Here is a 144,179-nt window from a genome sequence, read left to right on the forward strand (position 1 = left end):
CGTTGGATCCTGTATCTGTTTCTGTTAGTATCTCCTACGTGAGAGATATTAAGTCCTACGTAGGAGATAATGAGACTAAAAAACATTTCACCGTGGCCCTAATACGCTTCCGTAGAACAGAAAAATTGAAACCCATTTGGGTTCAATGTCTGAAGCTCATCTCCGATGTCCCCCGCCGTGATATTGCTGAAGCATAAAAACATTCGCTAACTCTCTCATATGAAATCAGGTTTGGTTTGGAGTGCAGAATTTCTGCTTGCATCGAAAATTTCACAAAAGTGGCTTTGTAATCATAACATATTGCAATGATTTCGTATAATGAACATAGCTATATGTTCTACCCCCACAATTTTCCGGAGCATTGATTAAATGAGGCAAAATAGCCAATTCCCTTCACTTGTATCACCCATCTGAAATTAAAACAAAGTACGTAATATGCAGCAGATCTAAGCATAAGTTACACTTATTATACGAGACACTTGTATATCCCGTTCTCCTGCTCAAGGGAGTTTTGGCTTTTTTTCATACTCATTGAATGTCCAACACGACGGCACATTGCAGTTTTAATCTCAACTCCCAGGGGACTGTACAACTCTTGCAGTCTACTAGGCGTACCGAGGTAATGTGGTTTTCCTGAAACATGTGTACAGTGACAGTACTTTGTCCATGTTTACTGAACGTTGCTGTACCCGCAACTCGGTGTTTGCATGTATGTATTCGTGTGGCCACCATCTCGTCATCTACCAACAGATTTGCGGGTCGTTATAAGTGCACAGGGTTGTGTATTGCACAGTAGGGGTTGTGACTACACTGAAAGAGTCTGCACACGATGATGCCAAAAGTCTTTCACACCCGGTCACAGGTGGGCTCGATCCCGGCACCTCCAAACTCGCTGGATTAGTACCCTGACACCTCGCCCATCCCGCCCCCAAACATTCGAACGACAGCAAACTATCAGAACGGTTGGTATAGTGATGTCTTTATCTTTCAGTTTGTCAAATTTCTCTTTATTCTAAGCAGTATTCCACTAGCTCCAACTCTTTGCGTTTACATCGTTCTGTGACGCCCCTTGTGCCTTGTGACGTTTTCAAAGGTTTTATGGCAGGAACGTGAATGATTTCTACAATTCACCAATCAGCGATGTCTGATGCTAATCTCTATTTCGGTTCTTGCCAAATGTTCACTTGTTTGTTTTCCTTTTTCTTATATTTAACACGTGGACCATTGACAACTTCCTTGGTAAACATACACACAAGTAACTATCCGGTATCCTTGCTATGTGATAGTGACTCAATCACAGATGCACATGAAATGTCGAAGGCAGTTCCAACAACGGTTATATCTTGAAGTTACGGAAATGGTCTTGTTATCAACAGACAGTTTTATCAACATTAAGGCTAACACTGAAAGCATTGACGAATTACTAGAATGAAATCATACCTTGAATCAAGAATGTTCTTGATGAAAAAGTCACGTTGCATTCGGCCCTCAATGCCATCACATCAATGTAACTGTTGAAACAACGGTCTTGGAAATAGATGAAAATTCCACAGAAATTCCACACGCGCCTGACATTTTAGTAATGTCATTTCTGATTTATTCTCAGTTAGTTAAAAGTCAACAAAACACAACGATCGTGTTTGTAAAGAAACGTGATTATACTCTTAACGACTACTGATCATTGTTTATTTGCTTGTATTGATCGTACGTTTCTGATTTCTCTTATTTTCATTCCCATTTTGAAATTCTTATTATCTCAGCCGAAATTCCTTTTACGTTAAATGTGTTTTTTTAATGCAACGAAAAAGCTGTTTTTAATTCAAATCTAAATGTTCATCCTCATCGAGAAATCTCATCATATTTTATTGACATGGCTCTCATATATACATGATCGATGTCATGTGTTTATTCGTCCTGTTCAGATAGTTAAGCGCAGAGACCTGTACCGTAGAAGATTGGCAACAAAACTAATCGTCCTAAAACCCGGAAGTGTAATTGAACATATGTTTCTAAAATGATTGAATGTTAACTGAATTAATCCTCTGGTATTTGATAATTTATCTTATGGTTGATTTCAACAATGGTTGAATGAATCCATCTAGAAATCGAGCAAAAGAATTAGCGTAGAGACAAGCAAAAGAGATACATCCTCTATTTCAATTGTCTTGTAAACATCGATCAACTTACCAAGACAATACACAGTATTGTAAAGTAATTATATCGCTTCTACACAATTAAGCGGGAGTTCACGTATTATGACAGTATAGACAAAGGCAAGGTCCGGGAAATTACCCTTCAACAAGCATTGACAGTGATGATTTTTCTACAATAATCCTAGAAAGAATATAACTGCTAGGAAATGTGAGATTTTAGGGAGATAGGCTTGCCACACTCATCGATGCTTTGAATTACTACTGGTACTAATAATTATGTTCCCGACAATCACCCCTTAAGCTACTACATGCTTAATCTTAACCTAAAGAATGTGGCAGTTACAACATTGTTTAACATTAAATTTCATAACTCCATAACACACAATAAAAATTTATGTGAAGTTGAAGTTGAAAGGGGTTTTCTATCGTGCCGATGGCCAATGTTTGCTTCGGCTATATTGGGTGCGTGTGTCTGTGTAACCGCATGTGCCAAGACGGACCTACTTTGGTTGTGTGCTGATAGATAACTGAGATACACATTCGATGTCATTTGGACATGGATACCCAAGTAGTCAAACACAATGAACTGACTCCGAACTAACTCTTCCATGGTTTGACTCCTTAACGAAGAACGCAGCGGATGTATTTGGGTATGCGAATTCCAGGGGCTGGAACCACCGAACTATCGCTTTCATGACAGGTGCTCTGTCCTCTTGGAGATCTGTAGCAAAAACATTACAACTCATTTTTATCACACCCAACACGAATCCCTAAGATGTATCAACATTTGGAAGCCACTTGTAGTTTTATTGTTGGATTAGGTAGCCCAGTATGGCGGTGTAAGACAGATTATAAATAATGTCTCCATTGTTCCATTTTTCTTCCAAAAGTTATTAATACTATTATAGCGCTTTCGCCGACATCTTCACAATGAACCTACATTGACCTTGTTACTCTAAGAACACAGATGGTCTAGTCGGATAAACAGCTGCATTTCAATGCTTCCCTTCGGCGCACCTGAAATCTGTGCTTGAAGCATCGAATCAACGTTTGCCTGCATTATGTTTCTAGATTTTCTAGCCATACATATAATCGCGATTTGCAGCAAAGTGGTAATGAATTTGGTTTAATTTGAGCCTTCCTTTCATTCTGAATTCCCCGATACAGTTGGAATACTGTTTGAAGCGGCGTTAAAGTAGGCGACTTACTCACAGTGAGTCCAGTAAATGGTGAGATGTCTTACGTGTGGGGAAATGTACTTCAGTCAACAGAGGTTCACTATAATTATAACGAGTTATAGCATCACAGTCAAACATGACAGTAGAGTGATCTCCGCTGGCAGCTGTGTAATGGTCACCATGCTGAACACATGGTTTGTATACAAAGAAGCTTTTAAAACAAAGTCTTTGTTTTGATACAAGACTAAGACTATTACATTATGTAAAAGAATATATGTTCGTCACACACTGCATACATGGGGCAACCTTTGCACAACTTGAAAAGGTAGACATGTATATGATCAACAGAAGGACATGATTTCATTCGGATCCCTATACTCATTTTGGTAAGGGATATGTTTCTCCTTGCAGGAATGATTCGAATTTCCCCAGGGAGAGTCTGGTCATGACACTGTCTACTAGTAAGGTATCCCCCTGTTAGTGAAGGCAATGTATCATTCAAGCCAAGCATCATCGCGTTTTGCTTTTGATTACTGTCTTGCTCGGGGGATATATTCCTATGGATCATTACCCCGGCATAACCCAAATATGGCTGAAGGAATAATTTACTTTAGTGACAGCCGGATCCCTATGGGTTAAGCTGGCCTTGCTGGGATAGAAAGTCTTTTCTGGATTAATGCCTCAAGAGGGACAGATAATTTTTCCTACCTAAACTGTCGAAATCCTAGGCCTAGGACCAATAATTGAATATCGTACATTTTATAAAATGTTTGGATGTATGGAACCGATCACCAATGTTACATGGGTATTCCTCATTGTCTTCTCTACTCACAGTATGTTTTTGGAACAGAATTAAAAGCATAATTCAAAACGTTATCACCAGAAGAATATTTATATGTTTTGAAGCAGCTCCCGTAGGGATGTAAAAGTAAAAGTATTAGTGAATAATTGAATGAAAGGAAGTTTAAATATTCATGTCAGCTTGGATTTCATGGAGTATCAGAAATTTCTTTCGTTCTTAAGACGTTAAAGTTTTACATTCGCATTTGTTTGTAGATGACAAAAAGCATGAACAGCACTTTAGTAAATAAAAAACTGGTGATAAGAATTATACATTATACATTATTATCGTACCTTATACATCAGGGCACGGTTGACTTACACAAACACTCATTGCTGTAAAGGACATTGTAAGATACGAAATCAGAAAAAAATATCTATGCCTCTATTAAATATGACATATTTGAAATACTGTTGATATGCAGATCACATATTAGGAATACTGTTAATAGACAGGTAATACATCAATGTTCTGCAATATGATGAAACTGTGTTTCTGGACATGTAACCCGACATTGTACAAGCTGCAATATGGGCCTCAGAGTATCAGTCAAATTATATATAGTGTTTTGTTTCAAGACGAACACAACAAAAGAACAGGTTGAGACACAGCAGATACAACGTGGCTTAAGCATATTTAAGCTGAGATATAGTGATGTGTTTAAATGTGTGTGGAGCGTGTGAAGCGACGTGTTGCAATGCAACATGGCGTCTTGTCATTCTTTGTGTGTATACTGCCACTGTATGTATGATGTCTCATATTCAACAGAGACAACAGGAAATCAATATTGTAATTTCGTCATGCATGGTAAAGATGTCTATCACCCATGACGTGAGAAACCATGTAATTGTTCATTGTATTAAACCTAACGAAGTTTCAGCCTTTGATAAGAAATTCACCTATTGCGATTGCAATTATGTCTTATAATTAGATCTGGCTCTACATGAAGCGATGTTGTCAAAATGCTAGCAAAATACCAGAGTCTGTTATCTGAATATCATATCTGGTGAACTCTCCTGTGTCAATTCAGATTTCATAACTACATTTGCATTGCGTGTTTCATCTAATTAGAAGAACCATTATCTAGTTTGCTGATGTAGGTAGTTTTCTCTGCATACATATAATAAAGTAGGCAATGTGTCTCCTCCTGCAAATTACTCCTAGGTCATGGGCGTAGTTATGGTGTTGCTGCTATTAGTTTGCATCGAATTATCAATGCGTCGCGAACATGGTTCTGCAATCGTATTTATTTGGGAATGAGCAGGGGCCAGTTACAAAGGTGGAGATAAGTGTTGTTTTGGAAAATAATGTGTCTGAGTTTTTTTATTTGTACCTAGAATTACTCAAATAGTGTGGAAAATTCAGAATCAATATACGCAGTCGCTTTGATCCAATGTTTTCCTTATATTCACCCACATTTGAAGTTGTCTAATTGTAGTACATAATTGGTTTTCACCAGCTCGTCTGTGTCGGTATTCACAGAAACATACGATATCTTCCACGGCATTAAACAAGTAGACGTTTAACAAAACTCACAACAGAGCATCGATATTACTCCATTAAGCGTGCGGAAAGGACCTTGTCTAATAGCCTGATTATGACATCACTCAGTCCAATCTAGATATAAAGTTGTTGGTTTGAGTTACTGATCTGACAAGTGACTCAAACAATACGAATAAAGCACAAATAGCAACAATGGTCTGCAGGTAAAATCCTACTTTTAAATATTTTTCACAATGCTTGGTGTGCTAGCTAATTATCAATGCTCGTGCGTTCACGACGGTACCGCTGCTCTGTTATGTTGGCCCATTTATAAGTTTCCGTAGTGCGGCGCAACGAATTACGCCTTGTCGTGGTCTATTTCTTACGTTTCCGCTGGGAAATGGCCGGAATGCTCTTCTAACATCAATACACCTCCTTTGCTCGCTCCCTCCCTCCCTCCCTCGGTGATGTTTCACAATTCAATCAACATCACTTCATCACTTCATCACTTCATATTTTATTCAGAAAATACTCGCAACTTTAGGTAACTTTATCCAGGAAGATATGTTATGAGATACCTTCCGCATTTGGCCATCTTCCAAGTTCCGTTATATCACTTGATTATTAACTGAACAAATACGTGGGCAATAATATTGTTTTAATCATACTGAGAATATACTTTTGTGGATAAGAGCCCGCACAGACCACGTTGAAGAGTTAAGCTGTGTTATGAGCCTTTTCAATAGCCACGGATGCCCTCTGAGCAAACTCATCTAAATCTCTGACCAACTCGTGGCCCTTGTAAATGAACGGATGAACTACTGACTTGGCAGTCTTGAAACTGGCATGACTTTCTAATAGAGGTTATTCCCAGTTCTTCACCCACAATGTTCCATTTCTTCCACATGCATTGACTCGGGCGTCATCCGCTTCTTCGAGGAATTGTTCAGTCCGTACCATATCAAACCAATTTCATATTGGTCACGATGGATATCTCAGCACTTGGGAGGCTCTCTGTCAGACATATCTTTCATTATGGACAGTATTTGAACAGACACAATGCATCATGTTCCTTTCAATTCCTTGCCCACGTTTTAATAGTTCATCTGGAAAATGAAAAATCATAGTTCTGGATAACGATATCGATCCTGTCTTGTGATTAGAGTTTGTAACGAATTACCATCCACGCACGTGACGATCTCTGTTTTTTGACGATGGAAAAATAATTGTCGGGAGTAGAGAAGTATCCTTTCGGTCAATTATTGTCAATATCATACGCTGGGAAATGAAGCATAAACCCAGAGAATCTCTCTCTGGTAAATGCATTTGCATTGTCAAAAGCCTTGAATTTTTATCACCAGCTAATCAGTGTTCGTGTTTATTCCGTCTTGTGGAGGACCTGGTTTAGATGGCTATAGTGAGTGATAAAATCGGGGACAGATAAGGTTGTGTATATGGCCGCACGCGAGATAGCATCTTGCTAAACAACGATCTCATTTGTGGACTGTAAAGCTGACTGACAAAGAGTCAGAATGACTCTCATTGTGCTATTCCATTATCTTGGTGTCGGCGTTGGAGGGCTATAATCACAGCATAACCATTTTCCCTATAGACGAGGGGCATTTGTGCAAATGCAATTGATTTCCTGTTAGTATGATGTTCATCTACAATATAATGGTGACCCTCAGCTGCCATGTTGATACAGACAACAGGGCAATTACCCTGACAATCAATGGAAATGTAAGGAAAGTCAATTGCAGGCTTTGTCTACAATAAAGCTAGGTAGAACGTAGGGTGATGCTAAAACCCTGTCTGAAGTGGTTATCAGCAATGGCGGAAATATAATGCCACTTACTGCAGATTTCCTTTCGTAAATGCACCGGCGCTGTTCCTTATTACTTTAAGAACAGAGTTACACTGAACCACACACGAGATCCTATATGTTGGGAATATGACTCTCGAGTTAAAGACACGTCTTGAAATATATCTGCAGTCAAACCTTGACGCAATAGACACACCTTGAAGTATAGATGCAAACATACCCTGAGGCAGTAGATATATCTTGAAGTATAGTTGCAGCCAAACCTTGAAGCAGTAGACACACCTTGAAATATAGATGCAAACATACCTTGAAGCTGTGGACATGTCTTGAAGTACAGTTGCAGTCATATCATGAAGCAGCAGACATACCTGGTAGAAATATCTTGACGCTATCAAACATTGAAGCTGTAGGCACACATGGAAGTACAGATGCAATCAGGGCTTGAAGCAACAAATATTTGCAGAGACACAATGATACCTGATTTCGAGCACAAACTGTTGACATTGTGCTTGCATAGGACGTAATTATTCGATGTTGCCTGTATGGTTTAAGGCGGTCTCTCCAGATCGTTTGACTTGTTTACAATAGCACAATAACACAGAATCTATCATATTGATCATAATCATTACAATTATATTCTGCACCATGCATTGAAGCCATTTTCATTTTGTGCAGATAATTAACATGCTACCACAAATGTTTCATGTAGAAAAATAAAACGCTTTTTATGCCTCCTGTCTCCTTTGATGAAACCATTTGGGCAGTGACCTTAACACTGCTTGTGGCAAAGACCCTGTATATCTATTCTTCATTTGTAATGGAATTGTTTTCACACTTGTTTTTGCCTTTTTCATATGAAACCATTATATTCACATGGTGTTTGCCAGAAATTAATAGGTCTATCAATAGGACGATTCCTCTTTCTGTACATGTACATAAAACTCGTTCCTATGCAAGAGAGCGGAAGAAATATTTCCACATGCTGTCGACAAACACATCAAAGCTAACACGCTGCTCTGTTCTTAATTCGGTCAGCCCGCCTCGAGCCCCGGGAACACAGGCATTAGTGATTAATATTTCCCGACAACTGCTCTTACACCAATGGTCTGAAATCACAGCTCCTGAAAATCGCCTGACGAGTCTATACATCATTGAATAATGCCAATCTGGAAGCGGAAGGCTCGTTTAGTCTCACTAAGCGACAAGAAACCAGATGTGACCCTCCTCAAGTCATAGACGATCAATTTGAGTATTTTCTGTTTCATTGTCTTCCTTATCAAATAACTGCAAAACTATATCGACTTTCACCCACTGCAGATTTTCAGGAATGTGATTATTCCAAACTGTGTTTTCGATATTAAATAAAATTCTTTAGGATATCATGGCACCGTGTTTTGTTTTGATGAGACCAAAGGATTGTTTCATGTTGCGCTGTTTTAACGTTTGGTGATTATTAGGAATCCTTTGTACTGTCACATGTAAAGTAATGTATTGCTGATGTCAAGTATGTGAAATTAATAGCAACCCATAATACTACATATGGTGTTGATGTTAACAGTAGTAAGTGATGCTGGTAGCTTAGTGGTTTAGTTTGTTTTTTTAAATTAGCTCGTCCCGCGGAAGACGCCTTCTGTCAGTCATATACAGAAGTAAACATTGTTTACTCTATAGTGGATGCGTGGGGTAGCCTAATGGTTAAAGCGTTTGCTCGTCTCGCCGAAGACCCGGTTCGATTCCCCATGTGTGTACACAGTGTGAAGTCTAATTCTGGTGTCCTACGCCTTGATATTGCTGGAATATTGCTAAAAGCGAAAAAAAAACCTTAGTCACTTGTCACTTCTGTTGCTCAAACTAAGTTTCGGTATATCAGATTGGCTTTTATTTCCAAGAGGACAACCTTTTATTCACTCACTAACCCATAGGCATCCAAAGATGATACACACTGTCTCTCTGGTTACATGACGGAAATGCACATGAGTAGAAACCATTCCCTCGCTATCCGTGTAGCACCATGACACGTCTCTATATCTGCAGTCATGAGAAGATTAAATGTTATGGTAAAACGCAAGTAACACAAATCGTCGTACATCTCTGCTTGATATGATGTGGTAAGATATCTATTGCGTGTGTTTGCTACGATGGGATTATTAGACAAACGAGATTACTGGACATGCAACGAGAAACATAATCTCTCGAGAACATTGATCGTGTCTGTGTCACAGTTCATATCAATTTCACGAAAACAATTTTGTTTCGTTTTCTAGTCTGTCAAAGAAGTCACGACAGTACAGCTCTAGCAGAACGGTACTTCGTGCTGCTCAGTGAGGCTCCCGGGGTTTCCGGATGGGTTTCATTACTTGGGAAATCGTTTTCATATTCTCCACAATTACGTACATAATAATGGTAGAGATGCGAAATATTAAAATCGTCGAGATAATTTGTTGAAATTGCTTCAAATCCATCTTCTACAGATGTCTGTGCCTTTGAAATGACTTTTGGTATATTAACGTATTCTGTCTGATCGACAGTGTTGTTGCGAAAGAATGAGTGATCGCTCGTTCAGTCCGTTCACTAACGTGTACGTGACCTAGTGGATAACGAACTTACTCTTACGTTCGGTGGTCGCATAAGGGCGGCATTTGTTGAATGGTCTTCGCTTTCAGATTTTTTTTGTGAAATTGTAAGTTAACTATTTTTAGCTAACATTGAGGATGTACTGAAATACAATCTGACAGTATTTTTGATACCAGATAGCCAGTTTACTCTTTGGACGAACGGTACATAACTAAACATCTGTTTTGATGTTATGAAACACACCGTCAGAAAATGCTAGACACTGATAATTTCTATAATGTCTTTAGTAACTAGCAATACACCACATGAAAATGCGGTGACTGGTATGCTACCAGGAACTATAAACATCCCATACCTGCTATATTTGAATGTAGACTATGGAGACACGTGGAAGTGTGCAAATTCCCGCCCTTGAGCACGGCATATCTGGAGAAGAGGCGCTATCCAGATGTGTATACGTTTAACTTGAGCTACGTTTCAGATTACACTTTCTCGGGTAACGCACACAAGCTAGGCTCTTTGTTGCTTTGAGTCCATTCCGGGATTAGAACCCCTGCCTGCAGAGTCAGGCATCCAATGGCATGCACACAAAGTCGGCCGCAGCGATGGCTGAGCGTATTAGACAACTGACGGCGGACTTTGTAACAACCGTTTTCCAAACTTACAGCCACTGTTTTGCGAAAGCAAAAGATCTGATACTGAGGCGGTGAACTGGTCCTTTCACACGTATGTTTAATACGTATTTCATTCTAACTAGTAGTAAAGCAGTCTAGTGACGAAGTCGTTTGCACCTTACGCTGAAGAGACGAGTTCGATTCCAAGCACAACACAGACCCATTGAAGAATATATGTGTTTGCAAACCCTGATTGATGCTTGTAGCATATATTGTGAGAGTATATTTTGTTACTCTTGTATACTCATTCTGTTGTCTGATCAGCTCACAGACAGCTCATCTATTCACTGTACCTACATTGACCAGCCAATTGATTTGTTTGATTGGCATTATTACCCTCTTATTATTGACCAGCCACTCAAGCGATGTCCAAGTAACAGTTCCATATTTGCTGTTGAAGCATAGAAGAAACAAACAGAAAAAGAGATATATTCTTTATTTACATTCAAGGGTATCAGTTGTACATGAAATGTGAAAATGTTTGTACAAAGAGGTCGAGTACCATTGATATTTACATGAGGCACTCATCACGAAAGATACAAGGGGGTCTGTGTTCATTGTTCGACTGACAAAGTGAAACATTTATCGAGGCATGTGAATGTGTGCAAGATACAAAATGTTGTCCTTTGGAATTTCTTTAGACGTGAAACGCCGTTTGGCTACATGTACTTGTAATTGTCTCCCGAGGTGTTTTACAACACCTGCATGAAATATTTCAAAGTATTAACGCCTTCATACGTATACATTTGTTTGCTTTACCATATGCATCATCATATGCTTACACAATAAATGCACATCCGTATGAAGATATGCATTGTAACACTTTATTATACACCAACATGTAAAAACATCTAGCACACATTCAAAATCACTGCTTAGAAAATTTTAACCTTTAACGAAACACAACAAATTGCTGATCAGGCTATTTAAAGTCCTGGTGAATAGTGGTATCAATTCACTTGGTTCAGTTATTTTACCAATTACATATTTCAATTTCTAGTTATCTGTCCACCTGACCAAACCCGGGATATTCAGTAAAAGAACTCAGAAGAATTCTTATCTGAACCAAACGTCAACCGGCTACAGAACAGAAGTAAATGAAAATAACTTTCAGTTGAAACAACCAGTGCATCGCTTTCACTGTTATCTTTGTGCTTGATGAATGAGGTGCCAGCTCCATAAATTGAAAGTATGAAGGATGATATACCATTCAATCTTCTGCAGCCTACAACCCGTGTGTTTTATTGATTTATCTCATTGTGCAGTGGTGTGTCTTATAACAGACCTTTTTCCAAATCAACAATTTGAAATTACATGTGGATATGCGAAGTCCTTCAATTATACACATGGCATTTCTCATATTTACATAAATAATACAGCTGAGTTCATTTCATCCTTGTGAGCTAGCTAGTAGTAACCAATTTCGACATTAATGTGACTGCAAAAATATAAGGATACTTTTGTGTCGATTCATGAAATAGATTGCTTCTTCTAAAGCAATGATATATGATCATATAAGAGGATCACTTTCAGTGAACGTTTGTTTTCAATTTAAATCATTTGCACGTCAACATATCGGTTTGTGTGTAGTCATTCCCAAGTCGAATTAGGATAAAAGCATCAACAGTAGAACAGAGGAGAGAGAGAGAGAGTCACCTTTTACCAAAAAATAATGAAATGCAATATGTCATCAGCAGATATAAGGGAGCACACGAAGAAAGTTGTGGCAACTGAAAATGCACACAAAACACACCCATAAAGATACACCTTGCACTGAACCTCACTGTCAACATCTTAACGAGAATTAAAAGCCACATTTTCATGACTGAACAAAAGTTTCGTCCACCAAATTCATACGAACGTTTCATTGAATGTCTTCCTGCATATATCATTTACCTCCTTTAATGGCTATACATCATATTCATATTTTTAGAAAACTCTTTTGTGCAGATCTCACATGGATGTACTGTAGATCTCAATGTGCAGTGTTGAAGGTCTCCTAGTCGTTACGACACTGTAATTGATTCGGCTGTTCAGGCATGTACGTCGTGTAACATCTGTATTTTTTGACTTATTCGGAAGTGTTATCGTATACCAACAACGTTTTCTATTTTGTTTTTTACATGAAGTTTCATTATATTCTCACACAATATTTCATATAACTCACACAAAGTGTTTCTTTGTATTGTCACAACGTATTTCATCGTATTCACACAACGTTTTCACCGTATTCGCACATCATTTATAAGTCCATTTATTTGTTCTGGCGGTGTGCCGACAACTGTCAGTCTTGTATCATTTCTTTTTATATGATCTGGCTGAAAAGGAATAGAAATGGAATCAGATTTAAAAGACAAAAAACATAGAAATTACAACGTTTCCTAAATCGACAATATATATTTTCATTTCGTTAGTATTCATGATAGGACCAATTCGATGAATGCGACAGTAAGCCTTGTATTATGCATTACTATTTGTGACTCGGAATTTGTTATGTGACAAAGCACCGCGGAGTAATATCGAATAGTCTCTAGATGACTACTTGCATCTTTTTTCATGAAACGAGTCACTGCTGACGCTCTAGAATTTTCGTAAGGATGACTTAGCGTGCAGTATTCAATCGTCATGCGTAATCTAAAACTTGACACAAGTGTACAATGTGTTGATCCCTTTTAGGTGGTTGTAACGTAATATTTTAAAGCGAGGAAATACCACAGGACTCATACACTCACAAACCAACTTCTACGATGGAGCTGTGACATATATACATAACAAGAATGGGAATGCATCGAAGAATTGGAAAAGACGGATTATGCACTTGGAACGTATATTTGATGTTTATAATATCATTTTAGAGATGACCCGTGAATATTCCGGGTTAAACAGTCAACTCGGTAACCATTGCTTAGTATTAATAGCTAGATAATGGATTAGGATCAAACTCCAGTTATTTCCAGACTGTTTTATGTATGGGACGACAGTGGGTGAAGTGTAAACCAGCAAATTTAATAATATACAGTGTGTTCGATATGGTGTTATCATACTGGTACTACATTATCATTACCTATGAAATCGTTTTGTATGTATTGCCCAAGATGGCCAAGTCTTGACAGAGACGGAGAATTTTGAAGAAATTATTAATATTACTTTCTAGTATTAATTGTACGATAGCAACTGACGAATGGAGAACATGTTATGTGGTGTTCTTGGGAGATTTGTGAATGATGACCACGGGTCTACTCTGAAGGACGAAACATCGGAAACATCGATCACTTTTCTTTGTTCTGAAACTAAGTATAAATATTACTCTGATTGTTTTCAAGAGCATATATCAGGGTAATATACAGCCTTAATTGTCCTGGCCGAACAATGACGTTTAGGATGGTTCTTCGGGGACTCTGAGCTGTACCTACACAGGGTCAGTTCGGTCCTTATATTGGCTTTTTGAAGACGAAATATGACTTGTGTATACTTCACTGTTTTAAGTGCGTGTCCATGCACACAGGTATTTCTGAACATAAGGTAATGTTGATAACACTGTATGAACATGCATCGTCGTTTGTGCATCATTGGTAAATTATATGTCCGTCATATGTACTCTTTTCAATAAAAGACTATGCAGATTATTTACAATAAATCTGAATATATTTGATTAATATGACAAAAGTAAAGAATACTTACAGCAGCTCCCGGTATAGGCCTTTTCTTCAAACAGAATATTTCTATAATACCAGTTACTATTGACACCACAAGGCCACTTATTAATATATAGAATATTCCAGCAACGTTGCTTAGGGACAAAGACCGCTTTTTGGATTCCTGAAAGTGAAATATACGTCCATCAATTTTAACCGTTTAGAAATATGAAATCGGTTTACATTGTGTACGCAATAACGTTATAAGAGATAAGCAATTATGTGGTTACTGCTCAGTCAATAATATTTCTCGCATTAGTAATTAGTAATGTACGTTTCGGGCTGCTCTTCTGGCCGTATCTTGGCTAATCTATGATTTAAATCCACCCTCGGCAAATCCCGGGTTCGAAAAGGGGCACCACTCCACCTCATCAATGCCCGGATGTGGTGCATCATTTCGAAAACAAGCCTGCTAAAGGGATTTTGAATATACTACAATGATCTCGCCGTAAGACAAAATCTCTGACGTGCCGTGCTCGAGAAACGTTTCCCCCTGCTACAAAATGGGGTCCAAAATCCATTACGGTTTAGTTCAGAAGGTAGTGCTTTAGTACGTGAAAGCCAAAGGACGTACGAGGCAATCCAAGTATATGTCGTCAGGTGGAAACATTATGCCAGATGTCCTCCGTGGTGTGAAATTCTGCGCTTTACAAATGCCCTTATTATTATTATAATTTGGAAGCATGTAATCCTTACCCTGTGACCTGTATCAGATCCGCATTCTGTTTTCTCATACCACCATGTTTGTTGAAGCTTATGTAAAGTACCATCTTCCTTCAGTTTTAATACCGCATAGCTGATTTTCTCTCTGAAAAGGAAACATCTATATGTCACAGCTATAATGCAACAGCATGTCATTTATAAACCACCATCCTCAAAACAATTGTGAACAGCAGATGCCGTCGTACAACTAATATTACATCATAAGCATGGTTTTGAATCAAACAGATAATTAAAGAAGTTTCCTTTGTAAGTGTCATGCACCAGCTCTCCAACACTGGGACATTCTTTTTCATCACCATTCAGGCTTTGAGGTTCAGTTCAGTCTGTTTCTGAAGATACTCGAAGACTGTTTGGTGTTCGTTGGTGTTCACGTCGTGGATTGCCTAAGTCTAACAGCTCTATGTGAATTGTATTGAGAGCCTGTAAGGAGGAGTATTCCTTGTGTGAGCTGACTGCTGAGCCTGCAGAAAGAGTATATCAGATATATCACCGTATATCCATTTCTCCATGAGGACATGCCGGTGCAACTGAACTTTGGATTCGAACGCACGACAACAAATCGCTATCTGTATTCCCTTTGAGAGAAGCACACGAGCACGAATAATTCTAAACATCAAAGAACCACGATCAGTGGGATCGTCGGATCTCACTCTGAAACTATTCGAAGTAGAGATGATTTATATACACAACGAAGATTCCAGTTAAAAAAGACTAAGGTGTCCAAAACACATAACATGGATTACGCAATATATATAAATCTCTGATATCATCTTAATGTTGTTCTGAGACAGGCTGTTTCCATTAGTAATACAAGCACTTTTTGCACTAAATGTCTGAGTGTTTATGTAATTATGAATTCAAACGTCACATCACACATTTCTGGATAGCAGATCTATATCAAATTCAGTTGAAATGTGTTGTCATGACAATTGAGGGCAGTCAAGACAAAATCATAAGCAGGATTATTTGATATTTTATTAGTTTTTTTTATTCATATGAGTATACCAGAAGCTAATAAATGGAAAGCTGCCCTCATCAGGTACTGCAACTGTCATGATATTACATATATCAATAGATAGACTGTATATGCATGTAAGTTGAGCGTTTAAAACGTACTCGAATTACACACATTTCAGTATTCTTTCATGTAAGAACAGAGAGTAATATTCAGATGACGTTTCGTGCGCTTCCTACGAAGATATAAAAGGAAGTCACATCAATCTTGATAAGAATTACGATATGTAATTTAAGTTTCAAACATGTCTCATCAGTGACAAAAATATGTATGATGAAATTCCAGTTTTGAATTATACCATGTGTTACATTAAACATTTCTGGGGAGACAAGATATTTTTGCATGTGTTTATGAATGGTCCCAGGGTTTGAACAAAATAGGCTATCTTGCCTTCTAACTATTTCAAATTTCAAATCAGTAATTTCAAAGGCATTCACACTAATATGCTTGAAGACGGCATGGAACAATCACTTAGGTTTCATGTGAGTAGGCTGTTGTTGCTTTTATTGTCAAATGCCACGTTTATCTTCTTAACTGAATTGTAACTTCTGACCTACATTTATTATCTATCATAAGGTAAGTAGTTTATCCGTCACATACATGTTGACATTAGTAACACATTGTTTCATAATTAAAGTTCTGTAATATATCCCTACAAATATATTTTGTGGTGAACACACATGTAACTGAAACCGTTTCTTAAACGGACCGCGCCACAGTTACCAGACTCAATCTTGAAAAATGTTAAAGGTCACATGCAACGTAAAACACAACTTTGCAGATTCTGGTACCTTTCGGTATGCACTTACCGAAACAAATCATCAAAAATGCCAGTTCAACCTATAAAGTTGAAAAAAACGCGATGAAAAAAAAGCCCGCGAAATCGGAGTTCAAACGTTTCACCAGAGACCATATAATAGAGGGACGGCCCTCAAGCCAATGCGCGAAACCATCCGCGCTACGGCTTGTACTGCGCAGCCTATCCGGAAGCTTCGAGGAACGTGTGTTCACTTCAGTCATAGATTTTGCGTATTTTCATAACAAAGGTAAGATTTAGTTTTTCTCATTTATTCTCATGTACATACATATATTTGTAAGAGTGCATCTGAGGTTTTTAGTGGTGCTAAAGCGTATACATGTCTTTGTATTTGATGAATGCTGTCATAAGTGATCGTTGGTCTGTGAGGACAATGGCGGCGGTGCAAAATCGGCGAAAGTCCCGATTTTGAGTTTCAATAACAGCTACTAATTTTCAATACCAATCCTTAGTTACCGGGATGTAATAAAAGCAGATTAGATAAAGTTTGGTTTAGTGGTATTTATAAATCTGTGGAGGACGTATAATGCCTTATTTTGACTCCTGCAATACGACGAAATGTGAATGTTTTCTGAAATATTTACTCCACAACACTTGATTTCCGGACGCTTTCACAATAACAGCTTACTACTAGCATTTTTAAAATAAGTATGTGAACATTTACGGCGAATTCCTCTTTTGCTTAGTACTAAATTTATATGGCTATGATCGGTAGTTTATTTTTTATGATTTTTTTTACGTAAACCCGCATTTGTATCATGTACTGCACATTTCAGATACCATGTAGCAGACGACACTACATTAATTTTGTTTGTTAATATGACCCGAATATATGTTTAATCCATTCTTCAAAAGTCTCATGCACTTATGGGTTGTAAATAATTGTACATATTTCCATTTTTGTTCATTGTGATGATTATGCTTGTAGCAAATATCCTTATTTTTCATGAAATAATATATTTTTCTGTTTTGATCATTTTTCTTCTTAATGAAGTTTAATTATGATTTAAAGTACCTTATTCAACTTTATACTTATATCATTATACCAATCATAGCATAAACTTATTATTTTGTCTTGTAGATGCCCAGGAAAAAGAAAGTTCAATGAACAGTTCTTGATTGCAGGTAAGTAATAATGGAAGTAATATTCAAAATGGTGTCACTGTTAACTAAGGGTGCACACCGAAGAAATCATTTCATTGGATGAAAAATTGTTGATAAAAAGTTGATAATTTGTAGTTATTGGTATTTATTTATTCTATAGGTGTTTGTATTATCCGTTATCTGCAGAAAAAAAGTTTGAAATATCAAAACGTTTGCATAGTCAAGAATTAATTTTGCTTCTTTTCTTATGTAAGGAAAGATACAGTGTTAATTAAGTGCAATATTCCCATCTTGAGAGTAAGTAAACAGATCATGTTTGAAAGAGCATTGACTACCAGCTGTCATATAATTTCAACAAGTATTTAGAGCACTGAATTCATGTTATTTTTTCTTTAATATCAAAATTGTTCCTCTCCTTTTTTCAGTTCAATAGATGCACTGTGTGACAAACAGTGGAAGTCATTCTTCATTGACCTCACTGATGAACGCACAGACACCCCATGCCAGCAGGAACAGACAGATTATGATGGCTGTTCTGCCATTAATTCTGCGGTTTAGCAAAAACTGGGTGAAGATGTGAATAAGTCTGTGATGGCTGCTGACTTTTTCTATACAGGTGTGCATACTCTAAATAAAATCTTCCTGTATGCACATCTGATGATATATGATCCAAAGTACCTCTCGAGAGCTTGATAATGAACTTCAATGGCAAAACCCATCGAACACATAGTGTAACTGTATTGTCACAATAACTATGAAATAAAGAAATTGACTGTCCAGATAACTTGGTTTTGTCTTCAACTATAAAATCGTTTGTGACATTTGAATCTCTACTAAGGGCTTTTACAGTTTGAATCAGATCATGACCAAGTATTGAACCTGACTGTGATGCATCCATCATAGGGTTGCAAATACACTATCTTTCAGGCATCCATCATTTGAACATCACTTGCAAGACGCAAGACGTTTGAACTGTGTTTTTCATCAGGTTTGAAACTGTGGTTTGATGGTTATTCTCTTAAAGATATCCGTGGACGAAGTTGTGTACAGATTTGATATTTTTCATTACCAATATCATGTTTTAATATTTTAAAAAATTAGTATATTCTTTAGTGTTAGTCTCAATTTCAAACAGTTGACATTCATATTTGTTTTTAATGAAAGCTTGAAAGAATATTAACTAAATAGTTGTATTTAGCAATACATATACATTTATTGTTCTCTTATAAAACATATAACATAACATCACAATCACACCTGCACAGTCCCAGTCAGTTGCAATTCCGGTATTTTCGGAAAGGTATGTGACAAATATTTCATGGTAAGTGTCATGATAAAATTAAAGTTATGAACCCTATGAAAATAATTAATTTCACCGGGTGGTGTGTTTGGGGGGATGCCTCACGACCTTTATATCATGACAAGTTCAAGTTATCAAGTCATTGCTTCATTCCCTCTCAATCTACTGTGAAAGAAACGGTCAAATGGTCACAAAATCAACTATACGCGGTTACTGTATGTAATGTTGTACATTGACGTTTGTGAAAATGGTCCTCGTGGCTTTAGTAGTTCTGAGTAGCTTTCCTTTGCAAAAAAAACCATATTATAATGTGCGTATGTCTCCGTACGGCCCCGAAAGCGTTATCACTGTCAGCCCCAAACTGGCATTCAAACAAACATTACTGTAACGTTCGTGGATAACGTGAAATCGTGTTTCGTTGGGACTATCAGCTTCATAAAGTTACGCAAATTAATATGAAATCAAAATCAGAGACTAATAGCGTCATTTAGTGAACCACCAGCCAGTGGCAACGGATACTTAAAACAAAATCTAGAGGTTATGTGATGAAGTTCAGCGAACATCGGGGATATTGACAACAGTACTGTTACATGAGTGGCCTAAAACGGCACGGATTTCGCGAACGATACACATTTTCAGCGATTTTGTCAGTTGACATGTGGGACAGTTGAAAAGTTGACATCTTGTGTGAGACAAGATAGAGATTACGATTATTGTAATCAGTTTATTGGAGCTGTTCATGTAATCTTTGACTGTCAGTCGCAACCGGTGAAATCCAGCTAAGGAATTAACTCTCGGTCCGGATATTACGCAATATTGTTTACGTGGTTACCAGAGTGTTCATTTGCGAATGTTTGCGCATCTCCTGCGCATGTGTTCCGGTAACCGGAAGTTAGCAGCAGGGTGTCGATGTGTATCAGTTACATGACAGACCGTAGCGCTGATGTTTAATGATACACTGTTGGAGAGGGCCGTCCCTCTATTATATGGTCTCTGGTTTCACTAAATTCCCCCCAGCGCTGGGGGAAAACCTGGTTTCAACAGCTGTGCTGCGCTGCGTCCATGACGCATGCGCAGTGAATAGGTTCGCGGAGCTTGAAACAGCATGTATGCCCAGCGTCTGAGGTCGTGAGCAGGAGTCTAATCTTGGTTGTGTACACAAACAAGTAAATAATCTACTCGTTACGTAAAACAACTTGTTGATTGTGGTAAGCAGTCACTGTCACAGAGAAAGCTCAGTGTCTGGTTTATTTACACCTATATGTCTGTCTGCCTGTCTGCTAAAGACAACATGCAATACACAGCTGCAATCATTGACCACGTGCAATTTGAACTTAACACCTATCAGACTATACGACATAAAGAAAATATGTTGATTTATGACTCGTGCACGCGAGTCCCGTGTCTGCCACATTATGTAATTAGGCACGTGTGATACACATGACATGTTTTTATGTCTGTGGGTTGCAAACAAACCGCATTCATTTTTTCGGATGACTGGATCTGACTGGTGCAAACTCTTGTCAGTTTCAAGTGCTGCTTTGTACTTGGACGAATGACAAATTCCAGCCACGCAGTAGTTTACCATCTCTACTGACATGATTTTTATTGGATCGAGCGCAAATTCAGAAAACATGTATTTTCCAAACCAAACATCCCTATATACATTCTTCATGGATAACGACTTCTTTTCGTGTATATGATTTTGTTTGACAACAGTATATGAATCCATACTGAAACGACGCAACAAGTACACAAAAAGAAGTTGTTATCCATAAAGAATCTTACTTTCTTGTGACTGGCTATACTTCTAAAATGCCCATCAAACAGATCATCTTTCTGTACACACAATGAACCCTCAGCATATCAGCAAATGAAACAGCCAATCGGAAGCCGTCGTTACACTTGAGTGTATCCACCCGCTATGACTGGGTTCGGTCTCCCGAGGGCTTCGTTTCTGGGGAAGTAAGCCCAAGTACAAAATATTGCACTTTTCAATCGCGATTGTACGCTTATAATTGTGTTTATTTGCTTTTTTAAAAGCAGCAATGTATATTATATGTCATGAATAAGTGATAAATGTGTTTTAATTATGTTTGATTTTTTGGTTGCATGTGACCTTTAAGCAAACCAATTTCGTTTGCTTGCTTCAAATCGGAGTCGTGATAACAACGGACTGAAGTGAACTAAGACTTGCAGGGAACCTGGATATCAGAGTATTCGTAAGGCTGAGATTAACTTACTTCAAGTCGGAGCCAAGGGGAGTTGCGATGCCGAAGCCTTTCAAATTCAGGTTGGGCCCAACTTTCATCGTATTACATGGTTTCCTGTTATTATAATATTCATTCATTGTTGATTCCAATAAAAATGCATATTTGGCTTTAAAGTTGCGAACTCTCTCCACCCCAGCTTCGATCGAGTCAACGAATGGGCTCGGAGTCGCTGTTGTCATGGCGTTGTACATCGTCCTGTATGTGGGAACCGCCGTTTTCTGAAAGACGGAGAGGTTCAATTGTCATTTCTCTTTGATCTGCAGGTGCCAGCTTATTCTAGACATGAATCATTATCTACTAAAATTGCTTTGATATCGATGAAAACAATGCCGCACATGCAGTAATTCAGTAGAATTTAATTAAATGTGCATTTATGTTGCAATGGGTTCTCAGATCTGAAGGTTTTGAATGCGGTAGGTTTTTGTATGGCTCTCAGAAATAAATGTGTAAATATCGTTATTGTGAAAAACAACAGGAAGAATGTACGGACTACAGTTTTAAACATCATTTACAGATCTAGGATGTGGCTTTGGTAACTTTCTGCCTTTTATCTGTGGGTCTGGTAATTTCTTTTGTGTAAATGGACTTTAGACCTATGAACATTAACATGCCTTTCTGTACAGGTTTTGGTTAGTTAAGATTTGTTTGGCGTTCTAACGCATCAACAGATCAGCTATATGTCGGGTATCTGTTAATATTAAAGTCTGGACCTAACAATCCAATGATCAACATCACGTGCATCGATCTACGCAAGCGGGTCATTATTTAAGATGTCAGATAAGTGGTAAACGTGATCAATGTCCACGCATTAAATGCGCGTACGTAAGTTCGTGTGTATGTAGACTGTACACTAGTTACGACTGGTCTCTTTTTTATTTTGCCAGCGCATTTTTCAAGTGTTAGTCCACAGAATGCCGTAGCGCAATAGGAGTACTGTCCTCGTACTCTGCTCACTGATACTGACCCGAAATGTGATTGCAGATACAAGAGGCAGGGTGACATGAAATTTGCCTTAATGTCTATTGACGCCGGTCGCTCGCTGTATTCACCAGAGCGGCTTGGGAACTTGGGCTTAGTACAATCAACCCCTATGCCACGAATTCCCGCAGGCACCAAGACGAAGCTGTGGCTTAATAAACAATTGTATTTGTTAAAAATGTGCAAGTTTCATAACCGGTTGGGGTGTTAAAAGGCTGAATGAAAAGCGTTTTGCCCGCCCTGAAGATGAGAATAAAGAAAGTAAAGTCGCCATACCGCAAAGAATTCCCTTGTGGATCCGGATTTTAATGTTCCATACGATATTTCGGTTTGTTTGGCAAGGTCATCAGCAGATTTGATTGGAGTGAGCATCCGCTCTATAGTGAGAAAGGCTGCTAGGTTTGCAGTGTAGGAAGAGATGATAATCAGCACAAAGAACCACCATGCCCCTCCTATGATGCGACCAGCGGCCGACCTGAAACACATACACATACATGTACATCAAAGGCAAATAGCTGACGTCATGTTCTTATTGAACACATGTCGACGTCTGAGAAGCTCATGCTGGTCACTGAGGACTTTTAATGCTCTGGTTGGACTCGAAGTGGTTGAAATGATAATGGACATGTTTAATTAATACAAGAACTATTTCCGAAATATTTCAAATCTGTCTATCAAAATGATCGTATTTCAAGCAAGTTTTGGTGAAACGACTGGGTACTTTCAATGCCCATGAGCTGCCTGTTAGGGACGTATGGGTGCGAACGACGTAACTGGATGCGCTATGGTATTTGTTAATCTAGTAATGATAATTAACAATATCCCTTAGCAGTCACGGTCTATCATCGTGTATGATGTTTAGGAATAACATAGTAAGTGGTACATTCCATACGCATGATGGCATTAGTGTTCCGCTACACTTGATACATTTATCGTCAGAAACTAGTGTACCAAAGGCAGAAATAATTTCATCTTCGGTTTTTATTTTTGAATATCTCGATATTTTCTTTGAGGCGAATGGAGGCTGACATATGCCATTATTTCGTGGAAAACGTGAGCCATTGAGAATATTCCAGATTTCTTAACTGTTAGTCTGTAATAACATACTTAAGTAGAAAATTCTCCATCCAACATTAGGCTTAGAAATGTCGAACACAGAAGAAACAAAAATCACAAAACTGTCAGTTCCATACAATTAGCATCAAACACACCTCTATATATACCGTTAGCATGACATTTACATCGATATAAGAACACGTATTACATCTTTTCCGCATACACCTCATTATGAAGGTTGAAATATAAGTCTTATACTGCGTTCTAATTTGCTACTTAAAGGATTACTTGTCACTCTTCTCTTGACGTGCGTTCCCCTGAGAAATGAAAACGGATTTTTCGAACTGTGTCTGGAGGTGCGTATATCACAGTTAAAGTTCAACAGGGACCGAGAGTCATATGAAACCTTCCTTCATCTCTGAATATATGAGAACTCCAAGGGTATGACTGCATGGAGAGGGGGCAATTCATCCAAAAGGCACGCCAGGGTGTTTCAGATGAAACGTAACCTGTTTTTGTGGTTTCATGCCACTTGTAATACATCACTCAGAAAACGACCAGAGCTCATCAGACATATGTGTGTATTTAATTGGATGTTTCACTCAAATATCTGAGACAAAAAGCGACATTTCAGGGGGAAAAAACGTTAAGGTCCGCGGTATGTATTTCATTTGAAATGCCAGTAATGCCTCAAAGAGGATGTTGGTGGAAAATATATTTGCAATTTTGCTGTTATCAATTTCAGAACTGACAGATTTTGCATGTCCAAAATACCCAAAATCATCATGCGACGGCCCCTGCCTATCATAAGGTATATGTAACAGGATTCAGTTTAGGTAATTTGATATATGTTAATAGCTGATACTTTTACAAAGAGAATCTAGGGGTCCGTTTCAGAATAACCTTTAAGTGAAATTACTTTATGTTACCACATTTCTATGATAACCTGTAACTGTATAGTAATGATATCTACAGAGTGGCTTTCCTCCTGCACAAACACGAACAAGTGCGAAGTAAGGGTTTCTCGATATCGTCAATCGTAATGGCTCCATTCACCTTGGACAATGGTCACTTCCTTGCAGCATTAGAGCTCCCATCGAGAACCAGAAGGAGTTGGACAGTGTGAACTGATTGTGAATCATGTCTCCAAATGTCAACGTCAGATTGTGCCACTCGTAAGGACTGAATCGACTCACAAGAAAGATGCTGACGCTCACGACAACGTATGCTATAGATATGCAAGCCCAGAGTTGAATGGAAAAGGGCTCCATGAAGGAAAAGACACCAGGCTTTTGTTTGTCTGGGCGCTTAATCATTATGCTAATTCCCATGTTCATGAAAGGTTTCGAGAAGTCGACCACCCGCTCACGTTCCGCTGTGATTGTTAATGGAGCAATTGCCAGTTCAGCTACCTGAAATAAGAGAGATCAATAAGCAACGGATGGAATGCTGGCGTGCTGAAATCGACAATGGTAATTAGTGATATGGACATGGGTGTCGGTGCGGTCGACAGCCTTTGCAATCTTGACCTTTGGTGTTGGAGGCAGAAATTGACATTACTGTTGGAAGAACGCACCTACTGATTAATGACATCCGTGTGAATGTAGGTAGTAGGAGTCACTAAGGGTATTACATTATTGGCGTTAGTAATTACTGATATGGACTGGGATCTCAGACATTAGGGGTCATGAGATAATTTGTATGCGCCCTTGTCCCTTAAACAATGGGCTTTGCGCTCTTATGGTGATTGAGGGACATATAAAATGGTCCGTTTGATATAGGTCATATTTGTCATGAGAACAGTCGTGCTTATCTGTCTGTGCTTATCTGAGACAGAGACCTTGGACATTCACAAATCATTCCGAGAGCAATTTGTTATCTCACTTACAGAGTATTAATTGGGGTTATGTGCGATCATACACCACGCTGACATAAAAAGTGTACAGTTGGGAACTGAATTTTCTTCGAAAACCCTTGAAAATAGTGAAGATAATTTGTAGCATTTCTATGTCATTGCCACCTCTTAACATGCTCGAGGCGTGCGGTCTTGAAATGAAATGAGATAATATGTAGTTATTGCATTAAGTGTATAAATATAATGCCAGATATTATTCATCGTCATGTGGTTAGTGTCTCAGAGTTCAACGAGAGTTGCCAATACACCATGGACATACTAGGATACTAGGACCTAGCTGAAGCAAAGCCCTTCACATAATTTCATCCATTTAAGACAGTACAAACACAACTGCATCGTTATCGCAAGGGATATGATGTTTTTGATTAACTTTATTAATGTGAAATATTTGCACTAATTCACTTACATGAACGCACGGCTATGCAAAACAGATCATTTAATTCATTTATGGGCATTATAATTCTCTTGCAGAACAATGCAAGCGTGCAGAGGTATCTTAGAAGCATGGTGATGCGTCGAAACTTCTCATCCCCACTCACAGAATAACTGACATAAACAGATGAGGAAATTATGACAGGGATATTGCATTCTTTAAACGCAGATACTAGTATATTTAAACGTGAGCAATTCGTACATGGATCATTCTTCAAACATTGTGTTGCGAACGATTTTGCTGCTGCTTTCAGTCAAGACTACTTTATTCAAAAATGGAAATTTCAATGTTTACGGGCATAAGCACAATGGATTTTCTTTGTAAATTTCGATATTGCAGTCGCACAACCATTGCCTTTGTCAAAATGCCGACTGTGGGATTGAGTACGATCTGACATCACCCCACGTCTCAGTTCTCCGATCATTCCGCTCCACGAGCCATTCTTCAGATCCTCGCCAAACTGCCCGTCACGAACCTCGCGGATTTCGTAGTCAAACTCCAGCTTCTCCGAAATCTCGTCCGCCAGATCTCGACAGAATCCTGAAAGAACCACAATGAAAACTGATTCTATATATGATGATCATATTACATTACCCAATTAACAGGACACATTTAATGAACTGGGGATCAGAATTAAATTGTTCTGAAGGCTCGGGTAATATGCTAATATTCTACTCAAGCAATGGCAGCTTTGTACGTGGATGCGTGTACATTGGAAGGTAATAAAAAACACAAACAAAACATTAAATGTATGGGAATATTATTCTGAAAAACCATACGTCCATATTGTAGCCTTTTATTTTTCTTGTAAAGACACGCCCTCTCTTCCGTACCACTAGGGACTACCCGATATAATGAAACACGAACAAATAACACAATGTTATGTCGATTGGATACTATTTTCGTTTTCACGAGATTGAAACAAATCAGTGTTTATTATAAATTACCACACCATGTCTTTGCTTGTTTTATGAAAGAAATCAAACGAATACATCAAATTCTGATCATTTAATCATTTTTATAATCCTTTCAAAGTATTTATTTTCGTTTCGTCACACACAAGAAAGATACATCGTGAAAACACATTTCCCCTATGTATTGTCAGATAAAGTTATGCATGATTTCTTAGAAAGGCTGAATATTATTCTGATGAATTTTATGTTATTGTTGTATTTTTCTGTTTGAACTCGTATGTGATTGCCAGTTCTTTTGACGATGCCAACATGTGCGGACACAGTCGGTTCCTCGTTGCAGATTTAATGCAAACAAGGGTTGTGTTCATAATACCGAGGTAAACTAACTAGTAATCACTTACATAAACGGTTTAGAAGCATTCAATTAAGGTTTCCAAATAATCTCATTCCACAGAAAACATATCACCTTGCACGTAAGCCAACAAAAGTAAGCTTGCCAACAGTTTGCCCTCAAATCTGCATTAAGAAGAGATTTATCAGATGAGCAACTTAATTCGACATTTCCGAAAAAAGTGTGCTTTCCATTTGCAACGGAAACTGCCTTCCACTATCAAAATGGTTGTTCGGCTACAAAATATTCTTCAACGAGGAGCCCATCTGCATGTGAAGTCCACAGAGAATTAACTAAGCCTGTTTGTCGAAATAACCCAAGTGGCGCACGGGCTAAGTGGCACAACATATAAAGTCATTTCAGTATGTTGGAGACATTTCTTGGGGCGCCCGATCGATACAGTGCTGTATTCTCCTGTAGGGTTGATCAGGCCAATTTACCTCATCGCCATTCACGTCTAAAAATCGCTTACCCCGCGGTATCGGCAAGCAATAAGCAAATATACCTAATTTAGTGATTTGGAAGCAAATCTTAACGGCAAACCTTCGTATCTATTGTTTCCTAGGAGGGGCTTTCCGTTGTCAGGCGTCTTCTTCTTCGCCAAGAACGGTGGAAGCTGGAAAAAAGGATGGTAAATGGAGAAAGCGGTTGGAAATAACACAGACTTGACGTAGAATAACATCAATTTTCTATGGTAGAAATGTCAAAACCAGATGTCCAAACGCTTTCATTGTGTATTTTCAAATTACAGTTCGGCGAAACATTTTAAGCAACTTTCCAAGTTAATCGTTACTGGAAGATCTGTATAAAGATGAATCTGCCTCCAAGTCTTCTGAATGTGTTTCTGATGAAGGATGAGGTCAGATCGGCGTGTGATGACATACTTTCCATGGATATGTACGGGTCAGATATGTATATAACGAAACCGGATGGTACAATGTGAATAAATGGTTATCAAATGCCTGGTCTCTCTCTCTCTCTCATCCATTTGATGGAAAGAATGTGCATATATCGTGCTTGTGAGCAGCTGCGTTTTGATGTAATGTTTTGAAAAGTATTGTCCAATTTTCACATCATTTGTTGAACAACAACCTTTTTGGACCGATACGAATCATAACGTCACGAATGTATTGTTTTACAAAATCTAATTCACAGCAGTTGACTGAAGTACAGTTACACCTGTGAGTCTAAACTCACAAGTATATGACATTTAAAACGAATAGGGGAACTTAACATTTCTTCTCTAATATCAGCTCTAACCCGAAACTTGAATCTTCGCATATAAGTATATATCCAAAATACATGACGCTTTAGCTTGTAAAAGACTGATTCCATGATACCTGCAGGGCGGTAATAGCGATGTGTGGGACATGTGTGTGAGTTTAGGGTGCCCGGATCATGCTCTTGGAACTGAGTGGAATGGCAGACCCATTCCTCAAGGAAGGCTCTGAGTGTAATAGTTGCAGCTCATGTTTTCAAGTGTGAGTGCACGAAATTGTCTGTCTAGCATATCTTTCAGTTGCTCATCTGTGCTGTGAACCGATGCCACTGATGGACACAACGGTACGTTAATGCTCGTGGATTTCAACAGATAAGTAAGTACCCTACGACATCGCTCTGGCGTAGTGATGATGATGGTAAGTGAAGCCTTAGCTAAACCTGGTGCCATCAACATGATTATATAGTCCGTTAACGGACATGAACCAGACCTGGGTTTTTTTGTTGTTTTTTGTGAAATATCTCAGTACATCGTAGCACTTTAACAAAATCGGTCGAAGCTTTGCACGCAACATCAATCACGACAAATATTTCTTTACTAATTCATACAGACTTGCCCTACATGAAAAAGCGACACCGGCACATACTATACCAAGAATGTTGAAGCCGATGCTGATATGGTCAGTATCACTGCTCATTGGTGCTGCTGCTCTTATCTATGAAAACAACATCGCAAAGACATCCCCTGACAAATTCTTCGGTTTTCGAAACATACATTTCACGTAGCAGTGATGGATATTAATTTATCGAAGAGACGACCCACTGTAACGATTTAAGTGACTAAAAACCCAATCTGCATGTGACAGAGAAGCACCGAAGACAGGGAAGATATGGGGTGGGTATTTTCCATGCCTTTTTGAGTGGATATGAACTCTGAAACAAACACTTTAAAACTTGGCATGCATTGCTGTTTTTTTCGGACGTTTGTAGCGTGAGAAAATGATTTATGTTCATTTTGGTTTTGGGAAATGTCTATCTAACACGTCCTGGACGTGGTGCTATCACATCTGAAAACCAGTTCACCAATTAAAATGCGAATTTGTAAAGCCCTGATCTCAGACTAATACCTGTTTCTGACGTAGAACATGACAAACAGCATGCCTGGGTGTACAAAAAAAAACTCCACAAAAAACATCGATATTCTGAAAGATGGGAGCTTTTCCTAAAATTGGTACATTCAATTAACTACCTCAATCATTTGAGTAATACTGCATTCTGGCGTGTCCACGAACGCAGGTTCTGTGTATGCTCTCTGAACTCCTGTTCAATAGATGGGCTTGAATAAATATCATTGCAGACATTCCCATTTAAAGTATTTCTGTTGACATACATACATTTGTTGGTCAAATGGAGACGCTGATGCTATATTTGAGTGACTTGTTATGGTTCTATACTGACATTGAGAATATTGCAGATATATCACGATAAGGGACACACGAAATATGTTTCACACATTGCAACCATGTGGAAAGTCGAACCCAGATATTGCGTGATACTGTCAGAGACACTCTGTCGGCCATAATCCGTCCATGCAGGATTACAGCAAGTGAAATGTCGTCTCATCACATTGATGTTATGATATCATTCTTCTAGGGTGCAGTGGATAGAGAGGCGCCCTGGAGAGAGGTAGGTCGGTAGTTTGATCCACTAGCCGCGTAATCCCAACAAAGGATCATAATTCCTGCGACTATGCCTCGTGCTAAGCATGAAGAGGATAAGACACACATTAGTCATTTGTGCGCCAGTGTACTATTTCAGAATACCGTAGTCGTTTTAGAGCCCCTTTCATCTCTCCTAACACGTAACAGAACATTAACTTATTGCACTAAATACACATGAGCAGTCGTGTGATTTGCCTGTGATGAAATGTACACCCCAAACATAACTTTTTTGTACAAATATTAATACAACGCTGTATGTATGGCATGGAGCTTTTAAATAATCCTTCATACCACATCCGCAATGGGATGTCTTTGCACACTCTCAAGGAAATGGCGCAGAGAAACAGTCCCAGGAGTAAGGCGCTGGACATGAAGGCTTTTGTATTCAGTCAGTCGTTTCAGATCCATCGCACTAATACATTCTTCATGAGGATGGTGTCAATACCTAACTGGCCTTTTTTAATATACTATCCCCCCAAAAAACAGATGAGCAATTTGTATTTTAAAAAAATCTATTAATTACCTATTGTGTTCAAACAATTGCCAAAATCTGTAACATGAATGTTGATAACATGATTTTACACAACTGCATTAGTTAAAAAACGATTTTACCTGAAAAAGATGATTTTGATCAGATTTCTTACAAGGATTACAAAGGCATCGACACAACGCAACAGAAATCACCTTCCGGTTGAAATTGTGCAACAAAGAGCATTCACTGTCTGGCAATAAATATCAAGATTACTTTCAGTAACTGCAGTTTCAAGGTCAAATCATTACTTCACGAGTTGACACGGAACATCGACATAGAAAGAATGCTGGAAATTACCAATCTTCTGTTGCCAGGCGTCTGAATGTTAGTCTGAGCACAGTATCATGGCTTGCAGCTCGTTGCAACCAAACAGGCGTAACAAATGGCCGTCCTTGTACAGGCAGACCTCGCGTTACCACTGCAGTCCGAGACCGATACATCCGGGTACTACATTTGTGTGATCGTACTGTCACGGTTGAGAGCTCATCAGCCAGGGTGCCTGGACTTCAGCAGATATAAGGGCAAATTGTACGGAATAGGTTGAAAGAGATTGGTCTGAGAGCTAGGAAACCTGACGTCGAGGGTCGTACTACGTCGTTCTGCGTCTCCGTTATCTAAAAGTATCTACTTCCTTGTAGAGATATTACCTTCTTCTAAACTGGTGTAGAATTTCATGCACTAAAGTCTATTTGTGGACAAGGTATACATGTTTGAAAATACATCATGTTCGCAACAGATTTCTCGTCTATGCGTGTACTATATAATTACAGAATCGGCTTTTGATCTCGATCATCAAAAAGTGAAAAGGCTTCATATTCCCTGTCTTTCTATCCTCTCAGTACATTGAAAATTGAACAGTGTACATGTCTCTAGGTTCTTTTCAAAGGGGGTCCGCTTGGGAAAACAAAAGTCAAAATGAAATACTTAAACGTAGGAGACAACATTGTTGAACAACGTCATGTACTATCGTTTGAGCAATAGCATGTTTACTGAGTATGGCTTTATAAGCTTTTCACACATGTTCACACATGTACCAATGTGGGAAATTGAACCATGGACTTCAGACGGAGCAGTAGCAACACAAACAGATATGCATATACAAATGTGCACCGGGATAGTTGATGGTTCCAAGATGACTTCATTTCGTTTCAAATTGCAGCAAGTATGTAATGGATGTAAGCAAGGAATCACATCCAAAATGGCGAGTTAACAACAAGGATGTTAAGCGTGGTTGCAGCAGACGATAACATGTTTGAGTGAGAAGGCAAATGCTTTCAGTAGAAAACGAGATTGGTGTAATACACACCATTATCTCAGTAAAAGTGGTGTTGCTTGTATACATGTCCATACTTAGATTGAGAAAAGCAGTACGGAGTAGTAAATGGGTAAAGATGTTTATGTGCTGCTATTCAATATTCCAGCAACATCAAGGCTTGGGACACGAGAAATGGGCTTCACACATTGTAGCCATTTGAGGAATGGCAGCCAAACGCTTGAACCACTAGGCTAGCCCACAGAGTAAACAGTATGTATGTTTGTATATGACTGATAGGAGGCTTTGTATTGGAGTGCTCCCTCTCTGTGGGCTTGTAAAACTGACACCGTGATGGGCCTATTCTATTAGGTTGCTGACAAGCCGATCATGTAATGTCGCTCGAAAGTGAGTCCTCATCCGGAAGTAATATCACGTCCCTGAACTAACACCCGTGTAATGTTAAACCTTCGCTGCTACTGTTACGTTCGCCGTCGGTTTAAAAAGAACTGTAGGTATTCTTGTTGGCGGACGTGACGGTTTGAGACATTGACAAGAAGTGCTCAGCATACTTATCCTTCACTCCATGGCGTTAACCTTCGTTCGAACTCTAATGAACGTGTCTTCCTTGCCGAATTATGTCCCAGACGAACACCTAACCCATGATTAGTCAGCTTTCCCCTTTCGTATCTACGTCTGACTCGTCTTGAAGTAACATCGGCACTATCTGACCCTGAAGGCGGCATGAGAAACAGAGCTCTGACCTAAGAACACAAGGTCCATACTTTAATTTCGGTTCAACAGTCCTGTCGCTGATGGTATTTTCAGAGTAAAGCAATTAGACGGCCACTCAGCACGGTCTAAGTGCTTTTTATGATGTGACCTGGATTCAGACACAATTCTAATAGTCCTCTAATGCACTTTAGAATCCTGAAAATTTAACGTTTCGAACGTTGAATGCATTACAAGCCTATTTACATACTTCTAACAGTAAATAAGAATGGCCTGAAAATGATGATATTGATCACAGAGTATGAACGTTAGAATTTTAACATCGTGTTTGATATTAATAATAATAATTAATAATTTCAGATGCCCATCATGAAGAAGTATTGAAATCTGATAAGCCATTGTAATGCTTTGGGAGAAATTGAGACGATCTGAACATGTAAATAGCCATTAGCGTTGTCAGGCTAACTCTGAGTGAGCGATAGTCTTGTCAGTCACATACCCGACAGTGCAATAGCCATGGGGAATGGGTTTTATTATGTGATCATTATATCGTATTGATCGCAGCTTGTCATTTATGAGGAAGACATAATAGCATCATCTTCCTAAAAGGTGAACACATTATACAGTTGACACTCGTTATTCAGGACCCTTCTTTCAAGAATGTCTTTTGAGACACAGAGGACAATAGGCTCATTCTGAAGTTTGGCGGGACGATCTCTCTTGACACGGCAACAAGGATGATTAAAGGGTCTCGTTGACATGATTGTGTTCGTATCTGAAGGTAGTGTTGCTTGTTCCTCTCAGGGGACGTGTGCACATTAAAGACAGAAGTTTGTGATGGACGACTGAAAGAGCTTCAAAGAAATGTTAGTTTAGCCCAAATAAATGCATTCAAGGAAGTGTGACTATACTAGACAGATACTTACAGTAAAGGTTTGTGAAGTGGAAACGGCTTGCTGTCGTGTTCATGTGTCAATCCTATTCATCGGTGTGCGTACACGTGTATACAAGTCCAGACACATATTATGTAGGTGTCTCTACTCCGTCGAGACATCAAGCAACAGTTTAACATAGATTCATCCTTGGACAAAATACCCTGACCTGTCCCTGTTTTGTATCAGACAGGGTAAGAAAAACATCTGTTGAATGTCTTCACGGCACATCCAGTTGATCAAAAAACCCACCCTCTCTGGACAAGACAATCTATCACCTTACCCACGTCGTCGGTTTTGTCTAGGCAATAATAGGAAGCCATACATACCAGTATAGTGGTGACAACCTTTCGACGTTTTGTGGATGTAGAACTTTCGTTAGCGGATCCCTGCTCTCCAGCATCATATATTGTTCTTAATCCAGATATGCTGTCCCATTCACCAATCTGAAACATTACCAACAGTCTTATGATGATTCAGAAGCTTCAGTGATTGCCACTGATAACATGACATGCGATCAGATAGATAAAGTCAATAAACACACACACACATACACTTTGACTGCGTGAGGCACGGTCCAGTTAATGCATGCCGTGTTAGCTTTATGCAAGACAGTGCAGGTCTTGTATGGATGCAAGCCTGATTCGTATGTTGGAAAAGCCATGGTTTGAACATTCACATTACCGAGGTAAGTCTACAACAGAAACCAACAGCCATGGGTCCGGGTTCGCCTAAAGTACACAATCCGCAGAGGAAGCACGCCTTAGGTGATAGGTCACCCGTGTATCGACGTAAATCAGCGTGACGTACCTTTTCATGAGCAAGGCATTGTTCATAACTAGTAAGTACAGTGTTCGATTTTTACTATATTTTAATGATGTGTATAAATTACAATCAAAGGTAAGCACATGTTTCAGAGCGAATCAGGCATACTTTCTGTGACTGATGCGTAAACTGTGGAAATAAACTTCACATCTACCATATGTCATCTAACAATTTCTATAATTTACTAGGACCATGACTATTTTAAACCTACAGAAAGCTACTTTTTAGCACGATTTGTCTGAGGTACGTTATACATCACTGAAATCATGGAATAGTGCATTGGAAAAATGACATAAGCAATGATCTGATTGTAAATAGCTATAAAAAAGGGGTTGACAATCATAGGTGTTGCGTTACCTCTGCCCATGTGTATATCGTATTTGCATTATAGGACAGAGCTTTCATTGTCTTGTTTCTAACCATAGAACGCTAGACTGATTGGCAGTGTATGTGACTTTTGATCTATTGATAGCATTGGCAACCGGTGATTTGGTGAAGAGATTCCCCCGAGCTTCGTCGGCAGAAGTTTGAGATGACACGTTTACGCAGACTCTAGTAGAACATTTTTTTACTCAAAATCAATCATATTTAATCAAATCTTGTTTTATAGTTCTCGTGCATATGAAGGAGCAAAGAGCCCCTCGTGATATCGACCAAAGTGAACTCTGGTCCACTAGGGATGGCTTATGCTCGTATAAATTCTGAATAGACGTGCCTTCGATCTGAACTTATAACGAGGTTCTAGTAGCACAAATGTGTCTTTATAATCCCCAGACTCGGACCCTAGGATTGTAAATTAGAAGCACTATGCCTCCACGTCGAAATTTAAATCACGTTTGGCCCTACAGCATACAATGCGAATGGGAATGTGTAATCCCAGAACCAATATCTATAACTTTGATTAATTCAAACACTAGTAATACCTTTCCCCGTGTTTTAAGCAGTAGCATGATTAAAACCGACAGTGATAAAAGGTTTCTGTCAGCGAGTCACCACAGCACGAATATGCAACTGATAAAATCGAACTATTGATAACAGCTACATGCATCTTTCATAGGTCTCCATTATACGCTAACGTTCATTGTATGTAGGAGCCATACGGGATTTGCTTTGTCTGGTGTTCCGACGACTTCTGATGTGTTCTCAAAGGATTAACATTTGTAAAACAAACAGGAATATATTTTCATAATGCCCGTGAATCAGATGTGCTGTGACACAATATTTACCGTTGCTGAATATATCGTATTCAACAAGAACGGGGAATCATGAGGTATCGTGTCGGCAGGAAATGATAATTCGGATGAAATGAGCGTCTCCGCAGGTGGTCAGTTGACTCACATTTTGTGATTCCTACTTCGTCATGTGCACTGTGGTCACAGCGGGTGGACAGGAGTTATTCATAGGGTATTCAAATAAATGGATTCGATAGTCATTTCCACATTTGCGTTTCTATTCAAATAGCATATTTTCATCGGGGGATGTGTGTTTGTATAGGGAAAATGCTAACTTGTGTCGAGTGTCTTCTTGACCGAGTGCTGCTTGAAAGGATGATGAATGTTGTATAACTTTGTAATTCACTGCAAAACAGTGACGCAACTGTATGATGTAGATTCAGTAAAGAGTAATCGGTAAGGTCTTATAACAGTAAAGGTTGATGCAGCATAGTAATTGTCTTCCTGGCGGCGGTAGTAGAAAGCAATATTACCGCTAAGGGACCGTAACTCCCATACCTTAACATAGACTTCAGATAGTCGAAGCGGTAAGGTCTTTTGTACAACAACATCGCGGAGGTTTTCTTCCAGGGTATAAGGGAGATGCCGTTCACGTCACAATAAATCAAAATATCTTTTGAAGGTCACTGTCTCATTGTGGATATCCGACCCGACGTTGCTATTGGGTGTTCATCTGAAGGTATTCATTTCACCACTGAATATTTTTAATATATTACAACAGTAAATGTTCTGACACTGCTTTCTTACTGCCAGTCTAGTTTCACTTACGATAATATATTTCCGCTGTAATTTGCAAACCTTGTACTGTTGGTGACTGAGCAACACCGTTTGTTGGTTTTGTTTTATCCCTATGCGTAACTAAGTTATTTCAGTTTGACTGTCTATACGTACCAATATTGAGCAATGTCAAAAAAGGAGAAAAGACCAAATGTTTCATGGATGAAGTACATCATTGCAAAGCACTTGTCAGTGGATACAGTTATGGTATGTACTGACAAATACATAAACACACGTGCCAACATAAAGGAGGTTTTGGACACAAGTACAGACTGAAGGTAACATGCAAAATGCATAGCATGCGCCTCGCCTGACTACAGATATGTACTAAAGAATTCATTTACCAGCATCAGCATGTACGTACGCTTAATTAATGGAGACGTATTCAAAGGTATGCGTCTTTATTTGTACTGCACACACACACACACACAGACAGACAGACAGACACACACAAACACACACACACATATATATATATACTGCAGCCGTTTCCATACATTTATTGATACATATACCAACTGCACTTTGAAAGGCAACTCTTTTACAACTGTGCATTGCGCACATTAGCATGTATAATGCATATGTGATGCCCCTCCTTATTTTAAATATGTTTGTGTTTGTGTGTGTGTGTGTGTGTGTGTGTGTGTGTGTGTGTGTGTGTGTGTGTGTGTGTGTGTGTGTGTGTGTGTGTGTGTTTTGTGCAGAAGTCGGCAGAAAACACCATGGACACCTTGTAGTGCCGGAATACTTGGATGGACACTCGGGCATGCAGTGACATATGTCACACCATGCACTTCATCGAATGCTCGAACGAACGTACTAGATGGTTCGGACACGGGCACTGTCCTGATCTGCGCAAGGAGCTCAGGAGGTACCAAACCAGGGTCACCGAGAACACAGGGGAATCTGAAGAAAGTGTACTCGGGATGCAAGCGAGACATTTCAAATGTTGGCATACCTATCGTACTTTTCCTGAATCGTGCCAACCATGTTGCTGTCAAAACGGGACAGAAAAGTCAAGATATAAACACAATCATTAGCTCTCTGAAAAGGAGATGATCGGGTTTGGTGGCTGCATATGGGCCGTTTCCAAAGAAATTTGAATGCATCATTTGTAATGACGCCCTGGACATGTTGAGGGGGGTACCATGGATTGACCTCGAATTCAAGCGATATTATTGTTATATCCACGCAAATAGTACACGCTCAAATCGCTGATATTAATGACACCCAGTCATCGCTTGATCCCGTCATCTCATGCACGCTGGATCACTAACCTGCTCGTTAAAGGTTCACGTGTCAGGATGAAGTTTATCAGACATCGGTTCTTTCATAAATCCTGTGTGCCAGTCACGTTTTCCCCAAAATATATCAAGCTGGTTCTGTTTTAATTTAAAAGGTTACAGTGCAAAAGTCACACTAACTTTTTATTGAATGGCTGAGTAGAATTCGTAAAAAGGTGTTGAAATTCCTTTTGGACAAAAATAGATTTCCTCGCTCATCACTTTTCTTTCTCTTAAAAAATAGATATCTCTACTGACCGCCTCTTACGTGTTTATTCAAAGTCCATTTCTTCAATGTATCAGTTGTATTTCCCATTCCATATTCTAATTAATATATACTTCAAATTGCCCTTTACAGTACATTGACTGAAAACAGCAGAAGAAACTAAATAAGTTTTATGAAAGTCAGATGGCCTACACATGAACTACAAAACATTGTTATATGCTCCTAAACACATTTGAAAATACAGTGAAAAATTACAGTTTCTACAAAAGAGCTGAAAATATGATAACCTTATGCCACCAGAACAGGTATTCACGTTATTTTGATCAACTTACAACTTGACACAAAATTTACAAAATAAAGCAAAATGCTACACACAGATTTACCAAGGCTTGCATAAAAACATATAATGTTACAATTACTTACAAATTACAATTCATTAAATATGAAAAATACAATAAGTTTGCTCACCACTACTGAGAGTGAGTTTAGTTTTACGCCGCACTCAGCAATATTCCAGCTATATGGCTCCGGCTGTAAATAATCGAGTCTGGAGCAGAAACTCCAGTGATCAACAGCATGAGCATTGACATGCGCTAGTGGGAACCGATGACTTGTGTGAACCAATTCAGCGAGCCTGACCACCCGATCCCGTTAGTCGCCTCTCACGACAAGCATAGCGTCTTTTATGGCAAGCATAGGTTGCTGAAGGCCTATTCTACCCCGGACCTTCAGGGGCCACCACTACTTTGGGCATGATCATGGTTGAAAGTTGTTGACAGAGCAAAGACATGGCCTCAAGTGGCATTCCCTGAGCCAGTTGCCCCTCTTTGTAAGGGTTATTAAAAAGCGGCAAAGGTATTAAACGCAACGAGAATAAAATTGCACTTGCTTAAATATAAAAAAACTAGAAATTTAACGGAAAATGACTGTGAAAATAAACTAGGAAAATAAGTGTTTTGACCGTAAGAACTGAAATATACTTTTATGTTATTTAAACCTTCTCTTGTAAGCACAACCTTATGCATACAATTAGAGATACCTAAATCTGCAACGACTGGGATAGGTACGCTTGTATGAGGAGACGAACAAGGGTCATTTTGCTTTAGGGCTTCATTCAGAAAAGAAAAAAATGAACAAGCCATATGTCTGGTTTCACATTTCATGCGTTATTGTATCGAATTCAGAACACTTAGGAAACTGAGTTGAGATGAAACGAGAAAAACATAGCAAACATTATTAATTAAGCAGCTCAAGTGATACCCTGCTGTGATATCATATACTGACAAGTACGTTACGAGATACATATGTCTGCAAAGTGATATCATCAAGATATTTTGTAAAAACATATACTTTAGTTTCAATTTCAAACACAATTCGTAAGACGGTTTGCTGTAACTGTATTTCATCGTTAATTTTATAATCAGTGACTGGTACAGACACGAAATTAGGCTATCGTCTGATAGCCAAGAAAGCAACGACTTTAGCTGTTAATGCGACTCGGAACCCATAATCCTCAAAATATCTTTCTTTTGTAAACGAAATATTCTAAGGAAGATTGACAGCTACTTTGGCGAAATGGAGACAGAGATGACAGACCAATGTCGACTTCGTTTTATTTCTAATTTCTGTGATCCATAGAGTAAACAGAAAAGCGTTTAAAGAACAATAGAGACAATAGTGTACGAAACATAATATATTGTACCAAAGGTTAATAATCTAATAAGTAGCATTGTTTCCTATGGTGTCAGCATCACTACATACAATCATCCTCTCGGAATCTAAAAATGCAAATAACAGAAAAACAGAAGAAACACCAAAACAAAAACAAACAGTATAAAAGTTCTGCTGTCCATATCCGTGTTTTGTTTGTTCGCATCTTTGACAACACAGTCCTTCAATGACATGGAACCATTTGAAAGGGGACCAATTTGAAGATAGTCTCAGAGATAATACAGAATATTTCCGTTGTATATTTTTCTGTCAGTGAACAGTTGTGTTTGTCCAAGGCTTGTTCCATTAGTAAGGCACTGCCTCACGTGTTGAGTTGGACATAACAAAATCGAATGTGTACATTTCTTTAAATCTGGATGTATTCCTTGCCGCTCGCTCTGTGAGAAGACCAGATTGGACATTTACGTCATATTTTCACCTCTTGTATGTATCGGTTAAAATGGAATTTAATGCTTTTCCCGAAACTGAAATCGCAAACATGAAAATACCTCATGGACGATGTATCAGATATGTATGTAAATGGCGTGTTTTCTTAACTATAAAGGTGGACAGCATATGTGTGTTTATTCGTTGTATCACCATTTCATTGACAGTACTCTTTCTGCAACAGGTGATCGATCTCCACGTCCGAAGAAAGGGTTGTGCATCAACTCGGCTAACAGTGTTTATTTCAGGTGTGACTACCTTTGATACAGGCGAGGCAACGGTGGTTCTTTGAGTGATACCATAAACTGGCCTCATCGCAGGAAGTTAATGTGGCGGGTTTATATCGATTGTTTAGATGCTCATAAATGTGGCAGTTTGGTATCGATTCTTTAGAACTTCAAAATGTGTCAGTTTGGTATCGATTCTCTCGAGGCTCCAAAATCAGACGGGTTTGTATCGATTCTTGCGATGCTCCAACATGTTGCTGTTTGGTATCGATTCTTTAGAGGCTCCAAAATGTGTCGGTTTTGTACCGATCCTTTACATGCTGCAAAATGTGTCAGCTTTTTCCCATTCTTTAGAGGCTCCAAAATGAGGCACTTTTATAGCGATTCTTCTGATGCTCCAAAATGTGGCTGGTTAGATATACCAACAGGATACGGTTGTCTTGTTAACGGGGACGACGGGCAAAATATACGTGTTGCATCACAAGACGGCATCTTATTGGATGAACCTGAACTTGTCTGGCAACGTCGTCCTGTGGTATAGCAGTGGAACTGCGTAGGTGTTGACAGCAGTTTAGCCATGATGTTACGTAAGTATTATTTACTTGTACAATGTGTGTATATCGGCACCTGAGGCCTGAAGCATCTCAATGTCCTTCTAGGAAAACCTAAAAAATCCAAGTTAAACCTCACGCGCAATCAGATTCCACATTGAAGTACCGTATATGCATCAAACGATGAATTGTGTAATTGTTGAATAAACTAATTCTTTTAACTGTACATGGAGCACAGTTGTATATATAGATACATCCTAAGTTAAATAGAAACAAAAGAAACAAAAAGGTCAATGCCTTTTTAATATTCGTAATTTTAAGAGACACATTTTGAAATAATGGTTGTTCCACCTATACGACACTTGGAGCCAGGAAGGCCTCTTAAATCACAAAGAAGTGAAGGATCACACATTAAACACGCAACATTTAAGTTCATCTATGTCTTCAGTAAAAGGTCAGCTAACATGTTTAGTGGGGATTTGAATGAACGGTTTGGCCAGTGGTCGATAACTTATAGCCGTCAAGAACACAACCGAAGTTAATGGTTAATCTGCCGCAAGCCATGGAACTTCGGTAAACTGGTAAGCCCACAAATATACATTTTCCTTACTGAGCAATTTATAGATGACGATTATTCTTAATCTGATTTCACAATACGTCATATTAAGTGGAAAAATAATTATTTGACAGAATTCCGTTACGAGGGGCTATTAGCGCAGGAGCTGTACAATGTGTCCTCACTTCGGTCTGGAATAAGCTCATGTGTTCGAATCCTATATTCCTATGTTTGCTGCATAGCAATTTCTAAGTTGAAAGGGTCACATATCTACAACAGGCAAGCCGGTCTCCCAAAGCAGGCTGACACGCCATGCATAGCGTTACAAAAGAAAGTCTGTCTATGTCACTCATGTCGAGTGCATCGGGTGTTGTCGTTAAAGAAGCTATCAATATCTATAGCAACGTTTCTCATAGTAATACCACCTTGCACAAGCCACTTATAGACCTTGTTTTTGGAGTGCCACCAACACGTTAATGTGTAGGTAGCAAGATGTTGGAGTATTCCGTATTGCCACACTAACATTAAATGGATTTAAACACAGCGTAATTGCAATGACTGTTCTGATAGGACTCCTTTGTATTGCATAAGTCTACCGGCATTGGTGAATGAAAAACAATACTGGTCAGAGACTCTTCTTACCTTCTGGGGTCCATTGTTAAGGCTGACAGTAAAGACACTCATCCTGTAATCTGTTCGTAGTCCCCTCCGGTCAAATGCCACATTTCCTGTTAGACCACTAAATTTCACCTGCAGTTAAAAAATGACAAACATCACAAAAATGGAGATCCCTTACATGGAGGAGATAATTTTTATACGATAGTACGCTGTATTCAACAAAGTAGCCAAATCTTGACCATATATGATATGAGATGAAAACACATATCAAGTATTATATTTTAAAGATAAACACACCTAAGGATAATATCCTAAGATACTACATTTTAATCCCATTTGTCGCTAGAAACAATATGAATATTTATCGAAAACAGAAGTTATGACAGGTCTGGGATACTGAGAGGGTAATGACAGTCGTGATCAATTGTCGGTATTTGATAGGCACATATAACAAACGTCTCATAATTCTCAGCAAATGACAGCTGAGTGTCCCGAGTCAGGCTTTTACGGTGACCTTTGTTTTCTTTCATGATTATGGAAATTGTTGTAGTTCCTTTTCGTATAAATTTGTACGACATTTGTGGCCATAACCATACCTGCTTTTACTTTAATGATAGTTGTCATAGTAGTCTGGTCTATGATGATGATGATGATGATGATGATGATGATGATGATGATGACATGACGTCATGTTCAATTCATTCAAGTTTCAGTAGGAAACAATTGTGAATTTGATCAATCATTATTTGTGTCTTAAAACGTATTGTACTGTTCATTTCCTTCTGTAACACCTCACTGGCCCTGCCGTTAAAAGTGTACACGGCGTCTTTAAGTGTCCACACGACTGTGTCATTCTCTTAGAGAAATCACTACCTTCAACTTTACCTTAAAAGTTGGTGCTGGCTTGCCGAAATATGAACATGGCAGGGTAATGTAGATTTAACGCTATTTCCACATTTAATATATTAACATTGTTTGTTTGTTTTTTGTTTTGTTTTTTGGTTTTGTGTTTTGGTTTTGTTTGTTTTTGGTTTGTTGGCGACCGCACCGCATTTGGGGAATATATTACATGTCATAATACAAATCGGAAATATACGTGTAACTGTCACCTAACCTTTAATAGTAACTGTTACAAGAGTGATAACTCGACAGTACAGTCACTATGGCGCTAATTGATCATCATTTTCACGTTGCTTGACGTCATGTCTATCTCATTATCAGTGGTTTGTCCTTTTGAACTTATCGATCCTTTCCTTTTGTCTGGTCAACGTGATCAATTATTTCTCTATGTGTGTTTTTCATATCATTGCATTTTCCCAGCTGTTTTACACTTACTCAAAAATAATCCTGCAATGAATTGCATCTGATACCTCCTGTAGGTATCCTGTACATTTGAAATATTGTGAAGTATGTAGTCAACAATAACCCCGACTCATTTAGCCCACATTCGACTCTGTAGTTTAATACAATTTCCGTTGTAAAGCAAATGATCCAGCGAGCTTGAGGTGACGCAATCGAGCCCCCCGTGACCGGGTGTAAATATCTTGGGAGTCATCTTTCTGTGCAGACTCTTCCAGCTTTGTCACAATCCCTAATGTACAGTACATAACCCTGTCCACTTAAAAGAACCCACAAACCCATTAGTATATGACCAGATGGTGGCCACATGAATACAGGCAAACACCTAGTTGCGGGTACAGAAACGTTCAGTAAACTTCGACAAAGTGCTGTGACTATGTATTCCATTCCACCCAGCTGTGAATGGGTACCTCGTATGGACGGGAAATCTATATAACTCGGTGCACCTTGTGGCTGCAACAGATGTATGATCCCCAGGGAGCTGATATTGACAATTGTGCCGTATGAGGTAGACATCCAATGACTAAGGGGACAGCAAAGGGCCTCTGAGCAGGTGACCTTGATATGAGCGCTACATAAATAAAGTATAATTGTATAAATAAAATATATGCTTAACAGGCTACATTATGATTCATATACGAATCGACCCAGAAAATGCAGCAGGTGGAATTGTAAATGAATACTGCAGAAATCATTGGAATATGACCGTAATCGAAATAATGAAATGTTTTCGGTGCATTTACTTGAGGTAAATCACATAAACATAAGGCGAACCATTGAAACGTGAGGCTAACAGCTGAAACATAAGGTAAACCACTGAAACGTCAGGTTAGCATGAGGCTAACCACTAAACCTGACAAACATGAGGCAAACAACTGAAAATGTTGGTTAACATGAGGTATATCACCTAACGCAATCGTGAGGCAAACAAATGAAAATTTAGGTTAAGTTCAGGCTAACAACTGAAACGTGAGGCAAACCCGTGAAACTTTAGATAAACTTGAGGCAAACCACTTAAGGAAACGTAAACCACTTAAACGTGTTTCAAACCACTGCAACTGTAAGGAAGTATACGCAGAACAAGAAATAAGGGAACCCTCAATAATCGTAGCAATCATCAGGTTTAATTTCAGGAAATGTAGCACTCATGTGAGATATAAGTCAATATCGAGTGTGACCACCGTGTGCAGCAACACAAGCACGACACCTAGCGGGCATACTGGCGATAATACGACGAATCGTAGCTCTTGTAATCTGCTGCCACTCATACTGAAGAGCTACACCAAGTTCCTGGAGATTTGCTGGTCCTGGGCGCCGTGCACGAACTCTCCTATCCAAAACATCCCACAAATGCTCTATTGGCGACGGGTCAGGAGATTTGGCAGGTTATGGAAGTGTCACAATGGCTTCTTGTGCCAAAACGTCAATCACAACACGAGCTCTGTGGGGTGGGGCATTATCATCTTGAAAGATGAAGTTACGTCCAACTCTGCGGGCCATTGGAACAACAATGGGGCGTACAATTTCGTTGACGTAACGTTGACCAGTAAGATAACCAGGAACAACAATCACATCTGTCCTGCTGTCGCAGGAAACCCCACCCCAGACCATGATGCTTCCACCCCCAAAGCAATCATACTCCATGATAGTGCTGTGACTGTACCTCTCACCGCGTCGTCGCCAAACACGTTTGCGACCGTCTGTGAATTTCAAACAGAACCTGAACTCGTCAGAGAACATGATGTTACGCCATTGACGTACTAGCCAACCCTGACGTTGTCGAGACCACTGTAAACGAGCCTATCTGTTAGCTCGTGACATGATGGCACCATGAACAGGACGCCTTGATTTCAGAACACCTTCACGCAACCTGTTATGCACTGTGCTGTTGCGTAACAGTCGTATTCTCGTGGCAGCATGGAACTCCCTCTCCAGTTCTGGTGCTGTTACGAAGCGGTTACGCAGTGCAATTACATGTACGAGGCGATCTTGTCTGGTTGTTGTTTCGCGATGACGTCCAAGACCATGCCTAATTTTGACGTCACCAGTCTGACGGTGGAGAGCAGCAAGCCGTGAGATGACGCTTTTGGACTTGCCAAAGAACCTGGCTACATGGTTCTGAGAATCTCCAGACTGTAGCATCCCTATGCATTGCCATTTTTCTGCTGACGTCATGTACTGTTGTGGTGGCATTTTGTTAGCTCTTACATACACTCGCATGCATGTCATGGCTTCAAAACATGCAATGCACGTGTGCTCGTGATGAGCATGCAGTTAGCAATACCGTGTTCTGTGTGTTCAATTGCTCTGGGTTTGGGGTTCAAGTTTTAGGGTTATTGCGATGCAAAGTTACCCTGTCGTATCGGGTCAGAGAAAATGAGTGAAGGGGTTCCTTTGATTTTTGGGCCACGTATATAAAGCAATCTTGGGGCAGACTAATGAAATTGGAACAAGGATTCACACGCCCCTATTACATGAACTAAGAAATCACAGAACTTGACAATCCCGTCCAGTTTACTAGCTTCTCACGTCTACAGCAGATCGGCCCATTGGTATTAAGTCTAATCCGTGGCCCGCGGTGTTCCGAATTTGAGCATTGTACGTAAAACTGAAACCTGGCTGACTTAAACGGAATCTTGAGTTTGGATATAAATAAAGTCGATTATTCTAGAACTATACATTTTGTTGAAAACGCGAGGCATATAAACGATGACCTTAAATCGATTTTGATTCTCTGAAACATCTTTCAAAATCCAGCACCAGCAGAAAGTGTGTACATTTATTACATAGACAGGCTGAACGCAATCCGGTATATTGAGCCAATATTCTTGAAAAAGACGAATGTTCATCATTCGTTCTCATCACTACATTCTTTCATCTCTAACAATAAGACAGAGCAAAGGATGAAACGACACCATAACGTGCATATTGGCAGCGTCCACTCTAACACAGAGAAGGGTGATTACATTTGCTTCTGGAAGTAAATCGTTGCTATGCCAGCTTGTAGACAAATAAACAGTGATTCAGTACAGAGACTGTCAACTAGGTTGCTTCAATCGAATTCTTGTCAAAGATTTCTAAGGCCCGTCATGAGAAATGTCGTGCATGGTAACGAGGTTCCCAGGGATGAAATCATAAATTACGTCTTGGAAGCACCCCTAGCCTCATGGAGAAATGAATTTGCGAATAACGGTCTAGGACTTGTTCACAATTATGTTGGGGCAGTCATCTAGGTAAAGTAGTAAACTGAATGTTGTCAGCTCTCTCGTGTGCAATATTTGACACTGGACAATGGTTTGGTATTACCACCGAGTGATAAGAATTGAACTCAGTGTTAACCTTAACCTTAACCTTTCAAGCTGTGCATCTGAAAACTAACTGTCCCCGATGTGTCTTTACAGGATGATTGGCGATAAAGAACAACAGCTACTTATTCGACAGTGATCGGTGTATGAAGTGGGCATCTTATCAGGAGAAGCAATAACCACCTAATGCAGGATCCCATTGGGAGTTTTTTTTTCTTATTTGAAATATTGCTTTCATCCTATAATATGTCGATATCCTTGCAACCATTTTGGATCCCGTTGCCAAGAAATCAAAGAAGACTGTATTCCACAACGTATATGCACCTTCATAGTTAACTGATAACATTCGTGACTTGATGTGATATATGTCAAAGCGTGTTGAGAAATGATGTTTGAATGTCAATGCAAAGAATGGAACTGACGTTTGATTAATGTGACATGTTTGAGTAATTGTGGGCAAGACACTAGGTGTAGGTCACTTTTGACATACGTGACAAAACCCGGATCAAGATACATACGAGGAATATTAAAATGTGTCAACGAGTACGTCTGGCCTAATGGCTCTCGAATAGCAGCCCCTTGAACACACGCGAAACCTTTCGTCCCGGAAAGATTTCTGGGCTTGTCCGAGCAAAACCTTGGTAATGGATCTACATCCCTTCGGGCGAAACGTCACACACTCCGCTGGCATAGAGTGACAAGAGTGACAGTCTTCAAACACCACTAGCTCACTACGAACAGTCTCTCACTCACTATGGGATGCTTTGCAAAATGCTCCACAAATGCGTGTAACAGGTGCTGGGGGCGAAGGCAGCACACACGACACTGATATTTAACCATCCATCCATTTACACGCACACATGCGCGCACACACACACACAGACAGACGCCCCCCCCCCACACACACACACACAGACACACAGACACACACGCACGCCCCCCACCCCCAACACACATACACACACACACACACACACACACACACACACACACACACACACACACACATACATACATACATAAGGAAGGATTTATATTCATAGACTATGTTGTTTACTGATGCCTTACAATTCTTATTCATTGAATTTAAACCTCGGCGTTGTGTGTTTATTAGAGTTCTCTTAGTTGCATCAAACTAATTATATCATGTGGTCCTAATGTTCAACACTGGTCTGAATAGTTTCTTAATATCTAACAAGGCTTTATGTCTGTGTTCAAGATCTACTGTAAGCAGTCCTTGCAAAACATGTAACTTGATTCACGCTGTTAACTTGATTGTTTCGCTTCATGCATCAATGGATTTAACAGAATTACATGTACATTGTCACTCTTGAAGAAAATAATGTCATTCCACTGTCATCCCAAGTATTCGATATCTAACGAACAAGCCCACAATAATGAAAAGGACGTGCCACTTCGTGACTTGGCTGAGTGCCTGTACTCTGTCCTGATCGCGACAGTTGCCGCACATTTCTTACACAGACGCCATTAGTCAAGGTTGGAATATTGCACAGTAGGCGATATGATACCCCCTATTCAACAAACATCAAGTCACTATTTCTCTCACAACTTATGACATGCGTGACACATAATCTTCTACATTTATGCATGGCGCACATCTTGGTCAGAACAATGAGAGCATGGTAGAAGGCTGATGTGCCCTTACAGTTATAATGCCAGCAACGGGAGATTAAGCAGACAAATAACCAACTCAGAAAGAGTGACTCTGGCCCAGAGGGACATCTGAACGATTCACAGCTTATCAATATTCTTATATCGCACGTAGAATGTCGGAGGTTGTTGTCGTATAGCATAAATACTACTGTCACTTTGCGGTCTGAGATTCAACGTCTAATCCATCTGGCCAGTGAACAAAGATGGCGGATCCTTAAACTGGGATAGTTGTAATTATGCTCCTTGGAAGAAACTTCCTATCAAGCAGGCCAAAGGACTCTTCGGTAATTCAAATAAAGGAGACTCCCAGCGCATTAGGTTTAACTCCAATGCTCCTCGTGGATCACGCAAATGATAAAAACATGACTTTAACAGTTTTGGACATTGCGTGCAATTGATACCCGGTGAATTGGTTCCAATAAGTTTAATTGATGACATTGAATAGTCGACCGCCTGGCTTGAGTTCCAATGTTTACGATTACACTTTTTCACTCCCTGCTGTTTCTTCCAATCTCATTTCGTTACAAGAAATGAGATGAGTGATTTTAGTTTTTCGTGTGGCTATGTGAGATGAACTATTATTTATTCAATGCAGATTGGAGTGACATGGTTATCTGATTTATATTTTGCCCACTGTTGGATCAATACTATTAAGTTTGACTCAAAGATGAAGGAATAAATGATGGTTGCAGGGCATAAGGAGTCACATTTCATTTACAAACAAGGCTCACAACGTCATAAAATATGAATGGATGTTATTTGTTTCGTTTTTTTTAAACAAATATGATGTCCAACCTACATTAACAACTACAACATGATTTGATGTATGGAGGCGGCAAATTAAAATCAATATTGGACAAAAAAGCTTCAAACACCGCCAGGAATACAGCATAGTTTGTGTTTGGGAGCGACGTACTGGCATGCATGTTATGGGTCGGGAATTAGAATGAAGTGGCGTCATCTAAATGAAGGATAGTGTGATACTGCACTTTCCTTGGACATGTTTGAGAATAACACATCGGGAGCGCGATTAAGTGATGCTTTTGATCAAGAATTGCAATCATCTCTCGTGAAACATTATTGTGCTGTTAAAATTCAAGAAGGATGGCGGCTGACTCGTTTCAACACGAAATGCCATATTGTGTTCCCTGAACTGACAATTTTAAATTTTCACATGCAAATGACTAGCTATTCCGTTTTTGTGTAATCTAAAACACGGTTCCATCAAAGACCTGAATTGGCCAAGGCTTTTCTTTTCATCTGATAAAAATGTTCATGTTTTTTAAAAATGTTTTGTAAACACAGAATCATGATCTGTGGAAGCAAATCATGGATTATACTAAAAATAAACAAAATAAATACTAGAACAATCTTCGTGCTAATCGCTTTTACATGTGCAGCAAAGAGTGAACCGGAGAAAGATCAAACGCCTTGGACATACAAGGCATCATTTGATATCGGTAATGTACGAGACGTAAGTGGCAGGATGTACTGTCTGGAAGAAGACACTGGACCAAGGGGGTCCTGTGATCACATGGTCCAATGCAGGAAACGATTGCTGTACGTCAAAAATAACCCTGGCTAAAGACGCGTATCGTCGAATAGCGTCCTAGGTGGGACTAACTCATTTGATTGGTTACTGTCGTTTACTTTCGTTCACCACAACTCATGATGTACATTAGTTTTACTTGATTGTGATGTATGTTGGCTTACCGTTACGGTGATTTTTATATTTACTCCAGTTAACGACAATTAACAAACAATTAAATAGACAGACAGGTTTTATTCAGCAGTTAAAACCCAGTGGACCAAATTACAATTGAAACCGTTCAATTATAACTATTGGTCACGTGACATGAAACATGTTTTTACATGGTGTCTATAAATGCACATCAAATATTTTATTAATACGACAACAGATTTAAAAATATCAGCATTATTAGAAATAAGTACATATGTATAGTGCGTTGGGCATCATTAGAGCATTTTAGATATAACTTTCGGCAGGCCGACAAAGACATAATTAGATAAATTAATTAAGTGCAACGTGTGGCTACATTTGGTCAATTGCATGGTCAATTGCTAACAAGCATAACTAGCGTTGCTTTTACTGCATTGACAAGTTGAAGCCCTTGAACATCCTAGTTAGAACTGGTCTTAAGCGACTGATGTGTCTTGGAAGAGGCGGCTAACTGGTAATCAGACTTGCTGACATAGCTGACTCATGTCAGTACATCCAAACTGCGTTTACTGTAATAAAGATTATTTTAGGGTTAGTGTCACGGGATTAATTATAATTTACTTTAAAAGGCATACATGTCTATTTAACCAACAACTGTACATGTTCGGTTGTTAACAGTCAATATAGTGTAGGAAATTTCACTCCCCATCAGTTGATGGTGTTCGTGTGCCAGATCGCTGGGTATTGATCAGCGGTCACTGACTACGTATACAATACTCATTTGTCTGTTGTTATACTTAAGCGTCACAGAAAGGTTATTCGGTCATTTCCAACAGGCATCCTTCCCGCGAGGGCCTGTTATCTAAGGCAATCTAATACAGGTTATTGCAAGAAGAGACACAGGTGCCCAATATACTCCCGAATGAGGCTGTATATAGTGTGCCGTCGGCTGCTCAGGTCGTAAAGAACATGGCGAGTTCAATCTATCTGTCAATGTGGTCAGTTTAAAACACACTTCATTAACACTCGTGGGTCACCGATGAACGTTTCGCACAACATGCAAGACGTCTCTCACCTGGATCTCACTTGCTGGTAGAACAGCCCGGTAATCAACAAGCGCGTGTTGTGAAGATGGGGGTCATTTCAAAAGCCGTCATCTGGATGTTCAATGGGAGTCAGTGTTGCTACTTTCATAAGACGCTGTTGTCCGAATAGGTGTCGCTGGCGTCAGAGTCTACACTGACGACGACTGGCTTGATGGTGGCATGGTCCAGTCCACATTGTTCCCAATAATGTCTTTCTATTTCATTCTCAACTTTCTCAACGCACTTTTGCCATGTTTCCTGAGTGATGGTGTCTATTGACTGTTGAACAATCGTCTGTACATCCCAAAGTGTGAATGCTACATTTTGCCTGCCAACATCCGATTTCAAGTTAGTTCTATTGGGTTTAAATCGCAATGATAGGGTGACAGTCGCAAAACGGAATGACCATGTTCTGTAAGGTACTCATCAACCTTAAAGACAGGTGTGGTTTTATTTGACTTTAAGATGTCATACAGAACAGGTTTGCTTTTTCTGGATACGATATTGTTTTGTTTTGCAACCATTCTATCATGTCCCCCTTCTTACTGTTAGAGGTTGGGGCCTTTGTATTAGGTACTTGAACGCCATGCTATGGAGCGTTATCCATGACAATCAGACTTTTGGGGGTAGTGCTGGTACCAGTTCATTTTGTACCCATTCTAAGAAAACCATCCCCTTAATTTCGGTATGATAGTCTCGGTTGTCTTTAGATTTTGCCTTGAAGACTAGGGAGCAGTCAGGTAGGAATCGCCGACTCTTGCAAACAGCATGGAGCACAATCACTCGCACTCCCTTGCCAAGTATATTTTGTGTTAGTGAGTCCCTGTGGTATGGGAGCCTCTGTACGTTTCTTTTGAATTGTGCGTAAGTACTGGTTTCTTAGTCGAACAATATCAGACCTCTCGCACAGTGCACGTCCATTTTCTGAGCCTATTATTTTGTAACGGAAACCAAATTTGTGAAGCAACTTCTATAACTGATATTTTGAAATGACAAAAGAATGATTTGTCTCCATATGTTTTTTTTTCAGAATACGCAGAGAGACAAAGGTATTTTGTTTATATAGAGACTTAATGGCGTTTCTAACCAGCTGTTGTTGAAATGAATCGACTTTCTCTTATCGTGTGGGTTTTGAGACGGTTCCCTCAGTTGTGTCCGTGCATACTGAATCGGTACAGTTTTTCAAGATAGTTTTTAACTTCCCTTCCGTCATCCCAACAGCACGTGCAGTGCGTAAACGATACTTGGCCAAAGCATATTGAGGCCTACTCCTTTCACGTTCGTTTTTAAAAAGTTAAATACTTTGCAAATAATTGACTTAGCGTCGTGTGATAATCTCAGTGTTTCAGGTTACTGCAATCACGAATGTCTGGTTTGCCGAGCAAATCACACGTGTCAATTTCACACGTGCACCCTGCCCACCTGGCTTTTCTACCAGCCAGAGGCCCCCCTCGTACAAAATAGCGAAAGGTGACAAGAAAATTATTCAGGTGTCCCAAATTATGAGGCACATCATCAGAGATGGTCTGTTGATTTCATGTGGCTGTGCAAAATTTGGTTTTGTTGCAATTATTAGATTTTGTGTTAGTGAGCAATTCATCGGTCTCAAATGGAATCAAACTGACTGTAGTAAAACTGGCAAGCCTCATTTAATCACCCGAAAAACAGTAAAACCACTAAATATGTATTAAAGGCAGATTCTTTTGTACTATTATGACTAAATCATGAACACGTTTTCTTGTTAAACATTATCAAGACATATTGATATAAAGTATTTCCGAAAGGGTAATCGTGTGCTTCCCCACATTATGGGAACATAATGCAAACACAAGTCAGTTGGTCTCGTGATGTTCAATTGTACATGAGGTGTTGTGACATGCAAACACCGTGTTGTCGCTGTTTGAATATTGCTCGACATGAAAAGAATAACTACTGGAGATTGAGGTCATCTTGTGGATATATTTTGTATCAGTTTGAATCTTCATGCACTGATAAAAATATACAACACGGGGAGCGTTCTCGGTGGTCTTTTGTATTTTTAGTTCAGGTGTTTCATTGGCTGTTTGATTGCTGTGGAACGGTAACAGATCATCGATTTATCTGAACCTTGGATTAACTTACTATTGTCAAGTGCACCTTTCCATCACACGTGTACCATTTTTTAACATGAACTTGAAACGATTCTATTAGTTTTTCGTCCTTTTCTCTTCATCACAAGGGAATACGGAAGGGTAAGGATTCTGTGGATTATACTAGTGACTGAATCTTCAACTCGCTGTGCCAAAACGATCGTGTCCATTTGGGTTTATGCACTGATACAATATCCTGTTGTTCAATACTGCTGTCTAGGATGATGGTTGTTTAATGTTTGAAAAGCACGGACTACATGTTGAACACAAGCAAGGAGACAATGTGTGGAGCCAGGTTCTGTAACACATCTTTATGATATGGTTAAAATATCGGTAAAGGATCTTCGTAAAGCCCGACCTGGTAAGGAACTCGTGACACAGGATAAGAATGCAACAAGAAGCGTCCCTCGACATCACTTGGATGGTGATGCTTAATGGCTTACAATCAAAATAACTCAACTCAGGAATATTTCGCTGTTCTTTCATTTTCGACGACGATAAAGTCCGTTCCTTTGCATCGGCTATGGATTACTGACCCTTAAAAAGACATGCATCAAAAGGTCTGGTCAGCGCCCTATCTACAAACGCCTCTCTCGCCCCGATGCCATTTAAAATACATACGAAAGAAATGCAGATGACACTTGTGACACTCATGCGTGCATTGCTATGCTTCATGTTCTGGATATTGATAGCATGTGTCAGGACCGTCGACCACATCGGTTGCAATATGTGTATCTGTCGGAGTCTGAAATACAGCAGATGTCTGCAAGGACATCTCTGTGTTGTCTGAATCAGATAAACATGTTTCGTGGAGGAAATGGAAAAAAATAAATCGATATCGCCTTGTGTTGCACTGAGGATCTGAACTTGCTGACTTACAGTCTTGCTGTTTATCTCACGTATCATTTCCAGTGCTTCTCAATGACACTGTAAGTTAGGATGTTGTTCATTTATTGTGTTCCCTCTGATTCATGTTCACTGACATACAGTATGGGGTTATTGTTCTAGGTTTCTGGTGTATCTCAGCTTCACTGGACCACATGACTTGGTGTTCATCACACCTATCACTTTTAGTGTTCATCAGTCTTATTGGACTAAACGGATTGATGGTCATCACGCCCATCGCTTCTAGCACAGCTCAACCCTATTGGGTTACAAGGGTTGGTGTTCAAGATAGTTATCGCTTCCGGTGCAGGTCAACCTTGGTGGACCACAAAGGTTGGTCAAACATGCAGTTGTCGCTTCTAGTGTAGCTCCACCTAAATGGACCACAGGGGTTGGTGTTCACCACGTCCATCACCACCGGTTACAAGGGTTTGTCTTCAACACAGTTACCGCCTCCGGTGCAGCTCAACAGTATTAGACGACAAGTGTCGGTGTTCAATACAGTTGATGGTGCAGAATTACTGTAAGACATATGTTGGTGTTAAATGCAGTTATCGCTTCCGGTGAAGCTCAACCTTACTGGACCACAAAGGTGGATGTTCATTATATCTAGCACGTCTAGAACGTATCAGTCTCATTGGACTTAAGGGATTGATGGTCATCACGTCCATCGATTCTAGTCTCAACCTTATTGGACCACAAGTGTTGGTGTTCAATACAGTTATCGGTCCTGGTGCCGCTCAACCTTATTGAACTGAAAGGGTTGGTGCTCATCTCGAGTATTGCATCAAATCAGTTACTCAGTTACTCTCAACGGACTAGCCTCGTTTTTATCAGATGAATCGAGTTGTGTGAAAGTTTTACCTCCACTTCACGCAATCGCGTGTGGTGTACATAATTGTCAATTGTCATTTTCAATATATACATATGAAGCTATAATCCCGTCCAAACGAAATTTGGCACCTGACAAAGTACAGTAAGTGTGCAGATTTTCAGTCCCATGTAGCTAAAACCTTTTGTAATATGAACATACGTCTGTCGAGAAGTACATCACAATATTTAGTGAAGATTTATTGAACATTAACTGATATATTGCCATGCCTTTTAGGAGAGGAATTTGAAATATAGGGTGCATGCAAACAGATGTCTACGTATTCATGACGTCAGCCGTCTGATGACGTTGTTGGGGATTCTCTGCCATTCCTCACTCAGCACTTGAATCAACTGCCGACGTGTTGTTTGTGGAGGTGTAGGTCCCTGAGGTGTTCGATAGGTGCCATGTCAAGAGACCGTTGGGGCCAGAACGTTGACGTTGTTGCAATTCAGAAAGCCCTTTAAAATCCGAGCATATGGGACGTGACGTTGTCATTTTGAAGACGAGTCCCTCGCTGTTGTTGCTACATGAACGTGAGAACTACCGGCCTGAAAACGTGGTCGACGTAGCGTTGACCAGTCAGTGTCTCATCAAACAAGTCTTGTGGTCTGGTCTCCAATAATGCCTCCCCAGATCATCACATTACTTCCACCTAAAAGCTACGTCTCTTAAATGCAACAAGGAGCCATTTGTTCACCCACTCTCCTGTAAACTCGTGTCTTTCCGTCATTAAGGAACAGAGAGAACCTGCAAGTACATCATATTCTGCTCTCGTCAAAAAAGAGTACCCGTTGCCAGTCACGTCTCTGCCACCGTCGTACGTGACGTGCCAACAGTAATCTCTGCTGGCGAAGTTGAAGTGTCAGCAAAGTTCCTCTGTATGGTCTACGGTTCCTGCCGTCGGCACGGAGACGTCTGACCACTGCTTGTCGAGTGAGGAGGTGACCCAATGCCATTGCTGCCGTTGACGCTGCCGTCAGGAAGCGGTTACGTAGGTGGAGTTCTGGGCCGGTCTCTCGTCTGGTCAGGCTGCTGGAACTGCTGATTGAGGTTGGATATAGCCTTGGTAGAGCAAACGATTCTTGCTACGTGACTACGGGAAGCCCCCATTTATGTCATACCAATGGCTCGTTCACGTTGTTCTGTTGTAAGTCTTGGAATTCTCGGTGTGGTTTTCCAGTGACACTGATGGCAGCTGGTTATATCGTGCTTTTGAATACGGTTCATGCAGCTGCGAGAAAAAACAACTTTACAAGATGCTTGCCTGCGATCCATGCTTTAGAAATGTTGCTTTCCTGCTCTACCTTTCATGAGTCTATGAACACGTGAGAATTCAGGACATAGTATTTTGCAATATTTCAAAACACACATTTTTTAGGGCCCAAATGATGGGGTCAAACGTTTTTTTTTTTTTGAGTATATTAATAGATATATGAAGGTACACAACACTTGAAGACACGATGTAACTCCAGCTTGGATGCTTGCAGGTAGCAAGTTCCCATGTTACCCAGAATAGTGATATGCCTTCACTGGCTGGCGATCTATAGTCCGTTTTAATAATGAAAAGCCCTCTTAAATAACATCGTATTATGATAACATTTTTGTATCTGCGATACACTAATATGCCCTACTGTCCATCGAATATCCTTTAATTTTCTAACGTTATTTGTCTTAAAATATAACAATAAATTGTTTCTTAACTCGCTGTCTACAAACATACAGTACAATATGTAATATTTCGATCAATAAAAACACAAACAAACAGGCACCAAAATGAAAAATAAAATGACACCGTGAAAGTGGTTACGTCTTTAAACCAAAACAAACACTGAATACCACCTGGGATTGAAATGCGAAAGCACAAATATATCGACTAAAAAAACTCTGGTAATTGATGGCGTGGCTTTGGACGTTCCACATGTTCGTTCACTCTGTTGTTTGGTTCATACACCATTTCAAAACTGAAGCAAGTCAGACAGATTATTTCCTTCAGGTCTTGTAACATTGGGCCAGAACCTAACTCCTCATCAGAATGAACAAGCTCTGTGTGACGAGACACGTGCTGGTACCACGAATTTCCCAGAGGAAATTACACGGTGCAAACGGAGCAAATTATTTCCCTGAGACCTAAGTCCATCTGTCACCACTCCCGTCTGGGCTCAGTGGTCACGAGAACTGACCACATAGTGAGGCTATTATTTGTCGAGAACAAATTCTTGCACGAACAAGAGTGACAGCGATAGCCTTTACAGTTTTGGGGGTATTTGGGGGCTACACCGCTCATATAACAATGACGTTTTGCACCAAGATAGTACGTGGGGTGTGATTGTAACGAAATTAGATACCTCATATCGGCATGTCGTACATATGGTGTGGTGTGGTCGTGTTTGCTGTGGTGGTAGTTCGTCGCCTACTGAACATCATTACAGCACACACTGGGCTCAGTTAATGACTTCCCAGCGGGACACGTTGCTGGAACAATACCGATCCAATTACCTTGGGACTGTTCTGTCACATTTCCAAAGAGACAGAACATTTATTAAATGCATAGAGAATGGTCCTTCGTTCAACGCTCTGAACTATACGTAAAAACCGATTGGTAACCTACATCCGAACAGTCAGTTGGGGTAATAGAGTACAGGGTCATGACGGTCACATGGATATAATTAGCTGTCGGATACAACGATACAATGAATGAGAATTGTTGAGTTGGGACATAATAAAGGATCCATGGGCCATGATAAAACGCTTTCTATTCTAAAAAGAATCGGCTAGCTGATTTTTAGTCTGATCAAGAGGACGATTATTTTGAGTTCGTTGTATTCGTTATAACCGTACTTGTTTGAGACACACAGACAGTAACCGAATAGTGTTACTTAGCTCACAAAATATTCTTCACAGTTGTATGCAAAAGTCAAATCAAAATGTCTCTCATCCTTGTCAAAAAAGGATTTTCTAACACTGGGAAGTAAAAATGATGAAAATCAGATATAGATTTGTGGGTTATATGTGATCAAGGTGATTTGCGTTGTGGTGGTTGGGGATGTTTCTTGTGAGCAGTATATGTGTTGAAGATGATTTTTAGTATGAGCAGTATATGTGTTGAAGATGATGTTTAGTATGAGCAGTATATGTGTTGAAGATGATGTTTGGTGTGAGCAGTACATGTTTTGGAGATGTTTGGTGTGAGCAGTATGTGTGTTGAAGGTGATGTTTAGTGTGAGCAGTATATGTGTTGAAGGTGATGTTTGGTGTTAGTAGTATATGTGTTGAAGGTGATTTTTAGTATGAGCAGTATATGTGTTGAAGGTGATGTTTGGTGTGATCAGTATATGTGTTGAAGATGATGTTTAGTATGAGCAGTATATGTGTTGAAGATGATGTTTGTTGTTAGCTGTACATGTTTTGGAGATGTTTGGTGTGAGCAGTATGTGTGTTGAAGGTGATGTTTAGTGTGAGCAGTATATGTGTTGAAGGTGATGTTTGGTGTTAGTAGTATATGTGTTGAAGGTGATGTTTAGTATGAGCAGTATATGTGTTGAAGGTGATGTTTGGTGTGATCAGTATATGTGTTGAAGATGATGTTTAGTATGAGCAGTATATGTGTTGAAGATGATGTTTGTTGTTAGCTGTACATGTTTTGGAGATGTTTGGTGTGAGCAGTATGTGTGTTGAAGGTGATGTTTAGTGTGAGCAGTATATGTGTTGAAGGTGATGTTTGGTGTTAGTAGTATATGTGTTGAAGGTGATGTTTAGTATGAGCAGTATATGTGTTGAAGGTGATGTTGGGTGTGATCAGTATATGTGTTGAAGGTGATGTTTGGTGTGATCAGTACATGTTTTGGAGATGTTTGGTGTGAGCAGTATATGTGTCGAAGGTGATGTTTAGTATGAGCAGTATATGTGTTGAAGGTGATGTTGGGTGTGATCAGTATATGTGTTGAAGGTGATGTTTGGTGTGATCAGTACATGTTTTGGAGATGTTTGGTGTGAGCAGTATATGTGTTGAAGGTGATGTTTAGTATGAGCAGTATGTGTGTTGAAGGTGATGTTTAGTATGAGCAGTATATGTGTTGAAGGTGATGTTGGGTGTGATCAGTATATGTGTTGAAGGTGATGTTTGGTGTGATCAGTACATGTTTTGGAGATGTTTGGTATGAGCAGTATATGTGTTGAAGGTGATGTTTGGTGTGAGCAGTATATGTGTTGAAGGTGATGTTTGGTGTGAGCAGTATATGTGTTGAAGGTGATGTTTAGTATGAGCAGCATATGTGTTGAAGGTGATGTTTGGTGTGAGCAGTATATGTGTTGAAGGTGATGTTTGTTGTGAGCAGTATATGTATTGAACGTGATGTTTAGTGTGAGCAGTATATGTGTTGAAGCTTATGTTTGGTGTGATCAGTATGTTTTGGAGATGTTTGGAGTTAGCATTATATGTGTTGAAAGCGATGTTTGGTGTTACCAGTCTATGTGTTGAAGGTGATACTTAGTGAGATGAGTATATGTTTTGGAGATGTTTGGTGTGAGGAATATATGTTGATGGGGTGTGTATGTGTTGAAGGCGATGTTCTAATGTGTGCATGGGTGTGCATAAGTGCATAGACTGATTGGTACGTGTGTGACACATATGCATTTGGGAAGTCTGTTCTATGTGTGTTCCTAGGGATGCTTGTCGCTTGTTGAGAATTGTGAGTGGCATGTAGAGGTAAATGGAATGTTGCATGTGCGACCAGTGTCGATTGACTGTTATGTGCTAAAAGGCTCAATGGGAGTGAGTTGCTGTTGGGTCATTAATGAACTTACAACCAACTATGTATTTCGACAATTAATGAAATCATCTAACTGCTCATTAGTAACATCTATCCAACGAGTGATATTTTATCGCTTTCCCCAAGTGCTCTTGGTGTTCTGTTTAACAACGCACTGTAACGCATCTGCCATACCCATGCATCATTAAAGCCTCATCACAAAAACCGTAAATTCCAAATGAGCTGAACTCCCAGATATACGCATTGTAAATTTGTTTTAGCAATGAAAAGGAATGGTATGACCCCTTTGTTGTCTGTCTGCTTTTAAGGTCAGTACAAAAACTTAATCTGGGCAACGACATGACATTTAAGTTGCAGTTTAGGTCTCTTTAGTGAACTTGTTCTTAAATGTCAAAGTCCAGTAATGCGTCCTCACCATTTTGATCATGAATCTTATGAGTCTATGAGGACAACTTAGAGTTTATGTTCATCTATTGTTAAAGTTAATAGAGGATAATGCGTCATTCGGCATGGTTGATGCGTATTTAATATTACCGTACTCTCACAAACATAGAGCGAATGGGAAATATCATAAATAATACACCACCTGCAAGACAAACAAACTATACATGGATTTATATTAAAATACATTGACAGACAGAAGAAGGTATACACTCAAAAACTTGATTTGATCAAAATGTTACAAACATTTTCAAAACATTACTTTGCTGAAAATAGCAACGGCAATATATGTCAATGGCGAATACTTTCCCTTGCCTCAAAAATATAAATTATATACAGAAACCTCGTTATGTCAAATCCCATGAGACCCTGAAAGGCAATGTCAGTCTTCCGAGTAAGAGACATATATAATAACAAATTCCTGAGGGTCCACAATTAGCGATCGCCGAGTCTCGGGGGGTTTTATGGGGGACAGATGGGGGACAGCAACCATGCGGATCTATATATAGATATAGATCTTCACGCATTGCACCAAATTGAGGAAGCTGGACTTTCAGGGTGACGTTCTAGCAAGTCCTATACTTATGTATGTATTTTATCAGAGTCTAAACTCCACAGTTTCTCAGTTGATACCACACGATAACACTACCGTTTAAGAAAGATAGAATTAGAAAACAGAAACGATTTGTGTGAATACAAAGAGACGCATCAGTGGCGATACAGAGATGAAACTGAAAAGGTGAGTCTAACCTTTCTCACCTCCGACGACAGTCTCAAACACTTGCTAAGTCAAACCATATGTTCAGCATAGACAGATATAACTGACTATCTCATAACTAACTGGATATGTATTTTACGATCAAAAATTCATCGGTAACTTAGAATATGTTAAGAATGGAATTCATCTCCATGTATGCTACACTGTACCGCGAAACACCGCGATCTCTAATTGTGGAGCCCAAGGAATTTGTTATTACATGTTTCTATGAGTCTTAGGACTGGCACTGCCATATTCAGTGGAGGCTGTTAAAACCGGCATCTGTCCAATCCGACAAGTTGCGAACACTGGCGTAAAATGTAAGTTTCAATCCGGCAGATTGTCTAAACCGAATTGTTTCTTCAGTCCCAATGAGTGCCGGTTTATACAGCTTCCACAGTATATACAGAACATCAAATATGATCAAAATGAGACGTGTGAATGAATGTTCATTCAAATGCATGTATGTTGTCTGGGCTTTCGATTTTGTATATGTATATGCTGTTCAGAGGCAAAGAAGAGGAATATTCCCCGTATTTCCTACTCGCCCCGATAATTAACGGAAAGATCGATAAGCAAGAAGGGTTCAATTAACAACGTTAAAGCTTCCGCGTCATATACGCTTACCCTATGCTGGTTTTGAACACTGAGCTGACAATGTGTCCACTTCTGTTAATTACTGAGTCAATCGTCAACGCCATTCACGATGAATCTTGTTTAGGAAACGTGACGGAGATGTGCATATAAAATATCAATACTCGTATTGCACTTTTCTGTGCACTCAACGTCTAGCAATTCCCCATCGGTCTTATTATGACTGCAGTATACACTACTCTAGATGTCTGACAATGCCTATGGAGCTCAAAGTGAAGATGTAATGAGTCAATTTGTATCATTCTGAACGCTGAGTTCGATGTTAAATGGTGTCACAGAATGAATGTTGCCAGACAATGTAAACGTTAATTGTAGAATATTTTCTTCAAAGTACAAGATCTGATTAATCCTGTTCAGACGAGTCAAATGTAGCCAAGTATAGAGAAGACGTGTTCGCTGGAGTTTATTTCAAAGAAAACCAGAAACGCCAGGAAATTAGTTTTACTGAATATTTCATTGGATCGGATTTACAGAGAAATGAGCCTGGAAATGTGGACATTGGAGCCAATCCCGACTGCAAGACCCCCTTAAACAATCGACTTGTCTCGATGGTTTGACTAATTTGAACTAAGCGCTATATTCATAATGTAACAACCGATGCAGACAGCTGCATGTCGCTGACAGCTGTAGGAGTCAACTCACGTCCGGACGAGCGTCCGGTCTTAACACTGTAACCTGACCAACACAGCACGCCCAGCAAGATCCGAGGGGGGGGGGGGAAGGGGGGCGTTGTGAAATGGCCAAAAGGTCAGTTACACGTGACTCCAATATCTTTAAAACGGGGACATTTGTCATGATAACATTAGACACAGTGTGTAGTAAATATGTGTGTGAGGTGCGTATAATGTTCTTTAGAACTGTCATTGTACGTTTTATTCAACTTAGTTTGGTCTGTTACGAATGGAAATACAATATTGCTCCTTTGAATGTAATTTCTTTGTACACGAATTTTCAGCTATGCCTAGCGTAATAAAACGTTACTTCCTTGAAGCAGCACCAACTGAAATGGCGTCAAGAATGGTTTATGGCATGTTACTACAAACTTATTTGCAGGATTAAGACTGAGTGGGTCTATTTGTGCTAAAACCACTGTGGACAACATTCAGATCTAATGTATGGCAACTTACGTTCTGCGAAACGACATCACAGAGGCGTCATAAAGAGTATTCAGCTAAAAGAATGTGGACTTCAGTAAGTAAAGCAGATCTTCGAACTTTATCCGTCAATAAACCAGAAACATCAAAACCACGACAATCTGTTTTACCAGAACTCCAGTGGCCATGCTGAATGGACATCCTATGCTCCTGGCGAACTAGTACACATATTCAATATACGACCTTTTTTCCGTTGTTGGTTTTTTTGTATTGTTTTGCAAGACAGCTACAGTTGAAAGGAACCATTTCTTCGTTTGCCTGCTCAAACGCAGTAAAGGGATATTTTTTCCATTGTACTTGTCTGTTAAGAATACAAAGAGAATACGTGATCAATAAAAATGTATATAAATCGTTATCGTGATCCAGATTGAGTGTTCCCTCACGTCATTCACTGGGCATTTAGCTGCTCACCTTAATGGTCGCGTGAGTGTATGTGAGCATGCGCGCGTGTCTGTGACTGTGTGTATGTATGTTCAGTGCCCCATAAGGATAATTTGTTGAAGGTTCGGTTGTCCTTCTGGAGTTTCTATCTTCAGAACAGCGTAACGGCATTCAATAAGACATAGACATGGTACTTGTTGATATCGTGCAGCAGTAAGTGGAAGAAATAGGGCAGGTCGGCTTGGAATAGCCTATGTCTGGTTGACATATCCGTGTCAGTCCGTGGCAACTCCGTACAACCAATAAGTCCCTATATAACTGAAGACGACGTTTAACCTCATTTCTCCTCAACAATCGTTATTATCACTCTTTACCTGTTCTTCGAATTGGAGGAAAACAGACACCTATCATATTATGTCCTGGATTTTTTCTCAGTCCCAGGTATGCAGGTGTGAAAAATAACTAATGACGAAAAGCATGTCTGGCAGTTATGTACAAGATGCTGCAGAACCTTCCTGTAAATCTTACTTGAGTAACTTGAAACGGCTTTCCAGTTCACTTTGCAGTTAAATAACAGTAAACATTTCTTTGGTCACGCAGGTATAAGTACCAGTTTTTATATTATTTAGATATAAAGCTCTGGAAACATACACAGCCATGGATTCATAGTACCTGTAAACTTGCCATTTTGTGAATTTACATAACAAACGTATGTAAGTGGATGGAAACGTAGTTGTTATATTGTTACAGCTTTGATGTATACTTATATATGAACTCGAGGTAGGCAGCAGTGACATACACACTCAACGTCACTTATTTCACAATCCAAGGGACCATCGAAATGATTGAGCTGGTCGTACGTGAAAATACGAGATAAATGGATTTTGGGACGTTCATCTTAGGGCATTTGGGATCAATCGTAACTTATTGATACAAAATACACATACTTGCGATACAGTTTAAATTGTAAACAACAATTGTCTAACTATCAAACGAAAAGGAATATGGAAAATAGAAAACAAAATAATGTATAATGTCGTGTAGCGTGGATTCCTGGGCAATATCCCAGCAATATTAGTCCTCAGTTTGACCTGGCCGTATGAAATGACATAACGGATCGGTCACAGATTGATTTTGTTGACTGAATGTTATCTTATACCCTCCACATCAATCTTTGATCACGTTATCGCTCACTTATTTCGAATGGTTCAGCCCCGACTCTCGACAGCCGTTGACATGTCGCTATAGCCTTAGTGTGAGAATAAGTAACAGTACAAAAGACAAAATACAAAAAAATACGAAAACAATTGAAAAAACAGCTTTAACACTTACCCTTTGAAGAGAGTGGTATATATCACTCCCGTGCATCCAAGGAATAACAGGTCGTTCATCACATGGTATCCCTCTTGTTTTGTTGTAATTGTACACAGTACGTCTCCTGAACGTATAATTAAACACATCCGTGTTCCGTCGAATCATATCCCGAAGTGCTTGATATAATGCCTCAACTACATCGACTGACAGTGCTGCGTCTACCTGTGGAGGACATTCTCGTTTAGACTCAAACCATACCGAATGTGTACATGGAACGGTGTGAAAAATACTAAACGTCAGACTGTGTCCACAGTCGATAGACAATCCAAGACAAGCGGGTTGAATATGATGTGTAATGTATGTATGACACGGCCAGATGTAAGAGGAACGTTCAAAGAGTGCAAGGCATATATCCATGACAACATATTGAACGGAATTTGGGAATGTTTCTCCTCATGCAGTAATTATATATATTATATATATATATATATATATATGTGCTGACTGCATGGCTCCAGGCAATGCATAAACCAACGTCTGTCTATCGCTTGAAATATTTACTTATCTTGGGATGGGATATTGCATTTCCTACATTTGTATGTTATATTTTCTCCCACAGGAAAATATAGCCTCGGACTATCACCAACATTTACGGTTCCTTTTGGAACCATTACCATTCCTGTACTATACTGTTGCTTTTTGTAGTTGTGCTGGTTTAGTCCTGCAAAATTTGTATTTTTGTTTGGTAACACCGCACTCAGCAATATCGATTCTGGACCAGACATTACGGTGACCAACAACAAGAGCATAGATACGCAATGTGGATACGATGGCATGCGAGCCTGACCTCCAGATCCCTTTAGTTGCCTCTTACAAGCGTTCGTTGCTAAAGACCAGTTCTAACTGGATGTTTCCGGACTGCCCACGTTGTGTTTGCAGTTAGGTTCTTATCAACTGAACGGTATATCCAGTCAGGGTTATTCAGTGGAATAAAGTTACACAGTCTTCGTTCAAGGAACACACTATACCCTCCATGCCATACCTTGCCGTGTCCTATCTGGGTATATCTAACGGCAGTTGTGTAAATAATCGTAAGTAGTTCTGCTGCTTGTAATGGTACCAGTAACACTAAGCTAACGTCGTGGGTTCTAATCCAGCTTCAACTTGATATTTATTCTCAGCACAACACCCATGCCTGTGGATTTCGTAAAGCTGGTATACAGCTAAACGTATCATACATGTACTACGAACATGAATTAAGTGAGTTAATATTTAACGTCACATCGGCAATATCTCAACCATATCGTGACGAACATGAAACGTTCCATATGACGAACCTATGAGAACAGAAGAAAATATTCACCTTCTAATATTACAAAGTACCCTTCCTTTACGAGAGCTATTTTTGCCAATTCCGACTATTCCGTGTTACATGTGATACCTATCACATACGAATCACGTTATCCTATATCAAACAAAAGGTCGTTTGCGACTTTAATCTTGACCGATCTTCAGTCTGTAACCCGACGATGTTACTGATATTTATAACTGGGTTGCTTCACGCTTCCAGCGCCAGACCCGTGATCGTGATTTTACCTCACACCTCAATCCGTCCTCACTTGTTAAGTTACCACACCGTGACATAATAGAATTGAAGCGTGAAACTCATTGAAATTAAATATCTTTCTTAAATTTTGTACATGATTAAAAACATTTCACTAATTTCTATTTTGTTGTAAAAGTTCATTTCACCATGTGACAATTAGTATGCTTCATTTCAATGATTGTGCACAACCTGGCCTAGTGGATAAAGCGTTCGCTCTTCACGCCGATTCCTCAGTCTAGGTTCATTTCCGATACCATCCGCCATTGTATTGCTGGATTACTGCTATAGGTTCCTTTACACCTTACTCAGTCTCTCATCGATATCCTTCAACCAGTAGGAACTAATCTTCATTGGTGCATCAGCTTTGCCCAATCACTCTCATGTGACTGAGTAAACCTTCGCAAATATATCCACGAAAGTGCATGCAAGTCTAGACAATGTGACAAGTCTAGCTATCTAGATTTCTTAGCTTCACAAAATGAAGAAAGACTCAGGGTTCCATTTCATTATATTATTTTTTTTACTATGAACTTTTTTCAGAACAAATATGTTCATTTCAGAGACTAGGTGTCATTCTAAATATAACTTAGGGTACCTGGATTCTAATTAAGAAATATCTTCTCTAAATTATTCTAATTACATCTGTGATTAACGTGAACCATATGGGGCAAAATGAACGTCTCACTTCAACTACCAGTATAAGTTTAGATCAAGTTCCAGATGAAGCTGACTAGTCAAGCGACACTCCACGATTGCATTGTGGGAATGAAAACATTGTGAACGTTACCGTCTTGCTGTAAATTTGTGAGTCGAGCTATACATTTATCCCTCAGAAACCATAAAAATATTTTTTTCATCTGTTAGCTGAGTGACGCAACTGCGAACCAGGAAACGGGATGGAACGGACTAGATTACTGTAGGAGGCTGTACGAGGCGATGACAACTGACATGCATCGTGGCGTCAGTTACATTGTGACGTATTGCAAAATACTCGATTACGAGGGGGCAGACTAGAATGGCGAAATGATGCCAACGCATTGTGACGTAAAGCAAACTGTGCATTACGTTTGATAAAGTACTGTCCACGCCTTTGGTCTTCACGCAAGCATCTTAGAATCACAAATGATAATAGAAATAAGCACATCTCGATGTTGGTATTATCCTATTTTACTGTGGAAACAAACTGTTTTCCCACATTTATCTCAGATACACAGGACATGTACATTCATCATCTAGAGTTCAGTGGAACTAAATTACATTTTGCTGAGGTGGTTTCAATACCAGAACATGGAATCGATACATCTGTACTACTCTATGCATGGAATTCAAATTGAAGAGAATGTAATACTAATATTAAGTATAAATTATGCCAAGCTCCACGTCCTCTGTACAGTTGTTGTTGTTTAACCTATAAATGATTGAACTCAATGTGGAAAAGTTATTTGAAAATATAGATTAACCAAGAGGATATTAATTACGTATACCGTATGAGTATTTTTTGATATTTTCCAGGTTTTGTTTTGCACTGTGGTTGACGATTTGTCAATAAATAAAGACACTCTAAAGCCTGTTTTCTTTCATTTCGTCCATTGTTCGTTTCCAACAGTGTATTTGTTTTCGACTAATTCTTTATAATATTCCCACTTTGGAAACGTACCAAAAATGTCTGTGGCAAATGGTTTTCAAGTGTCATTTTGGATTTAACCCGGGAAAGAATAACTGTCGAACGCACTGCCACTCATCAACAGAAACCGCTCTCAAGATACAAGGGCCCGGAAATAAAATTACCAGGGTGAAAAGAACATTTGGCATTTACTTAAACTCATGCAAAGTACCTGAACAAAATCCTGTCCTGCTCCAGGCCATACTGTTGACGACAGGTTTCTCCATCCGTCCAGAAAGCTTTGGACAGTCCTGGAGTTGTGGTTGACTAGTTGAAATCCTGTAATGTTGACGCCCCCGTGACGAAACCGTGTGAGATTGAAATTTAGAATATCCTGAAAAATAACAGGCAATGGCTTTACGAAGGACAAATGATAGGTTGCCGGTACTCCAGTGGCAAGACCAAAAGTTGCATGTTATTGCAATGTTCACAGCCAATTATCAAAACGCCTTACACGCTAAAAACTACAAGACTTCTGTGAACGAACTGTTAGTTTGATGGAAAGGTTATTACATTTACATGTTGGTTTTATTAGTAAGTACACAACTGATTGAGGCGGAGCACTGATAAAGACGCCTCTCAGTGATACACTGGTATTGTCAGATTCACTTTATGAAAGGGAAGAGTTGGTAAAAAGACGTATTTCAATATTATGGCATACATACCACACTCAAGTGTCAAGACCACTTTGCTGACATAACAATAAAACTATAATCATCTTGCATCGTGATGCAGGTTAGTCACAAACTCTTGACTGCTCGTTCTAAGGACACACACGGGCAGAATGCACAAAACAGACTTAATAGCATCATGAGTTCATAGCTGATGACACGCTATAAAATTATGGGCTGTCTGGTGAAAAAAAGGGAAATATGCGGACGCGTGTTACAAATTTTGCATCCCAAGTACCGTTTGTCCGACTCCCCGTTTGATACTCCCCGACCTGATGACTGGCCACGAGAGGGTACAGGGACACACCTGTTGATCATGCAGAATGTAGAAGGACGCAATGAAAGAGACTGTCTCTAAATCTTCTTGGAGGTACTGAAGAGGCAGCGCTGCCTTGGAGAAGTTCCATTGTGGGATGAGCGCGAGTGTGTCTGTGTGTGTGCCTGTGATAATTATGCGGCGATTGTTGTTAATGTCGAATTCTGGGTTGCACGCGAATAGTCTTGTTCTTGTTGATGATGGTGGTAATGATGCGGATGGATCAAGGTTATCGATGTTTCAGCTAAAAGTTCAGCGTTTATCATTACCTGACAATTAATGTTCAATTGTAAGTACGACTATATTCAAGCGGTATCGATCGAATCCATGGCGGATGAACGTCCTCGTCAATATTACTCGAATCATGGCATGCTGGAAACGAATTCTTGAATAAATATATCAAAATATTGACGAACTGATTTTATCGCAGGCTGTGAAATCTTCAGAGCTATCCACGCTTGCACGTTAACAGGAAATGACATGAATTTAATCCATGATTTTCCCCGACAACTAGCAGACAAAAATATAACTGTGGAGGAAAGGTGGACATGCCATCACCGAAATAGGATGATGGCACGTTTATATCAAATGTGTTTATATCAAATGTATATCTTTTTAAACAGAAAAAAGGAAGCAGTGCAGTCAATTTCGTCCATAACAGGGAAGCTGACATCTAGAAACACTTATCAGATGGATTATTATGGCATTTAAACATGTACTTTGCAATGTGTTCATTCGCGATAACTAATAGGTGCTGATGTTTTATTGAAATGAAGTTGAAAGTCAATATTATTTAGGAATAGATATGTAATGTATTTTAAATGTCTATATATAGTATGTCCTATAACATATTTTTACGTAATATAGTGGTTCTATATACTCGTTTCAAGATGCAGTTGTTACTCCTCTCGTTTCTCCATTGATGTTTCGAGCATTTATTCAAGAATTCCAATTTAATATCTTCCACATCAATCCTATTTTTACACATTGAATCTGTGTGAAAATGTCGTGATGGTAACACAATTAAAGCTCCTAACATCATAATTATGATGATGTATCTTAACTGTCACTATTCTACGGGAAATGCATTGTATGGGTGAAAGAAAAGGTTCGCGTACATATTTAGGAATTAAAATACAAAATGTACTTATAAGCCTTATGTAACTGGCCAACATTTAAATATTTGCAAACACTATTCATATCAAATTGTGTTCATATAGGAGCCAGAGTGAACCTCGGTTATTCCAAAAGTTGCGTCCGGTGTGCATTTCAGGATCAAATGACCTTTCGTTTGAAGAGGACATTTTGACCTGATTTTGACCTTCAGTGCATCTAAAACCTTTCACCAAGGTATTAAACCTAGAAACCCGGCCTCTTTTGAGTCCTTATTTTTACATAATACCCACACGAGGTGATATAACTCACCACCATTCAAATGACATTTATCCTAATTCACTGTCGTCTACACTGACAAAATTTCATCCTCCCACCCCCAACCCTCCCACCCCAACCCCAACAGAGAAGTGACAAAACGTGTAAAACAAGAAGTGTAAAACGTATATATGGATGGCGATAGATATAAGAGGTCACGCCATCCCTTAAACAACTCATGTCAATGTCTTGACATAACAGGAAAATGTTCTGATAATTAAATACGCCCTGCGTGGGCAAACTTTAATTTTGTCTGTATCTGGTGAAATAGAAATGTGATAAACAAGGCGTTCAGCCGAAAGACAGCTATATGATCTCATAGGTCTTAACACTTCCTCTACAGCCATGCTTTATCAGATTTGAAACACAATGCCTTCCTACGCGTTCGTTGCTAAACTTTATTAATATATTTTTTTGTCGCACTGGGGTGAATATATTCACCAAACACCACAACTAAAGCCTGCAAAATTGCTGACGTGGCATTAAACACTCATTAAATGGAAGATAGATGATAGCCAATTAGTTCAGTTTAGAGGTTGTAGCTAAAACACCAGTTCCTTGACTGTTCTAACTAATCGATCGTCTTCTGTCACTTTTTAACTAATCATTTTCTGTTTAGTATCTGATGGTGATCAATCACTGGTCTTATTTTTTCCTTGCACGACGTGTTTTAATAGCAGTGCAAATAAAGTCCTCTCATTGTCTTGGATTAAAACACCACTGTACTCGGGAGTCTCCCCATGCCTGATTTTGTATTTTGCTGAAATTAGCGTATCCTTTCAAAGAATTTTGTATTACTTCACTGTATGGAACGGGTCATGATTATGTTGGGGTTCGAGATGGAATGTCCCTGCTTGGTGGGTTTTCAGTCACCAGTAGTAGTGGGGTGGGAGGTGGTTAGAAGAACACGTTCATCTTGTCAAACAACTTGGTTGTGCATAAACACAGAGCAAAGCAACGTGCATGTACAGTCCTCGATGGAATAGAGGTTTGAAACTAGTTAATTGTTAGTCCAATGGCAATACGTTCCATGTAACGACTACCTGTAAACAATCGACTCTAGATCTCGTGATTGGCATTGTCCTGTTCTTGCTCTGAGACAGATTTGAGCAAGTAGACTGTAGGTAATTATGATGTCAGGTGCAGAAGGTTAAAGGTCACATAACGCTCTCATTCTCCTGGGTACTCGTTCACAGCATAGTGAACAGAGACATATTTTGAATAATAGAGATATGAGTTGAATAATGTAACCTTCCTAAGGTAATACCAAGTGACCAGACATTTTTCATCGAGAGCCATACTATCACCTGATGAACTAACTCAAAAAGCTGTCAAACATAGTAACCTATTACTGTAATCGTATACATAAGGCTAGAGTAATAACGGACCATGACTCTAGGATGATGATAAAATTGCGAGTGGTACTGTATCAGGCTGAAGATATGATCGTAAGCTTATGTGATGGTGACTGTCTGAGTTTGACATGACCGGGGTGGATACGAGAATAACACTTTTTCCCATATTGAATATCCCTACAAATCTGGCTTAAACGCAAATACTGAAAAACATAAGTTGCCCGCAAGCATGTGATTGGAAGCAGATTAAATCTGTCCACAGTCAACCTGATTTATGGAGTAGAGAAATTGGAATATCGACACACCTTAACTGCCGCAAATTGCATGGAAAAATAAAAAATGGGCTGACTCCTTTGTACATTATCATGAATTAAAAAAAAAGCATTCCCCTCTGTGTCAAGATGCTTGTAATCATTTTTTTACAAACCACCTATTTAACAAAGTGTCAGGGGAGCTCAACATTACAATCCGAGAATTCTTCAGTGAATAACAAGTTGTGAACCTTTCAACATTTTGTGGTAAAATTACCATTCATCGTTTACTGCGTTACTCTTTCATTTGAGTGCCTTGTTTACCTTCCACTGCAAATTAGATTACATGATAGAATAATAGATATATTAAAATTGTGACAAGGGTAAATACTAATCGGCAGCAGGCCTTAACTGAAATGAACCGTTCTTGAAACACATGTAAGATGACTTCACCTAACTGAATCTAGTATCGATGACGGCGCCTTGTACATTGCTACAGGGGACTGATAATTTTGTCTGCACTCACATCAGCTTTTTCTAGCCCTGTGTGATTATCGATAAACATGAGATTGTTCGCTCTTGTTTCAATCCAATACAAGTGTCATACACACTCTTGTTGTTCCCGAATTGCTTTAAGAAAATAAGCATTGTTTGCGCCAGGGACCATTGATCCTATGTTACATCAAGTAATAGACATACAGGTTGATGTCCTGTTAAACAAGGAAATTCGGTGCCATAAACATCCTGATATGTATGAAGAAGAGACGTAATGTTGCATGGTGATTTGCAGTGTAATTTGTCAGTGGTTTACTTTATCTCCGGAAACGTGGTGACCAGTGCAGTTATCTTGTAGACATGTCATAGTCATGAATAACACACGCGTAGCAACAGCGACTTATAGCAGTTTCAATAGCCAACCTACACCGTCTCAGTCTAGCCTGCGGTTCTGTATGAAATCAATTGCGACATAAAGCACATCGATGGCTTGAGCAACTACTATAAGAAACAACTACAGGAAGATATACCAGATCAACGTAACCGGTAAGGTTCAGTTGCATAGTAGGTGTGCAGTATCCAATGACTAGGTTGGTCACTGGCTAGAACTAAAATGGCTAGACTGAAAATCATCGCATCATAACGGGGTGGAAGGTGGTCTCATGACATCTATCTGTGCCCCTAGGTGTCCCTAGTACGAACATTTACCGATTGTTTTATTAAGGACATATATTACCGTGTGCGGCGTCAATCAACAACCAAAAATAACCCGTGGCTTTACAAATGACTGTCTCGAGTCATTTACATCGGCAAACGTATCGGTATTTCAAAACAGCAACACACATCTTTAAGTAATATATCAAATACATCATTCCAGACTTTGCTTAAGGGGTTATTCCGGTTCCTTTTCAAATTCTTTATGTATCATATCTACTAGAGTAAAATGATCTGATATCAATTTATTAGCCTATGTTTTTATGCTAACTTAGACAGGTTTTTCATCCATCTGAAATCCGCTCGAAGACTTTCGGCGTCAGTTCCTGGATCTTTATCAGTGGCTGGCGCTTTTTTAATATTTCATAGAAGATGCATTATCTCGTTCTGCCAAAGGGAGGCAGATTTGCTGTAACGAGCTTACAGTCAGGTCTAGTCTTTTATCTTGGGAGCAGTCCTGAAATATAGCAGATCCGGCGCCTTAATCTATAGGTTGTTGATGGAATTTCAGTGCGCCAAATAAGTCATACTCACCAGAGTGCCAAGGAGATAATTGTAGCCATTTCTATTCATCCCCACCTCAGGAATCTGCAACAAAAGAGCGTTCAGTGGTTGCTTCTGTATACTCACAGCGTAGACCTGATCAATCAAAACGTTATCGGTCAGTGTTGAACGTAGTATAAACACCAAGGAACCTGTAAATCTGTCAGAATCACAGTTTGAAGAACACTGTGTAAACACGGGCGCCGTGTAAAAAATCGGACTGATGCAAGATTTATGGTCCTAATGGATTGAGTAAACCGATCCGTGAAAGACTGTGTTTGCGCTTTCACTTAAAAGATGGTGAACTTATGTAAGTGGCGTTAAATTTTCATAATAGTTTGGCGTACATGAAAATCGATAGGATGGCGTTTGAAGGTGAGATTGTATTGAAAGAATCGACATTTAATATAGATTCGGGCAGCCTCTAAACCAACATTTCCCAATAATTGAATAACGCCAGACTCGCTTATCTTGCCATTTTCGGCCATGCCACAAAATAATCCTTGACCTTCATCTCCTAACTGTCACGGGATCACAGGTGGCACATCGGATAACGTCATTTATCATTAAGCATTCAAATAATCTATTGTGAAGTAAAGTTCTTATCGCGATGTTATGCTGCAAATGGCCCCTTAATGACGATATACTGCTTACAACAGTATGGATTCTCAGAGCGAATGCGTTTACGGCCCCGTTCTGTGCTGAATCCTATTTGTCTGAAATGAAACAAAAATACATTCCATATTCTGCATATTCAGTACCAAACTATGTGAAACTTGGCAAAAACTGCCACACGTAAACCTCTGACAAACTTCGAGAAAAAATGGTATTCCAGTGATGTACAGAACTTCAAACTGAACAAGTTTTATGTTAATCGTGTCGTAACTCGGTGTGCATGGGGCTGGTTTGCGGCAGTAATATCATCATCTATTTTGTAAATTGCCCTGACAGTATATGAAATGGTTTTAAAGAGCATGTAGCATTTGCTCGTTTCATGTTCCAGGAATTCCTGTTGGTGCTAACATAATATGTAAAGTTAAGTTACACCGAGCCTAACCTTTAAACGAAAGAAGGATCATACATCATTTTCAGTCTCAAAAGTAGAGCGTAATTGTTTGTTCATATGAATCTTCCCTTCTTGGTTCGTATTCAACTGAGACTTCCTTCACACATATGCCTTCGTTCCAGGTACAAAATGGTAGCCTTGAAACTGAGGTTACTTCAGCAGATATTACTGGCACGACGTTTGGGAAACTATAAACACACGTACGGGTTAAAAACGCATAATGTGTATTAACCACCACTCGACCCTGTGTTGAGCATATACCGACGATATCTTTCCAATGGCTTGAGATGAATTCGAATCTATTTTCAAAATCAAATCTTAATGACATGATAAAACTCAACGTAACTGATACTTCAAAACATTCAATTTCCAGCACTCATTTCATTTACATAATGTTAACGATTCCTTGCACAAGACTAACGAATGAGTAACGTGATGTAAAAGTTGTAAATAGCAATATTACATGCTTCGTTTCTCCGTACCCTTAGTGACAGGTTTTAGAGGCAGAAGCTAACCTCTTGGGTCGCAAGAAGTCGGAGCCTAACAACATTTCGGAGTTAGATCACGTATCTGTGGTAAAAACCGGTTTCCGCGGAAATGTTTTAACACACTTTATGTTCTATGGACGGTCGAACGCGAACTTCACGCATGGAAATGTGCACAAATATTTGTCATGCAGTCCTTCTTCCTTAACATAGCACCATTACCGCCAGCAAGTGCAGGATTATCGCACCCACGGCTTTGGCAATGTCAGCATTAATCTGCGAAGGCGAACTTTGGGAAACGTTATGACCCTTTAGGTTACTACCCCATTTTATGTGTTTCCCTGTAGTGTTTTACTAAAAGGCTAATTGTCGTTTCCTCGTACACAGAAGCATAAAGAAGGGGATTTTCGATTGCGCGCGCAAAAGTGAAAACTACAATGTTTCTGTTTGATACTCAATGGTTGTTTCTGTATAGCATATGTACAGCTGCAAAACTTTTATTCTCCCATCCGGTAGATGTTTAGGTTGTAAAGATACTATCTTTATTTAATCAGTGGAAAACACATAAAGAATATAATCCAGCAAAACAAAACACAATCTAATCATCAAAGCAAGTAAGAAGCATTAAGGCACCTGCTGGAATTGTTTCTTCGTGTGCTTCAGGGCTCTTGTCTATCATATCTAACTAAAGACTATAACCCACAATGTCACAGGTTTGTGCGCGTATCGTCCAAGGTGGGGTTATTCCTTACTAGGTAGAGATATACTAGGTATTCAGAAAGTTGCAACTATATTCAAAAGCAAAATACGTATGAAGTACGTAACTCGAAATAGAGTAACGTGTATGTCTCTAACGTATGATCATTTGTCATCAGGGGCATAAGAGGTAGTGAGTGAGTTTAGTTTTACGCCGCACTCGACAATATTTCAGCTACATGAGGGCAGTCTGTAAGTAATCGAGTCTGGACATGATAATCCAGTCTTCAACAGTATGAGCATCTATCTACGTAATTGGGGACTGATGATGTGCCTACCAAATCAGCGAGTCTGACTACCCGATCCTGTTAGTTGGCTCTTTCGACAACCATGGATTACGGAAGATTAATGAAACACCTACAGCATACCGCACACCTAGCAGCCATATTGTATCGTATCACGTCATCCTAACTTGTTTAGTAGCATTTGCTCTCGAAAACATTGAAACACCTATATTACCTTCATTGTCGAAGGTCATGGCCACTTTCTATTTTGGCAACAACTGGTTTAATATAATAGTGACTCTGAGTTTTTAACCAATATAATTGCTCTTATATGTGTTGACGTACCAACAGTGTATGAGGAAATATTCAGTTTTAGTCCACATTTGCTACAAAATTGATAAATGGGACCTTGACTTGGACAATAAAGGTGTTTGTGCAGACGTATGTATCATACGATGGAACAGGATATCATTAACACCAGTAAAGATTCTCGAAAAGCAACATTTAGCTACACAAATCCACGATATAAGACATTCTGTGATACAATTTGAAAAGGCATGGCAACCATGGAGGCTCCCAGAACAGCACATGTCCTAACAAATACTGATATGAAATGTTCTTTGCCAAAAGGTTAGTTTGACACCACAGGCATGGTGCTCTATGTCTTCCATAGCAGTCATGAAAGGTTTAACATATTATTTCAAACGAAAATAGCAACAAAGGGATTACCGTGACCTTGTCCTTTGACCTTACTGTTTTACATGGTTCGGTGGTGCATTACTTGGATCATTACATGCACATTCTCAAAAATGAAAAAATCAACATTAATAATCAAGATATATTCTTTTATATATAGCTGTAATGCTCTCTGAAAAATAGCACAGTTTCCATGGAAACGCGCCAGAATGACAAATTGCCTGACATTTTCAAGTCTGGCAACATTAATTTTGGAAAACCTGAGATTCCAAGCTTTCCAATGGCACCACTTACACCTTGCTACACCTCAGGTAGACCTATCTCCTTTGTTTTGCTAGCTTGCTGGAGATTGCCACTGCCCTATAAGGGTATCTCTAACCCTAACCAAAAGCAAACTCGCTTGCTTCCAAAGATGACCGGAGGTATTCTGTAGTTTTACCAGATCAATTTTTAGAAAGGTCAGAGGTATGAAATGTTCGGCTGGTTCAGTTACTAAAAGATTTGAGAGATTAGGTCTGATACATCTGGTCCACATGTTTTCATCTGATAATGTACCGAAAAGGGCTCCAGAACGAGTCAACGAGTAAATGAGCCAGATGTTACAGCTTGATTTGAGAAAACTAGGACGTCATGCCGAATGTATCGTGTATATATAATATGTGAGCATTGATATAGGTGCAGATAGCAGTGAAATAGCTGTCACGATCGACTTGATGCGAATTCTTTAACAAAGGGAATATTAAGCGAGTACGTTATTGGATGCCATAATGTTTGCACGTGAACATGATGAGAATGTAAACCGATATAGCGTGTTGATGTTATATCTGATATATCATTTGAAAGTCAGCATTCAGCAATTACGCTTTTTTCATGAAATTCAGGGGGAGTTCAGATAGTTTATTCCCAATAGGCAAAGGCTGTTTGACATTATCGGCTGTTTCAGATTACCTAAAGACTAAATGGTTTTGCCCCGTTTTAGAGTCATATTGTCAGATAGCATTGCTTTGGAATTGGTATCTTTCTCAAGTGTACTCATTAATGTTAATCGGCTAAATATATGGGAGTGTTACAGTCTACATCGATATTTTTGCAAATAATATATGTCATAAAAATATACTTTCTGATTCACACGATGCGACTGTTTAAGCATGATATATCTTATTTATGCCTCGATGGAGTACTGATAAACCTTTAACAATAATGAATTCGAATGGTTAACAGAATGAATATCAATACAGCCCACTGTTGCCACTCAACCACTCAACCACTCACTCCATTGTGAACATGTATCGGGTGCAGTGGAAAATGGATATGGTGTTACACCGGTTTATGAATATTTCAACAACATGATGACATGTTTAAGAGACAAATCAGAATCGGCTCACGGCCTAATGAACCAACGTTTATACAATCTTTTGGTACAGAAAGCTACATATTAAATTACTTACGTATAAACATTAACATAACACATGTACCGTCATGAAACTCTAAGCTATAACTAACCTGTCTCAGCATTTCATTATAGGCGTGATATGATGACAAATCCAAAATGATGTTTTTGCAGTTTTGGTGTTGGTTTCTGTCAAGTCTGCGCAGGTCTTCATGCGCATCTGTTACGTCATCAACCCGACGGAAGCGCATGTCAACACGAGGCACAACATCCTTCAACTTGGCATGTAAATTCTGCACTCGCATCAGACCTTTGAACAGAAAATTACAACTGTAAAAGAACATCAATCCTCGTCTGCAATGAGTTGGCGAGAGTATTATCTAGATTAGTATAAGACTTAATTTCATTACTGCAGGAGCTGTTTGTGAATAATTGCTCCCCAATCATGTCTGAATGAATGAAAAGCAGCCATCCATGTAAACACCAGTTCTAAAAAAATGGTAGTGCGCTTCGTTTGTTGCTGCAAAGTCAAGTTGCCTTCTTATCAAATCAAGTGTTTGAGAGAACTTAGAGTGGTTGTATGCAGATATTACCCATACTTACACCAAAAAATCGATCATGTAGACCCTAAAATATGTTTACGGGTTTACGCACGGACCGTAATCAATTTTTTCATTGGCCTAAGAAATATATGATTTTCTGGTCTCGGTGGTTTGTATTGATTCCATATTATATTGTTATTAACTATCGCCAGGAAATCATAAACTTGTGAATCGTTAAAGTTTGGTGTATATTTTGGGGAAATGCGTTATGTTATATAGTTATACTCTACAATAATAATTTTCACCGACGTATTACCATGGCAACGGTATTATTCTTGTCGAGGGGCACATGAGCAAGAGATGCAAAGGAATCATTGCTGAGACGGTCAATGATATTTGTATGCATCTCCCCGAGTATAGTCAGCTTCCGTAAACCCATAAAGTTAAAATGCTATGGTTATTACTGACCCAGATCCGGGACATGTTAAGCGTGAATGGAAACATTCCAATGGAACATGGCCTGAGTCGGTCTATATCACTTTGGTTACCCGAAAACTTTCACCATTTTATGCCGCAAGAGTATCAAGTGGTCATAAAAGGCGTACCACTCTTGAGAATTTATGACAATCACCGGTCACCAAATATTCTCATATTTCTCTAACGTTAGCAGCCTGTGTTGTCTAACGCTGCACAGGACACAAATCGCGCTTACTTAGCCAGGTCTAGTGAGCCTTTGTTAAAGTGCAATAGTCTGTATCTACACGATTTAAGGTGAATGTAACACATGTTAAAGTAAAAAGGAAACATTTCAGACAAAATAATTACCTATTACCATGTTAACATTTCAGCCACATTTCTTCATGGTTTCCTTAATGTTACTTCCTTTGAATTAAGAATGTATATGCTTATATTTTTGTGCAAGTCATGTTCTTAGGGGTGTCGGGTTGGACTGCCCAGCTCGTGTCACCAAAATATGTGCTTGAAATCTTGTGATGTTGATGTTGATTGATGATGCATTGTCACAGATGTAATAACCAACTATTTGACAGTCCATTCCGTATTGTTATGTAGGAGTCACCATCCTAAAACTGTCAACCCTGTCCCCACTAAATGAAAGTGAGTTTACTTTAATACTCTTATCCATCTGTTTACTGAAGTTTCCAAATGTTGGGATAACGGGAGTACACCGTTGGAGTCGAGTCCGGCGCTGAATGACTTTGTCTCAGTCTCAGCTTGCAGTCGCTTTTACAGCTTCTACAGGTTCAGGTGTGGTGCCTTCATCTCCCCCATTCACCTTGTGGTAACATCATTCAACGAGGTTGGTAATCCAAGGCCACACTATTTGAAAGTGGTTCCTGGACGACCGACTGTCTGTCGACCCACTGGTACGTGACAACATTTGAAAACCTGTCAATACCCGGCATCTTTGTTTTGATTACAGCTTTTACAGGTTGATGTGTTGTGCCTTCATCTCCCCCATTCAGCATGTGGTGACATCACTCAACGAGGCCGGTATTCCCAGGCCATACTGTTTGAAAGTGGTTGCTGGACGACCGACTGTTTGTCGATCCACTGGTACGTGACAAAATTTGAAAACATGTCAATATCTGGCACCTCTGACTGTCTGTTTTCAAGTGTGAAGAACGAAAGGTCTTCAACTCTGTTGAGGGATAGAAGGGAAGAGCGCCGCAGCACCTCTAACAAGGGAGTGAACAGTCGGGTTGTCCTTCAAGGGAATGGAGCATCTCTCGTACGCCATGGGCATGTACTGCGTAGCTTTGTTTGAAGATATTGAGGCAGGACTTGATGACGTTCTTCCCGACACCATACATATCTCGCATCATCATCAACGGTGCGCTGATCTGGCCGCTAACATTCATATACATTTGGTATGGCGTACCATATATGAAGATCCTGGTTAGAATTGGTGTTCAGCAACCCCTGCTTGACGTAAGAGGCGACTAACGGCCTCGGACAGTCAGGCTCGCTGACATGATTGACGTGTCATCGTTGCGGAGATCGATGTTCATGATGTTAAATAGTGGATTGTCTGGTCCGCATCGGATCATTTACAGGTTTCCGCCATATAGCTGGAAAGCTGCTGAGAGGAAATAATAGACGATATTGCGGATACAGCGATGCTCACCAGAGCAAGACTGTCGACATGTACCTTTAAACCTCAATTACAATCTACGGAATTGAACGAAGACATGGTCCTTGAAACCCAAGTAGTTTAACAGTAACCATATGCTTATAATGCTGATGAATGTCTTCATTACTTCATTTTGGAGACCCCAAGCACGATCAAAGCAAGTGGACGCCCCGGCTAAATCACGGCATAATCCCCATATGCCTTTCCACGTTCCCATTCCAACATTAAAGTGATGAATTTGTATGCCCACGTATTCATTGGAATTTTTTCGAAATATTTTTTTTAAACATAATTGAATAAAATTTGATCCTTGGGAGTTTCATTATCCCGCATTTAACAGGGAGTGATGTCACAAAATGAATTACGCGCTTCAATACCGAGGTGTTTTCTATCCTTAGTCGTTGTACCGAGTTAGTTTGAAATGCACAGTCATGGCAAGTGCATCTGAAAGGATCTAATCAGATACTCGATAATAAGTTGTTTTACGTCGATAAGCCCTCACTTCGGGAGTCGAGTATTCGAAAAGCATCTCAGTGCGAGGTATTTTTTACAGTATGGCAAGTCAACGTTCTTGGGGAAATACAGTGAGGAAGAGGGCCGTTTCTCATTTAAAAGCAACAGTTTTATCGATGGGACTCTGCGACCAGATTTCATCTGTTGTTTTAAGTAGCTCCGTGTTTCCTTAAAACTCAAAACTATACTCATGTTCTGACATTTTATTAATGACTTTTGTAAACAATACTGATCTGATAAAAAATAATGCACTGTAATTCTACAGATTGCTTTAATACTATTTGGCCGATGAAGCATTCATGATTTGGTTGGAATCCGTCTCTACTTTTACGTCTATTTGACAAAAGTAACGTGATCATTTCAGGTGTTGAAAGATGCTTGATGAGATGGGAATGTACAGAACACCGCTGTATTGACACTGGAAAACAGTAAGACAACTCACACACATGCACATCATACTCACTCCACAGAGTTAACGTTGTCAGAATGTTTGGATTCAACCCGTTTCTTCAACCTGTCAAGTAAGTACTGCATGCATGCATGCATGCGTACGTACGTACGTACGTACGTACGTACGTACGTACGTACATACATACATACATACATACATACATACATACATACATACATACATACATACATACATACATACATACATACATACACTGTCCACGAGCAGATCATACAACTCAATGCCTCAAGCAAACAGCTCTGTCAGGACGACACTGAACGACATATGCAGTGTGTCAATATCAAGGTGTCTTCCTTTGAGACAATGGTCTTCGGAAATGCAGATATGTCATGCCGGGTCTGCTTAACGCCGTTGCCTATATGTGAGAAATTTAGTAGAGTGTTAAATAACGGAATTTAGGTCTATAAGACTGTGAAGGTTTGAAATATGATCGATGGTTCAGTCTCTTCGATGATGTGATAAAATCTGTTTTCTTTATAATTTCGAAATTTTAAAACCTCTAGCAATATTACTCATTACCATCTCTACGAAGGCTCGTCCTACTGAAAAAGCAACTCTCTGTACATGCTATATGGCGAATCCTTTATATCTCAAGATCAGTAAAACATGAATAACTGACTTGTGTAGAAGCCTTAACACCAAACTGGCACGTGTCATCTATTTCATTCATTTCTTCTCTAGATTAAAAAGCACTATTACAAAAATAAGAGAAAAAAAATAAAAACATACCAATATTGATCACAAACATTGGGAAGCTGTTATATCAAATTCATCAAAATACACTTACCATATCCACAAAAATAGCATAAGCTTAGAAGATTATCTATTCGAACGTCCTCTGCAATTAGCCTAATAGTATAATCTATTTTTCCTTAGCACTTCCCGTCAGGATTGTGATATGATATGGCTGTCTCGGAGAGAAACTGTCATCTCTGTAATTCACTTGATATTGGTGATGAATACCATAATATGTGTATCCGTCCATTCTTTAATGCTATAAAGTACCTTCCAAGACCATACTCTATTCAGCCAATATGGTCAATATCAAACTCTGGTCCAGTGTGCTAAATTGGGTCTCATGAAACAAAAATAAGTCAGTATACTAGCAGTATTATTATTAAATATGCTATATCCTCAAGCAAACGTTAGCTGTCAATGTGTGAACATTGGTTTGAGTAATGTGCATTTATCCTCACATGCCGAATATATTGTCCTTAGCGAAAAACTTTTCTGTTCCGTTCTGAAGGACAAAAAAATAGAAAAGCAAGGACAGGTCAAAAAGCATACGTTTTACAGAGTTCCCGAGCAGCACTGGCTGTACTAAACTAATGTATAGAACGCTTGTGACATTTGGTGCCATTCAGAGGCCGGAGGCAACCACGTATTATAATCAGATTTCATTCTGCAAACAGCCGCTGGATCATGAGAAATCATGGGTGGACACGAATGCTGAATGTCACATGTATGAGGTCATCTTGAATAACAATGAAGTGTAGCAAAAGGGCGAATCTCCGCTATATGTGTCACAAGCAGTGTGCATTTGGTCAGACGAACTGAATGATCTTGTAAACCACGAGACACATGGACCAGGCTTTTCGTTCTTTGTGCTTTGGTTAACACTGCAACGGTCAAATTATATGACCGGCGGTAAGTAATCGAGTGACTGACATTATTATCATCATTCTACCCATTTTGGATACGACGCTTTCTCAGCGACCCTGGTCTTGCTATCCCGTATGAAAGGAATGGCTTGTCGAAGACAGTTCTAATAGAACCTTCCAGAGGCTGTATGCAAATACCTTCTTCTAGTAATATCCCCAAAACCTGCCACTGAGATATGAAACATACTTACACAGAACCAGAAAGCATACACCATGCTGTCTGTCCGATCGATTCATCTGGATTCCCGAAAATGAAAACACTACTTGGAAAATGAATCCTAATGTTTTAGACGCTGTCCATACCTACAAATACTACGGTTAGACACAAATAGTTTTAACGATGTTCAATGTGAAAAGCGGATGTATGAAACCACTGAATCCATATGAGATAAAATGGCGTTTGGGAATACAGACGCAAACAAAGAATGTGTTTATCGACAAATGGAGCCTGTTCATCGTGCGAAACACTAAACAGAACGATCACGACTGAAGAGGCACTTGCCTGAAGAACGGAGTCATTCCTGACCAGCTGAGTATTTGCAGCTGCCAGTTCCTTTCAGCGAGCCACATGACTGTTTTACACTAAATTATCTGTTTATCAAATTATCGCCAGACAAAGAAGAAAATTATTAACAGCATCTGTTTGCCGGCGGGCGTATATATCATCAGGTCGTGTGTTGTAAGCTACCCATGATTTACCAGGCGCGATCTGAATTGACAATGGTCTGTTGCCTATGTTTGATGCCGGGCTTTCTCTGTACTATGTGTCGCCGAGGTCAGTCTTGTGCGAGATTTAATTTTCCACCAGGATAGCGACTAGGTCTGGTTGGTTTCGTTGACATTGTCATCTAAACTGCACCCGATAAATTTGATAATGTACAACAGGATGCGCTCACTGCGACTTTACTTGCATGAGCGAGTGAAATTGATTTACCATCTCTTTAAACAACAATAGGGTTATCATATTGATAATAGCTTTAAACGATGGATGTCGTGGGTTTGAAGTAGTCTGTCACGATCACGGGCATTTTGCTCGCAGACTAATTATCACGACGGCACTATGGCTCAAACTTACCACCGGCTCCTGGCGCAACTGTGCCTGGTTTATCATGTCTTACGCAGTATGTATTAGAGAGAATGTGGTATGGGCTTCCGCGGGGTTCAGCTAAGTGCTAAGTGGCATCACACAATGCACCCATGAGGAGAATTATATCCGGGTCCACTGCATGACGCCCAGATTTCTGTCAAAAGCGCCATGTTTCCACGTGAACAGCTACCAGTGGGAGTTAATGTCAGTCAGGGACAAAATGATGCAGGCCTTTACACGTTCATGACACCCATGAGCATGCATACGATGATGACAAACAGGATCTGGCAAACCGGAATTCTAGCACACATTCTGGGAGGTCTAGATCACAAAGGGATGCGGCTATGCACTGCAGATTTTAATGCACCTTAGACTACTTGGCCATTGATATCCTTGGTAAGATAAAGGGATCTTTTAGTTGTTATGCGGAAGATCAAATCAATTGCTAACTGTTCAGGAATAGGAGCAGACACATTACACTACTTGGCCATTCATGCCCTGGGTATGATGAACGGATCTTAAATCTGTATTATGGAAGATCAAATCAATTGCTAACCGGTCAGGAACAGGAGTAAACGCCTTAAACTACTTGGCCATTCATGTCCTGGGTATGATGAAGGGATCTTACAACTGTTTTGTGGAAGATCAAATCAGTTGCTAACTGGTCAGGAATAGGAGCAGACACCTTAAACTACTTGGCAATTCAAATCCCAGAAAAGAGGGAGGAATAGTTACGTGGAAGATCAGATCAATTTCTTCAACAATTAGTGCTGTACACGTAAAACCATACCTGTGTAAATACCTCGAAAGAACAAGAGTTATTGGTTAATTTCCACTCTGCCGTGATTGTACTATGACGTCACGTAAATGCCATGAAGTCATACTATAACGAATGACGTCGTAATAGCTACTGTTCGTCAGGTTATGTAAAATAACTCAGAGAACTGTTGATCTAAAGGAAGAGTTTATGAGTGCGAAGAAATAACACCTTTCAAGAATTCATTCTCAAAGAAAGCTGTAAAGATTTCTGGAATCCATTTCCATTTAACTAGAGTTTACAATCAGGTTGAAACACACTTCTGTTTATTTTACACTGTACAGAACACATAAAGCATTCATGTCGTGTTTACGTGAACAAACTTTAATCAGAGTTTGTGTTTCTCTATCTTGTTACTGTATTTGATCAGAATATTTTCCATAAAATGAATGAAGCGAGAATTACGCAACAACGCGGGATTAAGTGACACGTTTCTCGAACGATGAAGCTGCTGATAAAGGCTGTGAGAAAAGTCAGAAAGAAAAAATATTTGTTGCGGTTATGACAACATTATTCACTACAGAATTACTGACGGCTTGATTTGATTGAGCACAGATTTCCCAACTATTAAATATTACTATTTTGAAATTGCCTGGTGCTACTTTACAGTTGGTATTAATTAAACACCGAACTGCCATTGTGCAGAAACTAATTCACATGATAACATTAGTTCGGTGACTGTTTCCGACCTTGATAAATGCATACCCAGAATGAAGGGTGCAAAGATTACATCACTGTAAGAGTACGTACTGTTTACATGAGCACTTGTACCTTGTATACACATTCATACAATGCATAATGCGTCGTCTGGCTTTGTAAATTGTCGATTATGGACAAAACTATCAATTGACATTGTGAGCATCGACCTACTCATTCTGGCTGGCTGCGATGACATGTATTAACAACGCGTACGTTTACGAGCGTGGCGTTGGCCATCCTGATACGTGACTCTTATCAATTACGATAAGCGTCTGGCAACAAGCACTGGCTGCAGAAGAACGATTCAAACTCGGATCTTGACCGGTTGTATGCTTTTCAAATAATGTCTGTCTCATGCAGTGTCCCTTAATCTATTATTCAAGATCCGTCTAGCACGGGCATGTCTGTCAAGAGAGCAAGAGGGTCCCGCTTATACTGTGTCATACCCTACATGTTGTTACTCTGGATGGTGTTGTGACATAACTGGATAAGTCATGGACAGTAGCCGTCAATGTATTGTTGGTGTACGACATCACTAAATTGCGGCACTATTTACGGCACTATTTACGGCACTATTTACTCGTCAATTCATGAGTGTGATTCCACGGAAGAGGACGTTAAAATGCGACGTTTACCATCACTTCACTGCGTCTACTACCCACATTCACCACAACCCCGGCGGTTATTTGGTGTATGTTCCCGGTATATCTAACGCGTTTGTCCGATGTTTCGTGTCGTTTTCAAGCGCTGCGTTTCTGTAGCACGCCAGGAGAATACCAAACATGAAACATCGGTGCAATCGATATTGCATTTGCTGCCTGTAAATCACTGTGTGCATGAATAAAAGCATTCACTGAATGTGCTGATACAGCAAAACAGAAAGCCATATGTTTTTGTTATCCCCTCTGTGAATGCAGATCGTTGCACTTTTTGCGCTCAGCGTACACTCAAACGTGACTGTATCTCAAAGCTCCGATTAAGGATATCGATCGCACACTTGTATGAGGACATTTGCAATAAAGTGACAAACATATTGAATGAACAACTTCATTGTACCCATTGACAAAATTTCAGCAAGCTTTTTCATTAACATTCTGAACAACAAATCACAGGCATGACTGTATCCCTTCGCAGTTATGGTGATAAAGTCTGGATGTAGAACATACAGAGAAAACAGTACCTGTATTAACCGTTTTTTTTGAAAATAAATACTTTGATAAACAGTATGTTGCGGCCCCAAACTATTTAGCTCATTTAGTCATCGATAAGATTGTGTGCAGATAAAAATTATATCGTATTTTTTCTGGAGGTTTTTCTAGAAAGATTCAATATTCAAAGCAGTTACTGAAAATGACTACGCTGACCAGGCAAGTTGATAGCTGCTCAGTGAGCGACTTGGCAATCCCCGTCGATGTTATCAAGACGGCAACAATAGGCATCATCGACCCGCTGTCGAATTAGAGTGTCCCACTTGCCTAAATCAGAGACCCACGCTCCCAAAATGGTAATTATCGAAACTGGAACATATGGTTTGTGGTAGTGCGTTCTCACTTTCCCAGCAAAATAAGGGATCGGAAAAGGGCCAAAATGACGACTTGTCAATACCACGGTCTTTCCATATTCTGACTTAGGCTGAACCTTGAGTCTGATAACACGTGAAGATTCATGGTAAATTCGATGTTTCTGAAGCTGTCATTTCGTTAATGAACAGGGTCTTCCACAAATATTTGACTTGATAAAAATCATCCCGACTACAAGCGTGCATCGGAAGATAATAGTGGTGGACAATTTTAAACATGATTTATACCGACAGACCAATGCAGGAAAATGGTAATATTATGTGAAACTGACCGTGTTCTCGAAGTCAAAATGTGTCCACTGTAGCGATTTTTAGCACATTTGAGAACATGGCATTATTATCTCAACAATACGCATAGATTTGGCTATGTTTGGTTTAATGATTTTGTTCCCCGAAAGGTTTAAATATTTTCAACCAGGCCTCGGCAGTTTTACACACATCGACTTCTAGACGGACTGAACATAAAATAAAACGACAAACAATCTCTATTTTGTACTGAAACTCTTTTGGACAATTCCAGATTTATCACGGGCATATGATACATTATCATTATCCAAATAGGCATCAAGACATGGCGATGTGAGTCGAACATGTAATACGATAGGACACATACTGCTGACAGGCATTGCCAGAAAGTGAACAAGAATGCCCCCACCCGCACCCCCGACTTTAAACAGAATATCTGAAAACAGATTCCAAAAGGCCAAAATTTATTATGTATCCTCGATAGCTTGAGAACCTTCTCGAAAGAGAGCGAGTGAGTCGAGTTTTACGCTGCTTTTAGTAATATTCCAGCAATACTCGGCGGGTTACACAATGAATGGGCTCCACACATGGTACCCATCGCCGAGCAGAGCAAACGCTTTAGCCACCAGCCTGCCCCACCGCCTCCACCTTAGTTCCTATTCATGGAAACATGTAAAACTCAAATGTGCACAAACACAGGCTTACACTCGTGAATTCATGTCAAATGGCATCACAGCAGCATCAAGTTTTTGGATAACTGCATCTTTTTTTTACCACGAGTCCTCATTTGGAGTTCCGTCATGTATTTACTTATATCACATCTATCACTTTTTATGATCACCGTTGCATAATCACTACCCAGACCCAGACGGGAAGTCTGAAACAGCTAAATGGAAACGCAACGCTTTATGCGTGAATCAAATCTGACAGTTTTCGAAAATTGCCTCGTGTTATGGCAACCACGATAGCAAGTCTCACCGTAATTGATATGACAAAGTTGTACAGGCTTGTATAAAAGGAGACCCAACTGGTGCCAGGAAATATCTATAGGTGATAGGTGCAATGAGAGAAAGGTTCCTCGGAGAACATGCAGGCTGTACTTCAACCCAGGACTACCAGTATCCAGATGACTGAGAGCTCAATGACATGGAAGCCCACGAACTGAGTTCAGGAGAAATGCAAGTAACCTTGTCGCTTAGATCTCTCGATGATGCAACTAGCAACGGATGTGGCCTACGTCGCTTGTATATTATCTGTTAAAATAATAGGACTCTGTTTGATGGCTGATGCCAATATGAGAGAACCGGTGTCTGGGTCTAATAAAGCTGCTGTTCAGGTAGCTATATGAGAGATTGCATGAGGTACTGGAGGTACTGCAAGTACGTACCATATTAACACATTTCCTTTAAGACGAGACGGGGACTTCGACGACACAGTTACCGAGGGACCGGTAACGGTTTTCTACTTATCTGAATATAATTACGTTATAGCCTTAAGCAAATGAACCACGTAAATGGCTAGAGCGTCTCTGCGTAGATCTGATGGCCGATTGCTTGACTTAGCACTAAACGTTAAAGAGTATCGCCGGTTGTTACCTTGGCTGTAGCCCAGTTATAGGGAATACAGGGCCAGTGAGTTCGCTGTATACTATTGGTATTCGTATTAAACTGCGGTTCCAACGTGAGTTTGTACTATGAAACCCATACGTAAACCCACACGCACGCCCAACCGCAAACACGTACATCCAAATGCACGCTTGCACAAGAGCTACACCCAACACCACTCAAACCGAACAAGGTGCACGTATGCGTTGTGACAGGTTTGCTTTGGAACAATTTGAATATGTTCAATTTCGACTTCGTTCACTTGTAGGTATATAAGACAGACACGACTGCTGGCTCGTGCAAAGTGACACAATCGTGGATGCATCCCATCACATGAGTTGGTTACTTTACCGCAAAGTTAAACCATACTTCACCACACTTCACCTTATGAAAATGACGGTAGCTATCCTTGTATCGATTGTGCTGGGCTACAGTATTATTGGTGAATAAATACTGAGCTATGACAAATGCGGGTACTTCCAAATCCAGTGATTTATATGTACAAATCATTACCCTTGGTACAATGTCTAGTACATGCAATGTATGTGCAAGAAATAGAAAAGGCGCATAAGAATATATCTTGGTTCGAAGTCTTAATTCATTTTTAATAATGACGAGAACACACTGACCATTTTGATTTGGAAACCCTTCCGACACAGCCATCGATTTTTTGAAAATTATCATGGAATAAATATGAGGTCGTTTCAGCAAGCTTACCCATGGTTGTTTAAACACAATCCAGACGTCTATCGTTTATGCATTGTGGTATTAGTGGAGGGGGCTAGGTACAATTTGTGGTAGGACGCCCACCGTCTGTGTCCTGTACTGGGATTTACTTGTTCATGAACCAGATGCGGAATAAATGGTTTCGTAGGTTTACGACTCTGCTAGGAGAATCCCGGACCTTAGGGAACCTTTCCGGTAATCCCTGGTTTGATTCACAAGTGTCATACGAAAAGAACGTGTCTTCATAAATGGCGACAGATAAAGTCCCCGCGTTCTTTCAGACAGGCTTAAAGGACCTTGCTAAAAGCTGTCTAAAAAGCCCTGGTAAGCCTTGAAGGACGAGGCTCAGGGCAGGGAACACTCGTGCACAGATGGAGACTAGAGTATCATTAGCTCATATATTGAATACATTGTAACGTATGCAGATGTTTGAGAAAGTTCGAAACCTTTGAATCATGAAATGATCAGATTATACATGTCAGCTTGCAAGAAGTGTACATTTCAAGCACTGAATGCACCACCAGCGCGGTCGGGAATGTTGATTTTAGATTGAACGTTTTACTAATTTAAACCGGAGAAAATCTTTGAAGCAACCTGCTTTTCCGACAAAAATAGTGCAGCAACTTCGTATAACGTCTTGGTCGTGATGATGCTCATATTCCGATTTTCAGTTGACTCGTTAACTCGGAACAGGTGCTGGTACTTTGATCAAGGTTGAGAGGAAGTCAGTTCTTAAACTCTGAAATCCGTCACAACATAAGCAAACAAAAAACGTATCATGTACTCTATATCCCCTTTTCATTCTATGTCCTCACGTGTCATCAAAGTTAAAATATCAGGCAGTGGAAGCGGGAACGTTTTCCTTCGAACGAATGTTATAGTACACGAAATATACACCTGGGTGTATGTCAGACAGACATATGTTTTCTAAAAGAAGATACACGATGCATCAGGATTATGAGGAGCTATATTATAAGTTCTTTTCGATTTGTGTTTTAACGATAAAATTTTAGGAGAGTAATATCAATTCCTCATTACTGTATAAACATACTAGACTTTATAATAGATAGATCTATATTGCTAATATGCCTCTCAATATTTAATAGAGCTATTCGTTCAACCCCAAGTGTTGTTTTATTCCCACCGTACTGGTACCCGGAGAATATGCTCTGGATGTAGTTGCAGGAGACTCGGAAATGCGTTCCTGTTTGGATCTTTACACGCTTGCCATGTTCATTAACGCCACTGACTATGACTGAGTTTAATTTTATCAATATTCCAGCAATATCACGTCGAGAGACACCAGAAATGGGTTTCACGCATTGTACCCATGTGGGGATTCGAATCCGTTTTTTCGGCGTGACGAGCGAATGCGTTAACCACTACCCAACCGCCTCAACAGGTGAATGAGATATAGTGAAGCGTTGCTTTGCACAATGTCTTCAGTTATACCATAGCGTGAAATCCTGACGTTAGGAATGCCCTGTGTTTAGGGTTACTGACATTACCACACTGCTTCATCCATAAGCACGGCTTTTGTACAGACAAACCTTTGATCGCAATCAGTTTGACACTGGTATTCGAACCCATCGGATTCAAGTGGAATGCTAACATTATGTCACATATATCGTGTGCATATTACGCTTACCCACTGACGATATGATGTACACAAGACACTAAACAAACATGGTCATTAAAATACAGTGATGCCAAATACTTGTAAATTAAATCCAGTCATGGACAGTTTGAAATGATAGCAACCAAACATTGCGATCTCGTACTACATGTGCCTACCTCAACTGTCAGCACTACTAGTCTCACTACTACTACTACTGCTGCTGCTGCTGCTGCTGCTGGTGTTACTGCCACTTCTGCTTCGACTAATACAACTACCACTACGACTATTGGCGGGTGCTTCTGTTACTTGTGCTACTGACACTACCACTACCACTACTTGCTACCACTGAAATTACAACCACATCCACTACTACTACTACTACCACTTCTGCTAAAAGTTATTGTTTGTTCGCTTGGAGGCCGCTATAGAGAGAACGCATGTATGCAAATCCGAATGGAAATTGGGTTCATACAGGGATCAATATCAAGAGGAGAGTTTATTTCATCCAACCAATAACTTCGGAACCAAAAACATGCAATGACGTAACAAGACTGCACCTCATCAAGCACAGGACACTATGATACAATTCAAACTAGTAGACTGCATCAACCATGATTATAGTCATGGGTGTGTCAAACCATATTCAACCTTCACTCGTGTGCTAACAAACCTTTTATAAACCTACAGCGTGAGTGACCAAACACCTTCTGAACAAGATCTCGTACTGCAGTCTTAAATATCTTCTTAAATGCATTCCTTTCTTTTAAAGGCATTGATAATGTAACATCTCGTTTCAGTGTGTCATGTTACCATATTTCACTGATACTCTAACCAGGACAATGGCACTGTTATACACCCAGATATTGTCTGGTTCCAGGAGTTCGTGATAACAAAGTGCGGTTGTCATCATCATGACTCTGCGTTCTGTTAGTCTTTCTGTTGTGTGACGTTCTAATGGCATGAGGGAGGCCTTCGACACGGGGGTCGACAACTATTTCTATTTCATTGATACCAACCATCATATAACTTGCCGTTCGAAGGAACGTGTGGTGATGGCCAGTCACACAAGATGAATTTGAAACATGTTTCATGGGATGCTTTCCTCTTAACCTGTCGTATGTATTCTTTCTGTGACTGTTTTTCGGTGGCGTAGTGTGTGTAGAGTTTCACAGCCAACGGGCCAGACAGTGCTGACAAAGTGTGTACAATGATCGGAATGACTATGTACTATAAGCACTGGGTCATGGTGCAAACACGGAACTGCAGCGACGTAAACCACGAGGCCACCTATTCCATTGCACATATTTAAAATATTTTTGGTAGATCGGTACTTATGAAAATAGTGTTTCCTCCATGTAAAAGTAATTATGACAGAATAATTATTCACAACTTACCATCATCTGAATCGTACAGGTAATCCAACTGTGTCCATCTAAATGCCTTGATTAAGTCCGCCATGGCATCCACATACGAAGGTTTCACAAATATCACATATGGCTTTGGCTGAGTGTCTGTAGTTCCCGACAGACTGAATGATATATAGGGCATATGAAACGTGTTACTGAATGACTGTATGATGCTAAATGATGACATTGATGTCTTTCCATAAAATGCGAACACTCCTCCCGCCATCTGGATACAGACTGAAACAAAGCAAACAGAGTCAGTATGAGTGTATGAGTGAGTGGAAGGTTGGGTGAGTGAGGGTTGGTGAGTACGTAGATGAGTGAGTTCGTAATGGCTGGCGAGCTCATATAGGTAGGTGAGTGGGTAAATGGTGGTTGGGGATCGAGTGAGTAAGTTAGAGTGAGTGGGAAGGACGGTGATGGATAAGGAAGACAGGCTCACTGTGCACACCACTATATTCTGTAAAAGCAAGTACTAATGCGCCCAACTGATAAACGACCACTCCACAAAATACGTTAATGATGACACCTACTTCAGGTGTATATACATACTCAACTAAAGCTGCTGGGTAACATGCATTCGTTATGGCCCTTATAATGCTACTTTCGCCTGATTGTGTATTCTGGTTTCACAAAAGCGATACACTGATGCACCGAAACGTCTCTCGCACTGTAGTAAAGGATTGTTCATCTATATATTGTTATCATGTCAAGTGATACGCGTCTAGAAACCTGTGAGTCCCGCCCATATCAACATGAATCTAACTGATTCCGTGAGGATTAAACCAAAACCACTTCTTATCTTTTGTCACAGTCTATAGTTAATGGATGGGACTGTACTTTTGTAACAAACGGTGCTAAACTGATGTGAGATAAACACAACCTGAAACTGCATACTATTTTGAATAATATTAATATCTACCACAACTATACACGCCGGTGACATCTCCGTTGACTAAATGGTTGTATTTCTCTTCATTATTTCACAATAAAAAGGCCAAGCGAGACTTTCCATCACAAACGTTTTTTTTCTGTGGAAAGGTCAGACAGATCGGACCTTACTTCACTCAGGACTCAGTGAGTCTAATTGTTTGTTCACCTGCCTTAACCTTGCCAAGAGATATTCGTCAGACATGGGACGCGGGTCATGTAACAAAGGTTATTCGAGTCTGACAATTCTATTTTGGTAATTTGCCTAGAATCCGCATCTTCCTGACCATGTGTACTCTGTGAGACGTGGTCGATAGGGTCTACAGTTTTCCTCATCCGCCCCCTTGGCCTAAAAATGCTTCCGTTCAATTAGGCGAGGGAATACTACTACGAAACGTGGGATATGCAAAAGTAAAAATAGTTCTATCGCCCACAGGTCCTCTTGCTGCTGCTCTGCCGTTGAAAATGCTGATGTCTATCTGATGCTGATGCTACTGTTGCTGCAACATCATCATGTTTTCCTCTAGAGACTGATGTTTCCAGTATGATTTCTGAAAACGTGGGTGCCCGATCCACGTTCTCGAAAATGATGTCCAATGGATGCAGCCAGGCAGTAGCTAACTGATGACTTCGGTAAGCATCACATGTGTGGTGTGGGAAAGTCATTAGAACCAACGGACTGTGTAATATTACTATATTATATATTATATATTATATATATATTATATATATATTATTATTGATACATATTGCACATCATTCGAATTAGTATTGACAGACGGCCTATTCCGTATAATATGTGTGATCATTTTAAAATCACGTTATGGGATACAACCCAAGTGACACACCAGCCGATGACATCTCGTACACCAATACAAATGTATTCACCAAGACAGCAGGCGGTGGGGTAGCCAAGTGGTTAAAGCGTTCGTTCACCATGTTAGTGACGCGGGCCCGATTCCATACATGGCTACATTGTGTGGACACCATTTCTGGTTTCCTCCGCCGTGATGTTGCTTTAGTATTGCGAAAAGCGGCGCAAAAGTAAAATCACTCAAGTCTGGAGCCATGGAAGATGATGTATTTAAGAGTAAGATGGGCATCGCTCACTGACAGTTTAAGAAATATCCAGCGAACATCACAGATATGTTTCATAGGGTATACGTTAACTTTCGTCATTTGTGCTATCACTGAGTACAGGTTTGTTTCATCGCCCGATGGTTCCACAAACAATTGCAGTGAGTGAATGAGTTGATATTTAACGTCACATCGGCAATAATTCAGCCATATAGTGACGAGAACATTCAACAATGAAAAGGACCATATGTACATTATATAACCTGTCAACGAAGGACAGTAAAACAACTAGAATAGCACAACTGGAATTAAAACTAGCGTGGAAAGTTAATACTAATATCACTATTCGGACAATGCAATATAAAAACAGGCTATAGATCTCAAACATCTACAGAACCAGCGACATACCATCAGTACAAATACTCAGTCTTCAATGTTTTAAACTCCGTTTCTTGGCACTCGTTGTAACAGGTAGGGAAACCAATGGGCAAAAGATAGATCAGTGAGTATAAATGAGTAAACAGTATTGTTTATTTATTATTGACAAAACTATTGTGTCCTCTTATAATTACAAAGAAATTATATTTAAAGGGTATCAAATATCCCGGCAAGGAATGTAATAACAACGAATGAAGAACCTCCAGTTGTATGCATGAACCTTCCGGGCACAGCTATCTCATATATATTTGCTTTTTATATCCATAAATTTCTTTCTGGCAACCATACATACTGATATTTAAATATTCACACACAGATCAATTGGGAAATCCTAATTCATGGAACACAGACATATTTAGTTCATAGACTTTTGTTTCATACAGGTTTCCAGTGTGATGTTAACTAAGATAATAATTTCAAACCTATCATGTATAGGAATTGTCCATTTCATATCTTTGCACATTGGCAAGTGTTGTTACAGTTGTAACTGATATTTGTATCATGTCAGCTGTTGACAAAACACACACAATACTTGCAGATGCAACCAGCATGCATCCTTCTTGCTCGCTCAGCCATCTCATCAAACTTGACATGACAACAAAGACTTCTCCAACGGTGACGTCTGAGACAGCTACTACTGCTGCCGGTACGACGGCTATAACTACGCTTGACTGTTCTTCAACGATATGATACTCATGGCATTTCAGCGGCTTTAACTAGCCTCCTACCAGAGAAAAACGTCAGTTCCCTTCACAATACAAAAATGATGCATTCGTCAATTAGGGAGGTTCACAGCTAAGATAAAATCGATGTATTCAATGTTGTTTTTTTCAATCAATCAATACATCTCTTTCATAGCACGGGCGAGTGATAAACATCAATTGGTAATTTCTTCGTTACAGTAAATAAAATCACTCCCTCTTACAAACCGCTTGTTCCTCTCTCCCTAAGGACATCAAAGCAATGAGTTGCCCTCAAGAGCCTTGCATTAAACCAACACGAGGCTTCGGAGCAGTTGTACCACTTCCATAATCATTTAAATTGCATTACTGTTATTAGATAGGAGAGCTATATTTCCTGTTCGTTGACACAGTTAAGCTTAATAAGCCACGACATGAGCTGAAAACCAGCAGATATCTAATTAAAGAGGAGTCTTATTAGAAGTAGAGGGGGGCAACGTGCCCGCCTCTTGCTCTTGATGATCGGAAACTATGAGTAACACAATCAGTATTATTGGATTCGGAGTATGAAGTGACATTTGCAGAAGGTGGGTATTACAAAGTCCAAGAGGGATATCGCGTTCAACGTTTGATCTCCAGTACCCATTTTAGCTGGTGAAAAAGAATCTGTAGAAAATCTGCAATATCATGGTTTAATGACAGTAATAAAATAAAAGACAATAATAGCCCCGAAGGCAAACGTGATGACATAACATGATAAATACTAGTGGAAAACGAACACATTAAGCTTCAAAATCGAACACATTTTCACTTATGATTTCACTTCAGTAGCATCCTCACTTCGTATCAGCACAGTTTCCGGGATTCAAAGCTAATCGTGGAAATAATATGATGAGAAAGCAGTACATTATGCACATCATCTTCAATCAACATCTGTATTAGTTAGCTGCTTCACTGTTACTTATCACACATACATACGGATCGTACTCGAGACCTGTAAGTCCTGAGCGAGTCCAAAGTTTTGTATCGGGCATCTCATTAACACCGAGTTCGATTGTTTCATCAGAATGTTCAACACGTGACGTTGATCACTCAAACGCGAGATTAATAGTTTCGAAGTGCCATACCCAATGCTCTTCGCCAGAGTTTCCAGACACACTGTAAATACATTGCAGGATAGAGAATCAAACAGCCATGATCGTGACGGGTATCGAGTTTCTGCTGTAGAATGGTATAGACTTAAAGTTATATTCGGTATGTCAAAGCTGTATTTGATAGATTGATCTGTCTCCAGACAATAGCAAGGATGTTTAACATGCAAGAGTGTGGGTCCATGTTAAAAGTAATTTAGAATTCGGTGACAGGGAGAAGGAACATTATCTGTAAATTTTAGACTGAAAAAAGTGGGTTTAGGCTAACGCTGCTTTGAACAATACTTTAATAATACCACGTCGTTCGAAAAATATTAAACGCGAATTTTAAGTTTTGAAGTGTAAAAATTGACAATTTTCATTGCTTCTTTGGATATTTCGCATTTTGTGATGTCTTACAGAAAACTGAAACTCATTCACATGTGTACTCACACGTGTATAACGTACGCTCAGTTGCCCCTTATATCGTGAATCTAGCGCAAACAGACTTGCCAAATGAAAGAAATAAGCTCATTAAATATTTCTGCTAGGGCACCTGCTGCTGAGAATATCATCAGTCGGTCGACAGGCATTTCTAACTTCTGGTTGGTTGACTGTAACATACTGCAGCAAACAAAACCAACCAAACAAACAAAACACACACAAAAAAAAACAAAACAAAAAAAACCAAAACAACCAAAACAACAAAAAAACACCCCCCAAACAAACAAAAAACCCTAAGCAACAAAAAAGAGAAAAACAAAAACAAAAACAAAAAAAACCCAACAACCCCAAAACAAGCCAAATGCCTTTTGCTGGTAAACACATTTACAGATACAACCTGTCAGCATGTGAAACTTAAATACGAAAAGTGCTGGCTCTAAGATAATAATTATATAGGTTTATATTATATATAATTATATGGGTTTAAACTTGACATCGAGTGGTATTTTTATGCCAAGTTAGGTGACAGCTTATACACTGCAACGTCTGTACTTCTCCTATGATATAATTTTGAAGAGATTCAATAATTGTAAAACAACGGAACAAAACATTTTTCTCCAGAGTAAATGAATTACAACTGAAAATCGTCATTCCACCCAGTAAGACAAAGTAGATCTTATTGCATCGACTGCACTGAGAATGATTGGACGACGCCCAACAACAAGTGATGGTGCTCATACATCTCTGCTGTCCCGACGGAACAGGTTAGGTCCAAGTGTTAGTCTGGACTATATCGCAAGTTATACATTTTGTATAGTATAACGTCATCCATCGCCAATACTGCTCTTGGAGGTCGGTTTGTTAATAACTCAGTCTTGGCCACAAAACATAGAGATTGATATTGTGAGCAACGATCCATACTATGCAGGTAATCCTACAGATCCTGGGCTCTTTACGTCACCACAGAGTGTCCCAACTCGACAACAAAGAAGTAGCATCAGAGCACATGTGACTCGTGGTTATGTATCTCCGAAATAAAACATAAGAATATATGTCGAAACGTCGATGGTACAGTATAAAGACGTTGTACATCTATAAATATCGTCATCATTCTTCATCTACCCAACCTCGAGAATGCCAATCAATGAAGTCTTACCGGTAAATATTTCACCACCGATATGACAAGGTTCACCCTCGGGAACGCCAAGTATCCTCACAACTTGATAGTGATTCCTAAACACATGCTTGCTCTATACTGGCAATTTGAATGTTAAAGTGTCATCTGCTTTAGATCACGAATGGAAAACGCTTTGTCTCATATGTTATTATGATTATAGGCTGGGTTTGGAGCTTATGTCAGATGCCTTTATCTATAGACCCCAGATCATCAAGACTTCCATGCAGATTACGTTTCGGATTTGTGTCATGAGGTGAAGGCAATAAGTGTCTCAGCAACTGTCTCCAGTAAGTAATATAGGGGCATTATAAAGGAAGCTGGAAGAATTACAAGGTGCAACGAAGGACAAGTCAGCCTTTTTCAGGAACCAAGATCACTAAATTTCTATCGATTGCGACTTAAGATTACAAATTGATGAACCTGCGATTTTCAACAATATCCCGAGGAGACAAAATACTTGGAGAGCGCTACTTCAGATATCCTAAGCGCATAGGGCGTGGGCTCAGGGAGAAGGAAATTAAACTTCAAAGAAACCGATAGCTCTACATCTTTGAAGCAACACCGACGTGCAGGAGAGACCGGATATCTAAAAACGTCCACCAATACATGACGAGATGAGAAACAAAGCTTTGCGTTACCACACTGAGGATTAGGCATGGGTGATGGAATGACACCTATTGGTTCAATCTTCATTCCTAATTGCAACACGTGCACCTGTGGTCTTCCATTTTTACACTCCTTTACCCTTTAAGATGCCAAGCGAGTCACGTTTTCATGGAACGTTTTTACTGTTTGTGTTGCACAGTTTTTTTGTGGTGAAGAATTAATCGGCAGATTTCCAGCACAATGAAGGCAAAGTGATGTTGTAGTTCAGATTCAACTTGTTTTCTTAAGGAAACCACGTAAGCGGAAATACGATTTTTTCCAGAAACTATACCGTTTTAGAAACAAATGCAGTAAATTAATGCAGATGTATCATAAAAAATCATCTGCTGTGTAATTCACGTTTACCACCTTCTGAACCTTTAACAGTGGTATACGTTTTCATTGCTCGGCTTTTTAAATCAATAGCTGTGACGTGACGATACGAGATATTTCATACAAATACTGGTGGGTCAAATCATCTAACAGTTGCTGTCAAGATCATACAAGGGCTAGATGGTTGACTGGATTCACCAGGAAGACATGGAACTCTGACATATAACAACAAATCTGGCTTCAGAAGACTCTAAAATTTATGAAAGTACCTGAACGTGACGTTGGACACGTTAACGATGTCAGGAACCCTGACACAGTATAACTTATTGGGTTTCTTGTCCAAATCCTGTTTTCGTCAACAGGTCATAACAAGTCGTGTAACTATTACCCAGATATGCCTCATCTGCAAAGCTAGTGAGTGGGCAGAGGGAGTAATTCAGTATGGTTGAAAACTATTTCAATTACACCATTCCATGTACGTCTGATGAGAAATCACTCCCATAGTGAACGAGATCGAAGATGCTTATCACTATGAAGGCAGCTCGAACATGTAAGATTCAAACGCAGATCAGATAACCCTACTACGGTTGTCGGACACAGTGCTTCACGGCGAACTGTGCTGGCTTATGGCCCAGCTAAGCAGCCATGCCCCAGTGTCTGATCGCAATCAATTCCCAACATCGTACTTTAAAGGTTTTACTGTAATGCAATTGAAAAACATAAAAGTTGTGTCTAGATTACCCTGCGGCTGCTCAGTGAAGGAACAGACCGTGATCCTCTGCTCAAACACGACTCGTATTTATCGTTTCAAGCGACTCATCAGATAAGCTGCATACGATAGATTGTTTTGAGAAATGTCCAAATAACTACGATTTGGTAATGCTAAAACACTCGACTATAGATTTCTAACGTAAGCGTCTAAACCATTTCCAATCATCACCACAACAATATTCCTGGTTTATCTTTTTGGCGGCTACTGCCACAGCATTTGTATGTTGACATCACATGTAAGCCTATCGGTATTAATGTAATGCCGCATTAATGGCATGATTTACTTATCACTTAAATCTAGCAACGGTTGCATCTCTGAAAGACTACATACCACATAATGGAGATGTTCTGCCTTCGAGGGGTCGAACAGCAGCCACAACGTTCCGGGTGCAACGTCCAAATCATTATAAATCCAAATGTGTCTGTACCATAGGCACAGTGCATTCCAGTGGCGCCATGGTTTAGAAGAAATACACAGACTATGCATCATATGGACATTTATGTTAAATTTAGCGAGGAAAGGCTTCCCAAATCATACAAAATCACTGCTGAAACTCGATTACAGGATGATTCCGATTGTATCATAAACATGTGTTTCTGAGTCTATTATCAGTACTCCCACTAGGTCTCAAACACATGGGACGGTAAACAAGTTCCTCAGATTCGTTTAAGATTCAGTGATCCCATGCCTGTCGTAAGAGGCAACTATCGTGTCAGGCTCGCCGATTTGACTGACACATGTCATCGTATCCCATTGCGCAGTTCGACGCTCATGTGCTTAATCACTGGATTTCCTTGCCCTATCTCGATCATTTACAGACCGCCGCCTTATAGCTGGAATATTGCTGAGTTTGGGATAAAACTGCACTCACTCACTATGTTGCTAAAATAGGGATTTGATGAAAGATCATACTTTGGACTTATATCAGAAATCCTTGGGTGATTTGGGTTTTAGGTCACCTTGGACAATATTCAAACAATGATAATGAGGGTTCATCCGAATCTTGCTTCAGTCGCTACATGTGTGAGGATTAAACCGACACCTTCAGTGTGACGAGCGAACACTATAACCACCACATCTCAATTAGTAGAACTGATTGTATACTTGGCACATAATGAAACTGTGCATAGTCAAAATATTATTCCAGTAATAAGTACGATAACAATATCAAAAGTACGTATATATTTTGATGTACGGATCATGAGACCATAATAAGTCGGAAGAATTTCAAATGAAAAGTCAAATACGATGACGTGACGCGTCCACAAGCGGGACAGGGGGCAAACGAACATGTCACAAGCTCAATAGCGGGTATGTCCACCATCGGCATTGAGAACAGCAGTGCATCGACGACGCATAGACCCATACAGGAAACGTGCAAGGAAGGCTTGTGGGATATCACGCAAGATTCTGTTGCAAGGTCAAGAACGTTATCTGGCGGGTAAGGAAGACGGCGTAGACGTCGATCCATCTCGTCCCAAGCATGCTGTATAGAGGAGACACCCGGTGAAGTTGCAGGCCAGGGCAGTAAGTCAACTTTGTGGTGTTGCAAGAAATCCATAGCAACCCTTGCCGTATGAGGGCGGACATTGTCCTGTTGGAATGTTAACCCAGGGCCATGACGTTGCAGAAAAGAAATTACCATAGGTTGAAGAATATGATTCCTGTAGCCCACACCAGTTAGGTTGCCTTGAACAATCAAAGTAGTTGTCATTGTCGTGCTGTTATTACATCCCAAATCATCACGGAACCACCACCAAAGCGATTCTTCTCCAAGACATAGGCCTGTGCATGCCGTTCTTCCACGCGTCTTCCACGTTGACGTCCATCACTAATAGAAAGTCGTGGTCTGATCTCATGATGACGTAAACATTATCGAACTGTTTAGGGTGACTACGGGGAAGTCCGGGTCCGGGCCGTTATCAATGCAGTCTGAAACCTGTTGTGAAGATGGGTCACCCTTATCCATCTGTTCTGTTATAGGCGTTGTTACATGTGGACGTCCAGAACGTGGCCAATCGATGTCATTTGTGTTCTGGTAGCGTCTCACCAGTTCCGGCAGTGGAAATATGCAGCATACTTCTCGTTGAGACATTCCCCCACTGACCATCCCAATGGCGTCGTGACGTTGTGCAGACGTTAGTCTTGGCACGCTATGCGTTTCATTAGCTATGTTTGAACGATCGCAAAGCAGGCGTTGAACTTTCCAAAGTGACAGTATTGTGTGGCATTCATTTGCTCAGTGAGACGTACCGCACGTCTCAAGAACGAAACCACTGACGTCACGGAGCGTGTCACTTGCATGCATATTGGATACATGTCACTAATCTCTGAGTTTAAATCCGTATGTGTCTCCAAAGGTTTGATAAATTTAGATTTTAAATTTTATGCATGCACAGTTTCTTTATGTTCTTAATATACAATTTCTGATGACAATCTATGACAATCTATGACCAGTACTATAAATCTCGGATTACATTTTATTCACATCATTATATTTAATATCCTTCAGCATGAATCCATTATTAAGGCAATTGAGGCAAGTATTCGTAATTCAAATTCCATGTGATCGGTGTATATCTACTTTACGATGCTCTGCGGCAAAGTTAAAAGGAACATAAACTGGCATCGTGACACTCGTTACTCGGCTTGAAGGACTGAAACAACTCATGAATGACAATTATTGTGTCATTTATGTATGATGCCGAGATAACTTGGTCACGTGGGATGATAACAGACATAGTGTAGTACTCTTAAGACTGTCAAGGACGTCAAAGCAACTATCAGAGAACGGTTACTACGTCTTCAGTGATATCATGACATGGATAATACGCATCAAGTGTCAGATATCTCTAAATGGACCTCTGTGTACCGACATCAAGGAAACGTGATGATATTACATACGGCTGGCAGGGCACATTTTAATGGAATTTTGTTGCATAGATATAAACATGAACACTTTATAACTGTCAAGTATTGATCTTACTCAGACCCATAGAAATAATAAGAACCTAGGTGCGTTATGCTCAAAGCCTTGCTTGACGAAGCAATGGCTTCTTCTGGAAGACAATGGAAACGTTTGCAACGGAGCGTCGGTTACACAATTCCATCTGTAAAACAAGCATTTATTCGTGATGGTGATGGTTGATGATAGTGATAGGTTGATATTTTCAGAATCCACGATAGAGCAGAATGAGAAAGCTGTGATCATAGATTATTACATCCTAATGACATAACTATGAACTTAGATGAAGGGTGCTTGACTAAATAAAATGCATATGGTCTCCTTAAACAGTAAAGATAACCGACAAGAGACTCATATTTTTGCCGTCACCCGGTGTCGTACCTATTGGATATGGATCCACAAACACACGCCTGTGACAGACAGATGAAAAGTCCAAAGTCGACTTTACATTTAGATTTTATTCAGTACGGCCGTGTAAATGGTATAGGTTTTGTCATTTTCATAATTATACGATCCGAATACAGATTGAGTCGTAATAGCGTTTTGGGTGAAAATGTGGTGAGGTCAATGAATAAATAATACACCCATATTTGACAAGTGCTCATGTTTAAATACAAAACCATCAGTGTAATAGCCGTTACAATATATCATACTGAGATCCCAACATTTTAACTCACAATAGAATAGATATTGGGATGTATTTTCCATGCAGTGTTTTGTGTATAATGTCGTTTTAACGTTTACTTGGATTTTTAATATGACGTTCTGTATATAAAATGTGAAATATGTATAATCAGAAGCAAGCAATGATCATCTGCTTCTTTCATTTGCGTAGGTTAATAATTCGTTAGTGGAATGAAATGCCGATCGCAGGTAAAAGCCAGACAGTTACTCTCTCGGGGACGACAAAGATTGTGCAACTCGTTCCGTACAATCGGAATGAAACGTGTTTGCTAATCTCTGTCTAACGCATTCGTATTTCGACTTCCCACTCACACTAGACACAGTGGACGAAATGTTTCTCCTTGATTTGTTACGGAAGACATCGACAGCGTGAGGGTAATTTCAAATCTTCTCGGTACAAGACACGTCAAGGACTAAGCACTAGATTGGACATTTACTGGGCGTATTTCATCACATATATCCAGCGTCTTATTGGAGGCTGCATTCGGAGATAAGTCTACACCTTCACTCAATTCTTATGTCTCCATTGTCAGGACAGGTGGTTGCTTCTTAGTTTCTTGAACGCCATCCCGAGCAATATCCCAGCGACATGACGTCAGTCTGAATATATCCGAGGCTGGGACACATACTCCGTTGACTGACATCGTACCATATTCGACCCTGCAATCATTGATAAAGACCAGACCCAACCTGCTGACCCTTCCAATAATGTCGTGTCTCTAAATTAACAACTGTAATACATAATATATAGAAGTACTGTTTTGAAATACAATATCTGAGAGCAAATTATTGCAAGGAAAAGCCTATGCAGTTGTTAAAAAAGCCCTCTACAGCTGTGAAGTCGTCTTGAAGCTAAACGAAAATCCAAGTGTAATGTTTTTCTATGATTGAGCTTCAAACAAAATATGAAAGATTATGATAGTTGGGATGATTTTATTGTCGAAAAATATCCCATGTCCTGTTACCTTGAACTTTGCATTATGTTTAAAAAAAAGTCCTGAAGAAAAAAAACATATTTATCTTAACGTGAAGGCTGGTTGCAATTAATTATAACCTATCGTAGTCACAGTTCTACGACTCCTTCGTTTGCGTTGACCCTTACATGCAATAAATGTACTGACACCCGTGGGCATCAAACAACTTTAACGTTTCTATACTGGGTGTTAGTGTACAGACGGGTCTGAACGGGGCGTTTATCTAACTCGCACGACAATGGTCACAAGACAAAGAAGACATGTCGTTTACTGTGTAATTAAAAGAATAATCGTTTGGACCAACGGATATGATTAAATAATATTAGAGTTACTTTCGAGCCTATATATTGACCTAATTCAGTTTGTTTCTTAACTGCGATGGCATTTGTCTTCTGACAATCTCCCCAAGAACGTTTGCATGGGCGAATCCACTGAATGATGTAAAACCTCTTACATGAACTATGTTTGAAAGATGAGTACAATGGTTAGCTTGAACCCCAAACCGAGGTCGTCTTTTGTCGGTATCCATACTTTTTTCTTTAAAACTTTATAATCAATTTTACTTTGAAACATGGTAAGGTTGAAGATCGTTCCCTTGCAGTCTGGCGCGTGACGTTTATAACAGAACGTCTCGTGATGAGCATCGTCTAGCGCTTGAGTTGGTCGCCTCGTAAACGTTTAAATCCCTGTAGATCAATATCTCTTCCGTAACAACATCAATATAAAGTGTGTTCGTTTAAAGTTTCGCTTTATGTGACAATACCTGCGCAAGTGCACAAATCTGTGTGTTGCGAACTGACCATGGACTACACGCAGATAAATGATCACCTGATCTTTTTCATAGTCTCATAAATACTCCCTGAAGCCATTGTTCAGTCCAAGTCAAAGTGCAAACCTTATGTGTCAAACTATCCCTTCCCTAGACGTATACATAACAAACCATCAGTGTTGAAGTACATCGCGTTTGTGAGGATGAGTCACAATTAACTAATGAGCAACAACAAATAAACCATAATGTGGGGTGTAGGATAAGTTTTCTCATATTATGTGAAGTGCGATAAACCGAATGCAATGTGACGTCACATAAAATGGCCACGACGTGATGAACTATGTATGTATGTCTTCATATGTATGATACGTCAGTCCAGACAGGTAAAAAGTTCAAAAAGTCCATGTCTGTCCACTTTGCACACGCTCAGTGAATATTCAATAAATACATCAGTTTACGTATCAAGTGGGTCGCATTTTGTGTGTTTTTTCAAGGAATTGTTTTTGAATGAATATTGGAACATGGGTAACTCTCTGACACACGTATGGGTGAGTAAAGAGTGAGGGGTTCTGGTTGAACGTGGCTGTGTACAATAGTCCAGTCATATCACGACAAGGCATTAGAGCCAATGTGTGGCTTAAGACGTTCACACTCTGGTACATATTCGTGGCGAACCGGGGTCCCGAACACATGATCATGATTTCTGTTGGTGCGCAATGGGAAGTATCTGCGGACAGCAATATAAGGGTGTCTTAGAGTGAGTGAGTGAGTTAATATTTTACGTCACATCGGCAATATCTCAGCCATATCGTGACGAGAACAACTAATATCAAAATCAATTATATGTCTACTATAAAACCTGTCAACGAAGGACAGTAAAACAAATAGAATATCACAAATGGAATTAAAACTAGCACGGAAAGTTAAAAACAACATCACCATTAGGACAATACACTATAAAATCAGTCTATAGATCGCCAACAACTGAAGGTAGATCGCCATACTAGGGACCATGGGGACTTACAGTACCTTTGCTACCTACATGGACCCTAGTTGGATTTACACCATCCCTTCAACTACTGGCGAGTGTACAATATGCTAGCCAAAATTAAAACAACAGGAATACTACGATAAAAAACCCTGGTAGAATTAAATTTACTATCAATGTTTTTGGACTTACGTACCCTCTCAGGAGGACAATAATTTTACAATACTTCAACCCCCTTTGAGGGTACAGCCACTAACAATTCTAGTTACGAATCCAAACTACCAATTATTAAAATACATCTTTTTACAGAAACATATTACTCAGAATTCAATCAAAAAATCAATTTCTTTTAAAAAACCAAGAATTAAATGAAAACTAACGCTGCTAAAAAGACCCTTCATTGTTTTAACTGTAAAATACGTATCCCTTGTGATGGAGAATTCAACACAGTCAAGCAGCATATGCTTGACCGTGACTGTGACTCATCACAAGGGATACAAAATGGAGGATCCTCACCTTTTAACAGGTATGCATGAGTATATCTAGTGTGGCCAATACGACATCGTCGTAGAATAACGTCTTCAAATCTCGACTGACAACCCAAGTGGGTATAACCAACGTAAGGTTTTATGTCATGTAATTTATTTATACCTACTTGGGTGTCCCACTTCTTCTGCATCAGGTCACGGATATAACACCTAATGGTGGCTTTGTAATCACTGTAAGGAATATGCAGTGGTGTCACAAATTTGTTGAGGGCTGCTTTAGCAGCAAGGTCAGCCAATGTGTTACCAGAGATCCCTACATGGCAGGGTAGCCAACAGAAGACGATGTCGTATTGGCCAGTAGCAAGATTATTATACAATTCAATAATTTCAATTAAAAGTGGATGTTTACAAGAAATATTTTTAATAGCCTGAAGGCAAGAAAGAGAGTCGGAATATATTATATGCTGTTTACGTTTCGGGTGTCTTTGAATATATTTAAGTGCTGTTAATATGGCGTTAGCTTCAGCTGTAAAAATGGAACTATTTTCTGGTAATCTAGAAGATATTGTTCTGGATCCAATGACAGTAGCACAAGCAACTGCGCCACCGTCCTTGGACCCATCTGTAAATTAGGATTTATTATTGTTATATTTATGTTTAAATTGACTATATTCTTGTTTATACTGTAATTCATTGGTTTCTGATTTTTTAAATGTAGTTAATGTTAGGTCAACTTGTGGCCTAACCAACTGCCAAGGAGGAGAAGAAAGAAGACGGGAAGGAGCTATATTTTCCAGCTCAATGCTAGAAGCAGCAAGAAATGGCTTAATTCTGAGCCCAAGAGGCGGAAGAAGGGAAGACGTTTTGTTATACAAATCCTCATAGAGAGGATTAAAGACACAATTAAATGCGGGATTAGACTCATTAGAAGCTAATTTTGTAATGTCTTGTAAAGATAGTTTGATACGACGTAAGTTGAGAGAAGACTCATCAGCTTCGACGTATAGACTGTCAATAGGAGAGGTTCTACAAGAACCGAGACAAAGTCTTAGGCCTTGGTGGTGAACAGGATCAAGTAGTTTTAGGTTGCTTTGACAAGCTCCACCATATACGATGGAGCCGTAATCAAGTTTAGATCGCACCAGTATTCTATATAAGTGAAGGAGGGTAGTTTGATCCCCTCCCCATTTTGAATTTGAACCAACCTTTAATAAATCGAGTGCCTTCAGGCATTTGGCTTTAAGGGATTTAATATGCGGCAAAAAGGTCAAATGTGAGTCGAAAATAAGTCCCAAGAACTTGGCCTCCTTGACCACTTTGATTGGGGCACCACTGAGATATGGGTGTCTCAGACAAACCACTCCCGCGTAAGCAAACATTAAAATGTTGTTGTTAAGTGTTCTTATTGTTTGAAAAATCACCCTATTTCGCGTTCTTGTGCGCAAGGTCATGCTTGAAGTAAAATTTGTGCAAATATAAGAAAGACTGAAAGTGCTGTTCTCCATTATTTGCAAGCATGTGATAATTTCCATGACATTGCCGCTATATTGCAGAAATAATGTTGAGTGTGACGTAAAGTAACTAATTAAATCATAACATTTTTACATGTTTGAAATTTGACATTTCCAGTGGGCAAAACAGGCATGCTTTTTACACCATCTTCTTATGTAAATATGACAATATCTTATGTGAATATGACAATATCATGCGGTTTACCGAGGTTTCCCTATAATACGATAATGCTATTTTGGAATTATACTAAGGTCAGTGTTCTGCAAATATCCATGAATAAATATCTCTCAAAAGCGCTAATATGTCTGGAATTGTAAGGCAATAACAATTAATAAGCAAGATTGAAGTAGTAACAAACGTGTTTGAACATCATTGAACATAACGCCAATGCGAGAGGTCATGCCATCGTATTTTTATGTAGCATTGATAGGTTTTCACCAACTACTTTAAACATCTGATAAAGAACATCAGTGATTAGGTTTCAAAGTGGCTGGTAATGTGATATCAATCGTTTTTATGCTATATTTACTGTGATGTTTCCCAGAGAGGTATGATTAGCCGTTCGTTTTTCGAGAGCATTCAATCATTTTTCTGGAGAAATGTTTCTGAAAGTGGTTGAGTTAAAAATAACTATGCTGAAATACAGGCAAATATCAAACTTCAAACTGGGGCATCTGTTTAAAGTCTCGATAAGATCTGTTTGACGTTCAGCAAACAAGGACTAATACGTAATTTATAGGAGACTAAATGTAGGCATCTCCTGCTTATTAGAGCTACAAGAGCAGTTTCTCCTGTTGTAATCAAAGCTATTTACCCTTGTATAGATCTGTTTATTTGTCTCTAGACGTCGACACATCTCGTAAGATGCCTTAGTTACATACTGTGCTATTATCTAAATTCATTATTCATCCACTGAGTCAGTGTGACTCTACATGATTATGTATATCAGAACAAGACATATTTTAAAAACCCTATAACAGTAAATGCCCTGGACCCGACGTCCACCCAGCTTTGATTTCAGTCCGGTTCAAATGACAAGACACTAAAGTAGACATCCAGTGGAATAACACACATTTTGGAGTAATGTAAAGACCAAAGGTATCAGAAGGATTCGATTCTTCGTTTACCTGGAGTGTGTACACACATGGTAAAGCATCAGCATTTAACATGGACCTATTGCCTTGTGACGTCATACTCATTAAGGCACAAACATAACCACATAAAACAGTTTCGACTGAACGGTCCTAGTTAAATGGAGATTAATCCCGAACCAGTACGCCGAAGGGACGGTTTGACTGGAAGGTAATTTCAAACTGAAATGAGGAAGGGTATAATTAGGAGCAAAACATACTGTGTTGGAAAATCAGAGGTATATAATGAAATTATAGTAGCTCTAAATATGATTTAAAACCGAACGCGTAGTATGAAGTTTTAAATACAAAGTTTAGAGCTATTGTAATTTCGTTACATAACTCTGATTTTCCAACACAATACGTTTATCTCCATTCTACCATAACCGTGTTATTCAGATTTAAAACAAATACCCAAAGTGTTGGAAAATCAGAGGTATATAGCCTGATTACCTCTGAATGACTTTGATTAACCAATCACAATCCAGTATTTACTGAAGTCATGGTAGAATGTTCAAATTAGCATACCTAATAGCACAGAGCAGGTATTGTCAATGATTCCAGACTATTTACTATTATTATATGGTGACCATGTAGTACATTGGATAAGCAAGAATGGACATAAGGACCTAATTGTTGTACGTTACAATGGGGCAGGTGTTAGCAGAACACGTCGCCATATTTCAGCCCAGAATTCACCTGCTGTTCGTGAACTGAAGAAACTGGCCTGCAGTTGCACCTGACCTAGACTTGAATATTTACAGGCCTATCGGTACAGCTTACATGTTGGTGGTTACGTCGTGATCATACATCCGCCTAATGATTGATAATATGCATGCTTTTGGGATGTACGTGCGGTTAATCACCAAACGTTAGAAGCCAAAACCTGTTTGAATTATATGCACTATAAAGCCATTGAAGGTTGAAGTTGAAAGGAACGAGCCGTTGGACACAACTAATCATCTTGGCATGTGTCGACCTTTTTGCATTCTGTTACGCTCATGCAGTCGACCGATTGGCGTATCAGAATATGTTTGTTTTTCAGACTGGAACAAAATACGTGGAAACTATCCCATCGACACTTCAGAGGTTACACTGTGATGAATACGAAGGAATGAACTGATACTAAGGCTTACAGCAACCGCAAAGTTCGTCAGAGCAGTGTTTCAGTGTATGAACGTATTAAACACTATTTTACCTTTACATTGAAAGAACACACGCTTAATAATCATGTCAATGACGTGAATAGAAGAACGCAAGAGCAAGCTACATAGAACTTACAAATATTCCACTTATACTTCAAACGTCTGAGATGCTTGTGTTATAACATTTGGACATTTCAGATTTAAAGTTCGTTAACGATGCCGTCATAAATAACATCTCCCGGAAACACAAGCTAGCCGGGCAATTCCTCGATGTATTAACAGGTATCATGGCCTCCACCGTCGAGTTATCAACTTGCAAATATTTACGTTCCAGGCAGTTGCCAGTCCCGCACTTTTGTGAAGAACAATGTTGAACACTGTACAGAAACGTTGTACACTGTACAGAAGTCCCTAACATGTGTATATGTGTTTACTAATGTCTGACAACCTTCTGGTCGATCTGTGGATCATGTCAAGAACGTTAGCACACCACACAAGGATGTGAAATACCGCATTCAGTCATTAACAACGTACCTGCTGCACTCGGGCAAAGATTCTGAATGTGACCCTTTCAGTGATTTCCAATATTTTCATTCTGGCATAATCATTGTACAAACGATCAAAACAATAGTTCGGGGGTGGTAACCTGTTGGTATCATTACACAATAACTGTACATATAGTACAGTATAACTATGGTAAAACCCCCTTAGTCGGAACTCTTTTAATTCAAAATAAAATATACCTGGCCATTAAAATGTCTTTCGTGTTTTATGTGCACGATGTACTTCACAATGGTCATAAAATACGTCATAGTGGATATCGACCGGATTATTGAGGTTCCGTTGTATTTGAATTTGCGAACCCACATAATGCGTCTCAATGATCATAGGAACCCAGGCTGAGCATTTGGTCTGTGGAGATTTGTTTTCTAAATGTAAACGTGTATTTTAATTATATAGATATTTTCAACGTGCGCTAGAGTGATAATTTATTATTACACTAGAAGATCCTTACAAACTATCAACTTTGAAGACGTAATTCCATTCACAGAAATCCACAAACCGCGAAAGAATATAAATCATAATCGAACTGCCAGACATGATGTAGTACCAGATGATACGAGATCTGTTTACATAAGCAGAGACATGCGGAAACTCCCATCCAAATTTGTTTGCAAAATAAGGCCTAATATTTGGCACGTTGGCACCATATCGATATTCAGGGCATATTGTGGTCTCATTTTCGCATATTTATCGGGCATGATTACAAATTGATCAGTTTGGTTAAGCGCATTGATAATACCACATATTACACGGCAAAAAATGTTTGCTAAAATGTTTTTCATTATCAAATCCAATCTACTTATGATGTAATGCCGGACACGCGATCCAGCGAGTTTGCTTTCATTGTACGCGTTGTACAGCGTCACGCTCAGTCATGATTGAGAACAGGCAGTATTCGGCTCCACTGAAAATACTCAAGTGACCTAAAACCCTGTTGAATAATGAAACCCTTAAGTGACAGCATAAAAGAGCTCCACGCAGCGTCAGAGCCTTGAGACTCATCTATGATCAAATGCTGATATGAAGTGCTTTGTACTGGTGGGTCGTAGAGTCGGGCCTAATGCTTGATATACTGTTACTTCATTACATAGATCCCCATTCATTTCAAGAGCAATAAACTAAAGTGACTTTTTCTCCATGGCGTTTTCAAAACGCTCATTTCATTGCTCCAGAATGAATCGATATGGATATAGCAATCAAATAGCGGTGGGCGTTTGCGAGAGGTAGATGTGGTGTTTAAACTATCTGGGGTTAGGATGTATGTAGATGCAGCCTCATGTATAAGGGATCAATGACGAAGAATGATGTTCAAACGTGATCTCGTGCATGTGATTGGTAGAATAAGACTTGGAACAGGAAGATGTTCAAGAAACACACCGTCGGACGTTGTCCTTAACTGGCGTTAATAAAGTTTCAAAGTAGATGAATAACATGGCATACAGTAGATAATGTATGTAAACAAAAGTAAACAGACCAACTAATATATGCTGGGTTGCCAAGAAGTATGTTAGAACGGTTTTACACCGATTTAGCTAACACAAGCTGAATCAAGGCAAGGAAGACGAAACAGACGGTTTCATGCACTGTATCGTTGTTGAGATTGGACCCCAGGCTATGGGTGTCATCCACAAAGGTAATAATCACCTGACTAAACCAGATCGAGTGATGAACGAAGAACGTTTAAGACGGGGTTTTGAGTAATAATGCCACCACAGTGATTCTAAAATCGCTGGAGGATTGTTATATAATACATTATGGTATATGCAAATATCTGATCAGGTAAATGAACACCATCAATCCGGACCCTCTGAAAACAGACCCCTTAATGAAAATTTTAGGTAAGAATATAGATGTACAAATGTCATCTGTCCACATTGAGTCTTGTTTATTCCTGGAGATAATACTTGGAACAATTAGTCCGGATTAACGGCGTTAATAAATGTCAACTACGTACTTCTTGAAGCCACTTTAAAGTTGTCGTGTATGTCGACCTCGTCATACACAGTAGAAAATTTAATTCCTTCCTTCACTCTTTCACTGTGGCTAGATATAGCGTACTGGTAGCCAGTCCTTGCGAACACGTCGGTATATTCATCAAATATGGCGCCTGAAAAAGACACAGACGCCTGCTTATAAACAGTTAATCCTCGAAGTGAAAGTTGCGTAACTTTGATAGATAAAACGATTAAATAAATGACTGATAACAAGAAAGCTTCCGTCACTTCAAGGGTATCTATTTCAGTGGCTTTCAAAGAAATTAAGACTAAATGAAGGCAATGGTTCCTCGGAGGTATGAGCAGAGCTGAATTACTCTTCAAGAAACTCGTTAGACTCCCGCCAGAAAGATGACGGTACCTTCTGCCGGGAACCGAAGCTCACGAAAATCGAACGACGACAGAGGAACATTAGGCTAATTATCAACGACCACATAAAAAATGTCATACATACGATTAAAGAAACAGACTCACGTTATCCTATAACATCAAAAAGTATACGAGTGAAGTCAATTCAAATATTCTGTTGCAAGGTTTCTTTTGATGGAACGAAACTTCATCATGGACATAAAACATGGCACCTACCTATAGGGATTTGTCCCTTGAAACCAGCAGTCTTTGAAATATATCCGAGTACAAAAACAACTTTCCACACAAGTATCCGGTACGCGTTCATCCTGATTCACATGTCAACTGGAGACTCCGTACTACCGATGCAATGGTATCTCTCCCTGTTGCCCGTATTCCCGATGTATGAGCCGCACCCACGTGGCTAACCGATTAACCGTGTCCTTCACCCTCGAATTGATCAGCCCCTTGTCAACATGAACATTCCGCTATTGGTTCACATCTTTTATGCACGGACCCAAATGCAAGCCCGAACAAGTGAACACGATATTGAGCAAAGTCCAGGCAGAGAGGAGGACCGATGCGGCGACGTCTATGCTGGGAGCAGCAGCGGAGATGTTCAGCGTGTAATACCGATGGAGTGAAGTGCAGGCTTATAGACTGGAGAATCGGTAACACCGCGCCACAATCAATGCGCGTGTTACAGTCATAGATTGCCAAGTGTTGACGACGAGACGTAGGAAATATAGGTTTCTTTCTGAAGTTATCCTTCCATACGACCGTCCGTCTACTTACTGTGCCATTGATCAGGAACCTTTCATCGTCTCAAGCCAAACTGTTTTCCTTTTCAGAAATCTGAAGACTGGATTCTTGATTGCCCGGTGTAAATGGTGATTAGGCGCGTTAGACTGCTCGTTCAGTGGTGTGTGTTTGCTTAGGTGGTGGGTTTGAACCGCCGGTCGTTAACACAATTACTGAAATGCCGCTTGCAGTGTAAAGGTGTGTTTCTTAGCAGAGTCAGATTGTGGTAATATACTTTGATATAATGAAGTTAATATTCATTAAATAGTTTCTGATGGATTCTGTCCTATTTAACGTACCGGCTTTGTGTTTCTGCCTGAATACTCTTCGTTAATCGCAATGGGCTCTGATTAGGATTGGTCGCTATTGATGAATCCATGCCTAAAAAGGAAAATGAGTTGTCAGTTGATTCCTCTGTGGTGTTCCTCCAGAACGGAGACAAAGCTATATATTGACATGTTAACATATTTAACAATGCCGAGACCTATTGTAAATATATGAATCGTCACTCTCATGTAGGTGTTTACAAATTTATTTTATTTAAAATATGTCATAAATCTGCTGAGAAGTGTAACACATAAATGCTAACACAGACATTAAACAAAAATCGTTCTCAAATGTCAGTATCATCCCAATGTGTTACTGATATTTCAGCCGTGTTCCCAATAAAGATCGACGCTTCTCATAATCTCTCTGACGCTTCTCTGGAATCTCCATGGCTATTCCTCTGGGGTTTCCACACGATAAATTGTGATCTGTCTTGAAATGTGAATCAAATTAAGAGTGGTATTTACACGGATCGAGGACACTACCTGTGTCATGTTGGCAGTGGCTATCATAACACTGCGGTGTTCAAAATACCTGGTTCGAAATGTCATTATTTACTTGCGGAGCTATTAGCTTTTGGCTCCTGCAGCACGATGATACCGATGGATACGTGTGCATCTGCGCACTAGTGGCGAACATAGCGATAACCCTAGAGATGTTTCCTAACAAGATGCCAGACGGCGTGACCGTTTGGTTTTCGGTGGAGCAGCTGCTTCAAAACATAGTGGTTATACATGGCGGCTTGCAACACGTGCAGTTTGAAAATAGAAAATTAATTCAGTGAAAAACAAATGTCTGCTTTGCAGCTACTAGTTGTTTATGCTGCCTTAAATGGAACCAGTGCGAGAGAATGACAACGGATAATCGTACCTGGACGGATGTTGCACATAAATCACTGGTTTTCTTGTCTCGGGCGTGCATTGAAATAATCAATTCGCACGATCCAGGTTCAAGTGAGTGAGTGAGTGAGTTTAGTTTTACGCCACACTCAGCAATATTACAGCTATATGGCGGCGGTCTGTAAATAATCGAGTCTGGACCAGACAATCCAGTGATCAACAACATGAGCATCGATCTGCGCAATTGGGAACCGATGACACGCGTCAACCAAGTCAGCGAGCCTGACCACCCGATCCCGTTAGTCGCCTCTTTCGACAAGCTGAGTCGCCTTTTATGGCAAGCATGGGTTGCTGAAGGCCTATTCTACCCCGGAACCTTCACGGGTCAGGTTCAAGTATGCTAAAGTCTAGTTTAAAGACATTGGTGTTGTTGTAATGATATGCATGCGCATTATTAGGGTACACACTTTCCCCGGTGTGGCAATCGGACAGCCTAGTGGATAAACCATCCGCTAGTCACGCGGAAGGTCCAGATTCCATTCCACACAAGGTACAATATGTGCAGCTCATATTTCTTACCCACTGTAATGCTGATGCAGATAATGCTGGAATTTTGCTAAAGGGAGCGTAAAAACACACACTCACTGTCCCAATGTTCCTCGTGTTGATTTGTGAATTCAAACATTTTCAATGACTATGATGAAATTGTGCAATTTGCTGCACGAAAATGCACTTAAATGCGATCAAGATTTATACACATTAACATAACATTCTGCTTACACTGTTCACTGGTGGTGCTTTCTGGTATGAACGTGAACACCTTTTGAGACAATATTTGTGTTATGAGATTCAGTTAAATCTCTAATCCATTCTAATCCACATATAACCCAAGGAACTTCAAGCCGGTTACCTGCATTCTTTTGGCTGGAAAAGACTATATGTAAGTGTGTTTGGGACGAATCTTTGTCATTTAAAAATATCAACGCTTACATGAAAGAAATGTCTTCAAGCTGAAAAATATGTCGCCAGAATAAATAACCAACCTAACTGAGATAGTGGAAAATAGCTCTCAATACTAACAGCATGGGCTGATGTGCCATGATTCTTCAACATGTATTCATTGTATGACCATCGTGTAGTAATGTATGAATGAACCTTCTCATGTCTGGAAAACGACATTCACATATACGTTGTATTAGAAGTGAAATGTTGTTTTGGTTAATACTTCATTCTTGCCTTGAAATATATTTTTCAAGTTTAAACATGCGTTGCCAAAAACCAGCATAATGAATGTATGAGCAAATGACATTATTTACAGCATGTCATGACTTTTCCACATGTACGTTGTATATGACCCTTGTGTAATAATGTATCGATGTACCTATAAATGTGAAAAATAATGGTGGGGACAAACTTCCCTATGACCCTAGAATTGTGTCAATTTAGAGAATTAGCAACGAGCAAAGATCTACTCCGTGTAGTTGAATAGAGTTATCCCTGATGTTATCTCTGATCCTTTGAAATTCCAGTACACCACGGTTTCAGTTTTCGAGGAAGATATTCCGTTAAATATCCCTTGACATTTTAGGAGAGAAAGTGAGTGGGTTAATATTTATCATCACATCGTCAATACTGCTGCCATATCGTGCAGAGAGCTACATTGAATCATGGAAATCAACTAAAAACCCTGTTGACGAAGAACTACTATTACATCACAGTTATGCTTTTAAGACTAATTAAATGTGAAACAATATAAACGTGGGTCATAGATTGCCAACAACTGAAGGTAGATCTTAAGAGAGAAAGAGAAATAAAACGTATGAATTACAATCCGGCACGGAATCTTCCCTCAAGGCACCCTACTGTTACGAAGTTGTAAATTTATGAGAAATGGATGACTTTGTGCGTTGCTTTCTCAGCAACAAAGCATGATGAAGCCAAATGACTTGGAGATACTCATCAACGTCATTCAGTTTTAGTCCAGAATAATTGGATATCAGGCGTTAGAAAATTATTTCACAATTTAGTAACATGTTAACCGATATTGAGAGTGAAATCCACGGACGTTTTATTCAGAGTAGACTAGCGTTGTAATCCTCAAAACAACACCAAACCATCAGCCAACGTAAATCAACATGTATTCAACTGTTATCAAAATCAGATAAGAAGGTGACTTCTTCACGTAGACATTGATGTATTGATACCTTCACCATACAAATCACATAATCATCTGTACCATCAAACGTTTACACACTTCCGACGTGGAGAATCCGAATCTTTCATTTCTTCCAGCCAAATACGCAAGGAAAATTAATAAAACAGTTTGACGTCATAATCTTTAGATGGCTCATTTCAACGTCGACTTACATCAAAATAGTTTGTATAGATTCAATTCAGTATCTGAGAAAAGCCCTCTTCCGGCGTTCCCAATCACGATATGCATAGTGCCAGACCTGTCCAATATGCCAACGAAGGCCTAACACTGCCATTCTCTCTCCAGCTAAAACCTTTCAAAGACCTATTGCTCTATTTGGCGTTATCGACCAAAGGCCTAGGTCATTAACGGCTCGGATCCACCAGTGGGGTCAGAGGTTGCAAATTTAATTTCGCATTGCCAGTTCATCATACCAGTTCTTTCAGGCCACGGCGATTCCTTGACGCGGATTAGGCATTGTCTAATTGGTGGTGACGGGAAGGTTTAATGAGTTTTGGCTTTGCGGTTCCAAGTAATCAGAACTATTCACAGGTTTTAGTGGCAGAGTGTGAGATGGCGGCAGGTCGTAGTGTGGTGCATGAAGCTGCTCGGAAAAGAATCTTCTTGATGCATATCAATTCCGAATAGCTCTTCACTTGTGAGAGTATTTTGGTGTGAACTGGACAAAATACTACACGCGACCTCTCAGCAGCTGACAGTCGGTTATGGAGATGTGTTTTGAAGACACATGGCAGCGTTTGAAGTTAAAACGCAGATTTCATTTCTTACCACATGTGAGGAGGTAATACTGACAGGACGTCGAAGCCCGTAACAACGTTGTCGGACATTTTTTGTGATTCAAACGCGAAATATACATTTCATATTTATTACGTCTATAAAGTATTCGTACCTTGAAATTTACTTCGGACTCAGTACGGGCTCGGATACAAAAAGGTGATAAATTAATAGCAAAGCTGAGTAAGTGAATATTGTTTAACGGAAGAGTGAGCATAATCCCAGCTATTCAGTAGCGGCCTGTAAATCATAGACTCGGTAGCAGATATCCATTGACAGAAATCCTGGGCATCTCGCCCCGACCGTAGTAGGCGACAACACGCAACTAACGACAGCCAAGAACCATGCCACCCAAGCGAGACAACTCTTGCAAAACTCAGGTGTTCGATACAAACTGATGTTTATCATGGATTTTTTTTTTCATTATCAGATTTGCCATGATTACAACTGGCTAACATTTATCTTCGTGGAGCGCGACAACGATAGGGTGAAGAAGTCCTCACAGTGTCTTTTTCAGTGTTTTTATTTCTTTAATATTGATTGTGTTTCTAACACTTGTTCCCGTCTTCCTGTTAAATTATGGGAAGAAGGACGTTGTGAATCTGTTATTACTGTGACAATTCATTAACAACGACAACACAGTGCGTTTCTTTGTTATTTACACCATGCTGTGTCGATAATGCTCCATCAAATGCGACTGTTATTGTCTGGCAAGAGGCTGTAGGATACGCTAAACTCACATCCGCAACGAGCTTAGTACTTTTTCTAACGTACAAGACATCAACGTCTGGATATCAGGAGCAGAAGAGAAAAATAAAATGATTGATTGGAACTAATGTAGAATCAATCAGACAACATTTCAGATGTCAGTTTAGACATAATTAAATTGCTGGCATTTGATGAACATGCCAAGCTGTCTCCGTGCATCCGACAAACTAAACGCCCATTTGCGACCTTCTGTTTTCTGATTGGTTGATAATGGAATATAGGCAGGCCTTGTCATCTGTAATTCGCAGTGACAGGTTTATGTTTAAATAAGGAATACAATTGGTGATGTTGCTATTGATAACAATTGATTCTACGATTGTTTTTACTTACACAGCGATAATACTTTTCGCGTTCACACAACGAAACATACGCTACGCCAGGTATTACACAGATATCTAAAGTCAAAGTGCTTCCATAAACACACGGAAGGAGTTATTGACAAAATTAAAAAGAGACAGCAAGAATATGTTTCCCCATGCCGCAGCAATGCTCTAGCGACAGTAGAATAGAGACTCTTCTACGCCTACCAGTTTCGATGGCATGAGCATATCTCCAAGCCACCAGAAAATATTTCGCTGCTTCAACCAGTCCAAGTGCATCGATCAGTTTTCAGTTTGGGCAAACGCAGGTGGGAATATACTTAGACGAATCCTGCCTCTATCAGCTGTCTGTCAAAATAATCCCCAAGAATTCGTTTAACTATTGATGGAAAAGTGAAACAACAGAACACAAGACAGTATTTAGCTGTAGTATAGCACGTGCTGGACCCGGAACTACTTCCCTTACGTTACACACGTTATGGCGACGATATTTGAAACCATCATTATCTAAGTCAACCGCTGTTCCACCCAAATGTAGCAACTGGGGTAACACCATTGCCCCAATTTGAAAACATCATGATTCACACCCAAATGATATGAGTAGGCATCGTGGTAGATATCCGAATATGTATCCTTCGTGGCACGTATCCAAATGAGATCTGTATGCATCGTAGTAGATATCCACATGACACCTGTATGCATCGTGGCACATATCCATGTGACATCTGTAGGCATCGTGGTAGATATCCAAGTGATATCTACATGCATCGTGGTGCATATGCATATGATATCTGGAGGCATCGTGGTAGATATCCAAGTGATATCTACATGCATCGTGGTGCATATGCATATGATATCTGTAGGCATCGTGGTAGCTATCCAAGTGATATCTACATGCATCGTGGTAGATATCCAAGTGATATCTACATGCATCGTGGTGCATATGCATATGATATCTGTATGCACCGTGGCACATATCCATCCAAATGATATCTTGGAACGATAAACTTCTGGCAAACCTACTCATTGAAGTAATCAGTTTAGTGAATATATCACCCTAAAATGCAATACTGGAAAACTTTAACTGTCAACAAATGTATACGTACATGGAAAATATAATCACCTCAATGATAACTACATATGCATCAATTTGCATTTATTTATTTATTTATTTATTTATTTATTTATTTATTTATTTATTTATTTATTTATTTATTTATTTATTTAAAAATGCTTTCTGTTCTGTTCTCTTCGACAACATATCACCAATGGATATGTACAAGGCGACCTATTAGGTCGGTTGATCATCGTGGGTGCCCATGTTGATTGCATGCCCTTGTACCCAGACGGTGTGGGCCGTGGCCTATAAAACCAATCACTGGAATGTCGACCTACATTACTTGCCCTTCACACAACTACAATAAGGCTGAGTGCCGTGTTAGACAGCAAACTTAGAAGTGAGTGACACATATCCTGAACTATTGTCCTTCTTTATGACCACACCAGTGAGCTCAGACACACGGTAACAGAAGCCATCATACCTAAAAATATAGTAAATATCAGAAACAGAAACCTATTTCTTCTCTCCATATGACATGTTGCTTGTAAGGTATACATACACACTATATGTTATGGTACTCGTCAATGAACCAACGATTGCACATAGTTTATTTAACACAACTTGTCAAATTATGTTATATTGTTACATGCATAAGTCTATTCATCGTCAAACATGAAAAGCAACAATATTTAGTTAAAAAGTATAACATATCCTATGCGAAAACATGGGTTCAAAATATGGCTTGGGGATAAAGGCTGATCAGTGTATACTTGGTGTATTTGGTGAGGCAATGACTGGCATGGTTTAGATTCGATACATGGTTTGGGGAAAATGAAATATTAGAAGATAAAGAAAACAACTGTTCTCTTCAGGATGGATGGGTGACATGGTACAGCGAAAGACTAGTATCAGATTTGTTAGCTTCTGTGACTCTAGCGGAAAGGCAGAAGGGAATCACACCTCAACAGTCCTATTGAACAGTCACAACAAAATATACCTAGGTAATCATATTCAAATGTTTCTACACACATCTTGAAGACAAATTCTGAGATAAAAACACCGATAGTTCCGTAGTAGTTGACTACAATGTGTTGTCCAAACAATTTCCATATTCTTTTCATAAATGTCAAAATCACGCTCTGTTAATAATAGGTCGTTAAGGGACTATCACTTATCTACTTTAACCCAAGTCCTTATTTTGAAATGTATCAACATATGTTTCAGTGTTTATTATTTTCGTATTAATACACACAATATTGGTGGTCAGGATCAACGTAATGCTGTAAATAGTGAAGTCGACTGTACTTCAGATAATATTCAGAAACTTTACGCTCAATGATTAAGAAAGATCTACATTATTTATTTCGCTGTTGTGGACGCATAATGTCTTATGTAAATGCATATATGTTGTTACGGTTAATACTTTTCCGTGACAAAAGGGAGGCAACTCTAAAGCACTAAATTAGAAGCCGTGCCGCTAAAATACTGTTGCGATAAAACATAAACGATGCGAAATGTGACTCAAAACATAAAACCACCATGCCTTCCACACCAGCTCATATTCATAGACCAACACAATATGTGCACTCATTTAGCCAAACACCAGTCAAACATATACATGCTCTTGTATGCACGAAAGTGTTCGCACAGTTTAACAGAACCCATACTACGGTAATTCTCGTATCTCATATATGAAGCCTCACACGGTCAGTCAAATACATACGGGCATTACTTAGGTATATGCAATAAAGATACCCCAGGGAGACGTATACGAGTACACAAGCACAAATATACAAACTAAAAAACATTAAAGAAGACATGTAAAGTTGACACATGTAATGTGTGCGTAAGGCGTACGGTTTACAAACATATAATTAATCATTATCGATGCTTCTTGATGAACATGTGGTAGTTAAAATATGCTTTCAGGCATTAGACATTTTTTTTACCTTCATAACCTTAAACGTATAGATCAAAATAGAAAATGAAAATATAGATCAGTACGTGACCGTGAACTCAGTTTTCCTTACATCCATAAGTTTGTAATAAATTATATACCCATGGATAGAAAAATCATAACAGTAGTTGTTTAATCAATAGTTATCAGGTTCAACCTTCAATTGTTGTTTGGATGAAAAGCTCTGCATTTTTGTGTCCTTTCCGGATCCAAAACCAGATTTGCCATTTTGTAGTGCTTGGTTTTGCCTGTACAAGTTAGAAATTAGTTTCTTTTTCCCTTTAGGCTTCTCATGGACCAGACATAGGGTGTAAACAAAGCGTTTACAGTGTGCAGCTGATGAAGGCCAGTAAATGTTGCACATTATTGGTGTATAGACAGGTTACATACCATTTAGGTGATGGTGGCACACTCAGTCAAATTACCATTATAATAAGGCCAGATTCCTGCATCCACAATACGAAACTCAATCACTGCCGAAACCAACATACAGGAGCTTTTGAAGGATGTTAGGAGTCCCCGAGCCTGGATCCTTTAGCATTAGGTTAGGAGGGTTCGGGTCCTTAGCAAAAACTCGACAACTCTCTCAGAGTACAGACTGATCAAGCCAGAGGTGCTACAGCCTAGGTAGGGAGAACAATGGGTAGGTGGATACACCACTTGCAAATATGGTTTTAGAAGCGAGGTCAGCACCACTGTCATGTTTTCCTGAAACTGAATGAATGAATGAATGAATGAATGAATGAGTAAATGTTCTTTATTTCCACCAAAGGTTTGGGGAGCTATACATCCAGTTATGTATACATTTTAGAATCAAACATATATTTTTTGAAAAGATACAAAATGCAGAAGTATTTGAAACATGCAACAGAGCACAGTAAACGTGAACCCTTGTCAACAGATGTACACTGCTCAATATGTACAAAGCATGCATTGCTTCCTATTCTCATAAATACAGAATGCTGACTAAGTTCTATGCACTGCTGCGTTTTGCAATAGTGTGTACCAACGTATGTACCAAGAGTCATGTCCTGCACTACAGGACTAATGGAATCAAGGTGTGTCAGGATTTACCCAGCATCCTCGTGTCTCATGAACGTGTCGAGACACACGTTATTAAACAGATGCTTGTTGAGTGCCTCACAATATAGTAGTTGATGTTTCATAATGTCCTCACTTTCAGTCTCACATACCAAGCTTTGTCAGAGCATAGACAGAAAGGGTGGCCATGTTATACCGCAAACACAGGTTCCGCAGACGATGAGGTAAAAAGAATTGCACCAGTCTCTGACTATGTGGACGCTCGTGGAGTTTTGTTTTCCATTCAGTGTGTCCGTAATGGCATAAAGCCTTCCGTACCATGAAATTCCATATATTTTTGCATGGACATTCTCCTGTTTCATAATCCATATTTGTGAGATGCATTCAAAACGTCAATCGATCTTGTACTTTTGATCATAGTAGACATGTATTCTGCAAACCTTAAATACAAGATAGACTTTACAATACTGGTACTGGCTGAGCGACAGAGTCGACCCAGAAATGAGAAATTTGATTTATCATATCTACCTTGCATAAATCATAGTCCTAGCACCTGAGTTGTAACAATTGTAGGTAATGTCTTGTGGATAATAGCAAATCGTCTAGCAAAGTAGCGCTGGACTGATTCTATTTCGTTCATGGAAAGTGTTACAGATATTGCTCCTTAGCTCATAGGTGTAGGATGCAGAAGGAGAGATAACTCTTTGCCAGATATTGGACGATGGCACAGGGTTTAATCCACAAGTTCGTAATCCTACATTTCCGAGCGAATTTATTGCTTTTCTCGAGTTGGCACAAGCACGAGTTGCATTCTTTGTATGGATGATGGACTCCGCATACACAGTGTTGGATTTGATTTGAAGACTTACATCCCCGATATCTTTATATGATTAATGGGTTAGATGCCATGCACGATCCTTGACACCAGTAGTGTCTAGTTTCAGGAGGAGTCTATCATGCCATATTCTACCGAAGGCTTTCACGTTGTCTAGGAAAGCAGCATATCCGTTTGAGTTCCTATCCTGGCAGTATGAAAAAGCCTCCTTCGGGACGTACGTAGCAAAGTCAGCTCTGGAGACGATTTGAGAAGCCTGGGTTTGCCGTCTTATGATAGGGGTGTATGTGGGTCAGCAACAATCTCTCAAATATCTTGCCAGTGACAGACGTCAAGGCTATTCCATGGTATTTACTTGGGTTGGTCTTGTTCTTGTTATTTCCCTTGAATATTGGAATAATGGTTCCAGTTCTCATCATCTGAAGGGCGTAGCTAGACCTAAGTATCATGTTGTAGAGGTCAGCCAGATGTTTATAGAGCAGTTCTCCATTACATAAATATTCCACTGCAACACAGTCAGGCCCTAGAGACTTGTTCTTTTTCAAAGATCCTATCGCTTCCTTCACGTCACTGGCTGGTCGGGGTCAACCTCAGGTCGGGATAGGTGGATCCCCGTAGCAGCCAGTCCACATAGTACAGATGTCGCTAGGAGTGTCAGTCGTCTTCTCCTTGTATTCTAAGGACGTGCATGTCATGCTACTCCTTCTCTGTTTTCTCACAGTACGATAAAATTCGCCAATGTGCACTTCACGGGCAGGGTGTTTCTCCTCTCTTTCAGCTTTTCTCTTGTGTCGGTGGAAGGGGTATTTAGCTTTCTTGTATGCTCTGTAAGATTCATGTGAATCTCATCTAGGTCTATCTTCAGATTTCCATCGTCGTCTGGTCGTCATCTGGAAGTGATAGTAGACCAGTACCAAACCTCTCCAGTACAGTATCATATATGGCCTTTTGTATCCTGTGGGTACATGCATTGCTGTGAAAGTATTTAGGCAGCTCGCTCACAACAGCATCGTAGTACTGTTCCACCAGTAGTACTGTTATCACTGTTAAAGTCTTTACACTTGGCATGATGTTCCGGCATCTTGGCGACCTCTAATGAATACATGTTCGGGTCTGTGGCTTCAGCCTTCTTCCAACTGAAAGAATTAGGATTCTACACCCTTTACCCTGTCAGCAATATGTCACTTATCAGTTTCGTCACAATGGGAGAGTGGTCAGATATATCGTATGTAACACTGTTATGTATAGTTACAATCACTGACATGAGACGTAGGTAAATAGATATGGCAATCAATGGCAACTGTGTTCTAGATTAGTTGTGTCATGTCTTTAAATTTCCTTTAGTATCACCACAGTCGATTGACGACGGCATATTCCTGGAGTAAAGGTAAGCTTGAATAATAACAGACCTACTGGATCCTACATTGTGGATCAGGTCTGTATTGAAGACCCCGCATAATACAACATAGCCACTTTCTGATGGTTCGTCTACAACATCAAACACCTCCTAGACTCTCTCTTCAAACTCTGTTATGCTGTGATTAGTAGAGGGAAGCAGTGAAGAGGCTATACACATGCTACTAGGGGCTAGACAATCGCACAATTATAACACCATCATACACACAGTCACAGTCATAAACCTCTCTGTACATGTTTTTCTCAACTAGTAGTGCCATGCCTCCTTCTTCTTTATATCCTATCTGATCTGACATGCTATATACATTGTGTCATGCAGACAATCAAACCAGCCTTGAGTTCTGTCATTAAGCCAATGCTCACACACACCAAGGACACTGCAGTCATTTGATAATGTCTCTCAGCATGTGAATGTAAAATAGATACACTATCATACACATCTGACAGTTTACGATGTACTTCTTTGGGCGAGCTGGGCGAGCTGGGCGAGCTGGCTAAAGCGCTAGGCTGGTGATCCAGCGAGGCTGAGGTGTCAGGATCGAGCCCACCTTGACCAGGTGTAAAAACCTTGGAGTCACCTTTGTGTGCAGACTCTTTCCATGTTTCTACAACCCATAGCGTTCGGTACACAACCCTGCGCACTTAAAAGAACCAACGAATCCGTTGGTATATATGACCAGATGGCGGTCGCATGAATACGTGGATACACCTAGTTGCGGGTACAACAACGTGTCGTAAACAGCTGTGAAATAGATACCTCGTTAGGGTGAGAGAATCGCAACAAACTCGGTGCGGCTAGTGGCAGCAAGAATTATCATCCCCAGGACGTTAAGATTGATAATACGATGTGACGCTGAGACGGACATCCAATGATCGAGGGAAAACAAATACCAGCGCCTTGAGCAAGCAATAGCTGCATGGGTATGTGCATTATATAAATATCCTACAAATTTGTAACAAACAAGTGTACATATTGTAGTCAGGCCCATGGGCTTCGTTCATGTACCATATCCAGTAGACATCTATGGGTGTAAGATATCTAAAATGCACACGTTTTTTTTCATGACTTCACTCGGAGATTGATGTAGCGCTTGAAACGGGACACATAGGCTATCATATGAATGGCTTAATTATATCTATAAAATAGCAAGAGTTGTTGGATTGGATAAGTCAAAGACTATAACGAGAAGTATCCCAAAGAAAGATTATAATAATTATCTTTTTATATAACGCACTTTCCACAGTTTCTGGATTGTCGGACCACATCGAGAAGACGGTAATGAGATACGTTGTACATGTATGAGCCAAAGTCGGTTATTCAGTGACGATGTCTTGCCAGAGTTATTCAATACACAATCAAAATATAGTCTTTTGCATTTTCTTGTGAAATCGCACACTGGCAATTTCGAGTGGGATGGACTAAATCTGATACGCAAAGAGAAAAACTACCCTTTTACATACCCACGGACATCATTTGTGTGAAGGCGTCAACGCAACTGCCGTGGTCGTTCTGAGAGCATTCCCTTTAAACACTGATTGGTGTCAGTTAGAAGCCTTATTTGTTCTTGAAGGCATACTATCACGCCACGCTTCTCCAAAAATGAACATTACATTTCTCTCATTAATACCATCAGCTAGAAAAATTACCACGTAATGCATTCCGAGATAAGACACATAGGAAGATTATAATATGGAATTTAGAATTTTGAATGAAATAATGCCACGCAGCACCGTATAGACGTTCGCGCTCGTTACCCGCTGAACTATATTTCACGCGATCACCATAGAGTTATGTCCCTTGGAAAACTCTTTAAGATTATTTGTTTGAGGCCAGTTCGGCAAAGGCGACAACACCGCGTGCGACAATTTTCGATGTACGGAGCAATCGTTAACAGTCTACAAGGGGTTTGAAGCTGTTCGCCTCGACTTTTCAATTATCGATTTCTGGCAAGTCGTAAGGGACAATAAGTACATATGCCCCGATATATTTATGGACCAAAATACTGTCGGAAAAGCGTGACTTTGTGCCTTTAACTTTATTAACCATGCAGCAGTACAGATCCATAACCCAAATTTACATTGACACTTAGCAGAGACATCTATACAACCGGGAGAAATGCCTTTTACGTGGCGTGATATTACGCAAATTGAACATTGAAACATTACTATCCTCTGAAATATCCATTAAAATTGACATCAATGCATGAAAATTACACATTGGAAGAACAAGGTGCTTGAAGAATACTACTTGATTTACTCTAAGTAGCGTTGTCTGTTTCTGAAGATCACAAAGATCATTTCTTCACATTACATATGCTGTCAGCAAAGGTTGTTGAAACCTGGGGTAAAGTTTTCGTTTCAAGTAGCCAAGTACATGTTGTTAAGAGGGTGTGTTTTTGGCAGGTTACATAATTTCTCCTTGTAAGAGAGTAAGCTGAGGAGTTGAGTTATCTCCTCTTTGTTGTTGTTGTTGCTTGCAGGGTTTCATTGCTCTGATTTCTATAATGTCCCAGCGCTTACATGTGAGGCGTGCTTTCTGCTAGAACTTTCGTGACCTGCATACTGGGTAATTACTGTATAACTGATTTTTGGCTGAGATGTATGATGGGGAAACAACCGCTTTGGATTTATGCTCATCTGTCAACTTTTAAGTGGCCCCCTCTATATTGAACTTTATACAGCTATCAGCAACCTTCAGTCAGTGCACTTGTTTACCAAAAATATCAAGACGTTGGTGAGTTAATTTTAGATTCGTGCTCAGTATTTTAGATTTGTGAATCAGTTGTATTGTAGTGGAAATCGGTACTGTCATGCACTGTTGCCGGCCTTTTTTCATTTAATATATCTGGACATTGTTGTCTTGTTTTCTATTTTTGCCGGGTTAGAGGGGATTTTATCCCGGTAATTTTTAACATTAGCAATGTGTACCAGTATTTTCGCCTGCTGTATTCAACAGCCTGTAGTGTTGGTTGGATGGTTTGTCTGTTTCAAACAATGACACAAAATTAGTTTAAGGTATGTCCTTCAGGTGTCCAGTGACAGATTATCTGACAATTTCTGACACGGAACCTCACGAATACTCCGAGGTGTAATTTGGTGTAACACTAAAAGGAAAATTATATGAATTGATATCGGCTATGTACTTATGTACAGACGTCACAGTTAACAGAGCAGGGTTGTGTATCAAGGGCGTGCCGGAAATCTGTGATATGATTTCGAATGACGTCCTGTTTATGTTTCATTGTCGGGACGATATCATTGCCCTTCTGTTTCGCGAAAGTCGTCCACATGGTTCTCACGCTAAGTATAAAAATTATAACAGTCAGGAGATAATTTTTAATCGGCGTGAAATAAAAAAACAAAAAAAGGAACCAAAGAAGTAATCATTGTAAAGTTGCAATGAATTTTACATGAGATTTTAAAGCAATGTCGAGTTTCTAACAGCAGTATGCCATAGCATACAGTTTTTACGACACGTGTTGTGCATGAAGACAAGTGAGAATTCTGTAGTACATTTAGTTTTCGCTTTGAAGACTGGCACAGCGCCTTTGCTGGTGTAGCATGACAAGTTCAAAGCCGTCCCTGTTGGCAGCGATTTAAAATAATCCTCTGTTAAAATCATTCCAGTGTGAAAGATATCTGTGCAGTGGTGATATGAACCATTTAGTTGTCACTTCGTACAGGGTGAACGATTGTCTTTGTTCACGTTTACCATACAAATATATATATCTGGCGAAATGAAACAGACATAAATGTAACGCGACCTTCAAGTGTCCAATGACAGATAAAGAGTGCACTGCCTGATATAGATGAAATACATCACGTTTTTTTCCTTCAAAAACAATTGGCCAGAGACTTCACACAGTCCCAGCAGTTTTTGACAAAACATTGGACAAAAAACAACTTGCTAGTATCATGGACATATGTAAAAGATGAGCACATGTAAAACAAACATAACATGGCCTTTGTTCGTTGACCAAGTGTGTGTACATGCATCATGTCACAAATTGCATTTTTTTGGTTCAATAATTTCGAAAAGAATGACCAATGATGGCAACTAAATACTTTCGCTCAAAACTCATGTTTGTGAGGCTGTAAATGAATGAAAGTGTTTCTATGAGTTCCACACCCATTGGCGAATATATATGAGCATGTTCAAGCTGCAAATCGTGTAAGTGCGTTTACAAATAATTTACTTACTGTAAATATATTCAGGTAATCCTGCGAACGGAAATGTGTTACTAGTTTGGTATATGCACAGCCGCAAACTGAACACACACGTGTTTCAGCCCCAAGCTAATGCACGACTAATCACATTCATCACAATGAAGTCTACATATACTGCACTGAACTCACGAAAGATTGTTCCTCTGATTTGGAAATATTCTTTGGCGAGATGGTTGCGAAGGACACTAAGTCATGGGCACAGTGCAATACATTGGGGGTCGTTCTAGCTCATTTCCAAATGTCAGTTTGCTTGTAGCCACGGACGTGTAGATGGGTCTCTTTAACAGGATATTCAAGGATCACACAAACATCCACAGAGCTAGGATACCTTCGTATGTTAGCATTGGGTGACAGAGAACTTTCTTATATATCAGTTAATGAAGCACCAACACCATCACCCACACCCCTACCCACAAGGTACAGGCGGTATGAGTAAAAGAAACCTCCCACTTTCAAGTCATATATTTACTATATTTGTGGAAACCTTAATAACAATCTTTGTATGGCTTAAATAAGAATAATACTGCCTGTGGTAATGTTGGTGATAGCAGTAATTGCACCATTTGGAGTGAAGCAAGTCAATTGAGACCAAAGTTATTTTCCGATTTATTTTAATAGTATTTTATTACAGCTGTATAGAATCACTTAATGACAACCATACTGGTAAGTCTAGAGAAATCGATTATGAGTTTCTACTCTGAAGTGGTCGTTAACTATAAGAACATGGTATACGATACATTCCATATCAAGTCGTACCTAAGCCATACGTTAACATTTCGTTCATAATGATCTGTGTCTGAACTACATATCACGTTTCATAATCTAGCATCAACACCAACAGCTCAGAAGGCAAGTTCATCTCTCATCACCTGCTGTAACTGTATTCTCCATTACCTGAAAGAAGGTTTCTAACGACAGTATATTTGATACATTAGCTATATTGTCACCAGTAGAAAGCCACCAGCCATTATATTCAGATCTACCATCAACGTTACACTGGAAACAAATTCAGTCATGTGAGTTTTGTATGTTTTTAAGGCTCAAAGCAAACTGTTAACAGCAGTCGAGTGTACTTTTCAAATTTGTGACAATAATGTGTGCACAAAGTATGTAATCGATCCAAAAAGTATTCGCAAATGTCATCTGGCGTTGAGCTTGTAAATGGATTTAACTTAAGTAAGTTAATGTGTTACATTCTCCTCATATGGAGCCTTCGCTCGCCGCAGCTGATAAGAGTTAAAACTCGATGAGACTAAAAGCTGCACCAGCATTCGTACATAGCGTTCACTCTGCTTATTTTCCCCTTTGAGGATGTAGTCGGGTAGCAAGTCATTCTTGTGCAAGAACCATTGGAATCTGCTATGAATTCCAATTACTAAGATACAATGCCATAGTTATTCAATTTTGTTGGCTTGAAGACTTGAAAGCTAATTTCCACTCAAGTAGAAGTTTTTGGGTCTCTTTTAGCCAGGTTTGGATTAATCATATTCTGGACGGAGAGATCGGCAGGTCGCATTTTCGTCTTGAAAATTAAAAAAAAACAAAAAAAAACCCCAAAAAACCATCACATCTAGTCACATCTTACGTGTACATGTGTGTTATAGTATTATTGTGTTTTTCAAGTAGTACAATTTCGAAGCGGAACTGTCATCAGCATTCGAATGGTGATCCCGGAAAGCGTCACATTTGGCCAGTGCGAAATCAACGTCATCAATGGCCAAAATCATAATATTTCTTCCAGATGAAGTGAGTGAATGAATAATGATAGTTTTACGCCGCGTTCCGCAATATTGCAGCTGTAAGGTGTCTGTATGAAAATAATCGGGTCTGGACACTGTATAGATCAACGATATTAGCGTCGATCTACGGAGTTGAGATAGGGTGACATGTCTCAAACATGTCAGCGATCCTGAGCATCCGAACCCGTTAGTCGCTTCTCAGGACAAGCATGGTTTACAGAAGATCATCTCTAACTTTGGTCGCCAAGTGAGAGTCATTAAAGATAAGCATCACACGGTCACCACTCATTTATGTATAGACATGGTTAAACAGAAACGTCAGAGAGTTGCATAAATATATTTGTATTTATTTAGTATTGTTTTTTTCGAGAAATATTTTATGTATAAGATATAGTAATGTCAAAATCTCACTGTAAAAGAGTGCGTGAATGAGTAAGTTAATTTTCATCGTCACATCGGCAATATTGCAGTCATATTGTGACTTAAGGTAAACTAGTGCGTCACAGATAGCAGTATAATAGTGGTATGTCGTTCAAAATGTATACTATAGTGCAAGACAATACAGTATAGAATATAGATCACAAGCACCTGAAGGTTGCTCGCCATAATGGAGACCGTTGAGAATTCCACTGTAACGCATTTAGACCATATGCTGATGTCATTCTTTGGGCCTCTGATGTCATTCTTTGGGCCTCTGATGTCATTCTTTGAGCCCTTTGTAACTTGGATGTTATTCATTACCGCCAACCATGTTTCTTGTCCACATTATACAATAAAAACAACAAAAACAAACCAAAAAAGCTCAAACAAAACAAACAACAAGAATAAATACAAACACGCATAAGCGAGAAATCATTGCAATGTTGTAAATATGTTGTATTTATCAGCGTGTACAACTCGTCCACAAATAGACTTTCGTGCTCGAAATTTTACACCAGTTTAGAAGAAAGTAATGTCTATACAAACGAGTGGATACTTTTAGATAACGGAGATGTCAAGCGTGATAGTGACGACATAGCACGACCCCGAGGTCGGGTTTACTGGCTCTTAGACTTATCTGTTTCAACCTGTTCCGTACAGTGTGACCGGGTATCCTCCATTCACCCAGGCTGCTGTGCTCTTACAAGTGGCAGTGCGATCACGCAACTGTAGTGCCCGGATGTACCGATCTTGGGTTGCAGTGGTAACTTAAGGTCTGCCTGCACGGGGACGGTCATTTGTTATGCCTGCTTGGTTGCAACGAGCTGCATCTTGCTCAGACGCCTGGCAATCTCCAGTATGCATTCTTTCAATAGCTATGGTCGGTGTCGCTGAGTCAAGAGGTGACGCAATGATTTGACCTTGAAACTCCTTCAAAACGATTGCTAATTTCTGAAAGTAATCAGGATTTTTACTGCCAGACAGTGAATGCTCTTTGCTGCATAATTTCAACAAATCTCATCAAAATCAACATTTGCAGGTAAAATCGATTGTGCCATGTTGTAATACCATGTTATCAAAACTTTTGTTACATGAGGGTTGATGATGTACAAACACAAGTAGGTAAGGATGTACTCGGGTAGATTGGCTATACATGAATTACATAGATAGAATGTACACAGGTAGATGAGATGTATGTAATTCATGTATAGCCAATCTACCCGAGTACATCCTTACCTATTTGTGTTTGTACATCATCAACCCTCATGTAAACATGCTCACCCCCTATCGTGTGTTATGTACATCATCCTATCATGCGTAATGTATCACCATTGGCTTCCATCCTCATCCCCAATCATGTACATCGTCCTTACCCCGTATCTGTGTTATGTAAACATATCCAATCAACTGTAATGCATTACCATTGGCTTCCATCATTGTTATCTTAACTATCGGCTTCCTATCAGTGCTTGTTTATACTAGCTTTCGTTAACTCATTCCACTTGTTACTTTGTTATTGTTTTACCTGTACATATAAATACACCTCTGTATCCCTTTCTCAATCACCTGATGAAGGAGTAAGCATTAACTCCGAAACGTTGTGTTCTCCCATAAAGAAGTTGATATCCATAAAAATCTTCATTCTCTGGAACAGACTTCAATATGTTGTCATTTACTCATGTGCGCATTTATGAAACGTAGGATTCTGTCACAGGGACATTTGTAAAGAAACAGCCGTTCTAATTTTAAACACTATCCCTCTTTTGCAAAATCTTCCATCCTCATGAGGTGCCCGTATCTAAATCACTTTCATCTGCTAGTCACATTGAACGAAAGGCGTGACTCCTGTGAGATTGCCTAGATGGAGTGTTTCTGTGTACACGCACACGAATAAAATACGTTATCGTTCGAGCAGATCATGTTATTACCGCAAAAACAATGTATGGACATAATCAGATATCAGTCCACGGAGGTTTAGGACACTGGACATGATCACATACATAAGATTGGAAAAGCACGCACGTCTATAAGCCAGGGTAATGTTTCAGTTAGATGTGTTAACTGTGAATGTTTACTGATAAAGAAATTGCGAAAAACCTAACGATTTTGAAATCGAACGAGAGATCTCTCTCAGGAGAACAGTGAAAGAAATATTCATTACCGCGGCTATGCATACGTCTCTGACTTCAAACGTTCACAACAATTCGTTAATATAGCAGACTACACAGAATATGATTGTAAATCGGAACCACTTGAAATCCTATGAATATTTTCGTCTAGATATCTTGAAGTCGACTCTTTCTTTGTTCCACTGTTTGATGGCGTGTATAGAAGCAGTAAGAATGGCACTAGGCTCTTTTTATTCTGGGCATGTACTCATTGATAGACGTCCTCCATTTAGGGAAACGAATCTAAGACACCAATACCAATGTTACCCATGCGTGTAGACGTGTATATTTAGAATTGATGTGATTATAATCACCATAGGTAGATTTTGGTATTCAAGAAGAAGACAAAATATTATGGATATCAAGTTCTTCTTTATCGTATACAAAAAAAATTGGGCCATCCCTTGTCTGTTCGTCAGGTGAATGACAATAAAAATGTACATTTACTTTGTCTTTTCCATCGTTTGAAGCTTTTTATTATATTATGTGACGTTGCATCGTGTTGAATACTTAGCAAACTTTGTGCAAGAACTGTGCATGAACGCACTGATATAGAAGAATGACAGCCTTTTAGGACATTCCAACCAACGTGACCAGTCCGTGACATCAACACCAGCGTTACGAAAGGCGTTATGTTCATGTAGCTACACTGGCTGATATGGCGTCACTGCAGGCACTGAGTAGCTCGGATATCAGCATTACACAATCAGTTCATGATCCGCCGACACTCGGCCATTAAACAACTGTATGCTTGTGCAGACACACTTTTGCAGCGGACGTAATTCAACCAGATCTGTACGTCATCTCGATGTGACACACATTAGGGTCATAGGGTCATCATAGGGTCTGTATTAACTGATGACTGCGACAACGTGCTCGGGCAAGGATTCGAACGGACTAACCAGTGTTAGGCAAAACCATGGCACACTATCCCTGTACGGGATTGCATTTCCGACATTCTTGCACTTTCGGAAACTTGAGTCTTTGATGCTTTGTCTTGTTAACCATTGATTGCTGTGTTCGACGCTTTGTTCACTTTCCAAGAATTATGTTTGACACCCGTCACCAAGACAAACTGTAAAGTTGCCATTTCCCTTTGAGCATGCCGCAACGCGAAACTAATAAGAATTACCTTTGTGTCAGTTATTACCTATAGCGTGGGTATAAAATTTCTATGTTGATAAGTGCGTTTAATGTATCATACCTTGTGTGTTTAATGATGTGTATATGTACCTCTTCCACAATGGCCCTGAACTTCATTCAAACCAGATAAATCCATGCGTGTGAGTGAGTTAGTGAGTTAATAACGTCACATTGGCAATATTTCACCAATATCGTGACGGGACCATATTTGACATTGAAATGGTATATATGTTTATCATAAAAGCTTGTCAACGGAGTACAGTGAAACAACTAGAATATCACAATTTAAAATACAGCTAGTATGAAAAGTTAAAATATCAATATGTGGACAATTCAATATAAAAACAGGCTATAGGTCACCAACAACTGAACACAGACTACCATGGACCCTATCTGAGTTTGCACCATCCATTCTGTTGCTTGCAAGTTTGCTGAGTTTGAGCCAATATTAAAATAACAACTATACTACGATTAAAAGTATGGCAGAGCTAAACTGACCTTGAATTGTTGGGACTTGCGTACCCTCTCAGGAGGACAATAATTTTACAATGCCTCATGACAAATAGCAGTGGTGAAAAAATCCTTAACAGTTTTGACATTGAAATATTTTGACTGATTCGGTGGAAATATTGTGCCAAGAACATTTGTAACTTTATCTCAGTTACGGCGTTTATCGTCATACCCGTACACACTAGAATCGAGTGGCTGCATCAGTCGGGGGAAATAGATATATACTTTAATTCGCATCCCACGCTGATTGGCACTAAAAATCGCTCACCACTCGATCGCTTCTTTTGGGCAGGAATTAGTTACTTGAAACGAGAAGCGTTAACATGCGTTTATATTTCTACGGCATGGAGCGGTATTGCTGATGTGTTTTTCTGTAACTTAATATTAATGACAGTAATGTGTTTCTAAAACAAAACCATCAGTATGCTTTACCCCCACCATAAATGTTCCGTTCAGTCATAACAGGCCAGCTAGAAGACAGAGTCCATAGACGGGATTTAAACGTATGTGTGATTGGAGCAGTATTACAAGCATGGTTCCCCTCCATGTAAGTGGCACTATAACAGGATAATTAATGGGGCGATGGCAGTTTTGTCATGGACTACACACAGGAGACAGTACCACTCAGATTTGAGCAATGGGATGCTTTCCGGAGGACATAAAGCTCGCCATTAAGCTGAAATTATGACTGTACCAGTTCTTCAGTCTCAGATCGTTTTCTTTGAAGCCTGTACATCGTAAAGCAAGCTTCCTTTATTTCTCTGTAACGAGATTAACGGGGCACACATCAGATTAACGCTTCATAACTCAATCACAAGTTGCAGAGATAAGAAACCATATCAGACAAGAAAAAACAACAAAACATTATCTGCCTCATTGAAACCAACTGGATGTTTTTGGTCAATTGCATTACTAACAGTACAAGTGGTACAATTGGTAATAGAGAAAACGTGTCAATGTGCTAATTTCAAAAGTTCTCCGACTTTATGAGGTTATGCTCAATAAAATTGATCAATATTTTTGTCGACAGAACTACAATGTCGCCAGTTTAGTGGTTCAGTTGTACGCATAGAATATTAGTAAGTTTTAGATCATAATGTGTTGAATTGTTCAGTCGGAAATGTTGCTTCATAAGAAAATTCCGTCCTTAACAAAGGTAAGCAGAAGCTACATTTGGATTTTGTTTGTCATAATTACCAATAATTACTTGACTGAATGACTCATATGGTTATTACAAAACACACCCACTGATCATTAATGCGTACAATGACGCACGCCATGCTATCAAGCAACATACGGAACCTGACCGTCCCTCGTTTTCATCTCCTCTTCACTTGAGAATCGTTTCCTGGGGATTACTTCGAACCCTGGATTTTCATGGAACCGAAGACTCAAGCTGCGAACTATATTCTTTAGAGTTTTTACTTGTTTCATGGAAAATCAATTAATTCACAGCAGAAAAAAAAACTAATTATGTTGTTGCTAAAAGTTTGATTTCTGTGTGGATTCACGAGTAAACTTTCGTATTATCTTTCTCCTTTTGAAGTGACGGTAAATCAGAAACGCATACATTCTCAGGATAGAATTTCGAACCGGTAGTTGGTGATTAAGACGTTAAGTCTTGCTTACACAGCGGATAAAGGAGTCGGGTAATAACGACTCTATCTAAACAGTTCCCTTGTGTAGCTGTACTGGCAAAGAATTATTTTAAAGGCAGAAACGACTTTTGAATAGTGGCGAAATATCTGGTGATACATTCTGTGCACAGGCCATGAAAATTCTACTGGAAGCATTAACGGTCGAAGTGTATACAGGTTTTGCTGAATGGTTTAATATCTCCACAAAAATGATTATTTATTGCAGGTCTCAAAGAACCGTTGCTGTTCACGCTGATTTAGATCACAGCTTGATCAGATCGCAGTTCTAAGACTGAGGTGTGTGCCAGAAACGGTTTCATGTACAAGATCAACACCAACAAGTCCAGGTTTGGTAAATATCTGTACTAAATAACTCTTTTGACCCCCAAATCTAAACACCGAACGGATTGAAGTCATGTGTGCCGTTATGAACGATACTGACGTCAACACGATCGTAACTACACTGAAAAGTAAAATACAGATTAAATTGTGGCATGGATCCATAAAAGAAGTTAACCAAATGGAACTAAACATTATTCTTTGGACATCAGATGCATTCGGCACGTATTTCAGATGAAATGGAATACAAACCGTCTTATTTGAGGGAGATCAAGGGTACTAGTTCACCTCACACGTGATTAAAAACGTCTGCTAGCAAAATCTATGTACTCATGGAGGGTTTGAAATAAAGACAAATATCATTGAAAAGACAAGGAAAGGAAAGGGGGAATTCATCCAGCATGTGTCGGGTTATTAACGGGGGGTACCTTGGTACAAAGACTCCAGATGCTGTGTTAAACACATTGTGGTGGCACAATATAGTCTACTTTGGACAGAGGTTGGACACGTCCAACATGTGCTTTCAACCGCGCGGTGTCACATTTAGAACTGATAATAAAACCTTGGACTCAACCAAGTGTGGAATTTTGTCTGATGGCCGTTTGTAAGTTGTATCGAAATATTAACCGTCGAGAAGTTTGCAAAAACAACAGTCCATTATCTTGCATGCAACACATAGATCTGGTAGTTTCTTGGGTTTCACTTTTACAATTTCTTTTAACGATTCGGGGCGTTGCTTGAGTCTCTGAGATTCTATTCTAACGCGAATCGTCACATGCCATTTCCTTGAAGCATATCTGTAACTTGACAATGGGTAATAAAAAGAATAATCCATGAAACACGATTATGGGAAATGTACTCGTAAAATTGAAGACAATAATTCAGAGATTTAGTGAAATATTCATTGTCCTACAAGCATCACAATGAACACTGGATGTTCGAGCACAAATGTGACTGCATTCACCTTAGGCGTAGGGTAGAACTTGGTCTACATCGCTGTATTTCAATACGTCTTTGCATTAGGCAGTTACAGCCGCTTGTTCCTGTCGTCGGTCAATTCTTTTCGTGTCGCACATCGCAATATTTCGTGGTATTAAAATACAGACACATAGATCATGATCCTCCTTCAGTACAAATGGCAGAACTAGTCGCGCAATAACGCTCAGAGATTCAGTTAACTTACATGGATAAAGTCATCTCCCCTGTGTATGCTTTCTGTGTGAAAATAATATATAAATCCAAATACATCGGGAATGTTTGATGCATCAAGTAGTCAGGTTTAATCACAAGCCGTTCTGTCGTTCAGAGACGGCACGACCTTGAGACGCCGGTTTCTGATAAGAATTCATTCACCCAATAAGCGCTCAACGGCAACAGAAATTATTGATACGTCTGTGTCTCTCGCATGGGAAACATTAACTTCGAATTTCAGTTTCATGCGCCGTGGAATGAGTTTATGCTCCGACTGGCACGTCATTTGAAAAGTACGTGAAACGTTTAACAAAGTTACTATACTGATGTGACAAAGAGTTCAAAGTTCAAATGCTAGAACAAAGAGACAAGTCTTCAGATATGATTTAACAAGAGCTAAATCTTGTTGTGTTCTGAGGTGAGTTGGAAGATTGTTCCAGAGATGAGGGCCAGTCATCTTCAATGACCTGTCACCTAAGTTTTTGTCCTAGTTGCAGGAATTTTCAAACGACACTGGTCATTGATCGGAGGGAACTTTCAGGAGTAGAACGGTGGAACAGATCACGAAAGGTACTGAGGAGCTAGACCATGTATACTGCTGAAAACAAGGAGTAGAGGTTTATGTGGTACTGGGTGGGAAGCCAATGAAGTGATTGAAGAACGGGAGTGATGTGTCCCGGTTTCTTTGAGTGAGCGACCACTCTGACTACAGGATTCTGCACCTTCCGAAGTCGACGGATAATTTATAAGACCCACAAGAAGCGCATTACAGTAGTCAAGGCGAGATGTTACATATGCCTACATAAGATGTCCAGGTATCGTCGAATCATGCCTATCTTGCGGATGTAAAAGTACGCACTTGTACAGATGTTATTGATGTGAGGCTGCATGGACAGCGGGGAATAAAAAAAATCCTCATTCTTTGGTTGAATCTCACATTGACCAACACTGCATTTAGGAAGAGAGGTACTGGGTTGGAGACTATGAGTTCATTGTTTTATCATTAAGAACCACTATAATTTAACTGAAAGCAACTTTCATCGCCTGGTCCTTATCTTCCGCACCATAATTACGATCTAACTAACACTTAGAAATGGGCTTCACATTTTGTATCCATGCCGAGAATCGAACCAAGGTCTACGGCGTGACAAGCGACCCCTTCAATCACTAAGCTGCCGCCACATTAAAGAGAGTATCGTGCACACAAATACACTTCACAGTTAGCTGCGTCCATTTTTAATGCCGTCAAACCATCTTCATTGAATTTTTACCACAGGATTGGAAATTTAATTGAAATTTTACAGCCGAAGATCGACCAAGAGCGACGTGAAATCTCTCGTACTTTTCTAATCTTTTGAAAATGTGCATCAGTAACATAACCAGAGTTTTTAAAGTAAAAGACTGCAAGACTGACAATTACGTTTTATGCCTGTATTATTATGAAAATGACATATGCTAATGGGATTATCACCCTCGTTCGTTCCTATATGGTACACGATATATATATTATTAAAATTATAAAGCTGTGTTATAGTGAACAAATACACGCGAGCAAGACAAGAAAGAAAGTAAGATAAAAAATCGCTCAACGTGGTTTCTTTATAATGTATTCACCGAAAAAAGTACACCCCTCAAAGCAGCACTTGAGACCTAAATCTCCTGATACATGTGGTTACTATACCTGGGGAAACCTGTAACATATTCTATGCATAAATTCAAAGTGCTATCCATGTGTCTTGTTACCAATAGCCAGTTTAATCATATCAATTTATTCATTTTCGTTATTTTTTCAAAACTGGAAGTTTTATTACAAAAGTACTATGAGCGAAATGACAGTCCATGTTTGTAAGTCTCAAGGTATCTGGAACGTTTCCACTCTTAAATATCAGAGGAAATAATTTTCTTAAGTTGTATGAACATTCACAAAAGTAAGTGGAGTCATTATTTAAACTATAGGCTATTACTTGGCTCATAATGACCGGTGATTGAATTGCATTGTACCTTTCTTACCTTTCATCTTTGCTGAGAATGCACGTATTTACCTCGTGAACACCAGTAACTGTATTCTTAATTATCTATTTGAAACATTAGCCATATGAATAAATAGATAACGCCACTGACCTGTTAAAGGTTACTAACGACACTAAATGTAATATATTAGCTACACCGTCACAAGTTGACAGTCTACCATATGAATGTACAGAGCTAACACCAGGGTTGAAACAAACAACTGAGTGCGGGAGTGAGTTAATATTTAACGTCATATCAGCAATATTTCAGCCATATCGTGACTAGAACATTTAACACTCAAATGGAATATATACATATCATGAAAAAACCTGTCGACAAAGGACAGTAAAACAACTAGAATATCACAATTTGAATTAAAACTAGCATGGGAAGTTAAAAATAATATCACTATTCGGACAATACAATATAAATAGACTGGCTATAGATAGCTAACAACTGAAGGTAGATCACCCTACTAGGGACCACGGGGACTTACAGTAGCTTTACTTCCTGCATGTACCCCAGCTGGATTTACACCATCCCTTCAGATGTTAGCAATTTAGTCACATCTAGCCATAGATTAAATATACACATATACTACTATTACAAACAGTGGGATGTCTAAACGTACATGAAATTTTGGGGGACTTACGTACCCTATCAGGAGGACAGTACTTTTACGGTACTTCAACCCTCTATGAGGGTACAACCACTAACTATTCAAGTTACTAATCTAAACTACCATTAATTAAAATGCAACTATCTAAAGAACATATTATCAAAATTCAACCAACAAATACTTTCTTTGAAAAAAACAATAATTAAATGAGAACTAACGCTGGTAAAAGGAGCCTTCATTGTATTAACTGTAAGGTACTTATCCCTTGTGATAGCGAATTCAACACAGTCAAGCAAAATATGCTTGAGCGTGACTCTCTCATCACAAGGGATACAATATCGGCTATATTTCAGCCATATCGTGACGGGAACATAACATTGAAATGGAATATATGAGTATTATAAAAACCTGTCGACAATAAAACAACTAGAATATCACAGAATAGAATGTAAAACTAGTAACTATACCTGAAACAACAGAGGCTAACAACTGAAGGTAGATCACCATACTAGGGACCATGGGGACTTACAGTACTTTTGCTACCTGCATGGACCCTAGCTGGATTTACATCACCCCGTCAGCCGTCAGCAATTTGGGAAATCTGGCCATACAATATAGACACTTATACTACGATTAAACATGGAAATTTAGAATTTACTTTGAATGTTTGATCTAATGCTCGCTTTGTAATCAGAGTATGGAATAAGAAGTGGTGTCACAGATTTGTTGAGTGCTGCCTTGGCAGCATGATCGGCCATAGTGTTACCAGAAATGCCTACGTGGCTGGGTAACCAAGAAAAGACGATGTCGTATTGGCCAGTATCAAGATTATTATACAAATGAATAATTTCAATTAAAAGTGTATGTTTAGAAGAAATATTTTAATAGCCTGAAGGCAAGAAAGAGAGTCTGAAAAGATTATATACTGTTTATGTTTAGGGTGTCTTTGAATATATTTAAGATACGTTAATATGGCGTTAGCTTCAGCTGTGAAAATAGAGTTGTTATCCGGTAATCTACTGGTAAACACATATAAGATGATACACGACCTGACAAATAAGCCCAATTTGCATACTTGGGAACGCCCCACAGAACGATCCAAGAGGGAGACAGGTTGTCTGATAAATATCGAGAAGTTTATTTTCCCCGTTCGTTTCACGCATGAATTGTTATAGCACACTCGATTTGGGAACAGGTTGCAACGAATTAAATC

The 144,179-nt window shown here is 39.5% G+C and overlaps 1 protein-coding gene across 1 annotated transcript; it reads right to left on the bottom strand.

The window, feature by feature from the left end:
- Nucleotides 1-11,969: 11,969 nt before the first annotated feature.
- LOC137273040 (glutamate receptor-like) lies at nt 11,970-114,938 on the bottom strand. The gene is made up of 17 exons (XM_067805481.1): nt 114,848-114,938; nt 114,223-114,375; nt 93,412-93,660; nt 78,415-78,611; nt 73,676-73,729; nt 68,081-68,242; nt 64,658-64,861; nt 42,202-42,309; nt 34,055-34,171; nt 27,882-27,954; nt 26,434-26,573; nt 24,742-25,097; nt 22,906-23,104; nt 21,622-21,869; nt 15,116-15,227; nt 14,406-14,543; nt 11,970-13,042 (listed from the first exon to the last, which is right to left on the bottom strand). Exons 1-17 carry the CDS (start codon nt 114,936-114,938, stop codon nt 12,947-12,949), a joined length of 2,697 nt encoding a protein of 898 aa, XP_067661582.1. The 3' UTR covers nt 11,970-12,946.
- Between the last annotated feature and the right edge of the window lie 29,241 nt (nt 114,939-144,179).

Source organism: Haliotis asinina, chromosome 2 (assembly GCF_037392515.1).
Source record: "Haliotis asinina isolate JCU_RB_2024 chromosome 2, JCU_Hal_asi_v2, whole genome shotgun sequence".
In the NCBI taxonomy this organism is placed as follows: domain Eukaryota; kingdom Metazoa; phylum Mollusca; class Gastropoda; order Lepetellida; family Haliotidae; genus Haliotis; species Haliotis asinina.

What these genes read in the sequence shown, in the direction of transcription:
- LOC137273040 (XM_067805481.1), bottom strand. Translation starts at nt 114,938, where the DNA reads ATGAACGCGTACCGGATACTTGTGTGGAAAGTTGTTTTTGTACTCGGA. An exon ending in ATTATCTCCTTGGCACTCTG is followed by an intron (nt 68,243 to 73,675) that starts GTGAGTATGACT and finishes GTTATTTTTCAG; the next exon opens with GATATTCTAAATTTCAATCT. An exon ending in TATACCACTCTCTTCAAAGG is followed by an intron (nt 42,310 to 64,657) that starts GTAAGTGTTAAA and finishes TTTTAACTGCAG; the next exon opens with GTGAAATTTAGTGGTCTAAC.